This window comes from Giraffa tippelskirchi, chromosome 13, assembly GCF_054371585.1.
Source record: "Giraffa tippelskirchi isolate mGirTip1 chromosome 13, T2T-mGirTip1v1.2.pri, whole genome shotgun sequence".
NCBI lineage: Eukaryota > Metazoa > Chordata > Mammalia > Artiodactyla > Giraffidae > Giraffa > Giraffa tippelskirchi.
In genome coordinates this window covers 119,120,953-119,235,185 of record NC_137287.1, presented here as the reverse complement: position 1 = coordinate 119,235,185, position 114,233 = coordinate 119,120,953, and the positions used below count along the sequence as shown (strand labels likewise).

Sequence of the window (114,233 nt, the reverse complement as noted above, 5' to 3'; positions counted from 1 at the left end):
TCTGCGGCTCCCACTGTCTTCAGGATCAAGTCTAGATGCTGTACATACAGCCGATAGGGTTCTAAGTGACCCGGCCCCTGTGGCCCTCTCTGATTTTACCCGCTTGCTTACTCCACTCAAACCACACTGGGCTTCTCACTGCTCCTTGAATGTGCCAAGTTCTTTCAGTTCTCAGGGCTGCCGAGAGCAGCAAGCTGTCCCCTCCACCTGAAGCTCTGCCACTCCTCCTCCAACTGGCCGACTCCTCCTCCAACAGTTGCCATCCTGCACCCCAGGGGGACACATCTGGGTCCAGTCTTGCCTCTGTGTTTGGCTCACTTGGCCTCCCTCCCCCTGCCCCTACGAAAATCCACGCAAAATGGAAAGAAAAATAGCCAGGAAAGAGCGTGAGTCATTTGTTTACAGGCTAATTAATTACTAAGCTCAAAAACTTGATTTCCATTCTTCCTTTTTTTCCCCTCTCTGCCCTTTGAGAATGTTTGGAATCCACATTGTTTCCCAACGCAAAAGTATGTCAAGTTTATTTTTAGTGAACGCACATGATGGCTGGGACTGTTATTCATCCCCCCGCGTCAGTAGGGAGCCAGTCCACAGAGTGTGCGGGCAGCTGAATGCTCTTCACGTGTGGCTCCTGGAGGCCAGCAGGTCTGTCATAGCCTTGATGGCCCTGGGCTCAGTGAGACCCGAGCAGGGTCCAGGACAGAGGGGCTGAGGATAGATGTTCCCAGCTGCAGTTTTTCCTCCTGACCAGGGCTGGCGCTGTGGTGCCAGGGTAGGAGGAGCGATGTCTCCCAAGCTGGCTGAGCAAATGCCTATTTTCTGGACTAGGAAGTGGGGTAACTTGGGTATTCCAGTGACTCGTCCCTCCACTTTTTGTCTTTTGAAAGGGAGTGGGAGAAGCCTGATTAATTCACCTTTGGTTCAGTCAGGATGGACAAGCCCTCCGATTCTGTCTAGCTGATACTACTGTGCCTTCTCTGCCTGCTTCCCCACCGCGCACCCTCACTCCCACCCTCCACGCCTGTCAGCCGACCCTGTCACCCCCTCCTGCTCTCTGAGAGCCCAGATTGAGAAGTAGGGACAGCCTTGTCCTGGTAACTCTTCCAAGGATTTCCTTCCAAGATGGCTGCTTCCACTTCCTGTCCCAAGATGGAGTCCAGCAGCTATGAAAAATCTACTTCCAGCTACTTCAAAGGAATAAGAAAGGACCTGTCTCCAACAGATACCATTACCCAGCAATAAAGATGACATTATGTCCATGGAGCAGAAGACTGTTACCTCTAGAAGGCAGGATGATATCTATCACACTCTCGCTATGTCCCTGGGCCTGGCATACAGTAGGCGCTCAGTAAAGACTTAGTAAAGGATTGTGACCTGAGTTCTGGGCTCACGGTGCAATATTAGTTAAATCACTCGCCCTTTCATGAGCCTCAGTGTCCCATCTCGTAAATGGGTAACTGACCTCTAACCCTACAGCTGGGGTCACAAACTCAGCTGCCCACAAGAGTCAGGCAGGGACGCAAAAGTGAAACAGGTTGGGGGCAGCTGTGGCCACGGAGGGCCCTTGGGGGCAGCCATTCCTCAGCTCCAACACACAGCACTTACGAACCCGGGATTCCTGGATCCTCTCGTTTCTCAAGGGAAGCCAGAAGTCTGGATGTTTCTCTGCAGTATCCTTAATTTTCAGGGTTGACAACTCGTTTTGACTTTCAGCAAAAGCACTGCACAGGCCAAACTGAATGCGCCTTGAGGCCGAGCAGGCCCACGGGCCAGCAGTTTGAGCCCTTGGTGGTTAGCGTTCATGGTTCAGGAGGCCTTGAACAGGCCTGTCCCGCCCAAGCCAGGGACTGGGGTTTGGGATAGAAGAGGTGGGAGAAGCCTCGCCCCGTGTGGGAGTAGCTATTATCCCGGCTTATGGGAGGGCTGGGCTGGACTCGTTGGTGCTGGGGCTGTGGGCATTGCCTGCAGAGCTCTGCCTTCCACTTAATTAAGGAAGCCGATAATAATCTAGGTGGAGTGTGGAGATAGGTCAAGAATGAGTTAGCAAACTACAGTCGGTTGATTGTATCTATTGTAGAAAGCCTAGATATAATATCAGATTAGTACCCTTTGTGTGCCGTTTATAACACCGTGTCATTATGGGACGTGTTATAATTAAGGCCCCAGCGGGCCCCCTTCTCTCCCTGACTTTGCAGGTCCGGGCACCGTGTCTCCGCTTAACTCCTTCCTGGCCAGTGGGCTCTGCCCGCGGGATTTGTAACACAAATCTGGATCAGCCAGGCCCTGACACATCCCACAGGGTGCCAGACTCCGTGCTGGGCACTGGCGGGCAGCGGGCAAACCAAGGCAGCCATGGTTCTGTTCTCATAGAGCTCCGAGTCTGGGGCGAGGAGGGCTGAGAGTAGATATAGACACAAACAAAACAAGTCACGTTCATGGTAAGCGCTGTCAGGGAGCTGCGGAGAGGGCCCGGCGGGGAGTCGGGCAGTCGAGGGACCATCTGACAGGCTGGCCGGGGAAGTGTCTCCAAATACAAGCTGAAGAGGGCAAAGCATGTTCACAGGCCCCGGTGAGGTTCTCTGAGGCGTAATCTAGGCTGACATGGCCCTTTCTGCCCACCCATGCCCTGATTCAGCAAAACTTTGTGGAGCACCTACTGTGCCAGGAGCTTCCCAGGTGGCTCAGTGGTAAACAGTGCCCGCCAATGCAGGAGATGCAGGAGACACAGTTTCGATCCCTGAATCAGGAAGATGCCCTGGAGGAGGAAATGGCAACCCACCCTGGTACTGTTGCCTGGAGAAGGAGGACGAGAGGAGACATGGACAGAGGAGCCTGGTGGGAGTCCATGGGGTCACAAAAAGTCAGACATGACTGAGCACACACGCACACAGGCGCTATGGGCCAGGCCTGGGCTGAGCACCAGGGAAGGACTGCGAACAGAACAGACAACAGTCCCTGCCCTGAGGAAGGCAACAGTCTGAGGAAGGAGATACATATTAAACAAATAAACAAATATATAATATGATGGCGAGTCAGGAAGAAAGAAGGGCTGAGGGTGACACTGGAGGTGACACTTCAGCAGGGTAGCCAGGGAAGGCTTCCTGGAGGCAGTGACATTGAGATGAGAGCTGAATGATGTGCGGGGTCCAGCTATGTGACAGAGCTGGGGGAAGAGCATTCCAGACACATGGAACAGCAAGTGGAAAGCCCTGGGGTTAGATCACACCTGGTGTGTTGGATAGATCGCAAGGAGGCAATTGGACTGGAGAAAAGTGAGCCAGGAAGAGAGAGTGGTGACGATGAAGTCAGAAAGGCAATCGGGCCAGATGAGGCAGGGCCCTGTGGGCCTTGGGAAGACTTGGGCTTGTGTTCTGGACGTGAGCCACAGAGGGTCCTAAGCAGAAGGACAAGATCTGACTTAGGATCCACCTGGGTTTAGCAGGATCCTTTGGGCTTGTGGAGAATGGCGAGTTCTGCAGGGAGGTGCTTTGAATCCAGGTGTGGAAGTGAAGGGGGAAACCTGGTTGGTTTTGGATGTATTTCAAGGGTAGGGCTGAGAGAACCTCCTACCAAGTATTGGATGTGGGACAAGAGATGAATCGAGTGACCCCAAGGTTTGAGCCTGAGCACCTGGAAGGGTGGAGCGGCCATTTCCTGAGCACGGAGAGCTGTGGCTAGACCCAGTGCCCAGGTCTGCCCTCTGCCCACTCCCTGAGAGCACCCTCCTGACCCCCACCCCACCCCAGCCTCTGCTGGGTCAGGGCACGGAGGGAGAGAGTGAGAGCTCAGCCCCACCCAGGCCTCCAGGCAGGAAAGGGGCACCCAGGGCCTGGCCGCAGGGTGACACAACACTTAATAATTTTGCCGCTGAGTTTTGCAATGGGCACTCTTTATCGACTGCTAAAGCGAGTGGGATTTTGCAACCATCCCAACGGGTGATACGGTTAATGCCAGGCCAGAGGGACATGGGACCAAGCCATGGGCATCTCCTTGACCCACAGGGACTGACGCTCCAACAGGCCGTCCAGGGCTGAGCCATCATGGCGCCAAGAAGGGCCGGCAGCGAGCTCTGGCCTCTGGGTCACGAGATTCCAATCTCAGCTCCTCCACTTGGCTGGGGACCTTGGGCAAGTCACTTCCCCCCTCTCTGGACCTCAGCTCTTCCTCTGTAAAAAGGAGAGCAATTAAAAGGATTGTTTTCAAATTACTTTAAAATTATTACCCAACCTACCATTCAACCTTTATTGAACATTTACTGTGTACCAGGACCCATGCTTACGTGCTTTCTCTACATCATCTCATTTAATCCTCGTGTCTTTTAAATCTTTTAATCTGCTGTTCTCCTGTTTTACAAATGGGGAAACTGAGGCTGAGAGAGAGGGGGTGACTGTCCCCAGGTCAGCCAGCCTGTGAGGAGCAGGGACTCAGACCCAGGCCTGTCTGAGTCCAAACTCCAACTCTGTCTTAGGAAGTCACTGTGGGTCTCTGAGGCTGTTTCCTCATCTGTACACTAGGAAGTACAAAATGAATAGAATGAAGCAGCGTCGCCCTCAGAGGATTGGTGTCCGGTACTTGGGCCACCCTGAGAACACAGGGGCCATTGGCTTTATCACCAGGACTGCTGTGAGCACTACCCCTCAGGGTGCCCAGCAGCTGGGATGCCCCTCCTCCCTGCTCCATTCAGCCCTGCGGGGCACAGACAGGGCACAGGCTTTAGGATCATGGCCAAGATCCCTCCTGCCCTCCTGCTGTGACCCTGGGCACATCTCCCCTGTCCTATGGGGCAACAATTCCCAACCATTCCAGCCATTTACAGGCCAAAGGAGGCCACTGAGGCAATGATAATCCCGGTGTGCTGGGCCTGCCAAGCAGTCCTATGGAAAGGGGTCATTTACAACATCTAGCAGAGGAGGACACCAAGGCTCAGGCTGGCACATGACTTGCCCAGGACAGCAGTCCAAGGAGAAGGGGGCAGAGATGCTGCTCCACCGTGACAGGGCCTCTGCCTGCTCAAGGCACTGATGCAGAAGCCCTCCTGCGAAGTCTCTCTCTGTTTCTCTCCCCTTCAGTATCTCCCTGCCTTTCTCTTTCCTCTGTGTCTCTGTCTCTCCCTCAGTGTCTCTGTCTCTCCCCATGTCTCTCTGTCTCTCCTTAGTATCTCTGTCTCTTCCCCATGTCTCTCTGTCTCTCCCTCAGTGTCTCTCTGTCTCTCCCCCATGTCTCTGTCTCTCCCTCTGTCTCTCTGTCTCTCCCCCATGTCTCTGTCTCTCCCTCTGTCTCTCTATCTCTCCCCATGTCTCTGTCTCTCCCTCATATCTCTCTGTCTCTCCCTCAGTGTCTCTGTCTCTCCCCCATGTCTCTCTGTCTTTCCCCATGTCTCTGTCTCTCCCCCATGTCTCTGTCTGTCCCTCATATCTCTCTGTCTCTCCCCCATGTCTCTGTCTCTCCCTCTGTCTCTCTCTCTCTCCCCCATGTCTCTGTCTGTCCCTCATATCTCTCTCTCTCTCCCTCAGTGTCTGTCTCTCTGTCTCTCCCCCATGTCTCTGTCTCTCCCTCATATCTCTCTCTCTCCCTCAGTGTCTCTGTCTCTCCCTCCGTGTCTCTCTGTCTCTCCCCCATGTCTCTGTCTCTCCCCATGTCTCTGTCTCTCCCTCAGTGTCTCTCTGTCTCTCCCCCATGTCTCTGTCTCTCCCTCATATCTCTCTCTCTCCCTCAGTGTCTCTGTCTCTCCCTCCGTGTCTCTCTGTCTCTCCCCCATGTCTCTGTCTCTCCCCATGTCTCTGTCTCTCCCTCAGTGTCTCTCTGTCTCTCCCCCATGTCTCTGTCTCTCCCTCATATCTCTCTCCCTCCCTCAGTGTCTCTGTCTCTCCCTCTGTCTCTCTGTCTCTCCCCTATGTCTCTGTCTCTCCCTCTGTCTCTCTCTCTCCCCCATGTCTCTGTCTCTGCCCCATGTCTCTGTCTCTCCCTCTGTCTATCTCTCCCTCAGTGTCTCTGTCTCTCCCCCATGTCTCTGTCTCTCCCTCTGTCTCTCTGTCTGTCCCCTATGTCTCTGTCTCTCCCTCTGTCTCTCTCTCTCCCCCATGTCTCTGTCTCTCCCCCATGTCTCTGTCTCTCCCCCATGTCTCTGTCTCTCCCTCTGTCTATCTCTCCCTCAGTGTCTCTGTCTCTCCCCATGTCTCTGTCTCTCCCTCATATCTCTCTCTCTCTCCCTCAGTGTCTCTGTCTCTCCCTCAGTGTCTCTCTGTCTCTCCCCCATGTCTCTGTCTCTCCCCCATGTCTCTGTCTGTCCCTCATATCTCTCTCTGTCTCTCCCTCTGTCTCTCTCTCTCTCCCCCATGTCTCTGTCTCTCCCTCAGTGTCTGCACCTTTCCATCGTTTCTCTCTGGCCCTCCCTCAGTATCTCTGGCCCAGGCTCCCTCTTCCCTACATTTCCTCTGGGCCTGTCCACCTCCGCTCCGTTCCTGGCTCTATCAATATTTACTGAGATGAAGGCGCCTGGCCACCTAATTTGCCTGACACCCTCACCCAGCCGTACCTTTCCTCTCACAGCCACCACCCAAGGGTTCCCTAGAGAGGGAAGGCAGAGTGGGGGACCCACAGCCTCAGTGATGCTCAAAGTGCCCCCAGTTCTGGGTCCTCAGCTCTGGCCCCAGACCTGGCCCCAGCTGGATTCTCTCTTATAAGGCAAGGGCAGACTCTGCCCACAGTGCCCTGGGGGGCGAATGCTGATTGGCCCAAGCCAAATGTGGCCCTCTCTCTCCCCTTGCAGTGATTGGCTGAGGTTAGATGTGGAGTGTATCTGTGGCCAGTGAGATGGGGAATTCTGCCAAGGGACTTCTGGGAACAGTTTCTTCATTCTTAAGAGGACATATGAAGGCCTTTGCCTGCCTTAACCATAGCCACATGAGGAAGAGATGGCAGGAGCTTTGGCAGCCATCATGGAACTGAGCTGAGAAGAGAGGACAGAACCACGAGGTGGGAAGAACCTGAGCCCTCAGTGATGTCCAGCCCACCCCAACCTCCAACTCACCAAACCATTTTTCATTCACTCATTCAACAAATGTTTCTGGTACACCTAGTGTGTGTCAAGCCCTGTGATGGGCTCTGGGAATAGAGCAGGAAACAGAACTGACATGGTTCCTGCCTTGCATTCCGGAGTAGGGAACAGACCTCCCGTGAATCATCAACTAAGCAAGTATAACCGTATGGCCATAATGATGGCTGCAAGGAGAGATCCCCAGAGCTGAGACCAGCCGGGGCGGTGGGGAGTGGGGGGTGGGAGGGGGAGGAAAGCACTCTAGGAGAAAGTCTGAGAGGGAGAGTGGCAGGAGCCTGGGGGGGAACGTCAGGCGGCACCTTTGGGTCGTGATTAGGAGGTTAATCCTGTTCTGAGGGTAGTGGGAACCACGGGAGACTGTTGAGCAAAGTTGCTGCACAGAGATCCTGCTTACGTTTCCTAAGGCTCCATTGGGCAGCACGTAGAGAGGAGATGTAGGGGTGAGAGAAGTCACTGCTATCACATCCAAGGTCTCCCAGCCACAGACCCCGTTTCCACCACGTCCCTCCCTCTCTTCTATGGGGCAGGACCCCACCCCTGTGACTTGGCAACCCAGCAGCGGGCAGGGACTTGCCCGAGGCCACCTAGCAGGTCCCTGCTGCAGGTGGCTACTGCTGAGGTGAGGCCACCAGGGCCTGTGCTGTTATCTGTGGCCAGAGGCAAGAGGCCCAGTGGGATACCTGGGGCCCCTGATACGGTGGTCTGTGGTCTCAGCCCCCTCGATGTCAGGCAGGCCAAGCACAGCCCAGAGATAATCGAGACCGGATTCTGGCCAATGATTCATTACAACATCACAGCCAGGGCCGCCCCACAGCTGTGAAGACTCAGAGGCAGGATCTTCTGAGGCTGGGACTGCAGGAGGGGCGGGGACAGTGCAGGGAGATCCAGGGGTTTCTCCCAGATCCCATCCTAGGCAGAATCCACACAGCAGAAAATGTCCAGGCTGCTTCTTGTGGTCACTGGCCGGCTCACGGTGGGACACAGTGACCAAGCAGACCTGGTGCCTGTCCTCAGAAAGCTGTCACTTGGGTGGAGGAAGCAGGCATCAGAGCTGGAGTCTCATTAAAAGGAAGGAAGAAGAGGGACTCCCCTGGTGTTCTGGTAGTTAAGACTCCATGCTTCCAACGCAGGGGGCGTGGGTTCAATCCCTGATCAGGGAACTAAGATCCCACACACTGTGTGGCTCAGCCAAAAAAGTTAAAAAAAGAAGAAAAGGAAGGAGAGGTGGCAGGAGAGGCCTCCCAGGGAGGTGACTTTGAGTTTAGGGGTGAAGTGTACATAGGACAGACCTCTGGGAAGAATCAGAGGAAGAGAATCCTGGGAGCGTATGCAAAGGTCCTGTGGTGGGCCGAGTGTGGCCTCTTTGGGGTAAAAGCATAGAAAGGGAGGGTCAGGGTGATGAGGCAGGACCAGAAACAGATCAACAGGCACCTCTAGGCCAAGGCGAGGGGCTGGGATTTTAGTTTATGGGCCACTGGGAGCCATGGAAGGCTGCAGGCAGGGCTTAGGCTAGATGTGCTCAGACTGGGAGCCCAGGGCATCAGATCTGCAGGATGGCCTGGAGGGGCCTGAGCAACTTTTGGTTCTCAGACCTGAGGCTCCAGGCCTCTGGGGCCCTCCTCGGTCCAACATTCAGGGCTCTGGCAGCCTGCAGGCAGAGGCCCAACGGAGCCGATCCCAGGGAGCCATGGCCCCTTGCCTGCCTGCCCCCACCTGGACCTCCTAGGGAACATTCCAGGCAGCGATTATCTCAGGTTGGAGCACTAATTAGCCCAGTTTCACCTCAGGCCTCCCCAGCTCTGCTCTGAGAGGGCCCCTTGGGGAGACAGCCTCCAGGTACAAGGTCCCAAGGGAAGGCTGGAGGGGCAAGAGAAGGGGCCCTGCAGAGCCGGTTCCTAGGAACATGCAAAACTGCAACTGCAAACCCGAGGTGTGGAAACAGCCCTGCTGGCTGGCGATGCCTGCAGCAGGCTCCGCCCCATGCCCACACCCTTCCACCCCCAAGCACCTTGTACCTCGGGGAGCCCCAGGCTCCTGGCCGCCCCCACTCCCACCCCCAGATCCCCACTGTGTCTCTCCTGCTCTCTCTGGTTCTTCACCTCTCTCAGCTGCACCTGGCTGCGTGTGTGTGTGTGTGTGTGTGTGTGTGTGTCTCTCTCTCTCTCCTGCTCTCTGTCCTCTCACTCTCTGTCTCTCCCCATCTCCTTGCCCTCTAGCCCCAGCTTAAAGCCCAGGCACTCTCCCCTTCCCCGCTGGGCTCCAGCCCGAAGCCCCAGGTCGAGGGACGCCCCTCGGGTCCCAGCCCCTCGGGGGCGCAGGGTGGGAGTGAGTGACCCTAAGAGGCCCCAGGCAGAGGAGTGAAGGTGGTGTCTGCACAGACTGCTCCAACCCTGCCGGGTTTTCCAGCTCAGCTCCGCCCCACATTGGGCCACCCCCTCCCCAGGGACCCACCCTCCTTGCGCCAAGTGGGGCCTGACTGGGAGTGTCCTGGAAAACAGAAGGGGATGCAGGATCAGCTCGCCTGAGCCCTCCAGCCAGCCCAGGCTAGGGCTGGAAACTTACAACCCTATGAACATGCAGGGAAAACTGAGACTCAGAGAGGGCTTCGGGCCACAGAGCTGAATAGGGTCAGACTTTGAACCCAGGGCCCAGGAAGGGATGCAGATGTAAACAAAGGTCCCCCTCTTGCTCCTGGCCCCTGGGTCTCCTTCCCCAGAGGTCACCCAGCTCCCAGTTTCTTGTGTGTCCTTCCAGAATCATCCAGGCATATCCATATGTCTCTTCTTTTATGAATGTTTTAACACAAGTGATGGAACAATAGACACTGTTCTGCACCTGCTTTTTCACTTAGCCATATCTTGGAGATCTTGTCTTATCAAAGCCTTCTTCCTTATTTCTAATGCCTGCTGTGTCTTCCAGGGAGTAGACCAGCCTCAACGATCTTGCCCAGCCCCACTAATGGACATCCTGGTTGTTTCCAGTCCTTTTTCTATATATATATGTATTAATATACAGAAAATGTCTCAGCGAACTGCATCCTCCCAACACCCACATGTGTATCCACACAGGTTCACACACATGCTGGGCTGCTGATCTGTAGGAGCCAATTGTCTAGGAAGGTGGCAGTGACTGTAAAACCCAGGGATAAGCTCAGAAATCATCACAGTTGCAGACTTCTGGATGCTCCAAAGCACCCGAAGTGGGAGCTTGGGTGAAGGACCCTAGAATCTGAGTTTTTAACAAACACCTCTCAGAGAAGAGGGACTCATCGAGCTGAGAGGCTGTGGCAAAATAGTGGACTGTTCAGCTGTATTTTCCAGCTGTGTTTCCAGCTTGCAGGGCCCGGGGGGGACACCCTGCCCTCCATCTCAGGGTCTCCCTTTTGTTCCATTCATGTGAGGCTCTGGAAACATTGGTGGGGGTGGTAGAAAGGACTCTGCATAGTGAAACGTAAGCAATAATGAAGCTGAAAAAAATCAATAAATGGGGAAACAGAGGCAAAGAGAGGCAATTGGACAAGGCTGAGGTTCCACAGGCCCTGGTGTTGATGCAGCCAGGCTGAACTTGAACCAAGGTCTCCTAACTCTCAGCCACGAGTTTTCTGTTGTATTCCACACACCCTGGTCCAGTCTCCTGTCAGATAGCCAGTACTTATCCACTCATCCACCCAGTGATCTGCCTACCAGCCCATCCCTCCTCCTTCTCCTGTTCACTGTTCACATCATCACACAGCCCACCCTACCCATCCAAATCCATCTATCCATCTAGTTCCCTGTCCACAGACCCTCATCCAGCCACCCATCCCCCAACCTCCATGCAGGATTCGGAGCACCTACTCAGTGCCAGATGCCGTTCTAAGCGCTAGGAGCCCAGGATCCACGAGAGAGACCGGTTCCTGCCCCAGGATCTCAGCGCCTATGGAAGAGTGAGCACAGATAGAGAATCACACACATCCAGACCCTGAACGGGGTCCTGGCTGGGAAGACCATGCACAGGGGTGGAAGAGAGCACGTGGAGGGTCAGGGAAGTCCTCTTTGGGTGAGGACCCTCTCCAGGGAGGATTAAGTCAGGAGTAGGCATGAACCTGGGGGAGAGGGGAGGGAAAGGCATTTGTTGACGAGGCAGCAGCATGGGCCGAGAGTACGAGACAGAGGAGCAGCGAGCTGGGGGCTGGAGGAGCGGCCCTCTGACGAGGATGGAGGGTGGGAGGCGAGGAGGGCTGAGGCGTAGGTGTGAGCAAGGACATGCTGGCCAGGGGGGACAAACCGATGGGAGACCCAGCCATGGGGTGCGCGGGAGAGGGGTGCTGAGAGGCCTGGGAGGCCTGGGGTAGGAGCCACAGAGCAGAGACCACCGGCCAGGAATCAGACTCCCAGGAAGAGGGCTGCACAGAAGAGGCCCTGGAAAGCCGCGAGGCTCCTCGGGGCACAAGGTCGGCTTCCTGCCTCTCCCGCGGGGGAACCAGTCCCCGCGCGCGCACCCGGTCACAGCACTCTGCCAGCTCCCCCACCAGCTCCCGGCTCCCTGCCAACCCTGGCCCCCTCCTCCCACTCACCGGCCACTTCATCAGGGGGCACCAAGCATTCCATAACGGGCCCCCTCGGGCCTCACCCAACCTGCAAGGACTCCATTAAAGCTTAGCGGGTCACTCCATTTGAAGCCTCCACATCGCCTCCACAGTACCGTGACGCTATTTATTGAGTGCCTACTGTGTGTACCAGGCCCTGGACTCAGCACTTTCCACCATTCTTTCATTCTAGTCTCTCCTCTCCCTGGCTGCCAGCACCCATAACCCTGGGGGTGAAATCAAATCATAGCCCCCTCTGGTCAGAATGCCACCTCTCCACGGCCGCATCCACACACCACCATCTAGTGCCCCTCCTGCTTCTCCTGCTCACTCCCAGCAGCCCCCAACTGGCCTCCCTGCCGCTCCCCACAGGGCAGGCCTGGCCCCACCACACTGTCCCTCTCTCCCTCCTCCTTCAGGCCTTCGCTTAAATACAGCCTCTCTCACTGAGGCCCTTCCTGACCTCTGCAGTTAAATGCAACACCACACATAAAAGCACACACACACACACACCCCACCAGCATTCCTTCTCTCTCTTTTTCTAATCAAAGTTGGTTTTTTTTAATTTTTAAAAAATTATTTTGGCTGCACTGCACGGCTTTCAGGATCTTAGTTCCTCAACCAGGGATCAAACCCAGGCCCTCGGCAATGAAAGCATGGAGTCTCAAACCCTGGACCACCTGAGAATTCCCTCTCCTTCCTCTTCTGCGGACTTCCCTGGTGGCTCAGGCAATGTGGGAGACCTGGGTTCGATCCCTGGGTTGGGAAGATCCCCTGGAGGAGGGCATGGCAACCCACTCTAGTACTCTTGCCTGGAGAGTCCCCGTGGACAGAGGAGCCTGGCGGGCTGCAGGTTCTTCCTTATTTTTCTTCCCAGCACTCACCATCTCACTGGGTGTATCTCCCACCACGAGCATGGAAACACCATGAAGACACGATCTGGGGCTGCCTTGTTTTCTGTTGTATTCAGGGGCTTAGCCCAGGTCATGGCACATGGCAGGTGCTCATTCCTGGAACACATCCTTGAGAGTCTTTTGTGTGCCGGACACAGGGGCACAGACACAGCAGAGAACAACAGGGAAATGTGGAAAGCGGCAACAGAGGCTCTGGGCCCAAGACATCGTGCAGTCACTTCCCGTTTGTGGGACCTCCAGAGAATACTGGAGCCCTGAGGTTCAGCTGATCCCAGAGACCAGTGTCCCCCTCCACCCAACGCCATCCCATCAACTCCTCCAAGGACCCCATGACACCCACAGTGTAATTCTCCTCTGGAAAACGCTACGCTCAGTTACCATATGGTCTGTGCTTTCACAGGTTTCACAACAGATGCCAGTTAACCACAAGCCGCCTCGACAGGACCCTCAGCGACCCAGAACTGGGTTATGTTGTTGTTCGTTTTTCCCTTTGTTTCCATGAGTTCATCCACCAGCGATTTACCTATTGGGCACCAAGTGTGTGGCTGTTATGGAGGATCGTGGCTGCTTCACTTACAGGCAGGACTCACACACAGGGACTCAGGAGCAGAGAGACGGGCTAGGAAATGGGGAGGGGTGTGGAGCCACAAGAAGACATGCCCACCGAGTGGGCTTTGGGTGGATGAGGCTGGTGAAAATGTACCAGCTCTTCTGAACCCAGGTTACACTTCCATAAAAGATTTACCTTTTAAAAAGTATAACAGGAGAAAAGAAAGGAGAGAAAAGACACATATGAAAGTGTAAGTCGCTCAAATGTGTCTGACTCTTTGCGACCCCACGGACTGTAGCCCACCAGGCTCCTCTGCCCATGGAATTCTCCAGACAAGGATACTAGAGTGGGTTGGGAATCAAACCTGGGTCTCCTGCATTACAGGCAGATTCTTTACCATCTGAGCCACCAGGGAAGCCCAAAAAGTGAAAGTGTTTGTTGCTCAGCTCTGTCCAACTCTTTGCGACCCCATGGACTGTAGCCTGCCAGGCTCCTCTGTGGGTGGAATAAAAGGCACATTGGCACGCACTTTTTTTTTGGCCACACCACACAGCATGCAGGATCTTAGTTCCCCAACCAGGGATAAAACCCGCGACCCCTGCCATGGAAGCACAGATTATTAACCAGTGTATTGCCAGGGAAGTCCACATTGGCACACAGATTGAAGTAATGCATAGACCAAGGTCTGGAAGTTTGCACCTCAAAATTATAAAACCCTCCAAGGAGAGTGAGGAAGGGATTGGCCCGGGGGCATGTGAGCCTCATCAGAAATGTTTTCACGTCTTAAGAGAATGAATGCGTGTCTTACTAGCATCGTTTGAAATCTTGGTCTAAAAAGGCAAAGAGGTCACTCAGGGCATCAACGAGCAACTTGTATCTATTAAGCACCTACTGTGTGCTCCAGGGGCACACGGTTAGCTCCATCAAGCCCTAATCTTCCTGAGTTTCACCTTAGCTCAGCCACGGATGGCAGCTGGGAACCAGAACACGGGGTTCCTCTCCTGGCCCCCGTAGCCCTGCACAAAGTAGTCCTCCTACTTCCCAGGTGAGGAAAACTGAGGTCAGCAAGGTTAGTGATGGTGACACCTACACTCAAAGAATGTTCCTGAACGTCTAAGGAGAAACTCAGGTGAAAGTGCTCGGTGACCTCGCTGGACGCCACAAGCCCGGCTCCATGAAAATGAGGAGACCCGGGTTCTGAAACCACTAAGAATCTCAAGACGCAACAGCGGAGCATTAAACCAAGTACGGGGCCCTCCTGAGCGCAGGGCCCTGAGCGGCTGCCCGGGGTGCGGGCTGGTGAAGACCGTGCTGGTCTCACCTTAGCTCACCAAGAGCTTTCTCAAAACTCAGAGTGATTTATCCACTTGTACAGAGTGAAGTCAGTCAGAAAGAGAAAAATAAGTATTGCATATTAACACATATATAAGGAATCTAGAAAAATGGTACTGATGAACCTATTTGCAGGGCAGGAATAGAGACGCTGACATAGAGAACAGACTTGTGAACACATCAGGGGAAGCAGAGGGTGGGACAAACTGAGAGGGTAGCATTGAAATATATATGTATTACCGTGTATAAAATAGAGCTGCTGGGAAGTTACTATATAACAGTGCTTCCTGGTAGCTCAGCTGGTAAAGAATCCACCTGCAATGCAGGAGACCCCAGTTTGATTCCTGGGTCAAGAAGATCCTCTGGAGAAGGGATAGGTTACCCACTCCAGTATTCTTGGGCTTCCCTGGTGGCTCAGACGGTAGAGAATCCCCCTGCAATGGGGGAGACCTGGGTTCGATCCCTGGGTGGGGAAGATCCCCTGGAGGAGGGCATGGCAACCCACCCCAGCGTTCCTGCCTGAGACATCCCCTGGCGGGCTGCAGTCCATGGAGTCGCAGAGAGTCAGATACGACTGAACAACTAAGTACAGCACAGTGACAACCTAGACGGGTGGGACGGAGGCAGGATGAGATGGGAGCGGAAGGGAGGGGATATATGTATATTTTTGGCTGATTGACATTGTTGTGAGGCAGAAACCAGCACAGCATGGTAAAGCAATTATCCTCCAATTAAGAATAAATTTTTTAAAAAACCTCAGAATGGGAAATAAGTGAGTTTTCTGAGTAATCTTCAGGCGGTCTGAATCAAGCTCCTTTCTCCAGAACTTTCCATCCCATGCCAGCTGCCTTACCACGCTGGTGTTCCTAGGTCTAAGGGCAACACGGACTCCCTCCTTCCTACGATAACGACACCGACAACTGCGGCTACTATGATTGGGTGCTTGGGACGGACAGGCATTGTATCGAGATCTGCACCCATTGAACTCCTCGAGTCTGCTCATCGGTGCTATATTAGCTAGATGCTCTTGTGGGCAGCCTCTGGAAGTGGAAACTGAGGCACAAAGCAGGGAGCCACTCAGCCCAGGTCACACCAGCAGATGGGAGCAGAGCTAGGATTGGCACCAGAGCCCACACGCTGGCTCAGGAAGGAAGGCAAAGGCCAGTGGGACGCGGGCGGAGATTGGTGGGGCCGCCCGGGGCCAGAGAACCAGGCTCCCGGGATGGGAGTTGCAGGCGGGGCCGCCCTCTGTCCCACTGCCTCCCCTCCGCACTTGGAGCCCTGAGCCTGAGCTCTGGGCTGGAAGAGACTTTGCCAGGCAGAGGTTTCATCATCCTCTGCCAGGCCTCGGGGAACCCGTGGGAGCCCAGCAGGGCTGTCCATCCCACTGCGTCCAGGCCAGAGCACTGGGTAAGGAGCACACTCCAGGGCCCCCCAGGCCCGGGTTCAAATCCTGTCTCTGCCACCCACCAGGCAAGTTCGTCTCCATCTCTGAGCTCTTATGGATTTTTTTGGTTGTTGTTTTTCCTTTTGAACCTCAAGTACCAGAAAGGCCAGTTTATCTGAGCTGACTCAGTTCACAGTGTCGTCTCCATTGTCCATGCAAGGCTCCTCTCTGCTTTCATCTTTCATTCCCCTTCACCCCACTCTCCACTCCCTGCCCACTCCATTCTCCTAGGTCGGATATATATCTTTAATTTTATCATTTTACTTTTATTTTGAGTTTAACTTACGTAGGATAACATGCAGAAAAGGAACTTCTCTCAACAAATTTTTGTCAATGGATTTTTATCTCAGTGCCCATATATTTATGTATAAATGCATGTGACCACCACCCAGATCAAGACATAGAACTTTCGTAGCAGCCCAAAAGGCTGCTCCATGCCCCTTCTCAGACGATACCTCTGCCCACAAAGGAACCAATATTTTGACTTCTAGATTTGTCTGACCGATTCTCAAACTTCGTATCTGAGGAATCACACACAGTACGTGGGCTTCTGTGTTTCCCTCCACAGGATTCTTTTAAGATTCATCCATAACATGCATGAATCAACAGCTTACCCCATATCGTTGCTGAATAACATTCCACTTATAGATGGATTACAATGTGTTGCTCTTCTCACTTGCTGAAAAACATCAGAGTTGTTTCCAGTCTAGGGCTCCTATAAACAAAACTGCTGGGACTATGCTTACAGGTCTTTTCGTGGACATGAATTTTCATTTCTCTTGGGTATACTGAAGGTCAGCTGTTTTTATTTGTTTTTAAACTTATTTTGGTGTAACCTTTCAACTCATAAAAAATTACAAGAGTTACAGGGACTTTTCAGTCAAGCTATAATATCCTTCACCCAGATTGTTTATATTTTGTCCCACTTGCTTTACCACCTTCCCTCTATTTATATTTCTCTCTCATCCTGAGTTATTTGAGAGCCAGTTGTAGACATTGTTGTTCAGTCACTAAGTCGTGTCCGACTCTTTCACGACCCCCTGGACTGTAGCCCGCCGGGCTCCTCTGTCCATGGGATTCTCCAGGCAAGAATACTGGACTGGGTTGCCATTTCCTCCTCCAGGGTATCTTCCCGACCCAGGGATCGAACCCGTGTCTCCTGCGTCTTCTGCATTGGCAGGGGGATTCTTTACCACTGCACTGCCAGAGAAACCCAGGTGTAGACATGATGTCCTTTTATTCCTAAACCCTCCAGCCTGTATCTCCTAACCCTCTCCCCTCCCTGCCTCCCCCCCTCCACTACACACCCAGTACTACTATCAGGTTCAAGACACAGCATCAATGCAGCACTACTATCAAATCCACACACCAATTCAATATTCTATAATCATCCTCAAAAAGTCTTTATGGTTCTTTTTCTGGTCCTGAATGATTCCTAGCTTCCCTCAGTTGTATGTAGGCTCTTTCAATAGTTCCTCAGCTTCTCCGGGACGTTCTCGTCATGCTTTTGAGGATGACAGGCTAGATCTTTTGTAATACGCCCTTCACTCTGGATTTGCTTGAGGGTCCCTCCTAGTTAGATTCAGGTCATGCATCTTTGCAGGGAGGTAACAGAAGTGATGCTGTATTCTTCCTGTGTGTCCTGTTAAGCATCACACAGTCATGATTTGTCCTATTGCTGGAAAATAAAGATAATAAAAGTTCCCACCTCCTAGACGTATTAAAAGGATTAACTGAGACACAGCCGAAGGCCTGATTTTGTAATTATTATCTCTCCTGCCATTGCAGGCAGGGCCAGACATGGGCTAGAAGAACAAATGCAGGGCTATCCCCACCCAGACCTGTCTGCTGGGCTCTAATCCTCACCTCCTAGAACTTGCAACCAAGATGCACAGAGAGATGGGAGTGAGTACACAGGAGCCCAGAATTCTAGTCAGACCAGACTGGAGGCCCCTTTGTGCTGGTTCAGCCTGATCCCCTGAGGGATGGGGACCCAAGGCCCTGAGTGTGCAGAGGACTTCTCCAATGTCACATAGCAAGCCAGTGGGGACTCAGCCCAGCTGCTGCACCCTCCACACCAGAGGCTTTAACCCTGGGTGGTTTTGCCCCCCTAAAGGGACACTTGGCAATGTCTGGAGACATTTTTGGTTGGCACAGCTGGGGGCAGGGATGCCACTAGGCATCTAGTGGATGGTGGCCAGGGATGCTGCAATACCCAAGACAGTGCCCCACAACAAAGAATTATCCTGCCTCACATGCCAATAGTGCCAAGGTTGAGAAACCCTGGTCCACACTCAACTCATGACAGCAGGCACTGAGTAAGCCCTGGCCAACTTACGCTGCCTACTTTCTCCCAGAGCCCACCTGACTGCAAAGAAAGGGCAGTTTGGACCTTCAGCAATGTCTAGGGCTTAAAAAGAGGAGTCGCCATTGTACAAATGAAGGTTTGCTCCCTGAGTCTGATTTTCCCTGAGTTCACAAGGGTTCAAGCTTCCCAGGTGGCACTAGTGATAAAGAATCTGCCTGCCAATGCTGGAGATGTAAGAGACATGGGTTCGATCCCTGGGTCCAGAAAATCCCCTGGAGAAGGAAATGGCAACACACTCCAGTACCCTTGCCTGGAGAATCCCATGGACAGAGGAGCCTGGCGGGCTACAGTCCATGGACTCACAAAAGAGTCAGACAGAACTTAGCATCTGAGGAGGACAAGGGTGCAGATCAGTGCTAATGGAGAAGGTTTGACGCTGTAACAGCCTCTGGGGAGCTGGGTGGTGGGGGCTTACAGGACATCAGCTGGATTGCTAGGTGGGGGTGGCTACACCCTGAGATCATGTCATCATTTCTGGGCTCTGATTTTATAGACTCTGAGGCTCCAGGTGGCTCTAGTTGTTGGCAGAAAGAGACACCTAACCCTGACATGTAGCAGATTCTCAGTAAATGATTTGCTGGCAAAATCAATTGTGATAATAATTGATCTTTATTGAACAGGTACTACGCACACTGCTCTAAACATTTTGCCCATATCATCTCATTTAACGTCACCATGCATAGGTACTATTATTGCCATTCCCATTTTGCGGAAGAAAAAACTGAGGCACAGAGAAGTTAAGTCACTTGTCTGAAGTCACAAGCTGTTAAAAGAAACATAAATGAATGAATGGATTAATGAATGAATGAAATGAATACCCATCCCCATCTGGATTAGCACTTTTGCTTCAAACGTTACCAAATTGAAAGTCTGGTTACAACACTTCTTGGCATCATAACAACCCCAGTTCAACACCCCTGACTCCCTGGTCTCCCCCCTCACTGCTTTGAGGGACTGTGTCCCCAGGACTGAGCCGGAGGTAGAGATTTATGCCACAAAGATCTGGGGACCCTAATTTAAGGGGACCCTTTTGTTTATCAAGGGCTTACTTCCCACCAAGCCTCATGCTACACAACAGTCAGGAATGTGAGAGACCCATCACACAAATGAGGAAACTGAGGCTTAGAAGGAGTAGGTCATTTATTCCAGGTCAAACATCACCCACCTGACTCGTGAGCCCCACGGGGAGTCAGAAGGAAGAAAGGGCAATGAGGAAAACCTGACAGTGGCGAGGGGACCACGGAGAGTCAAACTCAGTTCAAACTAGTTTACAGAGAGTCCCATCCTTCCTCCCTGGGTCCCCAGAGACTCACCCCTCTCTAGATTGTTTGAGAAATAACTCAATGGTATTGAGTTCATTTTTTTCCTCTCCCCCCTGAATAAAGTCAACAGTTACAGCAAAAAAAAAAAAAAAATCCCTTGACCAGTCTCCCCAAACTGCATCTCAGCATTCAGACAATCCAACCTGCACAGAGGCACATTCAATGACATCATTACAGTGTTTGTGGCTGTGGGGACTTGGAGGCCATATCAGTGTCCATCATAAGGGGGAGGGCACATTAAAATGTGGCAGACACACCACAAGAATGGTACGCATTTGAGTAAAAGGCGGTGAAGGGACCAGAGCAGCATGGAGACATCTCTAAAACATTGTCTGCCAGGAACGGATTGGATATGGTTGTCCACTAAAGTATCGTCTGAGCTAGAGAAAGGTCGAAACAACTTAAAGCTCCATCAAAAGAGGACAGGTTAAATGATTAGGGTACATCCATGCAACAGAATACCGTGTGATCATTAAAAAGATTGAGGCAGCTCTACAGTACTGATATGATACAGTGTTGAATGAAAAAAGCAAAGTACAGACCACAATGGCAAGCGATATGATATGATGTGCAACGTAAATACCGTGTGTGCGCTCCAGTTCACACAGACCATCTGAAACCAGAAACACTGCTGGGAACTGCAGTGACCGCTGGGGAAGGAAACTGAGAGAGTGAGAGCTGAAGTGGAAGGAAGACCAGCTCTTCACTGCAAACTCTTTCATATCTTTTGGAATCTTGAATAAAGAGCATATGTTATATATTCAGATTAAATACAAATTAAAAAGAAAAATGCATAAAGGCCGTGAGGGAGTGGAATGGAAACATCCACAAGAGAGGTGACATAGTGTAGGGTAACACAGAGCAGGGTAAGGAGGCATCCAACTGGGGCGCGCGAGGGGGGTGGGGCAGGGGTGTGTGTGTGTGTGTGTGTGCAGAGACAGGAAACCAGTGACATCAGGGGACCGTCAAATGAGGAGATATACTGAGGATAATGGGAGCCAAATTTCTCCCTGTTGAAAAGAGAGTTCCCAATTTGGAAAGAGAGACAAACAGAATCAGTGTTATGTTGGAGTGAAACTAGAGTTATCATTGGAAACTCATAGTCTTCTGGTAGATGATGGACGATGATGATGATAGGTGCAGAAATATTGATAATATGTAAATGTATGTCTATATACATACATAAGTATGTAAATACACGTGTGTGTGTGTGTGTGTGTGTGTGTGTGTGTGTGTGTATTTATAGACGCACAGCCCTAAGAGAGCCTGGGAGCAGACACACTCCAGCAGCAATAAGTACCCTTCCTGCCGAGATACTGGCTTCTACTGTTCTCTACAAAAAGGAGCCCAGGATCCTTAGAGAAATGGCTGATTCCAGGGCTGCAGCAGGGAACTAGCTGAACCCAGAACACTTCCTGCTACAAGGTTAGGGAAGCGCTTAAAGAATGGTGGCAACATGTCAAAAGGGCAAGAAACTAACAAAAATAAATTATTTATTGAAAGCTTGATGAGCAATGGGATAGTTACATGGTTTCAAAGTACCTCCCCTCAAACAATTATCAACTGCAAAGGGAAAAAAGTAACTTTACAGATGTTCATTGTGACAGATAATCTCTTCAAGTGATGGAAGTAAGCACCACCATCCTCACCACAAGGAAAGAAATGTTATAACCATGTGAGGGAAGGGGTGTTAACTAAACTGACTGTGGTGATCATTTTATAATATATGCATGTATCAAATCATTCTGTTGTACACCTTTAACTTCAGTTCAGTCACTCAGTCGCGTCTGACTCTTTGTGACCCCATGGACTGCAGCACACCAGGCTTCCCTGTCCATCACCAACTCCCTGAGCTTACCCAAACTCATGTCCATTGAGTCGGTGATGCCATCCAACCATCTTCATCCTCTGTCGTCCCCTTCTCCTCCCGCCTTCAATCTTTCCCAGCATCAAGATCTTTCCCAATGAGTCAGCTCTTCGCATCAGGGGGCCAAAGTATTGGGACTTCAGCTTCAGCATCAGTCCTTCCATAGAATATTCAGGACTGATCTCCTTTAGGATGGACTGGTTGGATCTCCTTGCAGTCCAAGGGACTCTCAAGAGTCTTCTCCAACACCACAGTTCAAAAGCATCAAACCTTTAACTTATATGATGCTATACATCAATTATTGCTCAGTAAAACCGGGGGCAAGGGGAGGGAGTTAACACCATCAACAACAGGACAAAGAAAAGAACCCAGCATCACTACCATGATTTATCTGCATGGTATGAAGACGCATGATCTGAATCTAACCACAAGGGAACAAGAGACAAACCCAAGGTAACGGATATGCTACAGTACAGCTGGCCTGTCAACCTCAAGAGAGTCAAGGTCATGAAAATCAAGAAAGGACTGAGGAGCTGTTCTAGATTAAAGGAGACTAAAGAGACATGGCAGCTAAATACAGCATGTGCCCTGAACTGCATCCTTCTAATGGACATTATTAGGACAACTGGTGAAACCTGAATGGGTCTGAGGACCTGGCAGTAATGCAGAATGTTAATTTCCTAATTTTGATGGTTAGACTGTGGTTATATAGAAAATATCCTGTTTGTAGGAATTATATATCAAAGTATCAAGGAGTGATCAGGCAATAGGTCAACAATCAATTCTCAAACAATTCAGGGAAAAAGTGTTCTTTTACCATATTTGTAACTTTTCTATAAACGTGAGATCTTTTTTCAAAGTAAAAAGTGCTATAGACTGAATGTTTACATCCTCCAAAATTCATGCATGGAAATAACCCACTGTGAGGGTATTTAGAGGTAGGGTCTTGGGGAGATGATTAGATCCCTTTAGGAATGAGATTAGTACCTGTGAAGACCCAGCATCTAGGAATCAGGACCTCATCAGACACCAAAACTGCCGGCAACTTGAACTTCTCAGCATCCAGAACTGTGAGAGAGAGATTTCTCCTGTTTAGAGGTCACTCAGCCTATGGTATTCTGTTATGGCAACCAAACTGACCAAGACAGAAAGTATTTTTAAAACAGAAAAAAAAAAGTAAGAAATGGAATAAGAACTAGGACTGAATATGACTACCAGGAATTAAAGCAAATACTCATAGCATTTCCTATGACTCAGTAAGGATCTCCTGGGTATATGCCCAACTGAAATATGCACATATGTTCACCAAAAGACATGTATTCTAGAATGTTCACCACAGCCTCAATTCTGAAGACCTAAAAGCTGGAAACAACCTCAATGTCCCTCAGCAATAAAATGGGTAAATACATTGTGGTATTTGGTGTCCATGCAGTAATGAAAAGGAACAAACGCTAATACACACGGAAACCTGGATCAACGTTGCAGTTACAATAGAGAAAGAAGTCAGACACTGGGGCTTCCCCGGTGGCTCAGCGACAAAGAAAGAATCCACCTGCCAATGCAGGAGACACCCGTTTGGTGTCTGATCCAGGAGAATACTACATGCTGAGGACCAGCTAAGCCCATGCACCAGAACCGTGGTGCCTGTGCTTGGGCACAAGAGAAGCCACCCCAGTAAGAAGCCTGCGCGTCGTAACTTGAGAGCAGCCCCCACTCACCACAACTAGAGACAAGCCCGCACAGCCACAAACCCCAGCACACCAAAAATAAATAAATGAACAAATTGCTTAAAAAAGAAGTCAGACACACACACACACACACACAGAAGTCAGATACAAAAGCAGGCATATTGTGTGATCCCGTTTATAGAAAGAGCAGAAGCAGGAAAAATTAATGTTTGCTGTTAGAAATCAGGACGATGATTACGCATAGGTGGTGGAGGTGACCAGAAGGGGCTTCTGGAGTTCTGGGGAAGTCATCTGGGGATCTCGAGGCTGGTTACACACACGGGTCCACACAGGGAAGGTCCACTGAGCTGTGAACCTATGCTGTGTGTACTTTCCCGCATGTGTATATTTCACTAGGAAGAAAAGACATGAGACGATGAGCTGCATGAATAAGGATAGATATCAACCACATTAGTGGGGGGTGCATTGAGAAGTGGGTAGAATGGATGCAGGGAGCCAGGATGGAGGCAGAAAGTGAAGCAAAATGTCCTGCAGACCTTGAAAGGACTGATGGCAATCTCGTCCCAAGAACTGGAAGGCATGATTAGCCAATGCGCTACACCGGAGTTTGAAGACGAAAGGAAGAAAAGACACCATCTGTGTGTCCCTCCCCAACTGGTGAGCGATCTTGATGACTGGCCCCATTTGGCACAAGAGGCCCGAGGCCTGGCTTGGGTGAGGCGGCCCGGTTCCTGGCCCAGTTCTGTCTCCTCCACAGCCTACTGACCCCCACTCACCGGTTTCTCCGGGGGGCTCACCTCCTCCCCAGGCACCTCCCACCTCCAGAGCTCCATAGGCCAGGGCCCGTGAGGCAGGAGTCTGGGGACAGCTACAAAAGTCAAAGCTCACCCGCCCAGCTCCCTGGCCTACAGACTCAGCTTGCAGAGACCCCAGCCAGGCCGGCCCCAGGCAGGCTGGCTGAGGTGCCTCTCGGCCCCGGTGGACCACAGGCTCAGCGGGGCAGGTGGCGGCGGCGGCCGCTCAGGGCAGAGGGGTTATTTGGGGTGGTGTGGCGTGTCTGGTCCCAGCGCAGCTGCCAGCAGGCTCTGTGAGCTGCAGCCGGGGGGCTGGCCCTCTCTGTTTCCAAACCGAGGGCCTCCCTGGTGGTTCACGTGGGAACAGTGTGGAGCAGGGTGTGAGCTCCCTGGGGTCAGCGGAAGAGACTCCGTCCATTCCAAGGTCCCGATTCAAGTCTGTCCGAATAGGGGCTGAGATTCAGAGTCTCCGAGGAGGCACCTGAGGACAGGCAGAACACTTTCCTGACCGACTCCTTTGTGCGTTTCTTCTGGAACTGAAATGAATCGAAAGAAATCCTGCCACCCCATTGTCTGTTGTTTAGTCGCTAAGTCATATCCAGCATTTTTTGTGACCCCATGGACATTAGTCCCACTAGGCTCCTCTGTCCACAGGATTTCCCAAGCAAGAATACTGGAGTGGGTTGCTGTTTCCTTCTCCAGGGGATCTTCCCGACTCAGGGACTGAACCCGTGTCTCCGGCATTAGCAGGGATTCTTTACCACTGAACCACCTAGCAAGTCCCACAAGTTAACAAAGTGCAGTTTACTCCATTCCAGTTATAAACCAATGAAGCTGTTTAGAGATAAAATGGTTCCACATTAAAGATCTGGATCTCCCATTTCTTTGGGAAAATCAACCAACACTACGTCAACACAATCATCTCCCACTTTCCATGTCTTGGTATGATCAAACTTGCCACAGTAGCACCTTAAGTTCAGTTCAGTTCAGTTCAGTCACTCAGTCGTGTCCGACTCTTTGCGACCCCATGAATCGCAGCACGCCAGGCCTCTCTGTCCATCACCAACTCCCGGAGTCTACCCAAACCCATGTCCATCAAGTCAGTGATGCCATCCAGCCATCTCATCCTCTGTCGTCCCCTTCTCCTCCTGTCCCCAATCCTTCCCAGCATTAGGGTCTTTTCCAATGAGTCAGCCCTTCGCATCAGGTGGCCAAAGTATTGACGTTTCAGCTTCAACATCAGTCCTTCCAATAAACACCCAGGACTGATCTCCTTTAGGATGGACTGGTTGGATCTCCTTGCAGTCCAAGGGACTCTCAAGAGTCTTCTCTAACACCACAGTTCAAAAGCATCGATTTTTCAGCGCTCAGCTTTCTTCACCGTCCGACTCTCACATCCATACATGACCACTGGAAAAACCATAGCCTTGACTAGACGGACCTTTGTTGGCAAAGTAATGTCTCTGCTTTTAAATATGCTATCTAGGTTGGCCATAACCTTCCTTCCAAGGAGTAAGCGTCTTTTAATTTCATGGCTGAAATCAGCATCTGCAGTGATTTTGGAGCCCCCCAAAAATAAATTCTGACACTGTTTCCACTGTTTCCCCATCTATTTGCCATGAAGTGATGGGACCAGATGCCATGATCTTAGTTTTCTGAATGTTGAACTTAAACTGGAGAACAATTAAGACCATGGCTACCTAAACACTGGCTGGGTCACAAGACCTATCCAAGACTACAGAGAATCCCCCACATTGGACAGAAATTATTCTTCCTAAGCAAAGAGAAACCTCCTTGTGTTGAGCTCATGTGCAATAGCATCAGTAGAACATTCTCAGACAAGGAAGCACTGGGGCATCACTAAGAAATGCAGGTCACAAAACAGCCCACACAGGTTGATTCCGTTTTGGCAAACGTATCAGTTAGAAATAGATTCAGCTGCCAGTAACAGGAAGTCAAAATGTCAGGGACCTCAATCAGCACAGATTTATTTTTCAATCATGTAAACAAGTCCAGAGCAAGGCAGACAAGGACTGGTGTGGTTGTTGCATTACCATCAAGAACCCAGAGGCCTTTTATCTTTTGGTTTCACCACTCTCAGCATGTGTCTTCCAGGCTTCAATGTTTGCCTCATGTTCAAAAGGGTCCTTGAAGCTCCAGCCATCACATCTGAGTTCTAGGCAGGAAGTAGAAAGAAATGGGAGTTGGAGGCAAAAGGGGAGGTGTCTCACAGCTGAGTCAGCCCATTTTAAGTCTTCCAGGAAACCTCACCCACGATCTCTGTTTATATCTTATTGGTCATCCTTAGCTGCAAAAGAAACTGGGAAATGTAGTCTTAGTAAGGCACTTGCCCCTAGCAATAGACAGGTCCCAATGTTAAGGAAGAAAGGGAGGTGGTGTGTATCAAACAGACATCTGCTATACTGAAGAAAAAATACACATAGAACAAAAGTTCTGGAAGAAAATAACTACTGCGTACAGAAGTCTCTATCTCTATCTACAATCACCCTGCACAAATTAACCAGTTAAAACTTTACAAAACGTGATAAAGAATATTATCCTCTTATGACAGATGGGGAAACAGACACAGCGAGATACAGTCATTTGCTCCAAGTCACACAACCAGGAAATGGTGATTTCGGAACTAGAATTTTGTTGTTGTTCAGTCGCAAAGTCACATCTGACACTTTGTGACCCCATGGACTGCAGCACACCAGGCTCCTCTGTCCTCCACTATCTCCCTGAATTTGCTCAGATTCATATCCATTCAGTCAGTGATGCTATCTAGCCATCTCATCCTCTGCCACCCTCTTCTCCTTTTGCCTTCAATTTTTCTTCCAGCATCAGGGTCTTTTCCAATGAGTTGACTCTTAGTCTCAGGTGGCCAAAGTATTGGAGCTTCAGCTTCAGCATCTGTCCTTCCAATGAATATTCAGGGTTGATTTCCTTTAAGATTGACTGGTTAGTCAGTTGATTGACTCCTTGCAGCCCAAGGGGCTCTTAAGAGTCTTCTCCAGCAACACAATTTGAAAGCATCAGTTCTTCAGTACTCAGTCTTCTTTATGGTCCAACTCTCACATCCATACATGACTACTGGAAAAACCATAGCTTTGACTAGATGGACCTTTGTCAGCCAGGTGGTTATCTCTGCTTTTTAAAACACAGTCTAGATTTCTCATAGCTTTTCTTCCAAGGAGCAAGCGTCTTTTAATTTCATGGCTGCTGTCACCATCCACAGTGATTTTGGAGCCCAAGAAAATAAAATCTGTCACTGCTTCCACTTTTTCCCCTTCTATTTGCCATGAAATGATGGGATCAGATGCCATGGCCTTAGTTTTCTTAATGTTGAGTTTCAAGCCAGCTTTTTCACTCTCTTCTTTCACCCTCATCAAGAGGCTCTTTAGTTCCTCTTCACTTTCTGCCATAAGAGTGGTGTCATCTGCATACCTGAGGTTGTTCATATTTCTCCCCACAATCTTGATTCCATCTGTGATTCATCCAGTCTGGCATTTCGCATGATACACTCTGCATATAAATTAAATGAGCAGGGTGACGAAATACGGTCTTGTCATACTCCTTTACCAATTTCGAACTGGTCAGTTGTTCCATGTCCAGTTCTAACTTCTGCTTCTTGACCTGCATACATGTTTTCCAGGAGACAGGTAAGGGGGTCTGGGATTCCCTGGTGGCTCAGATGGTAAAGCGTCTGCCTGCAATGCCAGAGACCTGGGTTCAAGCCCTGGGTCGGGAAGATCCCCTGGAGAAAGGAAACGGCACCCCACTCCAGTACTCTTGCCTGGAAAATCCCATGGACGGAGGAGCCTGGTGGGCTACAGTCCACGATGTTGCAAAGAGTCGGATACGACTGAGCGACTTCACAAGGGGGTCTGGTACTCTGAACTAGAATACAGGCGGCCAAATTCTAGCATCTGGGCTCTTCATCCAGCGAGATGGTAATGATGTTATAAATAACATCATTGTTATTGTTAGTGATGATGGCTATTTCTGACTGTGTGCTGGCACTGTTCTAAATATGCTGCATGGATTAACTCATTTAATTCTCGCAACAACTTTACATGACAAGTACTATTATTATTCCATTCTATAAACAAGAAAACAGAGGCACAGAGAGGTAAACTAAATTACCCAAGGCCACCCAGCAAGTGTGAAGAGGGTCTGCATTTCTGGGTAGGAGAATGATGGGTGCTTGGTATTCCCTTCTACCCTGTATTATCATCCAACCCTCCTACCACGATCATACGCTACTTAGGAAATCAGGGAAGAAAACACTCCTCCCGGAGTCCAGATCTCGCCTCCCCTCTGACCGCCTACTGCCCCCCCGCCCTGGCCTGCTGGGAGGCCTGCCCACCCCCCTCAGTGCCCTCTCCCCTGCACTCACCGCTTCCCAGAGAACTCTCCCTCTCTTGGCTGCCCGCCTCTGCTCCTCCCAAGCCCCACTCCTGGCATGGCCTTCCCCTCATTCCTGCCTGCTGAACAGCTCCCCATGGCTTCAGGCCCTGGGTCAGAGGCTCCTCACCAGCAAGGTCTCCCGGGCCCAGACAGGCAGCCTCCGTGCGCCCTTCATCCACTGCACGTTGCCTCACCCAGAGGCCGAGGGACATGTCTCATCCCACCGACAAACCTGTCAAGAGCTTTCCAGGTGCCAGGCCCTGACGGGAACATCTAGCTGTTCATCCCCAGACAACCACTCTGAGCCTCACTCCATGGCCCTGCATGAGGGACCCAGCTGCCCCCCGTCTTCCCCTCCCCACCACACCCCTGGCTGCCTCGATGCCAGCCATACGGGCTCCTCACTGCTTCCCTAACACACTGAGCTTGGTCCTGTCTCAGGGCCTTTGCACCTGCCGCTCCTCCTGCCTGGAATGCTCTCTAAACACTCTCCCCGGTCACCCTCGACCACTTTCCCCAAGGTCTTCATCGTGGTCTGAAATTAGCCCACTAACCCGTCAACCAACTCCCCCACCAGAAGGTCAGCCCCAGGGGCACAGGGCCTGCCTTGGGCTCATTGGACGCCGGCTGAGTATGTGAACAAGAGCTGGTACTACTCTCTGCTCACGGAGAAGGAGGCCCCAGCCCACACTGGTCGAGTATCTTGCTGGAGGTCACCCAGCAAGTAAGGGACAAAACTCGGAGGCTTTTTTCTCCCCCTGCCTCTTCCTCAAAGATGGGCTAAAGCGTGCAAAACCGAAATCTGCCCATCTGTTCCCCCACATACAGTAACTAACTCACCAGAAGCTGGCTTAGCCTGGGCCTCAGACAGACATGGATTCAAATTCTAACTTAGCTGCTTTCTGGGCAAGTGATGTCCCTTCTTAAAGCGTCAGCTCCCCACTCTTTGACATAGGACTCCTACCTCTTGGCCTCAGCAGGCATCTGGGAGGGGCTCAAACTCCAGCAGGCTGAAGCCCCAGAAACCCCCTGATTCCCCAGCCCACCCTAGCCTCCATCACTCCACTATACAAGGCCATGGTCAGTACCAGCTTGAAAACCCCTCAGGAGGGGCAGCTAGCAAGCTAGCCAGCTGGGGCCACCTGGACTCCACCACTCATCACCCAGGTGGTCAGCCAGGCTGAGAAAGGACTAAGTTAGGGTGGGGCGGGGTGTGTTGTCAAGAGAAGAAAACAGAGCAGAGGAAGGGTTTGGGGCAGGGAGACGGAGGCAGGAGAAGGCTTTGTGCTATCACTCCCAGCCACGGGGCCAGTGCTTCGCCTCTCTGTTTGCCCAACTAGGGAAGGGGGTGCTACACAGCACGGGCGTCATTGGATTATCGCCAATAAAAGCCACACATGTGACACCTGGAGGAGGGTGAGGGCTCCGAAAACCGAGGCTCTTCCCGCCACCATCCCTCACCTGACCCTGGCCTCTGCTGATGCCTCCTCCTAGGAGAGGCCTTCCCGGACGCCCCCCACGCCGTCCTGCCCTACCTGCCTTTCCTCTGAGCCCTTGTCCCCATCTGTCATTATCTTGTCCTTGCTGTCTGCTATCTGTCCCCAAAACTCATCATCTCCATTTTGGGAATGTGTCCCCAGCACCCAGCATAGGGCCTGGCACAGAGCAGGTGCTCAATAAATGCTTAAGGAATAAGTGAAAAAAAATACAAAATAAAAAAACCTAGTGTCTGAGAAACAGGGACAAAACAGTTCCAGAGAGGTCCAGATAGGATTTAGGGGGAGGACACATTCTTTAGGTATTTGGATGGGGAAGTCCCCCTTCTCTTTCCCATCCCGACTGTCACGATCCTTAGCTGTGCAACCTTGGACAGGTCGCCTCTCCTCTCTGAGCCGGCTTGATTGGCACCAAAATGCCAATAACAAAAGCCAGGGCCTCCAAGAGGCTGATAAGCCAGTACATGGTGAACACAGGGTCCGGCACCCAGCAGTGTCTCCAGCTTCGGTTTCTGACACTCACTTCTATCCCTGGTGAAAAATCACCAGACTGTGGGGCAACTGCCTAAGATTCCGAGGTGTCAGTGTGTTCTGTTAACTCTCCTGTCCTAAGCAAACATTGGTCAGGGGTCCCAGCTAGCCTCAGTGGTCAACCCCACTAGATGGGTCTGTGGTTACCATGACTGGGCAGCTGGGAGAAACGAGCAAATCCATCTGTGCGAAGGTCTTGGCGTGTTGTCTTGCACACTCTAAGTACTGAATGTGCATCCACTGTGATTCCTGCTCTTCAAGGCACACCCCTGGCCTCCTGCTTCACCCCATCCTGTTCTCTCTCTCATTTCCCAGCTTTTTAACAGACCCTCCCTCTTCCCTGCAAGCCTGCAGCCTGGCGATGCATATGCATAGGGTGGGTGTCCCCCCGTTTATGCTATCTCCCCAAGTCCTCTGGGCACAGCTCTGTCCACAGAGCCCCCACATGCCGCCTGGAGCACCATCAGAACTCTCAACCTGTTAACTATTTCTCCAAGCCCTCGGGTTCAAATTCCTTTAATGCTGCTTCTGAACTGCAAAACCATAAGCAAGTCACTTAACTCTGTCATTCAAGGTGCCTGAGATGGGGGCAAGGATTACTCCAGGCAGGGCCCAGGATTTGGGGTGGGGGCTGGGGTTACCAACCAGGCTCTCAGCCCCAAGCTTTCCCCAGAGACTCTGGAGTCAAACTTGGCTAGCTGGCTGCACCCTTGTTCCTCATGAGCAGTAACCCCGCTGCCATGGGCCTCAGTTTACTTTTGTCAAACTGGTGTAGCCCCCTTCCCAGGGGCTTATGTCGATTACAGGAGGGTCTGCGTGTGTGAAGAGCAACACGCCACACTCACTGTGCAGCAGCACTCAGGAAACGGGGGCCTGGAGTCGCCTCTCACCTCCTCTGCATCCTCTGGTGACAAAAATGCGTGAGAAGCGGCAGCCACCGGCCAGCTCTTCACGACTGAAGGAGCCGGGATTGGAGAGGTTCCTTCCTAAATGGCACCTCCCTCCCTCTACCTCCCTGACCCAAAGACTGAGCTACCTCATTGGCGAGGTCCAGGCCCCCATCCCACTCTGCCCCTCAGCAGGTAAATACTAGAGGCAGCTGAGTTGATGCGCTGGTGCTGGTACTGAACGGACTTTGACACTGCAGGTTCCCATCAGTCTTCCGGCTGCCCAGGGCCCAGGTTACGCGTGGCCGGTGCTCAGGCCACAAACAGGGTTAGGGAGGTGGTGTTTTCCTTGGTCCTCGGCTCCGTAAAGGTGGGGGCTGAGTGTCTATTTCCCACAGGCTTCCATGGGGAGGGAGGAACATCCAGGCCCCCAAAGGGCAAGGAGAGGAAGCGCATTCCCCCTTCTCAAATCACTGTATCAGCAACTGCTCCCGAGGTCCCAGGCTGTCCCATGTCCTCAGCAAACTCATCTACGAAGCTCCCCTATTCCACCCTCCCTCAACCCCTGAATTCCTAAAGCGGGTCTCCCTCCACAAACACATTTCTAACCCTTAGGGATGTGATAGCCAAAAGGCAGTGTCACAGCTCGAAAAGCAGGCTGTGTAATGGTAGCAACCTCTCCGAAGGTGGCTGTGAGATTTAAATGAGATGGGCAGGTCCAGGGCTTACTGGACACTGGCCCCTGGCGAGCGCTGGCCACACTCGCGCTGCACTGAAGATCCAAGTGCCAAATGCCAGGAGCCTCCCAGCGAAAAATAATAACAAGAGCAAACGCTTATATAACACCTTCTGCGTGCCAGGCACCGTGGGACGCTGTACGGGTATCCACAAACCCCTCTGTCTACATCCTCAACTCTCAGGAATGCCGTCCGGGGCTGGAATGGGGGCGGAGGAGCCGTGCAGAGGGGCAGGCAGGAGTGTAGCAGGGGGCAGGGAAGACACAGCCTTGCCTGGGGCCATTTCTGTCACAGGGAATCAGGGACGGCAGTCCTGGATTCACACCTGGGCTCAGCGTCCGTGAGCAGGTGAGCCTGGGCCTCAGTGTCCACAGTAGGTACAAACAGGACAAACGGTACTAGGAAAAGGAGTGAACGTATAGGAACCCTTCCCCCGCCTCCCCAATCTAGCTCGGATTCTCCATTCCGCCCTCCCTCTGGCCAGAACAGGCAAACACAGGCTCACCCACACACCCAGGCTACTCTCTTAAAAATATACATCCACGCACACCCTATTTTCTAAACACCCTGCCCCGCTTCACTTCCGAAACAGTCTGCTCCAACATGGGCTCAGCGGGACCAAGACCTGTACCCCTTTTCTTTCAGAGTCACAGTCCCATGGGCTGGGTCCCCAAGCACTGTGCAGAGATCAGAGCCCGCCAGGCCCCTCCAAACCCCAGCCCAGCACTCAGGACCAGCCAGAGGCCCTGCAGGCCCTCCCCAAGCAGGGCTCCTAGTCACTCCTCCCCAGCACCCAGCCGCACTGAGTCACCCTGAAAGTCTGACCCAGCACTCCTCTGCCCCTCCCCCGCGCCAGGCCTGATACCCCCATCTCCAAGCACAGGCCCTGGGGGTGGTGGTGGGGGGAGTAGCAGAGGAGAATAAGCAGCTGCAACACCCCCACCCAACCACCTAAAAAGCCAAAAATAGCAGCTCTCACACACACACACACACACACACACACGCACGCACACACACACAAGACAACCCCACACACACCAGAAAGGCAAATATAAATCCAAAATAAAGGGGGGAAAAAAAAATCAAAGCCAACTACTGCCCCCAAAAGGCTTTTTAAACATTCTCAAAAAAAAAAAAAGTTTATTAAAAGTGTTCTTAATGCTCGAAACGGAAAAATTCCCAAATATACAGATGCCTCTTTTTTCATAGAAATAGATTATTTTTTATAATACAAAAAAAGACCAAAAAAAAAAACAACAAAAACAAAAAACAACATCAACATCAACAACCCCGTAGGAACATCTTTAAGCGATTACTCATGGCCCGGCTGACAGTTACACGTGGGTTGCGTCAGTCCCGTGTACACACGCGTTCAGCCATGTTTAAACCGATTGCATCAACTTCGAAACCGGCCCGCCCGCCGGCGCCCGGAGAAGGGGGGTGGGCAGAAGGAGAGGCAAGAGTTTATCATTCATCTGTACACATAGACATCTCTTCTTTAAATAACACCACGGGCGGGCGCCCCGTCTGCACGTGCGGCTGGTGTGGACAAAAATATAGATAGATATATATAATAAAATATTAAAATTACCGACGCGCTCCCCGCGCTGCCCAGGGCCCCAGTGCCAAAGTTCTGCCGGCGCCGCCAGGGGCGCGGGCGGGAGCGCGGGTGCTCCCCGGAGTCTCGGCAGCCGCGGCGCGCCCGGCAGCGCGGGGGCCGGCCGGCCGGCCGCGGGGGACGCGCGCGGGGACCGCGCTAGCAGTGGCCGGAGGAGGCGAGCAGGGGCTCGGGCAGCTGCTTGAACAAGTTCCGCAGGGTGCTGAGCTCGCGCGACAGCTGCTCCACCTTCTTCTGGAGCCGCTCGTTCTCGGCCGTGAGCTCCAGGACCTTGTGCTGCGTCTCCAGGTTGCGCATCTTGGCCTTGTCGCGGCTCTTGCGCACCGCGATGTTGTTGCGCTCCCGCCGGATCTTGTACTCGTCGCTGTGCTTGTCCACCGTCTTCTTGGCCTTGCTCTTGACCTGCGAGGGCGCCGGCGCCGCCCCCGCGTAGCAGGCGGCGGCGGCGGGGGGCGCCTTGGCGTCGGCGGGGCTCGGCGTGCCGGGCGGGCTGGACGACGAGGACGTGGACAGGCTCCCGCTGCTGCCGCTCGGCACCGCCTGGTAGCCGAGGTAGGCGCGCAGCGCGTACGGGAAGCCGGCCGCCATGCCCGCGGCGCCGCCGCCCGGCGCTCCGGCCTCCTCCTTCCGCTTGCAGTCCGCGGGCTCGAAGCCCGGCTCCGCCTTGAGCTCGGCCGGCGGCGGCGGCGGCGGCGGCGGGGGCGGCGGGTGCAGGGGCGCGAAGCAGCCCGGGTGCAGCGCGCCCTTGGCGGCCCCCAGGCGGCTCAGGCTCACGTAGCTGTACTCGGCCGCCTTCTTGCAGTTCTTGCCCCCGTAGTCGTCGGAGAAGAGGTCGGAGAGGAAGTCGTGGTGCTGCCCGGAGGAGGCGGGCGCGGGCGCGGGGGCGGGCGCGGGCGGAGCCGCCTCGAAGGTGTCCGTGGCCGTGGTGGGTGCCGGGGCCTGCGGCGCGCCCAGCGGCTCCAGGTAGGGGCTGAAGTCGATGGCGCGCTCGTGCTCACCGATGCTACCCAGCTCGCCGGCGGGGGGGCGCGGCCCGGGTCTGGCCGCGGGGGGCGCCGCGGGGGCCGCCTTGCCGCCGTACGCAGCAGCCAAGCAGTCCGCCTCGTAGTAGAAGTTGGCCACTTCCATGGATTTAAAGGCGGGCGGCGGCGGCGGCAGGGGGAGACATGCTGGGTCCCAGGCCACCAGGCGTTGCATGAACGCGGGTGCCCGGGGAGGGGGCCTGGGGCTGCCCGCGCCGGCCGGCCCGCAGGTGGCGCGGCCTCCCGGCTCCGAACGGTCGCTGCTGTGTCGCCGCCGCCGCTGCTGCTGCCGCCGCCGCCGCCGCTGCTCCGGGGTGGCCGCTATCAGTGCGGGGGGCTGCCGGCCGGACCCTCGGGTGGGTCCCCTTCCCGGTCCCGTGCGCGGCTCTGACTCGCTAAAGTTTCTCCCGAGCCCGTTTATTTATAAAGGCGGGCCATAGCAACGGCTGCGTCACGCCCGGCGGCGGCCCCTCCCTCCCCGGGCACGCAGAGGACACGCCGCGGCCGCCCGGGACCCCCGGGCGGGCGCCGGCGGCGCGTGCGGGCCGGCCCGGAGACCGGGAGCGCGCCCCCGTGGGGCCCCCGGCCTGCGGGGCCGGGGGTGGCGGCCTCGGGCCCCCCCCTGCCCACTCCCACCCGGCGGCCCCGGGATGGCGAGCGCGGAGAGGCGCGAGCCCGCCCCCGGACCGCCCCCTCTGGGCCGGCCGCCGGACGAGAAGGGAGGGGGAGCCCGGGGAGGGGGCCGGGCGGCCGTCGGCTCCCACCCCGAACGCGGCCGCCGCCCGCCCCCTGCTGGAGGAGGCGCTGGCCTTCGGGAGCCGCTGCCTCCGGGCCTGGCTCTCCAGGGAGGGGACGCGGCCCCCCTCCCGCCCATGGATGCTGGAGACCCCAACCCCGCCAGCTCGGGCTCCCGGAGGGGTGAGCCGCCTCCACAGCCCTCCCCTGAGTGCGGCCTCGCCCCTAAACTGGCACCCCTCCCCAGATCTGGACCGGAGGGACTGTCACACCTGTGGCGACTTCCCTTCTGACATAGGAAGACCTGGGGTTAGGGGCTTGGGGAGTTGCAAGCGAGGGGGCGAGCGCCCCTCCCCCGGCCCCACCCACCGCACCTGCCCGCCCCCTCGGACCACACCTGGGTCTTCTCCAGCCCCACCCCGCTCTGACCTGGGGCCCCCTCCCCGGAGGGTGGAACGGGGGTGGGGTGCCCCCCGACCACACGCTGTGTGACCTTGGGCTAGTCACTTGGCTCCTCCAAGTTTCAGTCTGCGAGGGTGTCCTTACCATTATCTTTATTAGTTGTATTAACTGTCTCCAACGCAGACTCCCAAACGCTCACCGCTCTGGGGCGCACATCAGAAAGAAGGGCCTCCTCCCAGGGTACAAAGAGGCCCAGAGGCCCACAGGACACCCAAGATCACACGGCTTCATGTTTCCCACTGTTCTCCAAAGAAAAGCCCTTATCTGGGCACCCTCACAGCTGTTTGTCACCCCCCTCCCAAAGCACCTGTATCTGAGGCTGGTGGGGGTCCAGCCAGGGCCCAGGGGGGCCATGCAGAAGAGAGAAGGGAGTTCTCCTCTTTCAGCAGGCCCCTGCTGTGCGGTGAGAGGGGTCTGGACCCAGAGTTTGCTTTTTCACCCTGCCAGGAGGATGCCCTTGCGGCCCGTGGTTCACGGAGAAGGAGACAAGATGGCCCACCAGGATGGGAACGCAGGCCAGAGGCCCTCCCTGCCGAGGGGTGCCAGCCGCCCCAGCCCTCTCCTACACCATTCCAAGGCCATTTTGGCAGACCCTTGGGCCTACCCCTCTGCCACTCCCAGCCCCAGGCGCCCCGGGCAGGAGCTCCCAGCCTGCCTGGTGCTGACCCCCGACCCACTGACCCCAGCCCTGGCCCTGGCGGGCAGGCGGGCATTGCTCAACCTTCAGCGTTATCTGCTGAGCTGGGGTGACCTCCGCCCCGGAGAGCTGGAGAAATGACATTTCTGAGTGCCCTTGGGGGGTGGGGGGCAGGGAGCGACAGGGTGAAACACTGGCCCAGCCTGCTGGCTTTCTGGGCCTTCCCAGCAGCCTCTGGGCCAGGGAGGGACCTAAGGCCCTGGGGCCACCCAGCCAGGCCTCCCGGGCTGCAGAATGGGACACTCAGGGCTGAGCTGAAGGGCCACTGCCCCCAAGAGGCCCTCCCAGCCCTGCCTGCTGGTGAACTTCCTTCCTAGCCCTTGTCTCCCGCCGCCATGATCCTCGCTGTCTTGTCTGCCTCAGTCCCCCGCCAGACTACCCGCTCCATGAGCACTGGCCCTCAGATATGGAAAACCGCGGGTCAGGCATGCTCAGAATTTACCAGGGAACAGGGTGCGTTTACTGTTACCTCTGGACCAAGAACACGGTTTCCCCAGCTCTGCCCAAGGCAGCTCCTCAGGGCTCAGCCCGAAGGTAACCTCCTCCGAAAGCCCTCCCTGACCTCCCCTTGGAAAGTCCTGGGCCCTTGATCACTCCATTCACATCCCCTGCTTCATCTCCTTCACCACTCTCAAGGACAGTCCACATTATCGCACCTCCTCATCTTGATTTCTGTCCCCACTGCCCCCTTCCCTTGTCAGAGATTTCTGTGTTTTGTTCACTGCTGTTCCCCCAGTGCCTGGAACAGCACCTGACACAGGAGGGGCTCAATAAATGAAGGTAGATGGAGAAGATGGTGAGGTTCCCCCCCACACCCCATTAACTGCACTCTGTGATCTCTCTGAGACTCAGCACCCGCCCCTGCCTCTCGGGGTTCTAGGGAGATGCAGTGAGATGCGGGGAGTCTGCAACTAATTGAAGGATTTGTGTGTGACCTCAGGTCAGTCTTTCACCCTCCCTGAACGATATTTTAAGCCCTTTGCATATATTAACTCATTTAATCCTCCTGATCATTGGTAAGAAGCAGGTCCTATTATCATCCCCACTTTACAGATGAGGAAACTGAGGCCCAGGGGTGGGAAGGATTAACGTCTTCCCAGCCCAGCCTTCCCCTTTGGGTTTGTAATAAATCATAACGGGTCTGATGTGAGCCCCATTTTCCGAGTGGAAAAACTGAGGCTCAGAGAAGGGCAGTTGGGGGTTACATAGTGAGTCAAGGGGCCACCCAGGCCCTGGGGACCAGCCCCCCAGAACAGATTCAGTCCCATTGGGGTCTTGCCCTCACCTACCAAACACTGAGCCTCTGGCTCCCCACCCTGCCACCCCTGACGCTGAAATCAGTGATGGTTCCCACCCCAGCGCCACCGCAGGTGTCCTGCAGGGAGGCTGCCTGCACGGGTGACGTAAGCCCTTGTTTTCACAAGGCTGGTTGCTCAACAGGCCCTGCCTGCTGCCCCTGCCTGCTGCTCAGCCTTTCCCGGAGGAGGGGGGTGATGTGACCGAACCACTGTGGCCCAGAGCCCTGGAGCACTCCCAGTGGCCCTGCAGGCGGCGAGGGCCCAGAAACCAGGACCCACCTGTCACCTCCCACGGCGACTTCTCCCAGTCACCTGTGGCATAGGTGTTCCTAGGAACCCGGGGCAAGGAAGGGTCTCAAGGCGGCAGCCAGCACCCGGATCCAAGCCAGAGATGGGTTCGACTTGACCCCCGCAGTGATTCGCTTCGGATTTCTTTCTGTCTTGTTTTTTAATGACTGTGTTGCCAACATTAAAAAAAAATCAAGACATATCACATCAAAATTCAAAATTCTAGCTTCACTTTTAAAACAGGAAGCTGTGGGCTGGGCCCGCATGGCTGCGAAGGGTGGGCAGGAGCCGGGGGTCAACTGGGGAGGAACAGGCCCTCTCCTGCCCTGGTCCGTGCCCTCCTCTGCCCCCAAACTGCTATCAGAATTCCTTCTCCCGGCCTCTGCTGCTTTTCTTTAGCCCCGTTTGCAGGAGGCGGAGACCAAAGGTGTCCATTGTTGCTTCTTTGACAGACGGTGGTCAAGGTGTTCTCAGTGGAGCTTAGAAGTCAGCCAGCAGGTCGAAAAAGAAGGCTGAGGGGGGAAGCATCAGAGGGTGCAGAGAGACTGTCTCTGGAGGCTGTGGAGCTGGGATGTTGTGGGACTGGCCTATTCCTGCTCTGCACCCTGCAGGCCGTGGCACTCTGGTGCCCCCTCTAGACCTCAGTCCCTCATCTGGTCAACGGGGGTGACGCCATTCCCTCTCTCGTGGGCGTTCTGGGCCTCTGGCACCCCCTCACACCGGCCCACCTCAGCTCATGAGAGTGAAGGACCTCCCCTGAGCTCTGCAAAGTGCCTGACCATGCACGTCCCGGAAGCCTCCCAAAGCAGGCAGGCCTGCAGGCCCAGGGCTGCTCAGGACTGCCCCCGGAATCACAGTGAACTGGTACAAGAGCAAAAGCCAGATTGCCCCTGATTCCTGTGTCTGACGTTTTCCCCCACCATGCCTCCTCTGCCAGACCTCACTTTCCCCACCTGCCTAGATTAGATCCCGGGGAGCTTCCAGGTGCAAGGTCCTGGGATCCGGAATTTTGGAATCGGTGGGAGACCCTCGGGGCTGCTAGTGAAACTTGCCTGGGCGCATGCTGCCACCACGTGGCCAGCTCTGGAAATGCAGTCAGTTCGGTTCAGTCGCTCAGTCGTGTCCGACTCTTTACGACCCCATGGATTGCAGCACACCAGGTCTCCCTGTCCTTCGCCAGCTCCTGGAGTTTACTTAAACTCATGTCCTTCGAGAGAGTGATGCCATCGACCATCTCATCCTCTGTCATCCCCTTCTCCTGCCTTCAATCTTTCCCATCATCAGGGGCTTTTCGAATGAGTCAGTTCTGGAAATGCAAGAGTGATTTAAATGAATCTTTGATGGAGGACCTACTGAGTACTTGGCTTATGGGCACTGTGGATACTAATAGATGCTCACAAGGCATGAGCAAGCCACCACTGAAAGAAGTAAAAATGTCCAACAAGCAGACAAAAGGTACTTTCCTTAAGTCATTCATCAGATATTTTTTGGAACTTGCCATGTCTCATGCCCTAGAGACGTATTCACGAACAAGACAGAAGTGATCCCTGTTCCCATGAAGCTGATATTCCTTTTGGGGAAGATAAACAGTAAACAAAGTAAATGAGTTAGGCATACAGTGGGTTATATTCTGGTAAGTTCCATGGAGAAGAATACAGCAGAGGAGGGGGATGGGGAGTGTTGGGGGATTTTATTTTAACTTGAGAATGGTCAAATAACTGTGCCGTGTGCTCAGTAGTGTTCAACTCTTTGCGACCCCCTGACTGTAGCCCGCCAGGCTTCTCTGTCCATGGAGTTTTCCTGGCAGGAATGGGTTGCCATCTCCTTCTCCAGGGGATCTTTCTGACCCAAGGGTCGAACCCATGTCTCCCGTGTCTCCTACATTCAAATTCTTTACCTGCTGAGCCACTGGGGAAGCCCATTACAGTTCTTAAGTTTTTAGAATGGTCAGGGGAGCCTCATTGAGGTGACAGGTGAGCAAAAACATGAATGCAGTGAGGGAGTGGGCCATGCAGACAGCAGCAAGGAAAACAGCAAGTATAAAGGCCCTGAGGTAGGAGCATGCCTAGCTCATGTAAGTAGCAGGAAATTATCTTATAGGAATAGTGGGGGCCATATCTCACAGGCTTTGGAGCCTCCCTGATGGCTCAGTGGTCAAGAACTCGCCTCCAGTGCAGGAGACGCAGGAGACATGGGTTCAATCCCTGGGCTGGAAAAATCCCCCGGAGAAGGAAACGGCAACCCACTCCAAATATTGCTAGGAAAGTCCCATGGAGCCTGGCGGGCTGCAGTCCGTAGGGTAGCAAGAGTCAGACACGACTGAGCATGTAACAACTTTGGCTTTTCCTTGGGGTTAGGGGGAGCGAAGGCGAGTTCTGAGCAGAGGAGGGACAGGATCTGACTTAGGTTCTGATAGAATCCGTAGGCTGCCTCTGGGGGATGGACTGTCCCGGAGGTAAAGGAAGAAGCAGGGAGCCCAGCGAGGAGGTAAACGGAGTCACGCAGCCAGATAACAGTGGACTCCATCAAGCCATGGCGGCTGTGAGAAAGAGGGTCTGAATCCACTTTATAAAAGTAGAACCTTCAGGATTTGCTGACAGATCCAGTTACAAAACAACCACACCATGAGCCGTTCTATAGCCATTTAAAGGGACAAGGTATATGACATCAAAAGCGCTAGCAACCAACAGGGGAAAAAGTAGATATATTTGATGCATCAAAATTAAAAACTTCCAGGCAGTAAAGGACAAAATCAACAGAGTAGAAAGACAGTCTACAAGAAAGGGGGAAATATTTGCAGGTCACATATCTGATGTTGAAGATGAATCGCCAATACTGACCACCTGATGCAAAGAGCCGACTCATTGGAAAAGACCCTGATGTTGGGAAAGATTGAAGGCAGGAGGAGAAGGGGACGACGGAGGATGAGATAGTTGGATGGCATCACCGACTCAGTGGATGAGTTTGAGCTAGCTCCAGGAGATGGTGAAGGACAGGGGAGCCTGGCATGCTGCATTCCATGGGGTCACAAAGACTCAGACACAACTTAGCAACTGAATAGCATCTGAAAAGAGGTTAATATCCAGAAAATATAAAGAACTCCTACAACTCACCAGAAAAGTTACTCAATTAAAAAGAGGCAAAGGCTTAAAATAAACATTTCTCCAAAGAAGACATGTGAACGACACATGAAAAGATGTTCAAAATTACTAATTATTTGGGAAATGCAAATCAAAACCACAATGAGAGACTTCACACCCACACCCACTGACTAATGTAAAAAAAAAAAACAACAAGTGTTGATGATGATATGGAGAAACTGAAACCCTTTTGTGTTGCTGGTGGGAATGTCAATGGTACAATCCCTGTTAGAAACACTGAGGTTCTTCCTCAAAAAATTAAAAATGGAACTACCATATGATCCAGCAATCCCACTTCTGGGCATATACCCAAAAGAACTGAAAGCAGGGTTTCGAAAATATATTTAACACCCATATTTACAGCAGCAATTATTCACAATAGCCAAAAGGTGGAAGCAACACAAATATCCATTGATGTATGAATGAATAAACAAAACGTGGTCTATACGTATGAGGGAATATTATTCAGCCTTTAAAAAGAAGGAAATTCTGACACAGCCTGCAACATGGATGAACCTTCAGGACATTATGCTAAATGAAATAGGGAGGACACAAAAGGACAAACACTGTCTAATTCTACTTATATGCAGTGCCTGGATCAGTCAGACTCACAGAGACAGGCAGTAGAATGTTGGCTGGGGAGAGGGGAGTGGGGAGTTGTTTATCAGGTACAGAGTTTCAGCTCGGGAAGATGAGACGGTCCCAGAGATGGATGGTGGTGTTGCTTGTACATCAGTGTACATATACTTGATCTCCCTGAACTGTAGTTGTGTGTGTGTGTGTGTGTGTGTGTGTGTGTGCGCGCTCAGTTGCTTCAGTCATGTCCGACTCTGCAACCCTATGGACTGTAGCCCACCAGGCTCCTCTATCCCTGGGATTCTCCAGGCAAGAATACTGGAGTGAGTAGTCATTTCCTTCTCCAGGGAATCTTCCTGAACCAGGGATTGAACCCGCATCTCTCGTATCTCCTGAATTGGTAGCCGGGTTCTTTACCACTAGCGCCACCTGGAATCCTGAACTGTAGTTAAGATGGTATATTTTTTTGAACTTTTTTTTAATTGCTGGTTAATTTTAACTATTTACTTGGTAACAATTTTAGATTTATAGAAGAGTTGTAAAGTCAGTACAGCATTCCCATAAAATCTTTGTACAGCCTCCTCTAATACTAGCATCTTACATAGACATGACACATTTATCAGAACTATGGGATTATAAGATGGTCAGTGTCATAGAGCTACCATAAGATCCAGCAGTGCCACTCCTGGACATGTATCCAGAAAAGATGAAAACCTAATTCGAAAAGATTCAGGCACCCCACTAGTCATAGCAGCACTATTCACAAGGGCCAAGACAGGGGAGCAATCTAAACGTCTTATCGACAGATGAATGGATAGAGAAGAGGTAGGAGATATATATTTATGTATGTATATGTAATTACTCTGCCAGCAAAAAAGAATGAAATAATGCTATTTGTGGCAATGTGGCTGGATCTAGAGAATATTATACTTAGTGAAGTAAGTCAGACAAGGAAAGACATACTACGCAATGTCACTTATATGTGGAATCTAGAAAACAATACAAATCAACCCATACACAAAACAAAAATAGACTCACAGACATAGAAAACAAACTTATGGTTACCAAAGGGGACAGGGACAAGGGATAAATCAGGAGTACGGGATTAACAGATACAAACTACTGTACATAAAATAGATGAGCCACAAGGATTCACTATGTAACACAGGGAACTGTAATCAGTATGTTTTAATGACCTGTAACAGAAAACCTGAGGCTATATATGTATGTGTATCTGAATCACTTTGCTGTCCACTTGAAATTAACACAATATTGCCAATCAACTCTACTTCCGTTTTTTTTTTTAATGATGGCAAACTTTATGCTATGTGAATTTTATAATACCACGATTTTTTTAAAGGACAAAGTATCTTTTTACGTCAGCATGGAGAGACACCCAGTGGGACTGTGAGTGAAAGGAGGGCCTGGCAGGGCAGCTTCCTGGTAGAGTCTTGCTTGTTGTGAAAATCCTCACCATTAGCTGAAAAAAAAAAAAAAACCCAAAATTCTGAATCCCACATGCGTTGATGAAGCAGCACTGGGAAAACAAACAGGCTCACACACTTTCAGTGGCTTTGCTAAGTGGTTCGAGGTCTAGTACCTTGGCCATAGCTATCAAAATGGAAGACTTCGGGCCCAGAAATGTTGGGCATTTATCCTACAAAGACACTCACACCTCACAAAGACAGACGGACACTGCAATAGCAAATCTCCTGCTCTGGCATCAGTATTTCCAGGAAAGACTCCGCAGCTGCTAAAAATAACGGGGCAGTGCTATGGGGGAGAATCCAGACCAGCACTGCCCCACAGGACTCCCTGGGCTGGTGGGAACAGCCCACGTCTCTGCTCTGCCGCTTGGGAGGGAGCTGCCGGCTGCAGGAGGGCCACTGAGCCCCTGAGAGGTGGCTGGTGTGACTTGGAACTCAGTGTTTTTGTTTCATCAGTTTCACTCCCGTGGCTAGTGAGGACTGGATTGAACCGCATGCATCTGGGACCATCCCTAAGGTCTATCGTTAAGAGAAAAAGGCCAGGGACTTCCCTGGTGGTTCAGTGGTTAAGAATCTGCCTGCCGATGGAGGAGAAACGGGTTCCTTCCCTGGTCCAGGGAGATTCCACATGCGGGGGGGGGGGGCAACTAAACCTGGGCACCTCAATTCCTGAAGTCCGTGCGGCCTGGAACCGACGCTCCGCGACAAGAGAAGCCACTGCCATGAGAAGTCCGAGCATCACAGCTCGAGAAAGCCAGCGCAGTCGTGAGGAGTCGATGTTTTTAAAAAGAAGGTCAATAAACGAATGAATGACTTTAAAAGAGAGAGAGGAAGAGAACGGCCAGGCCAGGACGTGTGGTGTAGGAACCCCCACCTGAAGGCAGACGGGCAAGGAAATGCAGCCTCAAGTGTTCGTGTGAGCGGGCGGGCTCCTGCTGGAAGGGCCGGGAGACATGCCCAGCAGGGGCGGCCTGGAGCCCGCGGCGCCCCGACTGCCGAATGCCGGGGGGATAACGCACCCCGCAACTTAGCAGCTGGCCACCACCCCGCTCCGCTTTGCTGACAGCCCTGTGGGTCAGCACTTTGGACAAGGCGCGGGGCGGGGGCAGCTGGTCTCCGCTCCAGGGCTGTCTGCGGGCGAGAACGCCCAAGGTGCCTCCCTCATCCCCGCGCGTGGGGCCGCCGCTGGCTCGGCCTGCACGGCGGCTGGCTGCGGGAGCCTGTCTGCGGTGAGCCGTGGTCCCCGCTCTCCGTTACCTAGTCTCTCCCTCCACGCGTGGCCTCTTCAAACGGCCTGCGGACGTGTCCGTGATCGTCACCGGGCTTCCTCTCCGGCCCCTGCACCTGTCTGGCTCTCTGCTGGAATGCGCTCCCGTGCCCCCCAGGTTGCTCCTCCCCGTGGGCTCCCTGGCACAGTGGCCGTGCCCCCAAGCGCAGAGGGGAAAGCTGCTGGGGCTTCTCAGGCGGAAGCCCCACACTGGCTCACCAACACTTCTGTCCTGTCCTGCCGTACGGGCCAGGCGCAAGGCCTGGGGACTGCGCAAGGGCGTGCCTTCCAGGAGGCTGGCTCGTGGGGAGCCCTCGAGGACGTCCACTACAGCGGGCTGGAGCCCTGAGGTGGGAGGAGGGAGGGAAATCGACATCCTCTTCCAACTTCAAAATGGTCACCGTGGATATGCTTTGTTTGCTGTTTAGCCGCTCAGTCGTATCCGACTCTTGGTGACCCCATGGACTGTTGCCCTCCCGTCTCCTCTGCCCATGGGATTTCCTAGGCAAGAATACTGGAGTGGGTTGCCATTTCCTTCTCCAGGGGATCTTCCCGACCCAGGGATGGAACCTGAGTCTCTTGCATTGCAGGCGGATTCTTTACCGCTGAGCCACTAGGGAAGCCCTGGGTATGTGTTACTTTACTACTGTTTGAGTTCAGAAAGTCATGCCTGGCGTGGTCCTGCCACCACACCTTTGGTCCTGCTGTTCCCTCTGCTTCTAACACGCTTCTCTCTGCCTGCAGCTGAGAAATGCCCTGAGAAACTTCCCCTGAATGCCCAAGTCCAATTTCTCTCTGCTCCCTCTGTGCTCCCTACACCTTGTGACTCCAGGATCTTATTCTGACCCTACTGCACCTGGTTTTGTGTAACCTCCCTCTCCTTGGAGCCCCTCACAGTCAGCCCAGTGTAGGTCATCTCTGTATACACACACTCACATAGGACTCCTGCCGGTGCTGAATAGGTGCTCAGTGACTTAGGGGCACAACCCTGGAAAATACACACTGACCTGACCCCCAATCTCCCCACCCAGCTGGAGGCAGGGCTGGCATCGCTGGTTGCACTTATCTAGAATGACCACCAGGTGGCAACAGAGCCTAGCCTCCAATCTGCCCCGCTGTTTGCTGAGTCCAGACAGGAAAGCAGGGGTAGGTGGCGAACTTCAAAGGTCTGGAGTTCCAGGACAGGAGGCTCCACGCCCAGCTTTGAAGAGAAATTTTCCATCCTTATTGCCCACCCCCCTCCTCCTCAACTTCAGATTTTGCTCCCCCCTCAAGCAAACTGACTTTAATCATAGGCGTGCCAACCATTCATAGGTGCAACCCCCTGACCAAACCACCTGATCACCACCTGATCAAACCATTCAATCCTAAAGGAAATCAGTCCTGAATGTTCACTGGAGAGACTGATGCTGAAGCTGAAGCTCCAATACTTTGGCCACCGGATATGAAGAGCTGACTCATTAGAAAAGACCCTGATGCTGGGAAACATTGAAGGCAGGAGGAGAAGGGGATGACAGAGGATGAGATGGTTGGATGGCATCACCGACCTGATGGACATGAGTTTGAGCAAACTCTGGTAGATGGTGAAGAACAGGGAGACCTGGCGAGCTGCGGTCCATGGAGTTGCAAAGAGTTAGACACAACTGAGTGAGTGAGCAACAACAAAGCAGCTATCTCTAAAATCTTGTGCCAGGTGAAAAGCACCAACACAAAGGAATACATCCTGCCTGATTCCACCTATAGGAAGCTGTAGAACAAGCAACATTAATCTATGCTGGAAAGTATCAGAAGCGTGATTTTCTCTTCTGAGCGGTGGGCAGGGTTTTGTGGGAAAGTAGGAGGGTACTTTTGCGGGTGATGGTAAATGTTCCGCATCAGTTTTTCCAAGCTGTCATCACAAATTATCACAAACCAGGGCACATAAAACAACATGCATTTATTCTCCAACAGTTCTGGCAGCCGGAAGTCTGAAATCAGAGCCATGCTGGTGCAGTCTTTAGCATTACTTGCCTTGGAGTCACATCACGCCATGCTGTGTCTCCCTCTTCACGGGGCCTTCTTCCCCTTGGGCATGTCTGTATCCACATCTCCTCCTTTCTCTTATAAAGACACCAGTCAGTGGGTTTAGGGCCCACCCTCATCCAGTATGAGCTCATCTTAACTTGGTTACATCTGCAAAACCTTGTTTCAGAAATAACCCAAAGTACACCTAAGATCTGTACATTTCACTGAGCGTCAGTTTTACAGACAAGAAATATTTCATTTATCTCAAAGGAAAGATCTTTGGGGTGCATATTAGATATGTTAAGAGCAGAAGAGCAATGGCCCCTGAATGGCTCACAATTAAACAATCTGGCAGCCAGATGTGCTTTACAAAGGAGAGGAACACTGATAATGAACATGTCCGGGGCAGCTCCCTTGGACTTGACGCCTCCAATTCTAATTTCCCCTACAGGAGCCCTGGAGAAGGAAATGGCAACCCCACTCCAGTATTCTTGGTTGGAGCATTTCATGGACAGAGGAGCCTGATGGGACCGCAAGGAGTCACACTGAGTGATCAACACTTACTTACTTACTGAACTCTAGCTTCTGGTGTCCATGCTGAAGTATTTAGGGGTGAGTGTCCTGGTGTCTGCATCTCACTGCCCTGTCTCTTTGGTGCCTGTTCATTGGGAAACAGTTCCTTGGTCTGTCTTTCCTAAAAATTGATGACCTTGACACTTTTGAAGAGGCCTGATATTTCACAGAATGTCCCTCTTGTGGTTCCGTCCAAAGTTTCCTCGCGGTTGAACTGAAGCTGTGCACCTTTCTCAGGAACCGCCCAAGTGGTGGTGTGTCCCTCTTGGAGTTCCGCAGCCGGAGGACCTGAAAGCTACACGTCCCCTTATTGGTGATGCTAATATTCATCACTTGGCCGAGTGATGTGGGCCAGGTTTCACCACTGCCAGAGAACTGTATTTTCTCTTTGTAATGAATAAGCATCTCATGGGGAGATATTTTTAAACTATTTCAATATCCTATTATTCCTGCAATCTTCACTCATTGTTTCGCAATTTCACTACCTTTAGCACCCATTATGATACTTGCCTCAATCAATCTATTGCTATGTGTATAGTGACCCCAACACTTAGCAGCTTAAAATAATAATCAGTCATTTTCTCACGGGTTTTTGGAGTCAGGAATTCAGTATTGTTTGACCCGAAGGTTCTCCTTAGAATCTCTCAGAAGATTGCAGTCAAGATGTTGCCTGGGGGCTTCCCTGGTGGTCCAGTGGTTATGAGTCCACCTGCCAACGCAGGAGACACAGGTTCGATCCCTGGCCCAGGAAGGTTCGATCCCTGGCCCGGGAAGATCCCACATGCCCCGGAGCACCTAACCCCGTGCTCTGTCCACGGCAAAGAGTCTCCTCCACTCGCCGTAACTGGCCGGAGACCTCGAGCAGCAGTGATGACCCAGCACAGCCAAAAATAAATGAATAAAGAAATCTTTTAGAAAAAGATGTTGGCTGGGACTAAAATTATTTGAAAGTTCAGCTGGGGCTGAAGCATTGATGTTCAGTGGGAAGAACAGAATGTGAGCCATAATGGAAACCCCATGGTTAATGATTAATTTTAGTGATATATTTTACCGAGCCCTCTATATCTAAAATCTTATCATTTCAACATGTTCGCAATATAAAAAAGTATTAATGAGATATTTGACATCTGGGTTTTTTTCAGGCTTCTTTGAAATTCAGGGTGTATTTAACACAGCAGATTCCAATTTGGGCCACTTACACTCAAGCATTGAACAGCCCTATGTGGCTGGTGGGTATCACGGTGGAGAGTCCAGTGCTAAGGGATCTGCTTCCAAATGACTCTCTTACACGGCCCTTGTGGGTGGCCTCGGCTCCCATCCACGGGCCTATCGCTAGGGCTGCCTGAGTGTCCTCGTGACGTGGAAGTTGTCCTCCCCTAAGCAGAAACCGTCACAGCTTGGCTGGGAAGTTCTGATTCATCCACCATATTCACCAGACATTGCACCTTCAGATTACATTTCAGTCTTTACAAAATTCTCTTAATGGGAAAAAAAAATTCAATCCCCTGGAAGACCGTAAAAGGCACCTGGAACAGTTCTTTGCTCAAAAAGATAAAAAGTTTGGGGACAATGGAATGATGAAGTTGCCTGAAAAAATGGCAGATGATGGAACACAATAGTGAATACGTTGTCCAATATGAAAAGTAGTGAAAATGAAAAATGTGTCTTTTACTTTTACTTAAACACCAAAGGCACTGTTTGGCCAACCTTATATTACCGAGTCTCCTGATAGTTTCCCTTCTGCCACGTTCTATTTATTAGAATCAATCGCTGATCTCAGGAGGAGGTGAGTTTGGCTCCGCCCCTTGAAGAGTGAAGAGTGTCAAAGAACTGGTTGTCGTTGCTGCTGTTGTTCAGTTGCCCAGTTGTGTCCAACTCTTTGCAGCCCCACAGATTGGGATTTTCCAGGCAAGAACACAGGAAGGAGTTGCCATTTTCTTTCTCCAGGGGACAAAGAGCTCTTCCCAACCCAGAGACCGAACTCTCTTCTCCTGCCTGCGTCTCCTGCATTGTAGGCGGATTCTTTACCACTGAGCCACGGGGGAAGCCCGAAGAGCTGGCAGCCATATCTTAAAACCACCTCACCCCCATTTATTTGTTTATTCACTTTTATCAATATGGACTCGTGGATTTTATCTTATTCCACTTTTATTTCCTTCCATCATTACTATTATTTGATCTGGTGCTCAAATGGGCCCTGGTTTGGCTTCTGTCAGCCCCTTTCCGCTGGCTCCTGTGTCTTTTTACCACATCCCCATTATTCTTGGAGCGTGACCTTATTTTCTGACACAACAAGATGTCTCGGGCGCAGTTTCTACTTTTCTTACCCCAGCCTCGATCCTCTCAGTGGCGAAAACCTGGGTGCCATCCAACTTTAACTCTAACTGATGTAAAGTGATAGCTCCTCTTTGCATTCCCTCTTACATGTGAGTCTGAGCCTTTCCCCCATGCTTGCGGTTTTCCTCTTCTGCAAATTGATCTTCACATCCATTGCTCTTTTTCCACTGAGGCTGCTGTCTTCTCTGTCATTGTTTGCAGGAGTTTCTCGTATGTTCTAAGCACTGCAGTTTTAGACACTGTGATGTGTTCACACTTAACATCTTTCTATTAACTTTGTCCATAGGGTCCTTTGGTCAGAATTCCTTCATTTGGACATAATCAAAATAAATGTTATTGGGGTTTTTTTTGCCTTTTATACATTGTGCTTTTTTATTGTGGTAAAATATAGATAATATAAAACTAACCATTTTAGTCATTTTAACAGTACATTCATCATGTTGTGCAACCACCATGATTGTCCACATCCAGAGCTTTTTCATCCCAAACAGAAATTCTGTCCCCATCGAACTCTACCCCTCCTCACATCCTCCCCCCAACAGCCTCTGGAAACCGCTAATTTGCTTTCTATCTCTATGAAATTGACTACTCTAGGCATCAGAGAAATTGTACAATGTTTTCCTTTTTATGACAGGCTTATTCCCCTTAGCATAATGTTTTCAAGGTCCATCCATATCGTAGCATATGTCAAAATGTAATTTCTCTTTATGGCTGAATAGTATTCCATTGTGTATATATAACTTCTAATTTTTCTAATTTTGCACTTCATATTGTCTTTAATCCATCTAGAACCCATCTTTGTTTTCAGTATGAATGAAAGATCTGGTTTTAGGGACTTCCCTGGTGGTCCAGTGGTAAGACTCCGTGTTCCCAATGCAGGGGGCCTGGGTTCAACCCCTGGTCAGGGAACCGGATCCCGCATGCAGCAACTAAGAGTTTGCATGCCGCACTGAAAGTCGAAGATCCTGCCACAACTGAGACCCTTTACAGCCAAATCAATATTGTTTTGTTTTTAAAAAAAAAGATCCAGTTTTATCAGGGGCCACTTTCCCAACATCATCTTCTGAACAATTTCTCCTCCGCTCGCCGGACTGCGGGGCTGCTGTCACTGTGCCTTTATTTCTTGTATTCCCACAAGCTCCCCTGTCCCCGCTGGCCTGTTGGCCTTGCACCAGCACCCCCACGGCCTCTGTGATGATGGTTACACGTCTTTTAACTGCTGATGGGGGAGTCTCCTCTTTACTCTTCATTTTTAAGGTTGTGGCTAAGCTCTTTCCACATCACATCTTGTCAAATCCTCAAAACTCCCTGTGTCAATGGGTTCGACCCTGATCCTCACATGACAGGTGAGGAGACGGAGGCCTCAGCGCGGGCAGGTGGCCTGATGGAGTTTACAGAGCAGAACTAGGACAGAGAGAACTCACCCGGCTCTAGGGCTACCCTCTGGCCCCCAGAGCCCAGCTTCCTCTCCCCGCTGTGGCCTGCCAGGTTCTTACCTGTCAGAAGAGGGAGGGCCCGGGAAAGGCTGCCGGACGGGCCGCTCGCCCGCCGGCTTTCATAGCAGGATGGGAAACCCCCGAGCTTTTAAGCAGAGCCTTTCCCACCGGGAACTGGTTACAGAGATGATGCGGGAGCCCAGAAGCCAACCAGGAAGTTGTTTAGAATTCACAGCTCCCCTTCCTCCCAGCTCGGCCGCCCCCTCCCCACAGAGATAATACAGTCTCCTGCAGTGGACGCTCCAGGACAGGCCATGCCTGTGAGTACCTTACCGAAACATTAAATGACAGTTCACATAAGTGCTTCAACGCACCTAGACTTGGAAGCACCCAGTATGGAATCATCAACAGAGCCTACCGCTTTGAGTTGCTGACCAGGGCACGTGCACCTGCCCTCTTGGCAGACCTTTGCAGGCGCCTGGTCAGAATCAAACCTTTCACCGAAGCCTCAGAAGAGGGAACTTGGTGGAACCTCAGGGTATTGGATGAAGCCTTGACTTTACTGACAACTGAGTGACTTTCTCAACCAGGCCACTGAAGGGAAGACGTATTTGGAAGAGTGATTTAGATCATTCTTTTCTGACTTTTCAGTGAAAAGAAAAATTAAATGCCTAATCTACTGTAGTTTTGGAGGGAGGTTTTCTTTAACCTTGGGCATTTTTTTTTTCCTTCTTGCATTGGTTAGGAAGATTGCTTTTGATTTTTCTGTAGATTTTGATGGGGGTAAATGTTCTAGACTAGCAGTATTTTCGTGTATATTGTGAGAAGGTTTAGATATTTTAGAGTGTATTTTGGAGAAGATCCCTATCTTAGGATTAGGTTTCCATTTAAAAATAAACAGTTCACCAAAAAGACAACAACAAGAAAAGAATTCACAGCAGCGGAAGGTCATTGCCATCTCTAAGCTGGAGGGACAAAAGGAGGAGGTAATATGACAGTTGTCCAGGGCCTGTGGTCACTCAGCAAAGCTGGAAACACAGAGGACTGTCCTGTGGGAGCTGGAGCTGTGGAGGAGACTCCGCTGTTGATGGAGACGCGGCCCAAGGTGTGAGGAGACAGGGGGAAATACCCTGGCTTCTCCCTTCCTCAAACCGCCCATCTCCCCCCAGGACCTCCCATTGGCCAATGAGAAGTCAGAGGATCTGGAGCCTGGGAAGTGCAGCCTGCAGAAGTCAGCACCTCTGCAACTCAGAGCAGAACCAGGGAAGGGCAGCACAGGGGTCTGAGGGCAAAGAGGCCCGGTCCCTCCCCAGCAGGAGCTCCCTTCCTGGCCCCAGTTCCTCCAGCAGCCCCCACCATGGCTCCAGCCCTGGCTTCTTGGATCTAGAGACACCACATCATCCCTGTGTCTCCCCGCCCTCCAGCTGTAGCTCAGCCCGGGATGCCTCCTGCTGCCCGTTTAGCATCTCGGCTCTTCCATCATCTCTACAAGCAACTCCTTGTGTTGATATCCCATCTTCCGTTTGAAACGCCTAGAGTGGTCTCCATTTTCCAGACTCGACCCTCACTAATACAGCCATGCCATATTTCAGAGAATGGCCACAGTGCTACCTGCTAAGTCTGTGGATCGACTGAGTAATGAACCAGATGGGAGGGCAGAAATCAAGTGAGCTGAGTCCTGGAGGCGGGGCCCATGGCAGGCACCGCGTGGGCCAGGCTGCGGAGGAAACGCAGCAATCCTACGGCCGACTCTGGCTTCTACCAAGATGCCGGGATTCACAAGTCAAGACTCGGGCACTGCTGAGAGGCTCCGCGTGGCTCTGGGCCAAGGGAATCAGCTTCTATTAAGGGCCTCGGGGTGCCTGTCTGTATTCATATATCACCCTGTGTTCGCTTGCCAGGGCTGCCAGAACAAAGCACCACAGAACGGGCGGGTTAAACCACAGAAACGTCTTCAGTCACAGTTTTGGAGGCTGGAAGTCTGAGAGGAAGGTGCCCTCGGGCCTGTTTCCTCCTGAGGCCCTCTCATAGATGGCCGTCTCCTTCCTTCTGTGTCGTAATCCAAGGACACCAGTCCTATTGGATTAGGACTCACCTTGTTGACCTTGTTTTAACTTCATAATCTCTTTAAAGACCTCATCTCCAAATAGAGATCCATTTTGAGATGCTGGGGGCCAAGACTTCAACATATGACTCGGGGCTGGTGGTGGGTGGAGGGCGGTCGGTTTACAATTCAGCCCACGACAACCCCCAATCTCACATGGTAGACATTATCGGCCCCATTTTCCAAACAAGGTGGTGGAGGCCCAGATGGCGATCTGCCCAGGGCCACCCAGAGCTGGGTCAGCTCTTCACCTGTCAGGCCCCCAAAACTCTTCTCTCACTCTCTGTGATTGCCTCAGACCCTGGGAAATGCATTCCAGTCTCCCCTTTAACTCCTTTGTGTCATAAGACAGTGATCCACCATGTCCTGAGCATGTATTATGGACCAGGCTCTTCCACTGGCATTCTGTACGTCTTCCGTGTACACAAGACGCCCTTCCTTCTCGCCTCTGCTCCGACTTCCTCAGACATACCCGCACCCACCCCGGAGCCCCTCATTTGTAAGAGTGCCACCACCCACAGAGATCCATCTCCTGCCTTATTTTCCCTTACAGTGTTATCCGTATACCTGAAAGTATCCTGTATGTGTGGTTTTTGTGGATATGTTTTTTTTTTAATAGTCTTCCCCCAACAAGACTGCAGGAGGGCAGGATCCAGGTCCTGGCATAACTTTATCGCCTAAATGAGATTCACCATAGTCGCTTAATGCTGGCTCAGTAAATAACGAAATGAGTGAATGCTCTCATAAATCCTCACCAAACATCTGTGAGACGAGGGCCGTAGGATTCTCACTTTATTGAAGAGGAAACTAAGCTCAGAGAAGGTCCCAAGCTCACTCGGGTAGTAGGTAGTGAAGCTGGAATTTGAACCAGGTCTGTATTCTCAACCTCCACAGCCAGGCCTTGTCTTGGCCTTCCTTCTAAGTCTCTCCTTGCTCTGTGGCTTCCCAAACGACCCTCATGGCTGAACCTCTTATTCTGGAAATTCCCAACTCTTCACTGAGCTGAGCTGCAGCATCATTTTGTGCCAGCAGGTGTCACAAGAGAAGTCATCATGGCCACATCAGCAGTCCAGAACTCCTTAGCATGAACCTGTCAGAGTTTATTTAATCACCTTTAAGGACAAACTTTTGCTCCATAATCAGTCTGCAGCTACATCCTTACACCTGTGTTTATGGGCTGTCAGGTGAGAATTTCTCTGGGAATAGATTCCTAAAAAATGGAATTCCACAGAGCTATGAATACTTCTAAACTGCATAGATTCCATGCAGAGCCTGGAACTTACAAAGTCTGGTTTACAGCCCAGAAATGTGGGGCCCAGGGAAGGCACGTGGGTTATCCAGGGGCACACAGCAAACTAGCACAAGGGCCAGGTTTGAAATTGGCTCCACTGGCTCCCACCGAGGCTCACATGCCATCTTGGTGCATTTTTATATGTTTGTGGGCCTGGATCTGACTACTGCTTCTGTCATTCAGTCATCCACTTGTTCATCTAACAAATGCATTGGTGAGATACAAGCTCAATGCTGCAAGAATGGCTCAAATAACAAATGTCTCCTAGACAAGAAAATAGTTTATTTTCCTCTCTCACATCAATCTGAACAAAAGCTGTTCAGAGCTGGATGATGGCTTTATGGGTTTAGAGGCCCAGACTCTTTCCAGCAGTTTCCATCTCATGGTCCAAGATGGCTGCCCTAGCACTGCCATCACATCTACATTACTGCTAGTAGGTAGTAGAGAAAAAGCAATAAAACTCAACCTCTTTAAGGGCACAAATCAGGGTGTTTTGTGCCACTTTCATTCTCACCCTATTGACTGAAACTAGTCATATGTCCTATACTGCTGCAAGGGAGACCACGAACAGTAATCATTAGCTAACACAGCTAGGCAGCCATCATGCTTTATTCTAAAACTCAGGGCTCTATTTCCAATGAATATATTGTCCTTTCTCTGCCACTCATACATTTTCTGAGCACCTACCATGTGTGGAGAAGGTGCGGCAGACTGGAAATAACACAAACTTTGGAATTTTACTCCTCTTGGGTTTGAATCCCAATTTTGCCTTTCCCTGCTGTGTGGCATGACCTCTCTGAGCCTGTTTCTTCATTTAAAAAATGGAGACAGGAAAGTAAGTGTGTTAATCCCATGCAGGAGTTTTGTGAGAGTCACAGTATAGGCTTAGCATTGAACCTGGTCTATACTTGGCACTAAGAAAACAGCAGCTGCTGCAATGTGTATTTTATGCTTGCAGCATATCTCAATTCAGACCACATTTCAAGTGCCCAGTAACCACTTACAGTGTACGAAAGGTCTAAACCAGCAAATAAAAGGATAAATGTTCTGAAAGAAAGAAAGAAAAGAAATGGCAGCTGCTTTTAAAATGAGCCGTACCCAGAGCCAGACTCCCAGGGCCAGAGGTGACTCAGCAGAGGCCGTGCCCTCCAATTCCAGTGGGGAGACATTCCAGGGCAGCCTCCGGTCAATAAAAGCTTGGAGACATGTTCACGCATAATCCCAATACATCAATCATGCATGAGTCAGAGACTGATGCCCATAGTCATAAAGCAGCAGCTGGGCCCAGGATTCCTGGCATCCTTCCAAGCCCAGGAAGCTTCCCTGGTAGCTCAGCTGGTAAAGAATCTGCCTGCAATGCAGGAGACCCTGGTTTGATCCCTGGTTCAGGAAGATCCCCTGGAGAAGGGATAGGCTACTCACTCATTTTCTTGGGCTTCCCTGGTGGCTCAGATGGTAAAGAATCCACCTGCAATGCAGGAGACCTGGGTTCCATCCCTGGGTTGGGAAGATCCCCTGGAGAAGAGAACGGCTACCGACTTCAGTATTCTGGCCTGGAGAATTTCATGGACAGAGGGGCCTGGTGGGCTACAATCCATGAGATCGCAAACAGTCAGACACAACTGAGCAACTTTCATTTTCCAAGCCCATCTCCCCAACCCCATTTTACAGAGAAGCAAACAGAACCAAGGGCTTTTCAGGTAGCGCTAGTGGTAAAGAAACTCTCTGCCGGTGCAGGAGACGTAAGAGACACAGGTTCGATCCCTGGGTCGGGAAGATCCCCTGGAGGAGGGCATGGCAACCCACTCCAGTATCCTTGCCTGGAGAATCCCATGGACAGAGGGGCCTGGTAGGCTACAGTCCATGGGGTCGCACAGAGTCGGACATGACTGAAGTGACTTTGCATGCACGCAAACAGAGCCAAAGGAAGAGCTGCAAGCACCGTGTGACTACACTGTTTGATTTTATCAGTCTCCTCCTAATGGGCCATGGGGGCTGGTTCCAATTTGGAGCCATCGCGAACAGACTTGGTTGAGCCTCCCTATGCCTATAGGAGCAGGGTTTTCCAGGGTAGCTGGGGAGAGAGAATTTGCTGGGGTGAACTGTAGATCTGGGGGTGCTCCAATTACAACTGGGGGAGGTGTCTCTCCCCAGTTTACCCATAGGTCAGTTTCTCAACCTCAGCCCTACTGACATTTTGGGCCAGAGAATTCTCTGTTCTATGCCTGGTAGGGTTTGGCAGCATGCCTGGCCTTTACCCACGAGATGCCAGCAGCGTATCACCATCCCCAGGTGTGACAGCCACAAGTGCTTCAAGGCATTACCAAATGTCCCCTGGGGGGCAAATCATCCCAGTTGAGAAACACTGCTCTCAAGGTACAAAGCCTGCAAGCAGGGTTTATGAGCACAGATTCTTTCAGCAGATTCATGGCTGTCATTGATTTTCTTCTCTTTGGACAGGCGCATGTTTTATCCCTTTGGAAGAGGTCCATGACCTTGGCAATCACTAGTATAAGAATAAGGATTTCAGAAAGCTAGCCAGTAGGCAGTTGCTGTAGAATATGGGGAGCTCAACTCAGGGCTCTGTGACAACCTAGGGGGTGGAATGGTGGGGGGAGGGAGGGAGTTTCAAAAGGGAGGGGACATATGTATACCTATGACTGATTCACGTTGCTGTACAGCAGAAACCAACACAACATTGTAAAGCAATTATCCTCCCATTAAATTTTAAAAAAAGAATAAGGATTTCAGGTCTTATCGGGATAATTAGCGGAATTTGAATATGAACAATAAGAATGATGTTATAACATTGTATCAACATTAATATGTCCTGATTTTGAAAACTACTCAGAGGTCATGTAAGAGAATGTCCTTGTTCTTAGGAGATGCACACTAAAGTAATTAGCAGTAAAAGGACATTTTATCTTTTTTTATGTAACTGACTCTCAAATGGTTCAGAAAAATTACAGAGAGAGAAAAAATGACAAATGAAGTAAAATGTTGACAATTGGGGGATATGAATGAAGGTGATATATAGAAATTTATTGTACTGTTTTTGCAACTTTTCTGTAAATCTTATTTTTAGAAATTATTATTTTCAAAGGGTTTTTTTAAAAATCATCGATGCTTTACTCTAGTTTTTAAAACTAGTTTTCATCTGCTATTCCCACCTGCTCCCAGGGAAAGGAGGCATGATTATGCCTAGAAACTGGGCCCCACAGAGGTTATGGCCCCAGGAATCTCCCAGAAAGGGTTCTCTTTGCTTTTATTGGTATCTGTAAAACGCCCAGCAGGAGGATGACAGTGGGAGGTGACAAGAAAGGAGGTTGGGGAGTCAGCACGGCCTTGACTGCCAGGAGAGGGTGTGGATCTCACCCCAGCATCCTCATAATCAAATGTAACAAACATTTCTGCCAAGAACCCCACCTCTCACAGTGCTCACTGTGAGCCTTACAACACACCTATGAGGTGCTATTCTTTCCATTTGGAGGAAGGAAAATGGACCCACAGAGGCTCAGAAACACAGCTGTGAGACTCCAAGCTTCAAACACCAGGCTTCTTCCACTGCCCATCACTGCCCTGGCCTGCATCCCCGTCTCAGGTGTCTAATTCTGTGTCTTCCCTCATTTCTGGCTTTGCTCTAACTTGATGACCAAAATCATGTGTCATTCTCTAGGTCAGAAAAAACTACTTGACGCCACTGGACATCAATACTTGGGATGTCCAACCTGCATGCAGCACGCCCAGAACATAACTCCTGGTCTCCGCCCCCTCCAAACCTGCTCCCACCTTGTTCTTCCCCAGCTCAGTCAATGGCACCTCCGTCCTTCCAGTGCTTCAGGCTAGAAACCTGAGAGTCATCCTTGACCTCTCTCCCTCACCCCCCATGACATCAACCAGCAAGTCCTGGCTACTCCACCTTCAAAATGCATCCAGAACCCACTCCTTCTCCCATCTCCACAGTCACTCTAGTCTGACCTTCCAACCCCTCCTACTTGGTCTGTTGCAGACACTTCCTCTCTCGTCTCCTGATTTTGCTCAGTCTCGGAGCCCACCTCCCACAAGCAGCCCAAGGGTCCTACTAAAATGTGAAGTCAAGGTCACTGTACAATTCTTTACTAAAATTTGCCCAATAGAACTTTCTGCAATGGTGGAAATGTTTTATATCTGCACTAATTCATTAGTCTCCAGCCACGTGTAACTATTGAGCACTTGAAATGTGCTAAGTGTAACTGAAGGACTGAAATTTTAGTCTTAACTTACTTAATTAGCCACCCTCTCTTGGCAAGATTGTGGGAAACAGGCACGCTTGAACACAGCTAGTGGGAATATAAATTAGTTATATGATTCCAATGGCAATATCTGCTTACCTACCTACCAATAGGTTTATCTATATCTACCAAAATGGCTAAGCAGTTAACATTTGTCAAAGCAATACCACTTCAGGAGTGAGTTAAATAGACCTACCTTCACGTGCCAAAATGACATTGAGTAAAATGTCTATAACATTCGAAGATAGGAAATGACCCAAGTGTCCATCAATAAACAACTAGTTAAATGGATTATGATCTAGCCACACAGTGGAAAATGATGAAGTTACTTAAAAAATGAGGAAATAATGACCCCTAAAGCACAAAGACAAAAGCAGATAAAACTTCATCAAGAGTAAAAACATTTTGTGCATCAAAGGACACTCAAGAAGGTGCAAAGACAATCACAGAATGAGAGAAAATATGACAGTCATGTTCCCTGCTCTTTCCCTACAGCAACCTGGGTCAGCTTGGTGCTTAACAAATGTGTTCCCTGAGCAAATGAATAACCTGTTTGTCCATCACCCATCTTGTGCTGGCCACTAGGGGAGCTCCAGACACCAGCAGGAACCAGCCATCTCATCCTGCTTGGAGGTCTGGGACACAGGCAGAGCATGGAGGGGTGTGTCCCTGAAATCTGAGATCCAGTCGATACCAACACAAGGCACCTTAATCTCCTGGATTGAAAATCTGAACTGTGTAAGCTCCAAGAAGGCAAAGCCAGCCAGTTTTGCCAGAATTCAGCAGGATGTGAATTGCAGACTGCAATCTCTCCCTGCCAAGGAAGCCTGCTTTTCTTTCCTGGGAGGTGGTATATACAAAGAAGCAGAAAAGGGGCATGGGTCTGGAGGGGGATAGTGGCCACCCAGGGCAGGAACACCCAGGAAACACTCCTGGGGTGACTCACTTCTCCTAGCTCCGGGACAATCCAGGGCTTAAACCTTCAGAGAACCAGGATGGAACCTCCAAAAGATCTTACAGAGTGGGGTCTTAGCTCCCTTCCCTGTTTCCCTTGGGTACCTCTCGGGTCCTTCCACCACCTCTTGAACACTCTTAGCTCCCATCTGGTGGGTGACGCGGTGTGGAATTTATGTGAGCAATTACCCTGTACTTTGTAGTCGGCTAGACCGGTCCTGTTCCTGCTGAGGTAATAAATTCATTTGAGACTTAATTCACTCCGTAAGCATTTAATCGAGCTCTTTGGGAAGATCCCCTTGGAGAAGGGAAAAGCTACCCACTTCAGTATCCTGGCCTGGAGAATTTCATGGACAGTCCATGGGGTCGCAAAGAGTCGGACACGACTGAGGGACTTTCACTTCTCTTAGGCTGATCGGGGACATGGGAGTGTGGCTGTGAACCCGGCAAGTCTTAGCCCTGGGGAGCTTGCTTTCTGGGGCGGGGTGGGGGAGCCTGGCACCGACCGTCCGTTCCGACGAGCACTGGGAAGGCACGGTGATGTCACAGTGACAAGGAGGAGGGGGCACCTCCGAGCGCTGTGGTGACAGCGGCCTCTGAGGAGGCCACCCAGCTCCTGACCTTGAGTAAAAAACACGCTGCGGTCGAGCTCTTGGCCCGGCGCCCAACAGATAGTCAGCGCTCACCAAATCTGACAGAGACTCTTATCACTCTCCTGTCTCCTTCTTCCGGGGGACACTGCCCCCAGCCCCCGGTCAGGATCGTCCCCGGGGGCACCGCGCGAGCTGGGCCCACGGTAGGGGGGAACGCTCGGGGTCCTCGGAGGCCCTGAAACCTGCCCCGGCCACGGACCCTCCAAACGGGGCCTGCCCTCCCCGGCCAGGGGCCCTCCCCGCGCGTCCCCCGCCCGTCACAGATGCCGGCCTAGGAGTGCCCAAGAGACGCCCGCTCAGACCTCGGTCCTCGGCACCGGGGGCGTAAACCCAGCCAGCCCGGGGCCATCAGCGCGCTCGGACCCGCAGGGCGGCGGGCGACGCGCCGGGTAGCGCGAGCGGCCGACACGCGCCGCCGCCCGGCTCTTCCGCACGCTGCGGGCCCGCCCCTCGCGCGCCGCGGTTGGCTGCGGCTCAGCAGCCGCTGATTGGCTGGCGCGGCCCCCGGCGCGCTCCCCCATTGGCTGTGACGCTCGGCCGGGCGAGGCCCCCCGCCGGCGCCGCGGCCGCGCCCCGGGCCGGGCAGTCATTGGGCGGCGTGATCTCGCCGCGGTTCCGCGGCCCTGCCGCCGCCGCCGCCCTGCCGCCGCCGCCGCCGCCGCCGCCAGCGGAGCGCACCGGTCCGGCCTGACGAGGGGCCATGGCGGGCGCCGAAGACGGGCCGGGCCAGCAGCCGGAGCTCGAAGACGATGAGGCGGCGTCCTGCCGGCGCTGGGGCGCGCAGCACGCCGGAGCCCGCGAGCTGGCCGCGCTCTACTCCCCAGGTAGGACCTCGGGGCCCCCCTCCCGGCCCGCAGTCACCAGCCAGCCTGGGCTGCGGGGCTGCGATCCCAGGTCCCCTGGATCGGAGCCCCAGCCTCAGGCCCCGAAGCAGAGCACCAGCCGCGGCTCCTAACTTGCAAGTAGCGCCCCTAAGTCTCGGGACCCCACCCCAGCGCCCCTTTCAAGCGCAAACCAGAACCCCGGCCACGGGGCTTTCTGGATGCAAAGACAGCCCCTCCGGATCAAGGAGCTGCCATATCAACTCCTCAGGCTACGGACAGCTCCAATCACGCTGTCGGATCCCATTCCTAGCCCGGGGTCCCCGCGGCTGTAAAGAGACCCTAGTCTTGGGGACCCACCACGCCAGGATCCCAAGCCGAAGGCACCCCCCCTCAGCGACATGCACTGCCCCGCCCCCTAAGAGTCACACCCTATCCCAGGTTCCCCAGATACAGATTTCACACCCTAGGGCCCTATCTGCGCCCCTGCCGGGGCCCTGGACTGTAGTGACTTCACCCCACAAATCTGGGCATATCAGGTCTGCTCGGGGAACCTCAGCTCGGGGCCCCAGCTACCCAGTGCCCCAGACGCCCTTCCTCCAAAGCCCCATCCTAGACTTCCAGTTTCAGTTTACAGACCCTCATCCCTCCCCTCGCACCCCCCGAATTAACTCTCACCCTGTATTTTGAAATTCTGGGTGGTGAGGGCCCTCCCTGTGCACCTTCCAGTTTAAGCTTTCTCTCAAAATTTAGGCCCCAGTCCCAGCCATTTCCTCTCCCCCGTGTAGATGTTTATATTAACCTCCTCCATAAGGACTTGGGGGTGTCCACAGACCAGACCACAAACTTAGAGACCCTTGCTCTGCTTCTGCCCCCAGGACAAGGTCCCAGTGTCTTTCTGCTGGGCCTACCGTTTCTGCTCCAGCAAGCACCGACCTCCACCCCCTTCTCTGACTTCCACTTGAGCCTCACGAATCTCACTGCCAGGCCCCAGCAGAGCCAAGTGTCCCCAGGGGTTAAGGAATTGCCTTGGAGAACTCCACAGAGTCAGGTGACTGGGAGGCTCCTATGCCTTGGTGTAGCCAGTGCATCCAGCTTTATTTGTCAAACATTCATCTTTCCTTTTGCCCAGGGCAGGGGGAGGGGGACACCTTGCATAGATAGCACTTGCCTGGGGTGAGAATGAGTCGGCCACCACCTCTGGCTTTCTGCCCTGACTGGCCCGGGTTTGCATACCATCCCTGCCATAGCTGTCTGTGTGACCTTGGGCCATTTGCTTTCTCGTTGAGTCCTAGATCTCCAGAGGCCTTTCTGGATTTGCAGTTTCACGTTCTGAGTCTGGTTTTGTTTTTTTTTTTCCATACCTAACTTGGGCACCTGGCCCATGCTGCCATGGTTTTTTCAACCTGTTCTCCCAGCACTCAGCTTATGGACCTAAAACCTCCTGTGCTCCCTGGGGCAGCCTGGACTTAGCATCCTGACTCTGCTTCTTAACTTTGTGACCTGGGCCAAGGTGCTGGCCCTCTCTGAGCCTCAGTTTCCTCGCCTCTAAAATGGGTACATGATAAAGCTTATCTGTTCCTTAGTGTCACTGGGAAGGGGAAATGAGATCATCCATTTTGTGCCGTGCCTGGCATACAATGGGCAATCTCTGTTATTAATGCAATAGCCTGACCTTTCCTGTGAGTCTTGGGGGGTATGCTGCCTCATCTCTGTGGTCCTCCGGCTCACCACCTGGAAATACAGGGTAAGATTCAGAGGCCTCCTCCTTTGGTGTCCAGCTCCACCCACTTGAGTAAACCCTACAGACCTTGAAATCATAAGGGTGTTCTGAGCCTTCCCTGTGGACCCCCACTTCTCATCCCACCGCGATTACATCTTTGTCCAGTTCTGGTTTCCCCAAGTGCCCCTCACCGTCTGAAGGACAGCCCCTCGGGGATTTAAGAGTGCAAATAGTCTCCTGGTGCCCCAAACCTGCAATCAGAGGCCTTGTCTCCCTCCCGACTTGGAGTTTGGGTGGGGCAAGGGGAGTGCTTGGAGAGGGGGAGTGAAGCAGAAAGAGACTGGCTTCTCTAAATTCCATAGGCCTCGCTCTGCCTGCCTCTGTCCCTTGACCTTGGGGAAGCACCTCCATCTCTCTGGGCCTGGCCTATAAAGCAAGGGACCAGGCTGAATACATATTGAGCACTGGGACTCTTGTCCCAGTCCCTGTTCTAGGCCTTAGGGGAAGAGTGGTGAACAAAACAGGGAAAACAGAGTTGGGCTTTCAAAAACCCAGTAAATAAGGGAAATAGCTTACTTGCCCAGTGGTGGCAAGTGCTGCGGAACAAATAGCCGAAAAGGGAGAAGTTGGGGACAGTCACATTTTAGGGGGGGCAGTTAAGGCCTCCCCGAGCAGGTGACATTTGAACCAAGACCAGAAGGGAGGGGCGCCTGAAGATATTTGAGGAAGGATTGGTCCAGACCAGGGACACAGACATAACAAGTGCAGAGGCCCTGAGGTTAGGAGCAAGCCTGAAGTGTTTGCAGGAGACCGAGGTGGCCTGTGGGCTGGAGCAGAGGGACCCAGGGCAGAGTCAGGAAGGGTTCTGGGTTCCGGGACTGAATTCCTGAGGTTCACGGGACCAGAGGTAGGTTGGTACCGTGACAGCTGGCAGCAATAATCAGGCAGTTAACATAGTTGACATTTATTGGTCCCTGACTGTGTGCTGGGCGTTTCCTTCCTACGCTCTCATTTCAGCCTCCCTACAGTTGTCTCAGGGTATCCTGGTATTAACTCCATTTTATAGGGGAGGAAACCGAGACCCCCATAGCTTCCTCATAGCCCACCCCCAACACGTGTTCTTCCCAGCGCTTGTCCTGCCTGGGACTCGGCTTGCTTCTGCCCACCAGAGGGGACAGTCAGCCTGGCTAGGGACACTGTATGTTTGGCTGGCCTGGAGTACCTGCACCCTGTCCGTCTTTAAGACCTTCCCTGAGGCTTAGCGAAGAGTGATGATCACGGTCACACAGACAGTTAGCAGGGCCAGAACCTGAACACTGTTCGGGGGCGTTCTGGGTTCCGTGTTCCGAATCTTCACTGTGGGGGTGAGCCCGCCCAGGGTGGGGGTGCGGGAGGGGGCCCGTGTTCCAGGGTGGCAGGGCAGTGTACCCGCAGGGCTGGCGGCAGACACTGTGGGCCTAGTGTCAGCTGAGAGCCGTGAGGGGTCTGATCAGGGCACCTTAGGTGAAGAGCCTCAGCCCGATCCCCTGGACCCTGAGAGTCTACCTCGAGGGCGCGCCTGGGGCCCGGGAGCCATAGAGGACCCAAGTTTGGGTTTTGCAGACCCTCTGCCAGGTGCAGCCTTTGTGAAGGGTGGGCGGGCTGGGCAGGCCTCCCCCAGCCTCACGGGCACACCCGGAGGCGAGGCGGGTGTCCAGCTTCCTGGCAGGTACCAGCTGACCTCTGGCTGTGTGGATTCGCTGGCTCCAGGGGTGGATCTTGGTGGGTCCCCGGAGCCCCTGTTCACCTCCCACCCCTGGCCTGTGGGACACAGGTGCTCAGCCTGGGTGGGGGGCGAGGTGAAGGGTGTCCGGTGCTGTGTGGGGGTCCTGGCCTGCCGTCCTGGAGCTGAGCTGGGCTCTGTCCCCCAGAGGGCCTCCGGAGGCCCCTTTCCTGGCCAGGCTGGTCCGCCACACTCCTGGCCCAGGTTTATGTCTCCACAGTCGCTCTTGTTCTGTGTCCGTGTCTTGGTCTCTCCCTCTCTCTGGCCACACTCATTTCCTCCGTCTCCGTGTATAGAGACCCCTGTCTCTCTTTCCTCCTCTTCTCCCTGTATCTCCACTCTCTGTGTCTCTGATGCCGTTCTCTCCCATCTGCCTGTCTCTCTTCCTCCGTGTCTCTCTGGGCCCTGCCTCCTCCCTACCTCCTGTCCCCCCACCTACCTGAGGCCGAGGGTCTCCTAGTGGCCCCAGACCCATCTTAAGTGCAGGTTCCAGGGCTCGTCTGACTGAAACCAGAAGAGGCGGGGCCTGGTGCCAGGCCTCCGGCTGTGACCTGTCCCCAGGAAAGCAGAGGTGCCCCCGCCCCGCCCCTGCCAGCCCTGCACAGCCACCACACGCCAGTTCGGCCCCCCTAGGCCAGCAGGCATCACCACGGTCCCTTGGCCCTGATCATGGTCAGACCGGAGGCTGGCTCAGGGAAACAAGGCCCAGCACTGTGCCAGAGGTGGCCCGAGCCCTTCTGTCCGGAGGAAGGGCCTTCCCCTCCCCGGCCTCAGTCTGCCCATCACCATTTAGACCCCGTGACCGTGCGGTCCCGGCCTGGCTGATGGTCCATGCTTACTTTGGTGACTCTCGGGGGACTTCAGACACCTCATCTCTCCAGGCATAGTCTCCCCCTCTGAAGGTCAGGGCAGATAGCCCCCAGCTCTTGGTGTACGGCAGGCCGGGCTGGCTGGGATCCTCCCTGGCATGTAAGACGTGTTCTGTGAATGCTTGTTTAATAGATGTGTTTTTTCTGGGTCATAGTTGAAGCACTTTTTCTGCAGAAGACTCCAGATCCCAGAGCCTAGAGAGACAGTTTAGATGGGAAGATATTCAGATTTCGGGATGTTGTCCTTGGCAAGGGGAGAGAGTTGGGCTACCTTTGGAATGACAGCCCTAAACATCCAGGCCAAGGTGTCCCACTTACAGGCACAGGATCCAAATCCAGGTCTTGGTTTTTACCTGCTGAGCCTCAGTTTCCTCATCCAGGAAGTGGGATCACACAGTTCCTCTCTCGAGGCACTGAGACTTTAATGAAAGACTGTGCCTCAGGTTTGAAAAACCAGGTGACTGCAGGGGCCTGGCCAGGCCTACCACCAGGGGAAGCCCCCCCAGGATGAGGCCTCAGGGAGGAGAGAGAGCTGGGGTGAGCCAGGAGCTCTTCCCCCATCTGAGGGGGGCTCAGACCTGGGGTAGCCAGAGCCTGTGTTCTTAAAGGAAGCAGGAAAATAGGAATTTGGGGGGGGGGGGGTGTTGTTTTTTTTTTAGTGTAGCTCCTTTTTTTTTTTTTAAACTAAGAGCAAAATCTGTCAGAGGGAGAGACTTCCCTGGTATTACAGTGGTTAAGAATCTGCCTGCCAGTGCGGGGGACATGGGTTCGATCCCTGCTCCGGGAAGATCCCACATGCCACAGGGCAGCGAAGCCTGCACCCCACAACCAGAGAAAGCCTGTGTGTCACCAGGAAGACCCAGTGCAGCCATTTGTTGTTCAGTCGCTCAGTCGTCTCTGACTCTTTGTGACCCCACGGACTGCAGCACCCCAGGCTTCCCTGTCCTTCGCCACCTCCCAAGAGCTTGCTCAAACTCAGATCCATTGAGTTAGTGATGTGAAGCCATCCAACCATCTTATGCTTAGAAAAGACCCTGATGGTGGGAAAGACTGAAGTGAAGCCATAGATAGATAAATAAGATAAGACAGAGGGAGCGGGTCTACAGTCTCTGGAGTGGGCTGCACGCTGTACCCTGCCCCAGATTGGCCTGGCTATTGTTCCTGTCATTTAATCTCATTGCTGTCGCTGTAGGCTGGGGGGTGGCAGATCATACTGAGGAATCTCCCATCCCTGACCACTGGCCCTGCCGGCTTCCTGCTTCTGAGCCCCTCGTCCTGGCCACAGACCAGAGCCACAAAAGGGAAGGACCTTCAGAGTCCCCCCATGGTGACCCCAGGTGGGGGCCACTGGGGTGGCAGGGCCCCGTGGTGCCAAAGAAGCAGCCCCTGACTGTGGAGCGGGCGGCGAGGGGCTTTTGCACCTGCTGCCGTGTGAGGCCTGGAGGATCCTGGCCCTTTCTGGGCCCCAAGGTCCTCGGCTGTACGACAGATGCGACCCTGGGCGTGTCCTTTGCCCACTCTGAGCAGGGCGGAAGTTCTGGCTCTGGCTCAGAGCGCAGTCTGCTCTGTGCAGCCCAGACAAGGCCCGTTCTCTCTCTCAGCCCGTTCCGTGTCATGCAGCACTTCAGTGAAGGGTGCCCAGAGGCAAAGCCTGGCAGTTTTCCTCTAGGATTGTGGTTAGGAATTTGTTATTCCACAAGCATTTATTAAGCACCATCGTGTGCCAGGGCCCTGCTGTGCAAGGCAGGCATGGTCCTAGGCCTCCTGAGTTGACATTTGGGGAGAGGAGGATGGACGTTATACAGGCAGTTTCTCATGATGGGCCCCATGGTCAGGGATCCCAGGCATTAAAGGAGAAATCATGGGTGGCTTCCTGGAGGTGGAGGTTCCACGGAGAGATTTGCAAGAGATTTGTCCTTGAGACCAGCTGCCTGAGAAAACAGTGTTCCTGGGGGCCCTGTCACATGCTGTGTCATCCATACGGTGTTTTTATTTCCTTTTGCTTTTTTAAATTTTAATTTATGAGATTTTTGCTGAAATATTGCATTCATAAATTTTAAATTCAAAAGGAGGCGAAAAGACAGTCTTAACTCTACAGTTGTTTGTTTATTCTCTCTTTTTTTTACGTAAACGGATGTTTGGCACTTTGCTGTTTGCACTTACCAGTTTGTCCTGAATGTCCAGTTCCTCCGTCAGCCACATAGGAACAGTCACCCAGGCTTTTTGCCTGGCAACAGAGACACTGTAAACCAAATTAACTTATCTGATTCCCCAGGCAGTGGACACTGAAGTTATTCTCAACGTTTCAATATGTTCAGCAAAGCTGCAGTTGAGTGGATCAGCCCGTCCCAGCCCATAGGATATTAAAAATACGTGCCAAAATTGTAGACATGGTTTCACACCCACATCCTGATTTCTGGCTCCTCTTGAGAATTAGAGGGTCTGACCTCCCTGGGACCACACTCCCTGTCCTGGCAGTAGTCAGCCAGTCAGTGCCAGGAAGGGCACATGTGCCACAGTGTCACACTGTCCCCACCCAGCCCAGCTCCCTGCTTCAAACCACCTGTCCAGCCCCTGGCCATGCTAAGAGCTTGAGACCCTCTCATCAGCCCTGTGGCTGGAGACCTGGAAGTGATAACCGTGGCTGGTTTCTCCTGAATTCCTGACTCATTGCCTGGAGGCCCCGCTGATGGACGTGGGGCAGGGTCTGAGCATGCATAATTAAAAGCTGTTTGTAGCACTTTCAAATAATTGCCTAACAGAAGGGGCAGGTGATGGGTTAATGAGAATTAAAGAAGCTCGTTAAAATTCCTTCAGGGGTCTCCAGAGAGAGCCCGAAGGGGCCCACGAGACCAGCATTCTGGTTCTGTCTGCCAAAGACTTGGCACATGTAAGGCCAGCCTCGTGGGCAGCAGGCCTGTGCTCAGAAGGGCTTGGTTTAACACAGCCGGCCCGGAGTCTATGACCTTGGACAGACCTGTCCCATTCTCTGGGCCTCAGTGACACTCTCTGTGAAATGGGCGGGCCCGTCCCTGCATTCAGCCTGTGGTCTGCACTGCAGACTCATGGAACACAGTCAGAGAGCCCCTCCTGGGACCGGCCCCGCCTGGCTCTGATCCGTGATCCCTGCACTCAACCTCTCGCCCCTTCTTGCAGGCAAGCGCTTCCAGGAGTGGTGCTGCGTGGTCCTGTGCTTCAGCCTCATCGCCCACAACGTGGTCCACCTCCTGCTGTTGGCCCGCTGGGAGCAAACGCCCCTCGTGATCCTGGGCGTGGGTGAGTGGCCGCAGCCCCGCTGCCTGCCTCGCTTTCCCCAGGGGCCAGGGACCTACCTAGTGTCTGTGCCACTCTGATGGCGACTCACACACCCGTGTGTGTGTACGTGCGTGCACAGGAGTGGGACACAGGCTGTGGGGACCCTGTCTCCCATCGCACACAGGTGGCAGCTGTGTCCTTGCTTGGCCCAGAGACCTGGGCGTCACCCTCAGTCCCTCCTGTCTGTCACTCCACACCCACACCATCAGCGAGTCTCCTGGCTCTGCTTTCGAGTTGTATCGAAATCCACCGTCCCCTCCCTGGTCCAGCACCATCCTCCAGCCTGGACAGTGGCAGACGCCTCCTCTGTGGCCTCCCCACCTCTTCCTCAGCCCTCCACTGTCCACTGTCCACAGGCAGCCAGGAGGATCCCATCAGATCCCCCACAAGGTCACACCTCTGGCCTGTTGTTCCTGGTCTACTTAGAACAGAACACCAGCTCCTCGGCATGGCCTGGCCCCCATCCCTCCTCCCGTCGGCTCACCCTGCTTCCGCCACACCGGCCTCCTCACTGTGCCTCCCCGGGCGCTGTCAGACATGCCGCTAGCTCAGGGCCTTTGCACATGCTCTTCCTGAGCCTGAACTCGTCCCATGGAGCCCTGCGTGGTTCACTGCCTCGTCCCACTCAGGGAGCTCCTCCCTCAGCAACAGCAGCCCTGCTGTGTACCCCGCACCCCACTCTGTCGTACATTCTGTTTCTTTGTTCCCTGCCTCCCCAACTCTCATATCTGCTCCCTGAGAGCTGGGACTTGTGCGTGTTTGCTGCTGTGTCCCCACGCGCAATGCCTCACACAGTGGGTGCTCTGTAAATACTCACTGAATCAGTGAGGGAATGAATGGACGAGCTGCACGCATCGGTGGAGAAGGCAATGGCACCCCAATCCAGTACTCTTGCCTGGAAAATCCCATGGACAGAGGAGCCTGGTAGGTTGCAGTCCACGGGGTCGCGAAGAGTCAGACACGACTGAGCGACTTCACTTTCACTTTCCACTTTCCTGCATTGGAGAAGGAAATGGCAACCCACTCCAGTGTTCTTGCCTGGAGAATCCCAGGGACGGCGAGCCTGGTGGACTGCCATCTATGGGGTCGCACAGAGTCGGACACAACTGAAGCAACTTAGCAGCAGCACGCATCAGTGCCTGCCAAGTGGTTTCCATTGGTCAGTCCTCACGCATCCACAGCCTGGGCGATGGGCACTGCCATCGTTGGCATCGTTATCCAGAGCAGGAGACCGAGCCTCAGAGCGGGGACCAACCGGAGTCACCCCTCGAAACGGAGAGCACGACAGTTTCTAATTCAGTGTCTCCACGCCTAGGTCTTGGAGTGACTTCATTCCTTCCTGTCCGCACTCTGCCCCTCCACTCTCCCCTCTAACTCCAGAGCTTGTCCATCCCCCGACCCCAGGCTCAGTGGCCGCTGTGCCCTTGGTCCAGCCGGCCGGCCCCAAGTGTTCAGCTTCCACAGTCTCATTGAAAACATCCTGGCTGCCCAGGCCAGTAGCACTCGGGCCTCCTAATTGAGCCATCTGGGTCTGCAGTAGGAGTGGGCATGGCTGCGGGGGGCTGGACCAGCTGGAAGGGTAGAGGGTAACCCATTAGTGCTGAGGAGCCGGGCCCTGCCCACAGGAGCCAGACATGGCCCTTCTGTCCAGGGATGAGAAGAACCTGCACCCCCGGCCTCTCTGCCTCGGAGCAGCACATTCAAGGGCAGGGATGTCAACAGTGTGAGCCCCAACACCCCATCTGGGGTGATCACAAGCAGACCGCTACAGTCCTGGACTCACATCAGCTCTGCCACTCCCGGGCTCTGTGGCTTTGGGCAAGTGTTGTTATACCTCTGAGCCTCTCAGCCACATCTGTAAAGTGAGGCTGCTCATAGTACCTGCTGGCTGGGGCCACTGTGAGGGCCAGATGCATCCCTGCTGAGAGGGCCAGCGGCTGGGTAGAGGTAGGGAGGGGGCACCGCCCAACATTCCCCTCCCGGGGGCTCAGACCTTGCCTCTCAGTGGCCACTTTGACTGTGGATATTTCCCAAGACTACTGCGTGCCAAGGGCTTCCCACGTGGCGCTAGTGGTAAAGAACCTGCCTGCCAATGCAGGAGACCTAAGAGGTGCGGGTACGATTCCTGGGTCTGGAAGATCCCCTGCAGGAGGAAATGGCAACCCACTCCTATGTTCTTGCCTGGGAAATGCCATGGACAGAGGAGCCTGGCGGGCTGCCGTCCGTGAGGTTGCTAGAGTCAGACACGACTGAATGACTACACAACAGCAAACACCACCACGTGCCAAGCCCCAGGCTGGGCTCTTTGAACTGTAGGTGGCAACCAAGCAAGAAAGTTTCGATCATGTGCTCTGGGACCCGGGTGGTTTGCCTGTTGGGCCTCCCTCAGGCAGCAAGGGTCTGGGATGGTGTATCCAGACCTGTCCAGCTCCTAAACCACAGACTCCCTGACTAGGGACTGTATGGCCTCCACTAGGAGGGAGAGCATGTCCTCGGCAGTGGGCCCAGTCTGGGCGAAGGACCCGTAGCACTAGAGCCCCAGGTGTGGGTTGAGTGAGCCAAGAGGTTGGGTATCCCGGATAGGTCACCACCTCCTTCCCCTGACTGGAGCCAGATCTTCCAGCCCTGGGGTCAGGAGATTTCTCACCTGCTTATCAGCCAAGCTCTTCCACTAAACACCTTTGCCTCTGGGCTGATAACAGCCGACAATCCCCTGATAGCAGTGTTTGCACAATTCCTGGTCGATTTAAGTAGCCACCCTGATTTCTGTGTTGACACGCTGGAAGGAAGGGCACTGTGCCAGCCTACAGAAGCCACCCCTAGCTGCTGCTATCTCCCAGGGGTTCTGGTGCCCCTGGCAGGCCCCAGAAAGCCAAAGATCCAGAAGCCTTGAAAAGGTGCCCAGTTAATAAATACAGATAGATGATGCCATCCTGGGTGGCAAAGTCAAGATCGGAGGAAACTGGCAGGGAACACGAGAGGTAAGAGGTCAGGGAAGGTCTCTCTGGAAAAGTGACATTTGCACAGAGACCTGAAGGCAGTGAGGGAGCTGGGCAAGTGGTTCTCTCTGGGGTATTCCAGGCAGAGTCTGGGGTGAGCCCCACATGCTTGGAGAAGAGAAGGGAGGCCAGTGTGGCTGGAGAAAATGACCAAAGGAAAAGTAGTTGGGGGCTGCTCAGAGACCCGTGGGGACCAGCCATGCAGGGCTTTAAAGGCCATGGTCTGAACTTGGAGTTTTATTCTACAAGCCGTGAGAAGCCACTGGCGATTGTCCCCTTGGAGCCAGTTCAGTTCAGTTCAGTTGCTCAGTCGTGTCCGACTCTTTGCAACCCCATGAATTGCAGCACGCCAGGCCTCCCTGCCCATCACCAACTCCCAGAGCTTACTCAAACTCATGTCCATTGAGTCGGTGATCCCATCCAACCATCTCATCCTCTGTCATCCCTTTCTCCTCCCACCCTTAATCTTTCTCATCATCAGGGTCCTTTCCAAGGAGTCAATTCTTCGCATCAGGTGGCCAAAGTATTGGAGTTTCAGCTTCAGCATCAGTCCTTCCAATGAATATTCAGGACTGATCTCCTTTAGGATGGACTGGTTGGATCTCCTTGCAGTCCAAGGGACTCTCAAGAGTCTTCTCCAACACCACAGTTCAAAAGCATCAATTCTTTGACGCTCAGCTTTCTTTATAGTCCAGTTCTCACATTCAGACATGACTACTGGAAAAACCATAGCCTTGACTAGATGGACCTTTGTCAGTCAAATAATGCCTCTGCTTTTTAATATGCTGTCTAGGTTGGTCATAACTTTTCTTCCAAGGAGCAAGCGTCTTTTAATTTCATGGCTGTAATCACCATCAGCAGTGATTTTGGAGCCCCCAAAAATAAAGTCTACCTCTGTTTCCACTGTTTCCCCATCTATTTGTCATGAAGTGATGGGACCGGATGCCATGATCTTAGTTTTCTGAATGTTGAGTTTTAAGCCAACTTTTTCATTCTCCTCTTTCACTTTCATCAAGAGACTCTTTAGTTCTTCTTCACTTTCTGCCATAAGGGTGGTGTCATCCGCATATCTGAGGTTATTGATATTTCTCCCGGCAATCTTGATTCCAGCTTGTGCTTCACCCAGCGTTTCTCATGATGTATCTGCATATAAGTTAAATAAGCAGGGTGACAATATACAGCCTTGACGTACTCCTTTTCCTATTTGGAACCAGTCTGTTGTTCCATGTCCAGTTCTAACTGTTGCTTCTTGACCTGCATATAGATTTCTCAGGAGGCAGGTCAAGTGGTCTGGTATTCCCATCTTTTGAAGAATTTTCCACAATTTGTTGTGATCCACACAGTCAAATGTTGTGATCCACACAGCCAAAGGCTTTGGCGTAGTCAATAAAGCAGAAATAGATATTTTTCTGGCATTCTCTTGCTTTTTCGATGATCCAGCGGATGTTGGCAATTTGATCTCTGGTTCCTCTGCCTTTTCTAAAACCAGCTTGAACATCTGGAAGTTCACAGTTCACGTATTGCTGAAGCCTGTCTTGGAGAATTTTGAGCATTACTTTACTAGCGCGTGAGATGACTGCAATTGTGCAGTAGTTTGAGCATTCTTTGGCATTGCCTTTCTTTGGGATTGGAATGAAAACTGACCTTTTCCCCTTGGAGCCGACATCATCTGATGCAGCAGGGAGGGTGGGTGGGGACGGGGAGGGCTGGGGCGGGGAGGTGAAGGTGGTGGCCCAGACCCCAGAAGGGCAGCGGCGGTGGTGAGAAGTCATCAGAGCCCGGTGCGCTGTGAAGGGTGAGCTGCCAGAAGGTGCTGACAGGTTGGCCATGGCGGTGAGAGGGAGAGGGGTCGGTGGCCTGAGGGAAGGGACCGCCAACAGCCAGGAGGGAGGTGGAGAAGCCGCCAGAAAGGAGCCGCCTGGGGTGCTGCCCGCCGGCCGCCAGAAGGCCTCCAGCAGGAAACCGGACCCAGAAATCTGGGTGTGGAAATCTGGGTGTCCCGGAAGGAGAGACGCTGTTTGAAGCCCAGATGCTGGTGGAGGGCCCCCGGTGGTGCTTTGTGTGAACAGAGAAGAGGCCTGAGACCCCCCAGGGTGGGAACAGGAAGAAGAGCCAGCCAAGAGGCATGATGGGGAGCTGGGTGGGGTCGCACAGACCTAGATGAGACGGTGTTTCAGAAGACTTGGGGGTCAGCGAGGAGCAGCCACCACGCACAGCAGCAAGACGGGGCCACGAGGGGACCGTCGGATTTGTCCACCTGGAGGTCTTGAGCGGCCCGCACAAGGACAGTTTGGCCGCAGCGGATGAGTGACCCAGGAATGGCCGCGGGAGCCCTGAGCGGTTTGCTGGACTTGGGGAAAGTGGAGGGAAAATGTGGGGGATGGTGAGCTGGGGCCCGAAGGAGTAGAAATTTCTGGCCGACAAAGGAGGGCGGCGTTCCAGGCGGAAGGCACAGTGAGTGCAGAGGTCAGCAATGAGTCAGCAGTCACAGGGCCTCGGGTCATGGCTGGCCTCATGGGTCAGGAGTCTCCTGGAGGAGTTTCCGCTGGATTTGAGCTGAAAGGTGGTAAAGACAGTATTTGGCCCCAGGACCGGACGGACCAGGGCTTCCTTGATGGTTCAGCAGGGAAAGAATTCACCTGCAATGCAGGGGACACAGGTTCAATCCCTGGAGGAGGAAATGGCAACGCACTCGAGTATTCTTACCTGGAAAATCCCGTGGACAGAGGAGCCTGGTGGTCTACAGTCAGTCCATGGGGTCACCGAGGGTCGGACACAACTGAGCGACTAAACACACACAACACACCATAGGGACCAGCCCTGAGCAGTGTCTGCTTCTGTCTCAGCCCTGTCTCCACACCAGGCCTCAGGGTGGGTGGGGCAGAGAAGTCCCAGCACGTGGCCTGTGGGGAAATGGAGGCCCCGGGGGGCTGTCTCAGGGTCTTGGGGTGAGTCAGGGTAGCTGGAGTGAGTCATCGTGGTCTCCTAGCCTGGCCCTGTGTCCTGCAGGCAGGGTGGTGACCAGGCTCAGGCCGCCCCCAGGGTGAGCCAGCCACCAGGCGCTGACACCAGCCCTGGGACAAAGAAGCTTCTATGTGGCCGCCTCTGCCAGCCCTGCTCCTGTTAAAGAGGACTCGGGCAGCAGGCCTGGAGGCCTGGACTCGCTGCTCTGGAAACGGCCACGGCCCATAGCTCACAGAGCCATTTCCTCCTGGAGGTGGGGGGAGGACTCTCTCCAAAAATAATTCCTGGCATCTCCGTAAAGCCCACGTCCCTCCCTGCTGGGCATCCAGAAAAGGCCAGGGGCTGGTCACTGGACAGATGACACCGCGGAGGCTCCGAGCGGGGAACGATATTTAACGGCTGACAGTGGCTGCGTTTGGGGACCACGTACTGTGTCCCCAGGACCTGCACTGCGTGCTCACTCCTTTGTGTCTGACTTTTTTCAACCCCGTGGAATGCAGCCCACCAGGCTGCTCTGTCCATAGGATTTCCCAGGCAAGAATGCTGGAGTGGGTTGCCGTTTCCTTCTCCAGGGGACCTATCCGCCCCAGGGATGGAACCTGCGTCTCTTGTGTCTCCCGCACTGGCAGGTGGATTCTTTACCACTGCGTCACCTGGGAAGCCCTTAGGGTCTGCATTCGCCAGTTATTAGCTGATGGTACTTAAGCGACATAAATACCGTTCCTGTCTCAGACCTGGACGTGAAGGCTCAGCATCATCATGAACAGCCCTCTCTCTGGTCTCTGGCCACCAACCAGCAGCCCTGATCGCTCCTTACCCTCCAGGTCTCATTTCTTCCTCTGGCAAGTGGGATGTGGTGGGGCCTATCACAGTGGACATGAAGTGAGATAATACACTTTTTTTTAATGGACTTTGTTTTCTGGATAGCTTTAGATTTACAGGAAATGAGCAGATGGTACAGCAAGTTCACGTATAAGCCCTGGCCCCAGTTCCCCCTTATTAGTAACACCTCATATTAGTGTCATAGTGTGTTACCATGAATGCACCAATATGCATACATTATTATGAAGTAAAGTCCATAGTTTATTCAGAAGTCCTTAAGTTTTTTTCAGTTTTTACAATTTTTGGGGGGTAACAGCTTTATCATCATATCATTCACACAGTATCGCATTCACCTATACAAAGTGCACAATTCAGTAGTTTTTAGTAAATTTACCAAGTTACTTAATCATCACCACAGTCAATTTTAGGACTTTCATCACCCTGCAAAGAAACCCTATAACTCTTAGCCATTAAGTCCTAACTGATCTCCTTTCTGTATCAGTAGATTCTCATATTTTGGCTATCTCACGTAAATGGAACCCTAAACTATGTGGTCTGTCGGGTTTTTTTGTTTGGTTGGTTGTGTCGTAACTTTTTGTTTTGTACTGGAGGAGAGCCAGTTGACAACGTTGTGATAGTTTCAGGTGCACAGTGGAGTGGCTCAGCCATACGTATCATCCTCCCCTAAACCCCCCTCCCATCCAGGCTACCACTTACTGAACAGAGTTCCCTGTGCTGTGCAGTAGGTCCTCGTTGGTCATCCATTTTAAATGTAGCAGCATATACGGATGTCCTTAATTTTTAGTTACTGCCCTTTTTCTATCCCAGGATCCCATCCACGATCCCACATCACATTTAGCTGTCATGTCCCTTGAGGTTCCTGAGCTGTGAGTTTCTTGGATCTTCCTTGTTTTCAGTGACCTGGACAGTTTGGAGGAGTGCTGGTATCTTGTGGGATGCTCGTCCGCTGGGATTTGCCTAGTGTTTTTCTTAGTGGGCTGTGTGCCTTGGGGAGGAAGAGCCCAGAGGCCGAGTGCCATTTTCATCACCATCTACAGCAAGGATGTATGCTATCAGCATGACTTACCACAGTGACGTTGACCTTGACCACCAGGCTCAAGTGGTGTTTGTCAGGTTTCTTTCAAGTTCCTCTCACCCCCTCCCTTTCGTATTGTTATTCCCCTTGGAGAGAAGTCACTGCACAGCGTGTTTAATCTGTGGGGATTTATACACCCAATGATACACTTTTTTAACACCTTTGACAAAGGACCCAGCACACAGGGAGCACCCTCGTGTTAACTGTGATTACAAAACATTTTTCTAATATTGTTTTCATCATCATCATCATCATCTGTAAGGAGTTTCTCAGGTGGCACTAGTGGTAAAGAACCTGCCTGCCAATGCAGGCGACATAAGAGACACGGGTTCGATCCCTGAGCTGGGAAGATTTCCTGGAGGAGGGCACGGCAGCCCACTCCAGTATCCTTGCCTGGAGAATCCCATGGACAGAGGAGCCTGGCAGGCTACAGTCCATGGGGTCGCAGAGTCGGACATGACTGAAGGGACAGCACAGCACGCACACATCATCTGTAAGGATTAAGTGCTTAGGACGATTAAGGAGATGAGATCTGTAACCGGCTTAGGACTGGCCTTGGTACAGTTTAGGGATTAAGAGAGATAAAACATTTAAGGTGCTGGCACAGGGCCTGGTAACTATAAGTGCTCAATAAATACCAAGTAAAAATAAATAAGCAAATGGGTGGGTAGACGGCCAGGTAGGTAGACAGCTGACGTCTTTATCCAAAGAAGAGGAGGGCATATGTCCTCACACAGGCTTGTGAATGAAAGTTCACAGGAGCCCAGTCATTCCAGCCCCAACCTGGAAACAGCCTAGTTGTCCACCAGCAAAATGGATAAATGTACTGCAGTACATCCAGATGATGGAATACTATTTGGCAATGAAAAGGATGAACTCCTGAGACAACCACATGGATGCCTCTAGAAGCATTATGCTAGTGAAGGAAACTAGACCCAAAAAAGCACATCCCATAAGGATCCATTTATGTGAAGTTCCAGAATTGGCAAAACCAATGTGTCATTATGGGAAGCAGATTGGCAGTTGCATGGAACAAGGGTGAGGAGGAAAACTAGGGGCCATGAGGGAGCCTGCTGGAGGGCTGTGTTCTCCTGAGTCACTGTTAGTTCAGGCTGACGGGACGGGGGCTCAAAAGGCACCTCCACGGACCCTTTGCTGTCAAAGTGAAGATGCTGAGGCCTAGAGTGGGCATGGAGTTTGCCCAGGGTCACACAGCAGTGCCTCCAACTCTTGATCTAGCTCCCCCTTAGCTTGGCCACAGTGCCTAGTCCTTCGTGGTAGACACAAGGCAGTGTGTACACAGCACCCTGTAGTATGCAATAGGAGCTCTATTAATGCCCCTGGACCTACTGAGGCACAGTTTTAGGGCATGAAAGGGTGCTGGTTTTGAAGACTGGTAGGCTAACCTCTTCTCAAACCATGTCCACCACTCAGGGAGGTGGTTCAACCTCCCTGAGCCCCTTTCCTCATCCGATAAGTGGGGGAAATAAATGAGGCTGTCCCCTCAGATGGTGACCAGTGCTGTGAAAAAAAGAAAAGCAAGGAGATGTGCCTGGGAGGATGGCTTTAGCCAGGGGCTTCGTGATGTTTACCCTGAGCTAAAAGACTGAGGAGGAGCCAGCCACTTGGGTCTCAGGGAAGGGGAGCACCAGAGAGAGGAACAGCAAGTGCAGAAGCCCTGGGCTTCCCAGCCTTCGCCAGCCCCTTCCCCAGCCCAGCCCGCCCTCCCGGCACCGCCCCTGAGGAGCACGACTGCCCAGCCCTGTGCACCCGCCTTAGAGCCCTGGAAAGGCTTCCCCCTCCCCAGCGCAGCCCCCCAGGCAGTGTCACCCCTTCCTCACCCTGTCCTTTCTTTTTTTTTTTTTAATTTATTTTTGACTGCGCTGGGTCCTCACTGTTGTGCGCAGGCTTTCTCTAGTTGTGGCAAGCGGGGGCTACTCTCTGGTGTGGTGCCCAGGCTTCATTGCCCTGTGACATGCGGGATCTTCCCAGACCAGGGACCGAACCTGTGTCCCCTGCACTGGCAGGCAGATTGCTCTCCACTGTACCACCTGGGAAATCTCCCTGCCCCTTATCTCTCTGTCCCAATGACATGAGCTCAGTCAATGGCCGATGCATCTTTGGCTCTAGCGCTGGGCACACAGTAGGTCCCTGCAGAATGCCACCTTTATGGACTAAATGACTGGACAACAGCAAAGATAATAGTATTGAGGGCTCCCTCTGCACTACAGACTGTACTTAGCGCTTCCCATTGATTCATTCAGCAGATGTTTACCGACCCATATTGTGTGCCAAGAAGTGGGATGCAGCCATAAACAAAAGATGAAAATTCCTGACTTTGTGGAGCTGACGTTTTTGTAGGGACGACAGTAAACAGAAGTGAAGTCCAAGGTGATAGGTGCTTGGAGAAGAGAGGCAGGAAATGCTGGAAGATGGGGGTGGTTACAGCTTTAGATTGGCTGTCCTGTGGGACCTTTGAGGCAAAGATCTGAAGGAAGTGAGGGAGTGAGCTGTGTTACATTTTGGGAAAGAATGTTCCAGCAGGGTGAAGAGCAAGTACAGAGACCCAAAGGCTTGTAAGGGGGTGTAAGGGAAGGGGAATATGCCAGTAGGGCTAAGACTCAGGCGGTGGGGAGCAGAATGGGGGTGGCGCTGGGGTGTCACCTCGGGCAGCGGGCTGGCCACTCTGCCTTGGTTTCCCTGTGTGGACAGTGTTGTGGTACATCCTACTGAGTTATATTTGGACCCCAAGGTAGCTTAAGAGCCCAGCTCTGCCACTTGCCATGTGTGTGACCTCAGGCTAGTTTTATTCTCCAAGCCTCAGTTTCCACCTCTATGAAGTAAAAATAAAGATGGTACCAACTTCTAATAGATAGTGAGAATTCGTGAAGATCAAGCATATCTGGCACTGAGAAAGTATTCAATGAACGGTAGCTGCCATGTTCTTTTTTTTTTTTAATCCTCCTTATTCTCATCCGTCTAGAGGAGACTGGGGCGCAGAGAGGTTAAGGAACATGTCCAGTGTCACACAGCTGGCGAGTGACAGCTGGCATGAGTCCAGACATAACATCACTTACTCTCTGGATTATACTGAACCCTCAAGTGAGCATGTGGTTTGGGGGATCTCAGAGGAGTCTGTTCTGAAAAGGCTGCTGGGGGCCCAGTGATCACATTGACTGTTGGTAAAAGCTGGGTTGCAGGGCTGTGGCTTCTCTCTGAACCTTGGGTCCTTCCTGACACCAAACCCCAGAATGACCTTGCCGTCTATCACCAGCAGCACTGGAGTAGAGCGGGGCGACTGTGGGTCAGAGAGAAAGGGCCAGCCGGCTCCTAACAGGGAAAGACCGGGTGAACTGAGCCCAGTTTACTCTTCCAGGCTCACCTGCAAGTGAGGCCCCGCGTCTCCCTGGGGACGATCCAGTAAAGGGACAGACTGTGGCTCCATTCACAGGGAGCAAAGTGTCCCAAGGAGAGATGTGAACACCCTAAGGTGAACGAGTGAGCGAGCGAGCCACTCCTGAGTTGGGGTGGGGAGCGGGCAGGGATGTGCTGTCGTCCCCCACACCTCCGGCTCACCCTCCTCTTGTCCGCAGTGGCAGGGGCTCTCCTTGCTGACTTCTTGTCCGGCCTGGTGCACTGGGGAGCCGACACCTGGGGCTCCGTGGAGCTGCCCATCGTGGGGAAGGTACGTATGTTGACCCAGCCCTGAAGCCCAGCCTGTCTCCTCCAGGAGGCGGTGGGGCTGTCTGACGTGGGGTGAGTCCCCTTTCCTCTCTGATCCCGTTTCCCTATCTGTAAGATGGAAACCATGGTTCCAGGCGCCCCATCCCCCACCTTCAAGACTAGACCAGGAATCCCCTGGGATTTCCTGGAAGCAAAAGCATCAGGCGTGGGACAGAGAACTTTGATATGTGTCCACCTCACTGGACCCTCGAGTTTGGGGACCACACCGCATCTTGTTCTCTGCCTGCCCTGCTGCACCACACTGTTAGTTTTCATTGAACTTTATCTGGTGTCAGTCAGACGTTTTTGATTGTGTTAGAAAATCTGGTACACAGTTAAACACAAAGGTACTGATTTGGGTACTAAAAATTTTAGAAGCCAAATTAGGGCATGGCTGGATCCAGTAGGACGAACAGACGATATTTTCTGGACTCAGTCCCTCTTCACATCTGTCTCTGCTTTCCTCTCCGCTGGCTCCACTCTCACGTGGGCTTTCTCCTGGTAAGGTGGCCGGAATGGCCGTCCACTGCCTCAAGGTCCGTCCTCCCAGCTCAGCGCTCCCCAGAGACCACCCCCTTTCCCATAGTTAGAACCAAAGTCCCACGGCTCATCCCCATTGGCCTCGCTTGGGTCACGTGGCCATCACACAGCCAGTCACTGTGGCCAGAGGAATGGGACGCTCTGATTGGCTGGACCGGGTTCGAGGAGGCAGCCTGATTGGAGCTGCCTCCAAGAAGGGGCGGCTCTTACCTGAAGGAGGGATTGGGTGCTGGAAAAAAATAAAGGGTCCTGCCTGTCAGTGTGAAGGGCCTCCTGCATTGCCTCAGGGTAGGAGAGGAGGGTGGAGATGGTCTCCATCCCCGCCACCATAGCCCGGGTCCGGAGGCTGAGGCCCACAGAGGGGCAGTACCAGCTGGAGGTCCGCACCAGGTCATTTCCACCCAGCTTCTGCTAAAGCTGCGAGACCCAGAGCCCGAAGGCTTGCGGGGGGACCCACAGTAGTGCCATGCTGGGGCGGCGTCCCGGAGACCAGGAGGCGCTCCCGCACGGAGTGTGTGTGCAGGAGTCAGGGAGAGGGGCTGACCGCCGCGGGCTGACTGGTCGGCCGTATCCTCTCTCCCATCCCCTCGCCTCACCTAGGCTTTCATCCGGCCGTTCCGGGAGCATCACATCGACCCAACAGCCATCACCCGGCACGACTTCATCGAGACCAACGGGGACAACTGCCTGCTGACGCTGCTGCCACTGTTAAACATGGCCTACAAGTTCCGCACACGGAGCCCAGGTAAGCATGCAGCTGGTGGCGGGGGAACCTCCAGGGAGCCCTCGGGGACACGCACACACGCACCCCTCCCAGGAGCCTTCCGAAGCTTGCGTGGGTATTTGGCCCCTCAGTGTTACAAAAGTTTAGTTAGTTGCCCTCATGTAAAATTGGGATATTTGACATAAAGATCTATGTTTCCAGCTTCTCTTGAGCAGTCCGACCTGGCCACCCTGGGTCCTTGCTCCCCCTTGGCTGCACTGGGCCGGAGCTGAGCTGTGGGGTCGCCCTTGCTCAAGATGCACGCTCTCCAGTTTGCCGCAGTCCCCAACTGCTCCCTGCAGTCCTAACCTGCCGGCCCACACACCTTGTTCATTTGAATTAACCTGCCTGGGGGCTTCTGATCTTGCTGCCTGGGCTTAGTGGAAAGAGTATAGATAGCCTGCAAACTCAGTTCTGAGTTCAGATCTCTGCCTGTTTGGGGAAGGAAACTTGTCCCTAGGTGAGTCCCATCACCTCTCTGAGCCTCAGTGACCTCAGTGTGGGGGAAGATAGGGAAGAGCCCTTCCTCTGAGCCAGCTCTTGTTCTAACAACTTGACACCTTGCTGGTCTTCAGAGCAGCCCCCCGTGGGGAGATGGGCTGAGTGTGTGTGGTATCTGACCACATCCTCTCCCCGCTGCTCTGAGCGGCTGTGAGCTCCCCAAAAAGCCTACGAAAGACCAGCCCCCCTGCCTCTGAATGGGACCAACTCTGTGGAGTCATCAGCGTTTCAGAATCCACCCTCCATCCCCCAGGATCAGGCCGAGACAAGACTCCCCCTATCCTATCTTTGCTTAACTCTTCCCCTGCCCTGTCCTGCTTTCCTCACTCCCTTGGGTATTTTTCAGAAGATTCCCCTCCCCAGTCAGATAAATCATGTGCACAGGAGTCCTTGTCTCAGCGAGGCTCTGCTTCTAGGGAATCCGGACCAAGATTTATTCCCATTTCATTGATGAGGAAGTTGAGATGCAAAGAGGTAGAGTCGCTGACCCAAGTTCACACAATGAAGAAATGTCAGAGCAGGGGCCTGCACCAGCCCTGCCTCACTCCAGAGCCCACATACTTAACCATTACTTCTGCTTCTGGCCTACTTCTGAGGCCACAGGAGAGTCTGAGCCTGCCGGACGCCGTGTGGGAGGGGTGCCTGCTGTCCCAGGAAGTTTGCTGCCCAGGGGCAAGGGGTCAGGGCCAGGCTGGCAGTGGGCCCCCACCCTACATGACAGCTGTTTGGGGCCTGTGGGCACCCACCCTCTCCCCACCCCGCAGAAGTCCTGGAGCAGCTGTACCCCTGGGAGTGCTTCGTCTTCTGCCTGATCATCTTTAGCACCTTCACCAACCAGATCCACAAGTGGTCGCACACGTACTTCGGGCTGCCGCGCTGGGTCGTCTTCCTGCAGGACTGGCACGTCATCCTGCCCCGTAAACACCATCGCATCCACCACGTCTCCCCCCACGAGACCTACTTCTGCATCACCACGGGTGCGTTCACAGGGTAGCAGGGGATGGGCTGCCCCCACTCCGACTGCCACTCCATCCTTAGGGTCGGGGGCAGAGGTCATGGGGGAGGCGGCGCAGTCCTGGAGGAACTTTCCCTCAGAACACGCATTTCTGGGCACCTACTATGTGCCATGCACCCTTCTAGGTGCCAGGGACACAGCCATAAATAAGACAGACCCACACACACCCTCTTCGTAGAGTTTTGATTCCAACCACCCATCGTCTAGCAAATATTTATTGAGCACCTACTATGTGCCATGGCACTAAACAAAACACAAAAATTCTACCTTTATAGCATTCTAAGAGGGGACATTCCAGGCAATAAGTACTACATCTGACAGTCCTTACTGCCAAGGAGGAAAATAACACAGAAGAGGGTGGCAGAGGGAAGTAGGGAGCTTTCCCCTTTAAATGAGGTGGTCAGCGAAGGCCTCCTGGAGAAGGTGGCATTTGAACTGAGGGAGAGTCATGAGACCCAGAGGAAGAGCTCTCCAGGCAACAGGAGCAATAGGTGAGGGAGGCAGGAACACACACACCTGGTTTGTTTCAGGAGCAGCGAGGAGCTGCTTGTGGAGTGAGGGCCAGAAGGATAGGAGAGCTGGCAAAGTCCAGGTGTGAAAGATGCCGTGGAGACAGACAGAGCATGGTGAAAAGCAGAGAGTCGGGGGGAGCGGGGTGTGGCTGTTTATAAAGGAGATCAGAAATCTGAAAACTGTGAGAGGGCCCCTGTGGATAAATAAGGACAGATCAGTCCAAGCAGAGGGAACAGCAAATACAAAGGCCCTGAGGCCAGAACATGTGCCCTGGGAGCAGTCAAGAGGCCCACATGCTGTGGGTAGTCAATGAGCCAGTGGCAAGAAGGTGAGGCAAGCAGGTTTTCCGGGGCCCGTGGGTATCTTTTTAAGGTTAAGTATACCACGGGTGCTGTTAGGTCAGGCCAACTTGGGTAACCTTCAGCTCCTCCGTATGTAACTTTCAGAGGCTCACAAGCCTCCCTGGTTATCAGTTTTCTCATTCACAAGATGGGGCTACAGCCACTCCTTCACACACCCTCTCCCAGGGCTGCGGTGTGAATGGTCAGACAGTAGATGCAAGGTGCCTGGCACATAGCGGGTACTCAGTAAGCTACACCTACTGGTTTGGGAGCAGGGGTTGGGTTTTGCTTTGATTTAGTTTGGTCAGGTATTTTGTAAGGTTTTTTTGTTTTTGCAGGTCTTTTGAATTTTTTTTTTTTGGCCTTTCTGAAAGCAGAACTGATAGCCACAGAAAATATTTTTTTGTACATCCTCAAGTCATGCTTTTTAGGAGCAGGTGGAGGGGTAGAATTTAAGCTGTTCTGGAGATCATTTAATTGTTCAGCCAGGGCTGGAATCAATCTTGGTTTGGCCAGGTACTAACTGGGAGACTGCCCTCCAAGACAGTCTTCTCATGTGGAAAATGGGACTCATAATAATACCTAGTTCAAGGTTCCGGTGGGAGACTGTAATACAGATTAAATAAGATTATGAGACTTATTTAATAGAAATTAAAAAAATAAATAGACTTATTTAATAATTAAATACTTATTTAATATTTAATAGACTTATTTAATAGAAACTTAGCACCTACCATGCCAGGCATCATCCTAGGCCCTGGGATCCAACAGGATCAACAGTGAAAGAACATGGGGTTCTGTTTGGGAGCTGGAGATCAAAACCAACACAAAACAGGGAGTGACAAATTAATGAGGATGCTTACAGGTTATCATGAAGGCTGTAAAGAAATAAGGAAGGGTGATGTGACAGGCCTGGAGGGCTGCTAAGTGCTAGTCAGGCAAGACTTCCTGGAAGAGGTGGCATTAGCACCAAATAATAAGAAACACTGCCTCCGTGTCTGGCATATAGTAAGCGCTCAATAAGAAGGTGAGTGAAGGGATGAAGATATGTCTGAGCAGCCCCTCAGCCCATTGATGGGAAGCCCCCATCCCCAGATTCTTGGTCAGCCCTCTTCCCCTGCCCTCTGCAGACCTACTCACAGTTCCTCCGCTGCCCAAGGCAGGGCCAGCTGTCTCTCTCTGTGCTCTTACTGTTGCTCTCCCATTCAACGCCTCCCCACACCTCCCTGCCCTGTCTCTGCTGCAGGCTGGCTCAACTACCCTCTGGAGAAGATGGGCTTCTGGCGACGCCTGGAGGACATTATCCAGGCCCTGACAGGCGAGAAGCCTCGGGCAGATGACATGAAATGGGCACAGAAGATCAAATAACTCCTCCAGGCCACCACCTCGTTGCCAACCTTCCCCAGCTCCCCCAAACTGAAGCCATCTGCCAAATTCCAGCCTCCTCGCGCTGGCCACTCCAGTTGGAGAGGACACCTCCTGGGCTGGGCCCGGGCACCTCCAGCCAACCCACCCCCCCTTGTGACACAATACTTGAGCCACTGACTTTTTTCATTTCCTTCTTTTCAAATTTTTTTTTCCCTTGGCCCCTCCCCAGCCACCTGAGCTGCTCTGTCTGCCAAGCCTGACTCTGCAAAAAAAAAAAGAGCCCCGCCCTTTCAGCCATCCCTTGGGTTGAGGACAAGCTCACCAACTCCCCACACTCCCACCACCCCTTGCCCCACTGAGTGGCCCTTCAGCGTGGATAGTATCGGGGCACTGAGTCATCTTACCTGTTCCTGTCTGTCTGCCCGCAGAGGGTGTAGGAGCCCCTAGGCACACCTGAGTGTCCCTGGACCATCACCCCGCTATGGCCCTGCAGACTTGACTCCGAAGGCCTGGGTGGACAGACAGCCCCAGTCACCACCTTCAGCCTAGCTTGTCCACCCAAAGGCAGCAAAGTGCAGCGGGGGTCTGGGGGCAGCCGGCCAGATGAAGCCAGAATTTCCTGATCGAGTCTGGACTCCGTTCTCCCCGACCCTTCCCCCATCTGCCTGTGTGATTCCAGCCAGAGCTGACGTTTCTAATCGGAGGATGTCTTCAAAGGGCACAGCCCCTGCAAAGGGTCTTGGTCATTGGAAAGGGACACGGTGTCCCCTCCGACTTGAGGGTATGTCAGAGAAGGAAGAGTGGGGCTTTTTTGTTTCGGTTATTTTTTTTTTTTTAACGGTGCTTGCTTGTTTAATGTAAATAATAGAAAGCCTTAATATCTTTTCTGTAACACGGAGTAATATTTTAATGTCATGTTTTGGATGTACATAATATATTTATAACAAAGCAGCAAGTCTACTTAACCTGGGCTGCCTCCTGTTTCCTGATTGGCTGGGGGAGGGGAAGTAAGGAGACAGTGAATCAGTGTTGACATCTGGTCCCGACCCTTTTGGAAGGGGGGCCATGATTCCGTGAGGAATTTTCATGTAGGAGATCATGGTGACAGAGACATGGAGGCAGAACCCTACTGAGGAATTCCTTCAGCAAAGGTTTACTGGCACCGGGTATATGCCAGGCTCTGGCCTGGACACTGGGCATGGAAATGAACCAACAAACAAGGACCTCCCCTGATGGATCTGACTTCCTGGGGAGAGAGACAATAAACATAAATGCACACAGACATTCAGATGGTGATTTGTAAAGAAAATCAAACCACTTGGGATTACATTGGGCAAGCGGGGTGAGGCTGCTTTGGCAGCTCAAGGAGGGCCTCTCTGAGCAGGTGACATTTGAGCTGAGACCTGGAGAAGGACATGGAGACAGTTGGGGAAAGAACTGTGGGAAAAACCCTCCTGGCCAGACAATAACGCAAAGGTCCTCAGGCAGGAACATACCTGGGGTTTTTAAAAGAATGTGGCTAGACTGGAGTGAGCAAGGGGGGAGTGGAAGATGAGATTTGAAAAATAGGGACTAATTATATCCATAGCCAAATGGGGAGACTGGACATTTTAAACAAGTATCTTGTTCATTTATTCATTGAACAAATACAAGGTGCCTCCCATATGCCAGGCGCTGGGATTCAGCAGTGAACACATAGGCATTTACAATTAATCTAGGCTAGATAGTTTCTATAATGTTAACGAAAAACAAAAACCTTCTGGGGACAGAGAATGATAAAAGACTCTAGAGCAGTCACAGATCAAGTTTTTTTTAATGTGACCCATAACTTTATTTTCCTTAAACTTTGCCCACCACTAGACTTTTGAAAAATGTTTTATTTTGAGATAACTAGATTCTCATGTAGTTCTGAGAAAACCACCAGTAGACTTGATTTGCGACTATCTGAGTGGACCACAAAAGGAAGGGGTATTAGAATTTATCAACTCTCAATGACAGAAACTATAACTGAGGCAAAAATTAGTAGTGAAAATAATTCTATTAATTCATGTAACTGAAAAGTTTAGAGGTGTTTCTGACTTAAGGTTTGGGACCCTGGGGTACACGATTCATCAGAACTTGGTCTCTCTGTCTAGCTCTATTTTCTGTCAAGTGAGTTGAGGTTGACATTGGACCAGCTCCGTATCTCAGTGAAGTGAAAGTGAAGTTGCTCAGTCGTGTCCAACTCTTTGTGACCCCATGGACTGTAGGCTACTAGGATCCTCAGTCCATGGGATTTTCCAGGCAAGAATACTGGAGTGGGTTGCCATTTCCTTCTCCAGGGGATCTTCCCAACCCAGGGATCGAACCCGGGTCTCCCGCATCATAGGCAGACGCTCTACCGTCTGAGCTACCAGAGAAGCCAACTCCCGCAGTTTACCCAAACTCATGTCCATTGAGTCGGTGATGCCGTCCAACCATCTCATCCTCTGTCATCCCCTTCTCCTCCTGCCCTCAATCTTTCCCAGCATCAGGGTCTTTTTCAGATGAGTCAGCTCTTTGCATCAGGTGAGCAAAGTATTGGAGTTTCAGTTTCAGCATCAGTCCTTCCAATGAATATTCAGGACTGATATCCTTTAGGATGGACTGGTTGGATCTCCTTGCAGTCCAAGGGGTTCTCAAGAGTCTTCTCCAACACCACCGTTCAAAAGCATCAATTCTTCGGCGCTCAACTTTCTTTATGGTCTAACTCTCACATCCATACATGACTACTGTAAAAACCATAGCCTTGACTAGATGAATCTTTGTTGGCAAAGTAACGTCTCTGCTTTTCAATATGCTGTCTAGGTTGGTCATAACTTTTCTTCCAACGAGTAAGCGTCTTTTAATTTCATGGCTGCAATCACCATCTGCTGTGATTAGATGCAGGGACCATCTGCATTGTCTGCACTGCACCATCTGCAGTGATTAGTGCAGGGAATAGGAAAGCAAGCCCTGTAGCCCCAAGGCTGCTTATCTGGCCCTGATTTCGGCTCTCTGCCCCACCCACTCAGACTTCTGGTTAACACATTAATTTCTCTTTCGGCAACCATCCTTCCCTCCTCTCATCCTGTGGTTGGGAAATGTTGATCCCACTTCTGCAACTGCAGGTGGATATTTCAGCCCTGGGCAATCAAAACACTTTACCATCCCACCCCAACATAGTTGGTTCAGCAGGCCAGTAAGAGCCTGCCCTGGGGCTTTGGCTGCATCTGCTGGGAAGGAAAACATTTTCTACTGAGATAATGTGATGGACAAGTTGGTGATGGACAGGGAGGCCTGGCGTGCTGCAGTTCATGGGGTCGCAAAGAGTCAGAAACGACTGAGCGACTGAACTGAACTGATTCCTATTCCCAGGCCCTGCGGGGAGTATATTTCTAGAGCCTACCAGAAGCCAGCAAGAACAAACACCCGAGTTCAGAGAGTGAAGTGGCTTGCCCGAGACCACACAGCTAGTAAGACACAGCCAGGCCTCAGACTCAGATGGTCTCGCTGCTCCTGAATCCCGAGGACTGGAAATGTATTTTTCTAAACCAGAGCAAGGTATGTTTTGTGTCAGGTCTGGGACAGTTGGGGTCATTTGTGAGATGGGAGAATTCCAACAAGTTCCCACTGAGCAACAGGCGGCGGGAAATGCTGACTAACACCTACTACACATTGAGCACAGGCCAGAGGCGGAGAGCTCTGGGTGAGAGTCCCTTCAGGCGGTCCCCGCAGCTCTGAGAGGTCAGTACGCTTAGCCCCGTTTTTTGCAGATGAGGAAACTGAGGCACAGAGTCAAATAACACACCAAATGTCACACAGATGGCCGGTGGCAGGGCTGGAATCTGAGCCCTGACGTGGCGCTGAGCTCTGGCAGGTTTCACGCACACCTGCAGCCCCAGTGGAGGGAGGGAGGTGGGAAGGCAGGTTTTCCAGCATGTCTCCTATGAGAAATCAGCAACGTTGCAGGATGAGAAACGGCCACTGACCCCGAGCGGGGGGCGTGCCCTGGAGACATGAGACCCCAGAGGGCAGCGGCTACTCACATCAGTTGATTAAAGAAGAACCAGAAAATCCAGATGCTTTAAAACGCTGGCTCCGTTCTTTAATCATACCGTGGGCAAAATAAAACAGGCGTCTAGGTCAACGTCTGCCCACAACTCCCCAGTGGCTCAGTCGTGTCCTACTCTTGGTGACCCCATGGACTGTAGCCCGCCAGACTCCTCTGTCCAGGGCATTTTCCCGGCAGGAATGCTGGAGTGGGTGCCATTTCCTCCTCCTGGCTGGTGCAGGGACCGCCTGACTTTAGGAGGGTGTGTGCTGCTATCTGGTGGTGGACTGGGGCAGGTGGCAGCGCCAACAGATGGGTTCCCAGCTCCACTGGGAAATGTCATGCATCCCCCTGAGCTGACTTGTCTTTAGAGGGGTTCTGGGCACCATGTCTGCCCCCAACATTAACCTCACCCCCTTTTGATAAACCTAAAATTTCAAGCTACCCTTTTAAACATAATTTTGTAATAAGTAATACATGCATAAGGTAAAGAGTAATAGGGGACTTTCCTGATGGTCCAGTAGTTAAGACTCCACACTACCAATTCAGGGGGCCTGGGTTCAGTCCCTGGCCAGGGAACTAGATCCCACACGCCAGCAACTAAAAGATACCATACACTCCAATGTAGATTCCACGTGCCTCGACTAAGACGCGGCACGCATGCTCAGTCTCTCAGTGGTGTCCAGCTCTGCGATCCCATGGACTGTAGCCTGCCAGGCTCCTCTCTCCATGGAATTTCCCAGGCAAGAATACTGGAGTGGGTTGCTATTTCCTTCTCCACTAAGACCCAGCACAGCCAAATAAATAAATATAGGTTAAGTATTTTTTTAAAGAGTAATAAACAGTACAGGGGTCAGGTGACTGTGGCCAGTAGGCGAAATCTGGCCCACCCTGTTTTTCTGTTGTCCCCATGAGCACTTTTTTTTTTAATAGTGGGGGCAATAAAGAATATTTTCCTAACAAATGACATTCAAATTCAGTGTCAGTTATAAAGTTTTCTTTGGCACACAGTCACACCCATTATTTGCATATTGTCTCTGGCTGGTTTTTCAATATAGCAGCAGAGTCAAGAGACCAAATGACCCACAAAATCAAAAATACTATAGTACTATATCAATGCTTCCTTATTTCTTTCTACAGCTGTATAACATTCCAACTTCAGGATGGACCTTTCTTTTTTAACTCATCACCCGTTAAATTTTGAGGTCATTTTCAGTTTTGGGTAATACAAATTGCTGTGGTATGCACTGAAGGACTTAAGTCTTTGCTCATGAGGGCCAGTAGGCCTGAGGGGTCAATTCCTGGGGATCGAATTGCTGGGTTAGGGATGTCTGCGAGTTACCTTTTGATCGCTCATGCCAAAATTGCCTTTGACCAAGGCCATGCCCATTTAAACTCTCAGAACTTTTGAGAGTGCCAGTTTCCTCACACCCTTGCCAACACAGGGTGTTATCAAGTGTTTGTTCTTTGCCAATCTGATAAGTGGTTTTAATTTGCATTTCTCTTACTAGATTTCTCTTAGATTTCATTGAATCTAAGATATCATTGATTGTACCATGCACCTGATTTCAGAAATGTTTGAATATAAAATTTGCCTCTTAGAATCACTGAAATAGAGTATGTTGAGTGGAATCGGCTATTTTATTGCATTTTCTTACTCTGTATTCTATTCTGATTTTTTTTTTTTGGTGGGGGGGTGGGGGCAGGGAGGCAGGACAGTGGTGGTTAAGAGCTTAGAGTTCAAATCCCAGCTCTGCCCCTTACAAGTGTGGTCTTTGCGCAGGTTACTTAATCTTTTCTGTGTTTCAGTTTCCTCATCTTTAAGATGAGTACCTACCTCACAGGGTCGTTGTGAAAGTGAAGTGAAAGTCACTTAGTCGTGTCCGACTCTTTGCAACTCCAGGGACCATATAGTCCATGGAATTCTACAGGCCAGAATACTGGAGTGGGTAGCCTTTTCCTTCTCCAGGGGATCTTCCCAACCCAGAAATTAAACCCACATCTCCCGTATTGCAGGCAGATTCTTTACCAGCTGAGCCACCAGGGAAGCCCAAGAATACTGGAGTGGGTACCCTATCCCTTCTCATGCAGATCTTCCTGACCCAGGAATCGAACTGGGGTCTCCTGTATTACAGGCAGATTCTTTACCAGCTGAGCCACCAGGGAAGCCCAAGAATACTGGAGTGGGTACCCTATCCCTTCTCATGCAGATCTTCCTGACCCAGGAATCGAACTGGGGTCTCCTATATTACAGGTGGATTCTTTACCAGCTGAGCTACCAGGGAAGGGTTGTTATGAAGGTTAAATGGATTAATCTATACAAAACACTATGTTCCTGGAACATACTAAATGCTCCATAAACATCTGCTGCAAACATCATGTTTTCCTTTGGGATCTCTTTTTCTTAGTGAGTTGCAAGGGCTCCTTATTAATTAAGAGAACATCTTTTCGGTTTTTCCCCCACCCTGGACTCCTGGTTTCTATTCCTTTTTTCCTTGATCACAAAAGTAAAAGATGGTACAAAAGTCAGACATTACAAAAATAAAATGTACAGGAAGAAACTAATGGAAATGACCCAGATGTCAATCAATATAGGAATAAATGAACTGTACTACTACTCCTACCCACTCAGTCCTATCCTGTTTTGATCGTATAGTTTAGCAACTACATCAAACATTGAGTATCTTAATGCTATACTTCAGCCATCCCAGGGGGACATAACTCATGTGCCATGAGATGCCACTTGCAAACGTGTCACCCACCCCATCCAACACAGACCCCTCCCCAGGGACTCTCTGCCTTCTGGGTGCCCATGACTCTTGCTGTCAACAGTTCCTCAGCTTTACTTTCTATAGTTTGTGTTATAAAAGCTACAGCATGAGTCTGGGGCTTTTTTCTTAACTACAGTTTGGAAACAGAAACACAGAACTTTATGGTAATGTTATCCCCAACCTTGCTACTCAAAGTGTGGTCTGTACTCAGCATCAGCATCCTCTAGGAGGCTGTTGGAAATGCAGGATCTCAGTGTCCCTCGCCCCCAGAGAATCAGAATCTGCGTTTAAACAAGCTTGCTACTGATTTACCTACACATAACACTTTGAGAAGTATTACTCTAAAAAACAATATTGTAGGTCTTGTAAAGTATATTGTATTTTTTTACATTTTGAATATACTTTTTCAAACTATTCACGTCTTTCACATCTCAGAGATCCCAAAACTGCCCGGGTGTTTTCCTGCCTTGTTGAGAATAGTGTTTTTGAGTAAAGGCTGTGGACCAGTACAAGTCCATCTATCTCTTTCCTGGAACACTGTGCCAGCTTCCTTGGCTGTAGATAACAATTTACCTTTAAGAGCAGCTTAAGCAATAATGACACTTATTATCACGTCTTCAGTCTCAGTCTCAGTTCAGTCGCTCAGTCGTGTCTGACTCTGCAACCCCATGGACTGCAGCACGCCAGGCTTCCCTGTCCATCACCAACTCCCGGAGTTTACTCAAACTCATGTCCATTGCATCGGTGATGCCATCCAACCATCTCATCCTCTGTCATCCCCTTCTCCTCCTGCCTTCAATCTTTCCCAGCATCAGGGTCTTTTCAAATGAGTCAGCTCTTCACATCAGGTGGCCAAAGTATTGGAGTTTCAGTTTCAGCATCAGTCTTTCCAATGAATATTCAGGACTGATCTCCTTTAGGATGGACTGGTTGGATCTCCTTGCAGTCCAAGGGACTCTCAAGAGTCTTCTCCAACACCACAGGTCAAAAGCATCAATTCTTCGGCGCTCAGCTTTCTTTATAGTCCAACTCTCACACCCATACAGGACTACTAGAAAAACCATAGCCTTGACTAGACAGACCTTTGTTGGTAAAGTAATGTCTCTGCTTTTTAATATGCTGTCTAGGTTGGTCATAACTTTTCTTCCAAGGAGCAAGCGTCTTTTAATTTCATGGCTGCAGTCACCATCTGCAGTGATTTTGGAGCCCAAAAAAATAAAGTCTGCCACTGTTTCCTTTGTTTCCCCATCTATTTGCCATGAAGTGATGGGACTGGATGCCATGATCTTAGTTTTCTGAATGTTGAGTTTTAAGCTAACTTCTTCACTCTCCTCTTTCACTTTCATCAAGAGGCTCTTTAGTTCTTCTTCACTTTCTGCCATAAGGGTGGTGTCATCTGTGTATCTGAGGTTATTGATATTTCTCCCAGAAATCTTGATTCCAGTTTGTGCTTCATCCAGCCGGGCATTTCGCATGATGTATTCTGCATATAAGTTAAATAAGCAGGGTGACAATATACAGCCTTGACGTACTCCCTTTCCGATTTGGAACCAGTCCATTGTTCCATGTCCAGTTCTAACTGTTGCTTCTTGACCTGCATACAGATTTCTCAGGAGACAGGTAAGGTGCTCTGGTATTCTCATCTCTTTAAGAATTTTCCACAATTTGTTGTGACACACAGTCAAAGGCTTTGGCATAGTCAATAAAGCAAAAGTGTTGGAGAAGACTCTTGAGAGTCCCTTGGACTGCAAGGAGATCCAACCAGTCCATCCTAAAGGAGATCAGCCCTGAATATTCATTGGAAGGACTGATGATGAAGCTGAAACTCCAATACTTTGGCCACCTGATGTGAAGAGCTGACTCATTTGAAAAGACCCTGATGCTGGGAAAGATTGAAGGCAGGAGGAGAAGGGGACAACAGAGGATGAGATGGTTGGATGGCATCACTGACTCATTGAGTCTGAGTAGGCTCCAGGAGTTGGTGATGGACAGGGAGGCCTGGTGTGCTGCAGTCCATGGGATTGCGAAGAGTTGGACATGACTGAGCAACTGAACTGAACTGACTATACTGATAAAGCAAAAGTAGATGTTTTTCTGGAACTCTCTTGCTTTTTCAATGATCCAGCAGATGTTGGCAATTTGATCTCTGGTTTCTTTGCCTTTTCTAAATCCAGCTTGAACATCTGGAAGTTCATGATTCATGTGTTGTTGAAGACTGGCTTGGAGAATTTTGAACATTACTTTACTAGCGTGTGAGATGAGTGCAATTGTGCGGTAGTTTGAACATTCTTTGGGATTGGAATGAGAACTGATCTTTTCTAGTCCTGTGGCCACTGGGTGAGTTTTCCAAATTTGCTGGCATATTGAGTACAGCACTTTCACAGGATCATCTTTTAGGGATTGAAAGAGCTCAACTGGAATTCCATCACCTCCACTAGGTTTGTTCACAGTGATGCTTACTAAGGCCCACTTGACTTCGCATTCCAGGAAGTCTGGCTCTAGGTGAGTGACCATACCATCATGATTATCTGGGTTGTGAAGATGTTTTTTGTATAGTTCTTCTGTGTATTCTTGCCACCTCTTCTTAATATCTCCTGCTTCTGTTAGGTGCATACCATTTCTGTCCTTTATTGTGCTCCTCTTTGCATGAAATGTTCCCTTGGTGTCTCTAATTTTCTTGAAGAGACCTCTCGTCTTTCCCATTCTATTGTTTTCCTCAATTTCTTTGCATTGATCACTGAGGAAGGCTTTCTTTTTTTTTTTCATGGTTTCAGAGGTATTTATTGAAAAATAATGATCTGAGCACTAAACAGTTGACATCAGCACATGCTCCTATGGAGAGCAATGACAGACACCAGCATACTGGTTACCGTGGCACAGGCCTCACTAACATGTGCGCAAACGCTTCGCTTTACATCTTTTGCTTTCTTCTTTTGTGACTGTGATGTCTTTCCCCATCCCTCTCCTTCCGTCTCCTGGAGTCCCAGCCTCTGTCCTCGTCCTTACTTCTCTTCCGTCTATGTGGGCTCCGACTTCGGTCCCGTCTGTGCCGTGAACCCTCCCCGTCCAGACGGCTCCCCCCAGACTGCCTTGAGTCCACTGAAGCCGACCGTCTTTCTTCATTTTTGTCCGCCCCGTCCGCGTCCTGCTCCTCCTGCCAGTGGCTGCTCAGCTCCTCCATGTGCACACTGATCACATCCCGGATCACCTCAGTGTATGATTTCTTGGTTATGTGAACATTCTTAGCTCTATAGGACTGGCGTCTCCTTCTGTAATCTCTCACTTCTGCCAGGATTTCAAGGTAAGATTTTGGACTTTTTCGACTATTATCTTGATTGACTTTGGCAGCCAAGTCTACAAAGAGATCGCTGTCATTTTCAATGATTTGAGAATCTGAGCGTTTTTTCTTTGTTTCCTCGACTACAAAATCGTAGAGGGCAAGACGATCGGCTTGAGTCAGATCACAAACAAACCGTTTGTGATTCAGAGGAACTTCAACAGGCAATGAAGAATACACCCCCCAATTATTTGATTATAATAATCACCATCATTTCCTACTGCAGCTCTAGCTTGTTTAATTATCTGGAATTGTGAGTCCTTATTCAAGGTAATTGAAGGTATGTTCGCATTCTCATAGAAAAAGTCAGAATTATACATTTTATCCTCTTCCTCTTTGGTATAGCCCAGTTTCCGCAATCTGCAAGATACCATGTGCTTTGCTAAAGATGATTTAGGCATGTGATGATTGGAATCGTATGGGCATATTGCAACTTCATCCTCGGCCATATTGCAACTTCATCCTCGGCCGCCGCTGCCTCCTCCCCGGGCTCCAGCCGGTCCAGGCTCCAGCCCAGCGACGCCGTCACCTCCTCCAGCGTCCGACGGCAGCTCTCCACGAACTCGCTCAGCTCCTCCCGCAGGCGCCGGCGCTCCTCCACAGGGGGAGGCTCGGCCTCCATCTGAGGAAGTCTTTCTTATCTCTCCTTGCTATTCTCTGGGACTCTGCATTCAAATGGGTATATCTTTCTTTTTCTCCTTTGCTTTAACTTCTCTTCTTTTCACAGCTATTTGTAAGGCCTCATCAGACAACCATTTTTCCTTTCTGCGTTTCTTTTTCTTGGGGATGGTCTTGATCACTGCCTGAAGACAAGAGTGGAGAAATAACTCTGGAAAGAATGAAGAGACAGAGCCAAAGCAAAAACAACACCCAGTTGTGGATGTGACGGGTAATGGAAGTAAAGTCCGATGCTATAAAGAACAATATTGCATAGGAACCTGGAATGTTAGGTCCATGAATCAAGGCAAATTGGAAGTGGTCAAACAGGAGATGGCAAGAGTGAACATCGACATTTGAGGAATCAGTGAACTAAAATGGACTGGAATGGGTGAATTTAACTCAGATGACCATTATATATATTACTGTGGGCAAGAATCCCTTAGAAGAAATGGAGTACCCATCATAGTCAACAAAAGAGTCCGAGATGCAGTACTTGGATGCAATCTCAAAAACGACAGAATGATCTCTATTCATTTCCAAGGCAAACTATTCAATATCACGGTAATCCAAGTCTATGCCCCGACCAGTAATGCTGGAAGAAGCTGAAGTTGAACAGTTCTATGAAGACCTACAAGACCTTCTAGAACTAACACCCAAAAAAGATGTCCTCTTCATTATAGGGGTCTGGAATGCAAAAGTAGGAAGTTGAGAGCTACCTGGAGTAACAGGTAAATTTGGCCTTGGAGTACAAAACGAAGCAGGTCAAAGGCTAACAGAGTTTTGCCAAGAGAATGCACTGGTCATAGCAAACACCCTCTTCCAACAACACAAGAGAAGACTCTACACATGGACATCACCAGATGGTCAATACCGAAATCAGACTGATTGTATTCTTTGCAGCCAAAGATGGAGAAGGTCTATACAGTCAGCAAAAACAAGACCAGGAGGTGACTGTGGCTCAGATCACAAACTCCTTATTGCCAAATTCAGACTTAAATTGAAGAAAGCAGGGAAAACTACTAGACCATTCAGGTATGACCTAAATCAAATCACATCTCTTAAGAAGCCTATAGATAGGCAGCTCTGAGATTTGTTCAATTGCTCAACTACATCATCCAGGTCCTACCTAGCTCTTGCCATTTTTCTGTGCTGGCATCTTTGGTGCGTTGGCTTTTCAGCATCAAGGTTGTGCCTCATGGTATCTTAATGATTGCCACAGCTCCAACCATCACAACATCATATTATATGGAAAAAAAAGGGGGACAAAAAAGGCTTTCTCCCCAGCTATTTTCATGAGAGGAAACTTCCAAACATGCCTTCTCCCCGACTCACTGGTCAGAAAGAACTAGACCCTGGACCAACCACTGGCAAGAGGAAATGGCAGTGCCTGTGACTGGCTTGGATTCACACGAAGCTGAACCTCCGGCCTCCTGAACAAAACCAGGCTTCTGAAGGACAGAAGGACATGACTGGCCTGGTTGACCCCTCACCTCCAGTCTTGCTGCAGCCCAATTCAATTTCCTTGAGGCAGCCAGGCTGCACTTTGTTAAAATGCAAACCTGCCCGGGTCATTTCGCTTTAAACTTCTCAGGCTTCAGCCCCCTCACCACAGAGGGAACACCGAGCGCCCCAGGGTTAAAAGAACTGGATTCCAAACCTGATTTTACTTCTCTCCTGTTGCCTGACCTGGGGAAGCCATCTTACCCCACCGAGTCTCAGTTTCCACGTCTGACAAATGTGGAGATAACAGCCGCTTTACAAATGTCATTGAGGAAATAATGACAGCAGCAGCCAATACTTCTATAGCCCTCCCACTGTGTCAAGCTCTTTTCTAAATTCTTTAGTTGTATTAGCCATTTTCACCTTCCCACGCGTCCGATAAAACGGGAGTCGCATCGGCATCAGCTGAAGCTACCAGCTCAAGCGCAGGGAGAGGCTGGGGCGCAGGCGCCAGTGCGATGCGGCTCTGGGGAGCGGGCAGAGCAACTCCGAGAGCGCTTCAGCACGCGGAGGACTACAACTCCCAACAGGCTCTTCCGCGCCGCTGGACTACAACAACCAGCATGCCCCGGGCTGTCGTGCTTCACCTAGTCCTCCTGCCAGGCCGACTGTGCAGAAATTCTCTTTATGGTCAGTTTCGCTTGACAGACATTCCCCACGGGAACCAAGGAATCTATGCGGGTAAACACATATGCGCATCATGAATAAGAGGCTTTTGTTCTAACCCTAACTCCTCCACCTGTTAGCTTTCCTCATCTCTAAAATGAGGATATTCCCGGGAGCTATCGTGTCATTGAGCTGTGAGGATTAAAAGCTGAATATGACAGCTTGGTAGATGTCCCCTCCACTCTGGGTGCCCAAGCGTTTATCAACCCATTTTATCTCCATAGCAGCCTCATGAGATTGGTATCCTTATCACCCTTTTCAGAAGGGGAAATTGATGCCAGGAAAGGTTCAAGTCTCTTGCCTCAAGTCACACAGCCAAGTGAATGGCGAACTCAAACCCAGAAAATTTCACTCCAGAGGTGAGTCCACTTTAGGAACCCAAATGCTTCCCATCTGCTATATGACATTTTACAGTGACTGAAAGTCCAGGGCAAATATTTTGTGTGCCCTTCAAGGTAAATTTCAATCACTTGATACAGGGTATAATGTCAAGGTGACTTGGTGGGAAGGGGCTTCCCTGATGGCTCAGACAGTAAAGAATCTGCCCACAATGCGGGAGATCTGGGTTCCATTCCTGTGTCAGGAAGATCTCCTGTAGAAAGAAATTGCAACCCATCCCCTGGGTGGGGAAGATCCCCTGGAGAAAGGAGTGACTGTCCACTCCAGTAGTCTTGACTGGAGAATTCCATGGACAGAGGAGCCTAGTGGGCTACCGTCAGACACGATTGAGCCACTGAGCAGACTCAGGCTGTCATAAGGAGAATGGAACATGGGGGCAAGAATGGAGGCTGCTGGGATCCTCCACGTGGGAGACAAGGGGAGCCTAGAGGTGAATGGGGTAGAGAGGTGCTTAGGAGGCACTGCTTAGGAGGCACGAGGTGAACTGGGTGCAGGTGTCCAGCTTCCTTGTTCCTTTGTACTGAAAGTTCTGGTCCTTACTCTGCCAATGTGTAGCTGTGCCACTTTGAGGCAAACCTTTCATCTCTCCCAGCCTCAGTCTTCACATCCACATAAGGGTTTCTCAGACCACTTATGATAGAGGAGTCAACTTCTTGAATTTAACATTTGCAAATATATGTCTCCTGGGCCTTTGCACATGTCACTCCCACTACTCGCCTCTCATCGTTCAGGTCTCTGTTGAAACGTGACTTCCTAAGAGGCCTGACCACTCCTTCCCCGGTTTAGTTCCTATCCTATTATAGTTAGGTTCTTCCCTATTTGTTTACTTGCTTCCTGCCTCCAACTAAAATGTAAGCCCATGAGAGCAGAAGCTTGCTTCTTCAGGGATGCATATCCCTCCACAGCACCTATGAAAGTGTCTGGCACATAGTAGATGCTTAGTAAATATTTGATTGAGTGAATGAGTGAACGAATGAATGAATGAGTGAATGTTTTCCCTGCCACCTTTATATATATATCCCCCGAATCCTTTAACTGCCCTGCTTCAAGCGCCTTCTGGCCTGGGTGCATTGATCTTGGAAGCAAGACCTGTGGCCTGGGTTCAAATTCTGACTCAGTTACTTAAGGGCTGAGTTTACATAAATGTCTTAACCCCTCTCGCCCTCATTTTTCACTTTAACCCAAACCTCACAGAGGAAAAGGCCCAGGGCAAGATAAGTGCTTTTAAACAATATTATAAATTTGCATCTATTTACTTATTTTTATTGAAGTATAGTTAACTTACAATATGGTGTTAGTTTCAGGTGTACAGCATAGTGATTCAGGTTTTTGGGTTTTGGTGGGTTGGTTTTTTTTTTTTCAGATTACCTTGTATTATAGTTTATGACAATAGGCGCTCTATTAAAACTTTCTTTTCTTTTAGTCACACCCTTCCAAGTCTGATCACCCTTGCCCTTCTCACCAAGCACCTCAATACCTGCCTCGCACCAGAGCCTGGAGGGCCTTGCGGGTTGCTGGGCCCTCACGCACGCAAATGTTTCCTCGCTCTAAAAGGGCAGGAAAAAAAAACCTTTCAGGCAACGGGTCGAGCGGCCCGCAGAGCAGGCGTCAGTGAGGCGTCCGCGCATGCGCACGCGCCTGCGCAGAAGAGCCCAGGGACGGTGGGGGGTGAAGAAGGGGCCGGCCTTTGAGCGACAGCGACGCAAGATGGCAGCCACCACGGGCTCGGGTGAGCGGGGGTGCCGGGCCCAGCCGGCCGAGGGGGCATGGGCTTGGGCTGGGGGCTGGAGACCCGCACAGGCTCCTGCTGCGGGGCCAGGGCCTCTGTAGGGCCGCTGTCCGCCAGGCCCCGCGGCGGCGACGCGGGCGGCCTGAGCGGGGAGGAGGAGCAGGCGGTGGCCGGAAGCACGGGCGGGGGCCTGAGGGGCCTGTGGGCGGCGCGGTGAGGCCGAGGCTCCCCCGGGCGGTGTGAGGGCCCTGCGGAGAGGAAGGGCTCGGCCCCGCGGCGCTGCAGAACGGCTGGAGCGAGCGAGGGGCGAGCGCAGGGCCACTCCGGAGGAGTCAGGGGCCGGCGGCTCCTTAGAAGAGATCGAGGGGTCCCTTAGAGGACGAGGAGGCGCCCCCAACGAGATGGAAGTCCTTTATTGGATGCTGGGTGTCTGAGCGGGGGGAGGAGCCTTAGGGATGTCCGTTTGGCCCTGACTTCAGTGAAGCCCCTGAGGAAGAATGAGGGAAGGAAACGGGATCCTGAGGGGTGACTGAGAGGGTGCCCCGTTGGTTAAGGGCATGGATCCGTGTAAGTTTGGGGAATTGGGTTAGCTGAGAAAAATTTTACGCAGATTAGAAAGGGGGCGTCTTGGGATGGCAGCTTTTGCGGTTGGGGGCTGGGAGTAAGGTCATCTCCACAGGATACGTGAGAAGGGGAAAGGGATTTCTCAGATTCCAGAGGGATTTGGTTGGAGCAGCTTAAAGTGCAATGACCCCATCATTACCAGGCCCCTATTTGAGGAGGTAGATGTTGGGTTTTAGGAGGCGAGCGAGTAGGGCGGTCGGTGGAAGCTTGCGATCCTGGGTGAAGAGCAGATGAGTTGGGAGCCCTGGAGGTGTCTGTTAGGGGAAGGGTTACCTGAGGGAAGCCCCATGCAGTGAGTGAGACTGGGAATCAGGTTTCAGAGATGTTCTTCTTAGAGAGGAATCATTTCTTTTATTTGGGTGAGGGAAGCATACTTTAGGAGTGTCTCTTACGGAGACTGTCTCTCTTTCAGGTATTGGTAACATATGGGGGTTCAGCTCAGAAGTTCCCCAGTGGCTGGATGGGCATGGGGAGAGGAATAAATGAAATGGGAGCTGGAGAAGAAAGTCGAGGTGCGAGAGGGATTGAGGGGGCTGCACTCTGGGCCAGGGGGTGTTCTTCCAGACCCTGGTAGGTAAAGGGAAGCGGCATTTATTTTGGATTCCCTGCTCTGTACTCCCCTAAGATGCTCCAGAGGATCAAGTCCCTGTGAACACTCACAGTTGGGGATCAGGGGATGGACTCAAGTGGCCTTCTGGAGGAGACAAGATGATGATTGTTCGGGGAAGGTCCCCCAGAGGGGCCAGTGAGGCAAGAGAGTCAGATTCTGGAAGTGCAGGATTTGGGAGTGACAGAGTGTCTCCCTTTTGGCGAGCGGAGTGTCCCCTGAGGTGTCTGGCAATGAAATTGGCCAAAGAAGTCCTCCCAGATGAGGTGACCATGGGTGACCTCTGATGGAGGAAACAAACAGGACCACCGGGCTGGCTGCTGAAATCCTCCAGCTGTATAAGGCCGCAACAGCACTGTTAGGAGAGGTTGGTGATCTGAAATGAGCAGGGTGAGGGAGTCTGTCTTTCCCGGATGTTTCTCCTCTAGTATCCTGAGGGGCCATCTTTGTCTGATTGTTAGAGTGGGCATGGAAGGAGTTGGACGTCGGGGGTCTGACCGAAGTCACCCACCACAAGCTGTCTTTTACACTGAAAGCCATGGGGTCTTCCTGAAGGATAGAGGAAACCACACCTCCCTTTCCTGGATTTGGATTCAATTGGAACAGTGCTGAGTCAATTCATTTACCAAGAGACTACCACAGACATTCTCAGAAGAGAGGGGCTGAGTCAGGCCAGACTGCCGTGAGGCTCCTCTCAGCAGAGTAACACCCCAGCCAGGTTGCTCTTGAACTGGGGTGGCTGTTCATACAGCTCTGCCCGTAGCCACCTTCGTTACGGTGGTATTGCTGCTCAGCTCCTTGGCAGTGACTTGAGATTGGCTACCTATAATCTGGTTTAACAGCTACTTAATTCTAACTTCTTGAGATCCTGCCAGTTGAAGAGTACTTCATAAATGCTGTGGTCATCAGATAAAACATCGTCAGCTGCTGTCTAGTGGCATACAGAGCACTTGGCATGGTTTAGGTTTCAGGGAACAGGTTTTGAGATGCCCTGAAACTGGACTTCCCAGAACTCCTTTGTCTGTGTGTTCAACAGGTATTTGTTAAGAATTTGCTGTGCCCTATTATGGAGAGTGAACAGGATGGACATAGCCCCTATCCTCGAAGAGCTGCTGTTCTAGTCAAGGAGAAACCCATTAAAGGAATAAATAATTAAGATTTCAGAGAGCAGTAAATGCTGTGAAGGAAATTGTGTTATGTGGTGCTGTCCAGAGAGGTGGTCACGGAAGGCTTCTCCAAGAGCTGGTATTTGAACTAAAGCAGATAATGGAAGGAGCCAGCGGTGTGTGTCACAGGCCAGGGCTGGGGGACAGTGAGTGGAAAGGCCTTGTGGCAGGAACCCACTTGGCATGTTGAAAGAACCAAAGACCTCAGTGTGCAAGGGAGGCTTGTTAAAGAGATGGGTTAGAGAGATGGCTTTGGATTTTATTCAGTGTGAAAGGAAGCCATTGAACAAGTACCTGGTCTGAAGTAGGCATTCAGTAAATATTTGGTGAATGAATAAATGAGGGTCTTAAAAAGAGAAGAATGACGAGATCTGACCTCTACGCCCAGGCAGTAAGAGGAGTGTGGAGTGCTAAGGTGGGAAGCAGAAAGATCATATTGCTATGACCTGGGGCTGGGTTAAACTGAAATAAGTGTACAGGCCCCTCTGCTTTCTAACCCTGAGAAGTCTTTCGGGTGTGGTCAGGGGCCCTGAGGCCTTCCTTAGGCAGGTTTAGAACAAGCTTCTTGATTAATCTGTGTCCCTCGGTCCCAGGAAACAGCTTTGAAGCCTTTGAGTTCCTGTAAGGGCTGAACTTAGTTTTTTGTGGTCACTGCTTTCAACACTTGGTGACAGCACCTTCCTACCTCTTTTGCTTCTGCAGTGTGTGATTTCTGCATAGACCTTAGAGGGTGAAACTGTGAAAAACCCACCAAAATCCTCAGGATGCTCATGTTATGACAGGTTACTTCCTCCTGCCTTGACCAGGATTGCAGGGCCTCAAAGAGTAGCCCTTGGCAGCCAGGTCTTTCCTCTGACCCAGCATCCCACAGGCTACCCTGACAGTTAACCAAAAACGTAGTGCCAGAAGAGTAAGCCTGTTACATTTTAAATCCGCATTTGTTGGAGCGGCCTCATACACACAACCCTCTTACGAACATTTCACCACATGGGCGGTGGAGGTTACCATCTTCCGTTCCGTTCAAGAGTGTTCCCCAGAAAGCTGCAGCTGGCAGACGAGAACCTGTAGTCTCTTAGCTGGTCTCCTTCCCGTGTGTCTCACTGTGTGAGCATCTTCTTGTGCCGGTTGCAGGTAAGTGCCTTTTGTACAACAGGGCTCTGCTTTCAAGAGAACATCACGTGGTGCTCAGCTGAAGAAATAACCCGTCTGCCCCAGCGATGGAAGGAAAAGCTGTATTGGGCCAGAACCACCTATGGTTCCTCTAAGGGATCGCCAGGGTGTGCTGGTCATGATTTTCCCCTGCACAGAAACTTTAAAACCACCCTCTTCCCCCCACTATATTCTCTTTCTCTCTCCCTCCCTCAAGTCTCTAATTCTGAAAGTCCCCAGAGAAGTACAGAGCAGCACATTTGGTGACAGAGAGGTGTGAGCACTATTACTTTTACATTGCATATAGTGGTTTAGCGGTTTCCTCATACTTTGACTTACCTGTTATATCATCTCATTCAACTCTCCACAACCCGGTGAGCTCACCAGCGGAGGTGTTGGCCCCATGGTATTCCCCAGGGAGATTGGTGGCTGGCCGAGGCATGGTGACACTCAAGATTAGAACCGGGGGGTTTTGACTCTAGTTCCTTCCCCAGCTTATTCTAGCACCTTTGGGAGGAAATGGAATGGCGTGGATTTGGCCATGTGCTCTTCCTTGGACTTGGCGTGTTTAATCTTGGTGAGAATGGGCTTTAATAAGAAGTCAGTGCCACCTGTAGCAGGAACTCTTCATAGCATCCCTGACCATGTCTTATCCCATTCTAGGTTATGCGCTGTCTGATGAGTGAAGGCCACTGCTTGCTCTTGCTTATACTTTACAGTCAATAAGTCACACTCATTGGGCTTCAGGCCCCGTGATGTCGTGTACAAAGTCTGTCAGTCCTTGTCTTCAGTACATGCAAGCCTTTCAGACTTCTTTTTAAATGGCACTTCTCGGGCTAACTATGTGCTAGACGCTATATTAAATACATCATCTTGTTTCTGACAGTAAGCCTTTGAAGCAGGTATCTGTTGTGAAGGTGAGGAAACTGAGGCTCAGAGAGGAGAAATGACTTGCCTGAACCCCAGAGCCAGTGACTTGCAAACCAGGGTACAGAACTGTGACCGCTCTGCTCCAGGGCAGACGCTCTAGGCCACAGTAGCATTTTTCCAGCCCCTGTTGCCTGCTCTCCAGCTGAGCATCTCAAGTTCCTTCGGCCGTTGGCAGGCCTGTTGACTCCTGCCCTGGCGGATTAGTTCCTTTGCGGGTGGATGATAACAACACCGACTAGGGGTCTTCTTCACTGACACGTTCACCCCGTGCACACCCGTAGGTGTGACCCCAGAATAGACGCCGAGTCCTCCTCCTCCTCTCTTATCGGCATTATTGCCACCGAGACGGTGGTTCCTACCAGAACCGCCTTTCTTTCACCTAGAAGACAGCAAAGGCCTCCTGCCTCCAGTCATGCCTTTTTCCAGTCCATTCTCTACAGAGGAAGTAGAATGACTTCTCACAGACAAGAAAACAGAAAGCGCCACTCCCAGCAGAAAGCCCTTCGTGCTGCGCTCAGAATAAAATCCGTCCCTCTTCCATGGTCCTCCAGGCCCACCATGGCCTTGCCTGCCGCGACCTCACGTGATACGGCAGCTCTGCTCCTGCCCTTCCGCTTTGGGAAGCTCGGCGTGCAGTGACTGCCTGCTTCTCCCCCTCAGGTCCCAGCTCTCCAGAAAGGCCGTCCTTCCACCCTTTCAGTCTAGTCTTCTCACTCATCACGGCTCTGTTCTGTTCTCTTCTAAAGTGCTTAAGCTTGTCTGAAGGTTTCTCGGGGTGTTTTTGCTTGTTTGGGAGTGTTTTTTTTAGCATATTTTCTGGGCCTTTCCAGTAGGACAGGATTCTGCCTTGCTCTTTGCTGTGTCCCTAGCGCCTGTATGGTCCCTGGCAAATAGTAGGCTCTCAACAGACACGGAGTGTCACAGCGAACTAATCTGAAAGGACAGAAGCGAAAATGCCTGTTCAACCTTTCAAAAAGGAAAGCTCTTGCCCTGATTAGTTGGTACTTTCAGAAGGACTTCAGAATAGCATTAACTCTGTCCTCTCCTTCCCTAATGTCCTGAGACACTTACTGTCTCCACCCCTTGCAGAGAAAAGACGATCTTTGGCTTCCGTCACCCTCGCAGCAGAGAAACATGGGGTCTTGAGTTTTGTCCCCAGCTGTTTGTTGTCACATCATCTGGACTCTCAAGGACGATAGAAGGGGGGATGTTTCTTCCTCTAGATGAGCGATTCTCAAACTGGAACACATTAGAGTCACCTGGAGGGCCTGTTAGGTTGCTGGGCTCTACCCTCAGTTTTCGATTCAATAATTCTGTGGTGGAATGGAGTGTTCTGGTGTCTGGCCTGAGAATTCACACTTCTAGGGGGTTTGCAGGTGATATGAAGGCTGCAGGTCTGGGGACCATACTTGGAGAATCATTGCTGTAGAGAAGGAGAGAAGAAATATCCTCCTCTGGACAGGCCCTAAGTAGGCACCCAGACTTCACTTGCCAGTTACTCAGAAATAAAAGTTATCCGCCCCCTCACTTTATGTCAGGAATGTTTAATCCAGGTGCTTCACCTTCCAGGCATCCTTATTTTCCCAGGTGGTAGCACCACCAAGCTCCTAACTCAGTTCGCTGTCTTCCCTGAACGGTCAACCAAGTCAGTTTCAGCCAGTAGCTTTCTTTCCAGAGAGACCTGTGAGGCGCTGCCATTTTAAACCAAGACCCAGGCCAGGCCGGGGTTTCCCAGGGTGACCTGCTGAGATACCTGCCACTTTGTGGCAGTGATTTTCCCAAAAAGACATTTTAAAGGGCTTCAAAATTCTTCTTGTACCACAAATATTTTAATATGTTGCTGTGATTCACATTACTGCATTAAATGTTTTACTAGGACATGGTGTAAAACCCTATCAAATATTCATGCTTTTTTAACCTGGTTGTCATCTTTTCTTTGTAATATCCTGCAACTGCTGACTTTTCAGTTTATATTTAGCCAAGAGAATAACTGGCTGACTTTTAATACTGACACAGATCCAGGAAAAATCCTTCTGGAAAGAAGAATTCTGAAGTAACAGTAACAAATGTTTTCTTTTTATAAATCTTGGATTGCTGTGTTGTTTTAGCACCTTAATAATGTTATCTTAACATTTTCATAGTTAACCTTTGAATAGTTACAGTTTATTAAGATTAACAAGAGTCCATTTTTACATACTCTTGTAAAAGTATTGTCTCTTGAAGCTGTTTCTTCAGCTGCCTTTTAGGTGAAATTTTAGGAAATTTTAGAAATTTTAGGAATCTTAAAATTTAGGTTGATTCAGTAGATTAAGTGCCAGAGGAAGAAAATATGTTAGAGTATTACTGAGTTTTTCTAATCTGTTAATACTTGTGGTTTTTGTGACATATATGGATTTAATTTTTAATACATTCACTGAAGTCTTGTTAAAAGTAACATATCATGATTTTGAGCCTATTCTCTCCCATTGGGATGGGATGAAGTACCCCCTGTGACTGATAACACTCACAAGGTCTGTAGGATCTCTGACAAGTATTTGGATTTTTATCCCTGGAGTAACCCCTGAGGTTCTAGAAGAAGGGTGTGGTTAGGCCATTCAGAACTAAATGCTCTTGCTTTGTAGAAAATATTGGTGTATTAACTTTGTAAGCAGTTTTTAAATGGTTTGAAATATCAGTAACATGCTTTCATATATATTTAATGAAGCAATCTTCAATTTGTAATGAAGAATCCTTGACTTGTGTCATCTGGGGAGAGAAACAGTTTTCCCTCTTTAAAGAAGGAAAAAAGGTTCTCTAAAAGTCTTGATCACACTTCATCAAAAAAATAAAACTAATCAAACTTCAATTACTTCAAAATAAAGAACCTTTGGTATCTCAATTACATAGTATCAGTATTCAGTATTTTGGCCACAGTAGACCATATTAGAGGTTATAGTAGAAAAGGAAGAGGTACTGCCTTTTCTTCAATCAGGAATCATTAATTGAGAATCATTACATGCCAGGGAGCATACCAGATCCTGGGGAGGTAGAGTTGAATGAGTCACAGCTCTTAACTTGAGAAGCTGCGAGAGTGAGTCAGACAATAAAAAAGAAAGAAAATGAAATTTAAAGACAAAGAAAAGGTACAGCACAGTCGTTGGGTGAAGGACCGTGGGTTGGGGGTGAGAGGCTCTAAGAGGCCCTCTACAGACTGCCCAGCTCCTCACTGAAGATTGGTGTTTCTTCTTCATATCCTCACATTCAAAATTTAACATATAACTTTTCCTGGGTGATTTAAAATCCATCCTAGTCCCTTTGATAATCTTTATAATATTAGACTCTCTTTTAATAGTGCTGTGAATACTTCCCTGCCATGTTTCCAGAAATAAACCAGAGTTAGAATTTTGTGACACTGAGCATTATTCATTCTCAAACAACATCCGTAGCTAATACCCAGCCACCCATTCATTCATTCAGCAGGCATTTGAGTACATGCTTTGGCAGAGCGCTCTGACGTATTGGAACAAAACTCTCAGGGAATTTATGTTCAGATGGGAGAGACAGACAATAAACAACTAATGAAGTAGAAACGAATACTGTACGTTTAAAATGTCGAGTGGTAATGATGCTGTGAAGAAAAATAAAGCAAGATAAGAGAATGGGAAGTTAGACATCAGATGAAGAAGGGAGCCTGCCACCATGCCTAGCTCTGGGACAGAATTCTGGGGTGAGTGAGCATCAAGTGCAAAAGCAACATCAGATGGCCTGTTCGGAAAACTCAGGGAGGCTGGTGTGGCTGGAGGAGGGTGAGGAGCAAGGGAAGGGAGGCAGGAAATGATGTTGGGGAAGTCAGCGGGGCTCTGTGGGTGAGCTCAGGAGTTTGGAGGCTAGTTGGAAGGGCAGCCGGTGGAGGGCAGTGAGAGGGGAGCCATGGCATCTAACTTACCTTTAAAGGGCTCGCTGTGGAGAGTAGCCTGTAGACAGAAACCAGGGAGACCAAGAAACCAGTCAGGAAGCGGAGGCAGCGTGGGCTCCAGTGGTTGTGGTCCGAATGGTGAAGATGGTATTGGGGATATGTTTGGAAATGGGTTAAATATGGGATGTAAGGGAAAGATTTCTTACTGTAACTCCAGGGTTTCTAGTCTGGGAAATGTGTACCATACACTGAGATCGAGGGGTGGGTAGTTTTTGTTTTTTGAGGAATGCAAGGGAGTTTTGTTTGGAATTAAGTTGGAGAGGCCTGTTAGGCATCTAAATGGGGATGTTTAGCAGGCAGTTAATTAGAAATATAAATCGGAGAGTTATTAGCATCCTTGGTCTGGGTAAGATCACTTGGGGAGTCAAGTAGACAGAAAAACAGCGGTCAGTGAGCTGTGCGCTGAGGCCTGGCAGCCAGTGGTGGGAGGTCAAGGCGATGAGGCTCCTCAGTGCGTGAGGTTGCGAAGAGAGCCCAAGGCTTAGGGAAGAGTTACAGGACCAGCCGTGGACGCTGCCAGCGCTCCCGGGATGGGAGGTGGGGACTGAGCACTGGTCACAGGACTTGGCTAGGGGCCTGGCGCCCCTGGGAGCGATTTGGGCGAGTCACTCGCTAGAGAAACCTGAATGGAGTAGGTGCAGGTTGGGTGAGAAATTGCAGACAAGGAGTCAAGACAGCCCTCTTGAGGTTTTTTTGCTAAAAACGAGCAAAGAAATGAGCTAGTAGCTAGAAGGGGATATGGGGTCAAGTGAGGGTTTTAATACTGTGATGGTGTGCCGATGAAGGTGATTCAGTCTCTGTGCCCGGTATAACACCAAGTGCTTTGTAGCTTTTAGCTCATTGATTCTTCCTCACCTCCCGTAGATGCAGGGAGTATTGGGACCCCTGTTGTGCTGAGGGTCAATGTAACTTGCAGGGTCCCTCAGCTAGATTGCTGGAAAGTGGCAGAGTGTGGACTTGAGCCTAGGTCCATGCTCTTAATCCTCTGCTAAGAGATTGTAGAGTTTTCTCTGAAGTTATGTTCTGATTCTTGCTTGTGGGAGGTAACTTCGCCATTACTCTGACCAGCCTTGTCAAAATAGAGTGGTCAACTAGATATCCTTACATTTGTGATTCTGCTTCCATGGCTTCCCTGATGGCTCAGATGGTAAAGAATCTGCCCACGTTGCGGGAGACCCAGGTTCAATCCCTGGGTTGGGAAGATCCCCTGGAGTAGGAAATGGCAACCCACTCCAGTATGCTTGCCTGGAGAATTCCATGGACAGAGGAGCTTGGCAGGCTACACTCCATGGGTTTGCAAAGAGTTGGACAAGGCTGAGCAACTAACGCTTCCATTTTTTTCACTTTCCATGGCATCTGAAGATAATTTGTGTGAGTATACACATATAAGGGGCTTCCCCGATGGCTCAGAGGAAAAGAAACCACCTTCAGTGCAGGAGACGCAGGAGACGGGTTCGATCCCTGGGTAGGGGAGAGACATACAAGGGAAGCAGGAGTTGACTTTGTGTTTATCTTTTATAAAATGGATTGTACATACCTTTTTATTCTTTGCTCAGGTTTTTTTTTTAATTTTCAACAAATGTTCATCTAAAGCCTACCATGTAAAGGCCAATTGTTTTAATATCTCTTTATAAAAATGAGAACCACCACCACAGTCATGCAAATTAATATGTGCTACCTTAAATCTCTTAACATCCCACCTACCTCAGCCTGTAAGTTGTTTGATAACCTGTTCTGTTGTCACAGTATTTGCTCCAAGCAGATGCTTCTGCCTTGTATCCTGAGATGTTCAGAGTAACACATCCCTAACCTGGCCTCTAACCCTTCAGCACATCCTGAACATTACCTGGGAGATTTGCTTTATCTCTTGCCCTGCTCAGAGGCTTCTGCAGCTCCCCACTAATTACCTTCAAGACAAAGTCCAGTCCCTCTTAGAAACACAGCCCCACCTCTTTAGGTTTCATCATATTCCGAGGGGTCTATGACCCTCTCAAAGGTTAAAAAAACATTGTCTTATGTTTTAATAGTTTTGTTTTATTGGACTTCATGCGTATGTATCTTGTTTCCATAGTGAGACTTCATTCTCTGATCAGGAGACTCCTGTGTTTTATTTCTTTCATAGCCCTTGTAAGGTCTAGCATAGTGTGGGATGAGTGTTTGGTAATTATTGTACTGAAAAGTGTGTGTACATATATATTACTGACAAGTTTATAGGTAGGGAAATGTTGAGAAACAGTTAAAAAGCCTAGCCAACTTTCAAAATTGCTGTCCTGAAATGTGTGGATTTTGCTTGTGAACGTGGAATGAGCTCAGTTTTAGACACATGAAACATGGAACCCTAGATGGTTCTTTACTAGATCAGTTCAGTTCAGTCGCCTCACTCATGTTCAACTCTTTGTGACCCCATGGACTGCAGCCCGCCAGCCCTCCCTGTCCATCACCAACTCCCAGAGTTTACTCAAACTCATGTCCATTGAGTCAGTGATGCCATCCAGCCGTCTCATCCTCTGTCGTCCCCTTCTCCTCCCGCCTTATAGAGTTCAGTATATCAGCTAACCAAGCACTCATCAACCACTTCTCTTTAAATATCAGAAAAAGCTAAATGAATCAGTGCATACTTTGTATGTGTTTTCAGTTCCTGATTTCTGCCTGCTGTTCTTTCCCAGGCTTTTAATCAGTTTTTGAGTGAAAGTAAGTTTATGGCTTAGGGAAAATTAACTAAAAAGTAACAGCCCTCTTAAAAAGCTGTCCACTTTGTGGACCTAAATTCTTCAAGATTTAGATAAATAAAGGTTAACTGAGTACGTAACTGCCCAATACCAGATTACAACCTTTATCAGTCTTTACTTACTCTTACCCTTAGAGGGTTTAAAATATCCTCTGAGCTAAACCTCGGGTGTTAAGGCTTAAAGGGATTTTTGAGAACAATTAGGTGACCTCAGATGTTGCAAAATGGTGACCCATAAGCAGAATCTGAACCACAGACACTTGGCCAGAGCAAAGGAGAGACGGTCCCCTTTAGACAGGACATGTATTCTCCCGTCACGTCAGTTCTTAACACTTCCTGTTGTTTTGTGCCAGACATTTTAAAGAAATTTGCAAAGCCATACCACTCTTCTAACCAATTTATTTTTGCTCTTTGGAAAATATAGTTGTCCGTTATTTATCTTAACACATAGTGGTTTGTTGTGGTTACTTATACAGTGAATTAAATATTTTTAAAATTTCTCAGTTTTAATTTTTTAATTTGATAAATAACAATAGCTATAACCCACATAAACAAAGGCTCTTTGAAATCTTCAGTCATATTTAAGAGTATAAAAGTGTCTTGAGACCAAAAAAGCTGAGAACTGCTATTCAGATGGAATAAATGCTTACTGTAATTAATCAGTATATATTACAGTTATTCTGATATTTATATGTATAGTCCAACTCCTGCTTGGACTATTTCTAGACTGCCTAGTAGCTACTGGCCAGTCCGAAGTTTGTCACTTATTAAGCTGTTTTAATGCCTGTTTCATAATTGACTCAAACTGAGTCACCCGATAATGTCCGCATGGAAGTGACAGCGCTGGCTTTGTCCCCTGTGGTGCTCAGTCACTGTTCCGAATACTCACCTAGGGTAAGTTTAACTGCCTCAGTTTTTGTTGGTGTTCAGTTGTGTATGTGGGCTTTGTACACTTTAAGTAATTGAATGTCTAATCCAGTGGAAATACTTGTTGAAAGTACAATATTCTTTACGAATATAATAGTTTTCCCCACGTCACCAGTAAAAAAAAAATGAAGCATCAGAAACATATAACTTGAATTCACTACCTACTTTGAAACTAATGGCAATGAGCTTGTGATATTTGGATTAAGATTTCCTTATCAGGGGGACCTCCCTGGCACATTCTGAGATGCCAGGAGTTAGGGCTTCAGTGTATGAATTTGAAGAGACACAATTCAGCCCATTACCTCATCTCTGAACAGGTACCTCAGATATTTATGTCTTCCTATCAGTACAACTCCGTGCTGTTGGGATGTTCATTTTTCATAGTGCAGGGTCAGAAATTAACCAGTAGTAATAACAGTGGTAATGCACAGTGATTTTTCTCCCCGAGCCGAATTAGTTAGGATTGTTAACGATTTAACTCTTTCTAAACAAAAGGCATTGTATTGTCTGGCTTTTTGCTTATAATGTCAAAAACATCCTTCAGTTTTGTGTTTTCTGGAGGAGACTTAATTATTCAGTGTGGCTGAATAATCCAGTTAGCTAGTCTATGGGTGAAAAATGTTAGTGTTTTCCAAATGGGCCATTCAGGAATGCTTTCAGGATTTTTCTGTTAAGTTTCAAGTACCATCTGTGCTGTTTAATATTTTTCTTCAGTCAGCTGACTCTTTTGCTTACATTTATTTTAAAAAGGAAAATTTTATCATCGTCATAAGTGGAAAATTAGTATAATATTACTTGCCCTAAATAAGTTATTCTCAAAAATAGATGCGTGACTGTAGAGTGAAGTATTCACTCATGTACCATCTTCAGAAAGCTTGGGGGCCATAGACTCCTCTCTCTCTTCACACTTCTTCGACTCTTCACACTTTGTAGGTAGCCTGACAACACATCTCACCACTCAGACCTCTGAAATATCAAACCTTCTCACCACCTTCACTGCCATCCCCTGTGACCTGCTGGAATTACTACCATAGCCTCCTGCTTCTGCCCGCGCTCCCTTCACTGTGCTCCCCACACAGCAGCCAGAGGGGTCCTGTTACAAACAGGTCGGGTCCTGCCGCTCCTCTGCTCACAACCCCAGTGTTTGTTTTCACGGTTGGAGCCCCTGATTTCCTCCTAATCTTCCATCTCACTGACTTGGTTTTAGCTAAATTGGCACCTTTGCTGTTCTTTGACACTCTGGGCAAGGTCATGCTTCAGGACCTTTGCCCCTGCCTGGAAGACTCTCCCTTCAGCTACCAATAAATCATGCTCCCTGTTTAAAATTGTAACTTCCCTTATCAGTACCATCTGCTCCAGAACACCACCATCTGTCATATTAATAATTTGCATGTATTTCCTTCTAGAATGTAAGCTCCATGAGAGCAGGCATTTTTGTGTTGTTCACAGCTTATTTCCTGGTGCCTGGAAAAGTATCTGATGTCCTCAGATACTTATTCCAGTCGAATTAATAGTAACGTGTTCTGCACTTTGGAAAATACTAAAATATACTGAAAACACTTCCCACAGCTTTGAGTCCCTCCAAGTGGGTCTTTCTTCACAATCATCTGTTAAGTGCTGCTTGGCTCTGAGAGTCTGGCCAGTTGGGGGCTCAGTTAAGAAAGCTGGTAACTTGCCTGGATCCTGAGTTTTTTCCAGAGGAAATAGTCTGAGTGCCAG

At 51.1% G+C, this 114,233-nt stretch overlaps 3 protein-coding genes, 3 long non-coding RNA genes, 1 other non-coding gene and 1 pseudogene across 15 annotated transcripts in view; 2 read left to right on the top strand and 6 right to left on the bottom strand.

Moving 5' to 3' along the window:
- Positions 1–18,825: 18,825 nt before the first annotated feature.
- LOC145533225 (uncharacterized) lies at positions 18,826–64,009 on the bottom strand. The gene is made up of 3 exons (XR_014073924.1): positions 63,947–64,009; positions 62,677–62,735; positions 18,826–18,998 (listed from the first exon to the last, which is right to left on the bottom strand). It is a non-coding gene; the product is annotated as an uncharacterized LOC145533225 (long non-coding RNA).
- On the bottom strand, positions 33,078–35,001 carry CEBPB (CCAAT enhancer binding protein beta). The gene has a single exon (XM_081560271.1). The coding sequence runs from the start codon at positions 34,780–34,782 to the stop codon at positions 33,724–33,726; it is 1,059 nt and encodes a 352-aa protein (XP_081416397.1). The 5' UTR covers positions 34,783–35,001; the 3' UTR covers positions 33,078–33,723.
- Positions 38,229–60,589, bottom strand: LOC145533223 (uncharacterized). The gene is made up of 3 exons (XR_014073922.1): positions 60,483–60,589; positions 39,140–39,393; positions 38,229–38,599 (listed from the first exon to the last, which is right to left on the bottom strand). It is a non-coding gene; the product is annotated as an uncharacterized LOC145533223 (long non-coding RNA).
- Positions 60,765–86,280, top strand: PEDS1 (plasmanylethanolamine desaturase 1). 2 transcript variants are annotated; one of them, XM_081560273.1, is made up of 6 exons: positions 60,765–61,004; positions 68,512–68,631; positions 80,145–80,227; positions 81,415–81,559; positions 82,843–83,055; positions 85,194–86,280. In XM_081560273.1, exons 1-6 carry the CDS (start codon positions 60,881–60,883, stop codon positions 85,313–85,315), a joined length of 807 nt encoding a protein of 268 aa, XP_081416399.1. In that variant the 5' UTR covers positions 60,765–60,880; the 3' UTR covers positions 85,316–86,280. The 2 variants fall into 2 exon arrangements, with proteins under 2 accessions (XP_081416399.1, XP_081416398.1); XM_081560272.1 differs by having other exon boundaries at positions 80,145–80,236.
- Positions 71,888–74,882, bottom strand: LOC145533224 (uncharacterized). Its single transcript, XR_014073923.1, has 2 exons — positions 74,376–74,882; positions 71,888–74,225 (listed from the first exon to the last, which is right to left on the bottom strand). It is a non-coding gene; the product is annotated as an uncharacterized LOC145533224 (long non-coding RNA).
- Positions 86,281–87,642: 1,362 nt separating the features above from the next.
- TRNAH-AUG (transfer RNA histidin (anticodon AUG)) lies at positions 87,643–87,714 on the bottom strand. Its single transcript has one exon. It is a non-coding gene; the product is annotated as a tRNA-His (tRNA).
- A 7,171-nt stretch (positions 87,715–94,885) lies between these two features.
- On the bottom strand, positions 94,886–96,096 carry LOC145533220 (U11/U12 small nuclear ribonucleoprotein 48 kDa protein pseudogene; annotated as a pseudogene). Its single transcript, XR_014073921.1, has one exon. The product of XR_014073921.1 is annotated as a U11/U12 small nuclear ribonucleoprotein 48 kDa protein pseudogene (transcript).
- Positions 96,097–100,388: 4,292 nt separating this feature from the next.
- The window catches only part of UBE2V1 (ubiquitin conjugating enzyme E2 V1), a 25,690-nt gene continuing 11,845 nt past the window's right edge, over positions 100,389–114,233 (top strand). For 3 of the 7 annotated variants that reach the window (XM_081560276.1, XM_081560275.1, XM_081560282.1), the window contains exon 1: positions 100,389–100,428. In XM_081560276.1, coding sequence (XP_081416402.1) covers positions 100,407–100,428 — 22 coding nt within the window. In that variant the 5' untranslated portion in view covers positions 100,389–100,406. Of the gene's footprint in view, positions 100,429–101,464; positions 103,957–113,993; positions 114,016–114,233 lie in introns of those variants that run through there. The other 4 variants (XM_081560278.1, XM_081560277.1, XM_081560280.1 and 1 more) reach the window with 3 other exon arrangements.

Excerpts from the sequence above, each read along its gene's own strand:
- CEBPB (XM_081560271.1), bottom strand. The coding sequence starts at position 34,782 with ATGCAACGCCTGGTGGCCTGGGACCCAGCATGTCTCCCCCTGCCGCCG.
- PEDS1 (XM_081560272.1), top strand. The coding sequence starts at position 60,881 with ATGGCGGGCGCCGAAGACGGGCCGGGCCAGCAGCCGGAGCTCGAAGAC. Across the intron at positions 68,632-80,144 it reads CCTCGTGATCCTGGGCGTGG|TGGCAGGGGCTCTCCTTGCT; the intron begins GTGAGTGGCCGC and ends TCTTGTCCGCAG. Across the intron at positions 81,560-82,842 it reads GTTCCGCACACGGAGCCCAG|AAGTCCTGGAGCAGCTGTAC; the intron begins GTAAGCATGCAG and ends CCCACCCCGCAG.